Source organism: Schistocerca cancellata, chromosome 9 (genome assembly GCF_023864275.1).
Source record: "Schistocerca cancellata isolate TAMUIC-IGC-003103 chromosome 9, iqSchCanc2.1, whole genome shotgun sequence".
NCBI lineage: Eukaryota > Metazoa > Arthropoda > Insecta > Orthoptera > Acrididae > Schistocerca > Schistocerca cancellata.
In genome coordinates this window covers 314,086,916-314,188,393 of record NC_064634.1, presented here as the reverse complement: position 1 = coordinate 314,188,393, position 101,478 = coordinate 314,086,916, and the positions used below count along the sequence as shown (strand labels likewise).

Sequence of the window (101,478 nt, the reverse complement as noted above, 5' to 3'; positions counted from 1 at the left end):
TCTATCTTTCTATGTATTCGCAGCACATTACACTTGTCTACAGTGAGATTCAATTGCCATTCCCTGCACCATGCGTCAATTCGCTGCAGATCCTCCTGCATTTCAGTACAATTTTCCATTGCTACAACCTCTCGATACACCACAGCATCATCTGCAAAAAGCCTCAGTGAACTTTCGATGTCATCCGCAAGGTCATTTATGTATATTGTGAATAGCAACGGTCCTATGACACTCCCCTGCGGCACACCTGAAATCACTCTTACTTCGGAAGACTTCTCTCCATTGAGAATGACATGCTGCAATCTGTTATCTAGGAACTCTTCAATCCAATCACACAATTGGTCTGATAGTCCATATGCTCTTACTTTGTTCATTAAACGACTGTGGGGAACTGTATCGAACGCCTTGCGGAAGTCAAGAAACACAGCATCTACCTGTGAACCCATGTCTATGGCCCTCTGAGTCTCGTGGACGAATAGCGCGAGCTGGGTTTCACACGACCATCTTTTTCGAAACCCATGCTGATTCCTACAGAGTAGATTTCTAGTCTCCAGAAAAGTGGGATTACCAAAAGATACTCCAGTTGAGCAAATAAATTAGTACCAACAAATATCGTAACGTGCCACACACACACACACACACACACACACACAGCAAAAACTTCCAACAACACCATCCCACCTTAGAATGAAGTTCAGAAACTGCTGCTGGAGCTTCCAGCGGATAATCTGACAAGCCAACCGAGCCAACACCCTAAACTGGCAGACGACTCCAAAATTCAGCAACTAGTTGTCTCTGGGCCACAGTATCACAGGACCCCACCGGTCCTCCACATCAGACAGGCAGGCAGAACAAGTACGCTGACTCCAATTAATCACCACCGCATGGCCAGTACAGCAGCGAGTCGCCTCCGCCACAGCACTCTGCTCTTATTGCGAGGCACAACAACCTTAGCGCTAGTCACCAGCAGGCCAGGCAGAGCGAACTTCACAGTCTGTGCAATACCCGGAAAACGACTACCATCTCGCTTTCCGCAGGCCACTGCAAACACATGCCAGCGACATAATAGCAAATCACCACCAGAGCGCCACCCACACCAGAACAGCGAACTATAATCGATTATAGCGCACGCTCTAAACAAGACCACAGGATAACAGCTCGCGCCATATCACACACACGATACAAAGAATAGTAGCTCACACTCTGTCTATTGTCAGTTCTTTAAATCAGGCAGAAATAGAGTCCTACTCTGGAGCATTTTCAGACCTGTAGAAATATAAAGCCCTTTGAGAAATTAAAGTGTGGTAGCAGCCATTCACCACCCAGAATCTATCAGCCTGATGATTTGACGAAGCAGGTCTGCCTTCTTCAAGAACTCAACATAAAGTGTCTAGAATCGCTTGCTTGAGGTCTTCATTCAGAAAGTCAGAGTCTCCACTTGACTCCAGCAGTGTTCTACCTCTGTCCAACTCTCATAGGCTAATGGTCATCCCCACCATACATATGTTGTTCTCAAGCTCTACAGACATGATGTGACTCACTTGGCCGCTTTCCTGACCTAAACTAACATGTTATAACAATATTTTAATAAAAGAAATGTTATAAAAATTCGGTTACGTTCAGACCATTTACAATAAATATAAGTAACTGTTTTCTCACATATAAATAAGCCAACATTTTTTTGCAAATGCATCCATGTTGAATGACAACGAATTGTCTTTAAATATAATTTAGACAGTTTTTTAGGACTACTTGTCAGAAGTGTCTTTTGGCATTCTTTTACAAAGATGGTGTCTGATCACTTTTAAATGAGTACAGTTTTTTAATAGCATTTGCAAGCAACATTTAAATAAAGCTAATGGCAAAATATCAAACTACTCATTAAATAAAAACACAAGTATGACAAAATATGAGGTATTCATGCTGCATTCATTTGCTGTGTAAATGTGGAGAAAACGATGTTCTGACAAACATTTGCATAATGAAAAAGATTTATAAAACATTGTAAATCCATAAATAAAATAGATGCAGATTCATAGCTTCCAGGAATGATAAATATAGTACACTGCTACCACTTGAAATAACGTTCCTTGAAAACTACATGAGGCCAATAAAAGCTGTTAATTCAGAGGGTTATTTCGAAAATGTTTCTTCGCTGTGAGAACTAACTTCTGCAGCTCTAAAAATGTTGAAGTATTTTTGTGTCATTGGATGCATCTCATTTCCATGAAATCGCAAATGTATTCAGATTTCCATTAATATTTGATGTGAGTTATTTCGAATCTCAAAGAGCTGTAACTTAGCCATCTTTAAGAGTGTTTGAGACTCCACTATTTCCTCGAGCATTTTCTGTACAAAGGCAATACTAGCACCTGCTGTCGAAATTCCCAGTACTGGGATTTACCCATTTCTGCCAATGCACTCATTGTCTCTACACATCACTGGGCAGAAACTTTCAACTACCTGGGCTGGCCACAGCGCTCTCTAAGCCCTGGGCCCACTACCTTCAAATATACCTTACCTCATAGCAAATTTAGCCGACTGATTAGCTCAACTGGATATGTGTAAAGTTACAGATGTCAGATGCACTTCATCAGAAATAGAGAACCGAAAAATTCTGAAGGCGTCTACCCAAATAAGTTTTCAGAATTGGCATCATCCACTACTAAAAAGGTCAAAGGTCAAACAGCTGCTTTGTACACTACAGAATCTCAATATGGATATTCGTTGTTTGTCATAACTTATCAACCAACGAGATGCAGGGGAGAACGACAGTCATCCAAAATCCACATAGGTTTCAGAACTTAACAAAGTCACTGCTGCATCAGTGTCCATTTGCAGTTTTAACATCTGCTCCATCACATGTATTTCAGTGTAAAGTTTTTTTGTGGATACCATCACTTGCAAAGCACTGTTCACATACAAGTTCATGTTTTGTGCAGGAGATTGAGAGTTCCACAAAGAAGCAATACTTCCCTTTCTTTTATGATGGTTGAATGTTGCACAGTGCTTTGGACTTACAGCCTGCTCATGTTGAACAATAAGGGCATTATGGGAGAGGAGCATGTGACTGCTGTCGTGATGGCTAACGCTAGTAGTGAGGCAAAGAGAGAATCAGGCCAATTCGTTACTGCAGGTAGCCTACATTCAGGGGAAGTATACATTCATGGGCAAATCTGTTGTCCTCTTTTGACTGACAGGTGCTAAATCTACTGCTCTACTAAGAGGATTATGAACCCCTGGGGATAATCTATCCTTTTGATGGACAGGTCCTCAACCTATTGTTACTCCACCCATCCTCCTCCCCCTCCTCCTGAATCCCATCCTCCCCCTCCTCCTCCCCCTCCTTCACCCCTATTTTTCTGGGAACTAAATCGATCAATTAATTAAATCCCCCATCTGGGAAACCCACAGCCCTCATCCTTCCTTCCCCCACCCAAAAATTGGCGGAAAAGGACTAGACGATCGGCCATTTGGGAGGAAATCGAATGCCCTTAATGGAATAATGTTGAAACAATTTAAACAATGTGTGTAATATTGTTTATTTAAACAAGTTATGGGATATGAGGCCATATATGGAACATTATGTATTTAAAGAATTTGTCAGGACATCGGTTGCGGTGTGCGGGATATTTAAACAATTGCGGCGTTTTTTTCATTCCAATCCCGTAAGGAAACATATAATTACACTGTTGCAGATCGCTTGAATATACCTAAAAAACTTCTCGCATTACGCCGCTCATGCAGGCGCCTCGGCTGTGCACCCCAGGGCCCAAGTTGGCTGCCGGGCTGTGTCACAATGGCGAGAGCCTGAGAAAAAGCGGCGCGCAGAGGCTTATGCGCCGGAGCCTTGGAACCACCAGTGTCCATGCTGGCTGCTACAAGTAGCAGCAAGCTAAGCCCTCCACGAACAAAAACACACTTCCTGTCGGCGTCCACCGCCATCTCTAGTTTGTCTGTATGCATGAACATACCTGCCGAATACTGGCACATGTGAGAGAGACTTTCCTTCCAAAGCGATGCTTCACTGGGAATCAATTCAGAAATACTGCTGTAGTTAACAAACAATTAATTCTCAGTCACACAATTGTGATGTAGGTGATATAAGGCAGATGCAGTAGCTATTTCACACACACAAATCGACTATGTTAGAAAGCTGGTAGCAGGCTGACTCGAAATACAATTAAAAAAAAAAGATTATTGCATACAAAGAGAGAAAGAGATGTAGTTTGCTTTGCAGACGTCATAGGAACTAGCATGGAATGTTTCATTCCGCTATGAGCCCTAAGCTGACCCAGCCTACCTGGCGCACTTTTTTGTGCTGCATTTCACGAACTTATTCAGGAGTTATTAAATCTAGTGCAGAGTATCACATCTTAAAGATGTCAAAAATGTTGCTTCAGAAGACGTGCCGGAGGAAATACTAAATAAATCGTTAATACACCATTTAAACAATTTGCTACACATGGTTTAAAACTACTCGAAATAAAAAAGATCGATACTGCACAGTAGTTTGCGTGCATAAATAACAGTGTTATGTTTTTGACGAGAAACGTCATTAAATAATCCAAACCTACTATTATTGGACGACACAATTGGAAACGTTGATGTATGAAATGATAGTTGGAAATTAAAACTTCGACATGAATTTATACTGTCATGGTTATGAGTTCCCGACCACTACAGATCTGCTAAGGGTATTTTCTTTTATAAAGAGCTATAGAATTCCTAAGTTGACTTATTCTCACTGCTACACCAGGACAAAAAGGAGGGAGGCAAGGGTCTACCACGCGAGGGATAGTAGCAACAACAACAAATACCTATCCAAGACAAGTCCACTGTGATGTATTCAGAATCACTAAACACGATACACACTCAAACTGCAATCTAATCCGCAGTAATAAGCTGTTATGGCTAGATGTCAGAAACTGCTATCAGTCTTGAGTACGACGTCGTGAACAAGGTTTTAAAGCACTGTATAATTCCTAAATTGGTTCTCTCTGCTACATTCGGAAGAAGGAAAGCTCTTCTGTGTGATAGGATAGAGACAACAGCAAATACCATTGCAAGACAGAATCCACTGGATGTATTTAGAAGCACTAAACATGACAAACTTAAACCACAGCCCAGTTCGAAGCAGTAGTTGCCATGGATAGATGTCAGTGATCGCTGAAACACTCCCACATCCCGCGCACTCATCTACCAGACGTCCACAAACAGCGCGCACATCCCCTCGTCCACTGCGAGTGCCACCGTTCAAAGGTCGGTGAAAACTACCAACGTGGCTGCAGTCACAGTCATGGACATGTGTGTATGCCAGACTGCACCAGCCCTGACTGTGGAGAGCATCCAGGGATGATTGGAGTGATAGGAATTCGGATTTTATCAATACGTCCAGTGCAAACAGTCATCATTTTGTATCTTCTCTGACACAACACAAACACACACATCCACCTCTGTCAAGCTCACCCAGTACACTGGCAACTTTGGAAGCCCTCACTGCTGTGGACCAGATCAGGTAGGTCAGTGCATTTTTTGTAATCTGGAAGAGCTTTGCGGCAATGTGGAGAGTTTCCAAACAGCTGTGAGAAGGGGGTTGATGACCTTTACATTTAAACTCATCTTTCACAGAGACAGGGTAATAGATGGCTCAGTGTTCTGTTTCGTTGATTCCTCATATTGCAGTCATGTGCGCGATAACTGTTTTGGTGCTGGCCTTGCTCGGAAGGTGTTGTTTCCACTAAGACCCTCTCTCCATCTCAAACAAGTGACGTCAATCAGTCATTATGTGGTAATCAATAGCATGCCAGTCGATAGATGGGATGGCAAAGACACCGGCGTTGTGCTGTAATATAGACCACAGTTGAGAGTGCGATCAATTTCAGGGTTTTTTCCAGCCTTTCCTGTAATTTCATTGCCGACCAGTGACATGGCAACGTTCTTCCCACTTCCTGTATCATCGCTAAATCGCCCCTCCACTAATTTTCATGTACCAATGTGAATGCAGATAGATGACTGTGCAGTACGTCCATTCATTGTTAACTCTCGAACTTATACACCAAAGTATACCAGACAGCGATCTACATATTTCTAACAATTCGATCATAAGGCGTAATTTACAATTATGATTGCCCATTTTTCCCTACACGGATGGCAGTCACAGAGCATTCTCGCATTCGTAGAATAGAGTTAGAGATTGAAAGATCTGCTCGCATTGCATTTGGCCAACGCTTCCTGCAACACTGTCGCAGATTTAATTTGCAGTTGACCAGAAGTAGACTGCTATATTCCACATCTCGTGAAGGAACAGAGTGAGTCGAGTCCATAACTGCTGTTCAGCGAACAGTGTTCCACACCAATCTTACTCACAGCACCCATCCAGCTGCACAGGAACTTTTCAGATGCGCGCATGTCGAGGAGATTAACACCCCTTATCGGTGTATAGCAGATATGAGAGTGTTGTGGTGATATAACAGACGGTTATGAAGAAGAATCGTATGGTTTATTCAAAGTGGATCTCCAGACAGACGTACTTTCAAGCATCTTACGTAAATCAACCGTGCTATCAATTCAGAAGTATTGTTCCAGTCTCTGAAGTCAGTACCAAGAAGGCAATGGTAAGAGACAAATGATTGTAGAACATAAACACATGCATTTCTTAAGGCTACACGGTTCTGCACTTAAACAATATATAACACCAGAGCGATGTGGTATCCGACCTATTAGTCATTCAGAATGCAACGCTCTTAATATTCCAATGTAAGCAAACACATTCCCAGTGCATAGCATACATTCTCCATGCACGTTTCTCTACGGTAAACTATGGTGACAAACTGTAAAGTGATAAAACTACTATCTTGCACACCGAAGAAAACATTAATTTTTTTGTAACATAGACACTAATAGATTTCCAAAGGTGTATGACACCTTCTGTTTACGGTTCGGAAATTATGATATGTTCACAACAACCCTATAAAATGATCGTCGACAGCCGAAAATGCATACCAAGAAAAAAATGACATCTTACGAGGAAATAAACACTGCGATCAGCAGCCAGAGGAGATGTAACAGTCTTACAGCAGTTTACCACCACTCCTGATAACCTCCTTCTTGCACACGGAAGTCATGGTTTGATGTTAGAACGAAAAAAAAAATCGTTAGATGCATGATAAATGACCTGCAGCAACCTCTACCTCTCATCTGATCACTCCACTGACTTCCTATCCTCCTTTAATGCAGATGCCTGTGAACATAAAGGCAGATGGCTCTTTTTTCCAGGAAAGCATCGAAGACAGCAGTCATCATGTGTGAGCTGACATGACAAGATTGTGATTTTCAGAGACCACAGAGTAGACCTGAGTTAGTGTTTGAGTGTGGATCCGTCACATGTTATACCTGGAGCAATGTTGGGGTGGAGATCCAAAATATCCATTGTCCAGGATAGGATTTGAAGGTGGATTCCCCATGCATAATATCTGGAGCAGTGTTGAGATATACCACATTTGAGATAGGGTTTGAAGATAGATCTGCCGTGCTTTATATCTAAAGTAATGTTCAGAGACGAATTCACAACACATCACACCAGGGATAGGGCTCAAAGGTGGACCAACCACGCGTTACATCTGTGGTGTCACCGCCAGACACCACACTTGCTAGGTGGTAGCATTTAAATCGGCCGCGGTCCGTTAGTAGACGTGGGACCCGCGTGTCACCACTATCAGTGATTGCAGACCGAGCGCCGCCACACGGCAGGTCTAGGGAGTCTTCCTAGCACTCGCCCCAGTTGTACAGCCGACTTTGCTAGCGATGGTTCACTGACAAAATACGCTCTCATTTGCCGAGACGATAGTTAGCATAGCCTTCAGCTACGTCATTTGCTACGACCTAGCAAGGCGCCATTACCAGTTACTATTGATGCTGTAAAACATGTACCGTCAAGAGCGATGTTCACCAATTATGGATTAAAGTTAAGTATTCCAGCAGCTACGTACGTTTTTTGCTAGTATAAATTCCTTGTCCTGTTCCAGACCTCAGGCCAGCCTACGTGAGCTTAAACGCGTGCCTTTCGGCTTCCTCATAGTGGGTTGGCTGTCTTGCCAATCCACAACAACATCCGAAGATGTGTTCTATATTCGAAGTCAGATCCACCGGTGGGAAGACCAGGTCATGGGAGCCGTCCACGACACATGTACAGACACAGATATACAGAAAACAGAGCAAACGCACTGCAGCTGTATAATACGTGTTTGGAGGTGACTGGATGCATTCGAGTACAGCGTTCAGTCGGACCGGAAAAGTAGTGCATTTGCACAAGGTGTTGGCAACTATACTACAAAATGGTTCAAATGGCTCTGAGCACTATGGGACTTAACTTCTGAGGTCATCAGTCCCCTAGAACTTAGAACTACTTAAACCTAACTAACCTAAGGACATCACACACATCCATGCCTGAGGCAGGATTCGAACCTGCGACCGTAGCGCAACTATACTAGACTTACAAGAAATTTTAGAATACAGAACGAGAAATGATGTTATGGTCGCATAGCTAAAACTAACATAAAATCGATAAAATGACGAAACATGACGGAAAATACGTATAAATTGGTGGATAATATGTCGAAATGCGGGATATTGAGGGAGAACTTGAGTATTTTCTGATTGGTGCAGGAGCACTACTCTTGAATATGGGAACGAGTATGCAAAGGGAAGATGAATACGAGTAAACGTTGACATCGACACGCTGACAACCAGGGAAACAGTCATTTTTCGTCGACAACGATAAGGCGGTTGGAATAGAATGCTTAACGTGGATGACCATCAAATGTAGAGAAACAAATTTATACACTGAAGCACTAAAGGAACTGGTATAGGTATTCGTATTCAAATATAGAGATATGTAAATAGGCAGAATACGGCGCTGCATCGGCAACGCCTATATAAGACAACAAGTGTCTGCTACAGTTGTTAGATCGGTTATTGCTGCGACAATGACAGGTTATGAAGTTTTTTAAGTGAGTTCGAATGTGGTGTTATAGTCGGCGCAATAGCGATGGGACACAGGATCTCCGAGGTAGAAATAAAGTGGGGATTTTCCCATATGACCATTTCACTAGTGTACCGAGAATATCAGGAATCTGGTAAAACATCAAATCTCCGACATCGCTGCGGCCGGAAAAAGATCCTGCAAGAATGGGACCAACGACGACTGAAGAGAATCGTTCGACGTGACAGAAGTGCAACCCTCCTGCAAATTTCTGCAGATATCAATGTTGGGCCATCAGCAAGCGTCAGCGTGCAAACCATTCAACGAATCATCATCGATGTGGGCTTTCAGAGCCAAAGGCCCGCTCGTGTACCCTTGATGACTGCACGACACAAATCTTTACGCTTCGCCTGGGCCCATCAACACTGACATTGTACTGTTGATGACTGGAAACATATTGCCTTCTCAGACAAATCTCGCTCCAGAATCTATCGAATGGAGGAACGTGTACGGATAAGGAGACATCCTCACGAATCCATGGACCCTGCATGTAAGCAGGGGACTGTTCAAGATGGTGGAGGCTCTGTAATGGTGTGGGCCGTGTGTAGTTGGAGTGATATGGGAAACCTGATACAACTATATATGATTCTGACAGGTGACATATAGGTAAGCATCCTGTCTGATCACCTGCTTCCATTCATGTCCATTGTGCGTTCCGACGGACTTGGACAATTCCAGCAGGACAATGCGACATCTTACACGTCCAGAATAGCTACAGAGTTCCATCGGAACCACCTGATGATGGCGGAAAGGTTATTCGCCGAAATATCGCATCCGGCTGGACACCCAAGAGCGCTGGAAACAACACATACGCTGGGAAAGCCTCCGATCACACACGATTCTTTTTCATAACCGTCTGTTATATCACCACTGAACTCTCATAGCTACTACACACCGATAGGAGGTGCTAATCTCCTCGACATGCGCGCATCTGAAGAGCACTTGTGCAGTTGGATGGGTGTTGTGAGTATGATTAGTGTCGAACAGTGTTCACTGAACAGCAGTTATGTACTTGGTTCACTCTGTTCCTTCACAATATGGAGAATGTAGCTGTCTGCTTCTGGTCAGCTGCAAAGTAAATCGGCGACAGTGTTGCAGGGAGCGTTGGCTAAAGACAATGCAAGCAGATCTTTCAATCTCTAACTCTATTCTAAGAATGCGAGAATGCCCCGTGACTGCCATCCATGTAGGGAAAGATGGGCAATCGTAATTGTAAATTATGATTTAAGTACTGGAAATATGTTGGTCGCTGTCTGGTATATATTGGTGTATATGTTCGAGAATTAGCAATGAATGGACATAATGCACGGTCATCTATCTACATTAGCAGTGGTACTTGCAAAGTAGTGGAGGGGCAGTTTAGCGATGATACAGAAACGGGGCAGCATGTTGCTGTGTCACTGATCGGCGTTGAAATTATAGAAAAAAGTTGGTAAAACTCCTAAAATTGATCGCACTATCAATTGTGGTGCTTATTACAGTATATCGATGATGTCTTTTCCATCCCATCCGTCCACAGGTACACTGTTGGTTACCACATACTGACTGATTGACATCACTTTTTTGAGATGGAGAGAGAATCTTGGCGGTAACAACACCTTCCAGGGATGGCCAATACCAAAAAGTGATTGTGTACAAGACTGCAATATGAGGAATCAATTGAAATGGAACACCAAGCCATCTGCTCCCTCGTTTTGTGAAACATGAGTTTAAATGTAAAGGTCATCAGCAAATTCGAACACCTGTTTGGAAATGCTCCACAATGCCGCAAAACTCTTCCAGTTTCCTTATCTTGTGACTGTCTTTTATTTCAATCATCCAGTGTGGGTCTGTTGTGGGAGCAGCAGCAACACGATTTACACCGTGCGATGTCCAGTTTTCTGTGAGAGCCAATGGACTGAAACATGTTAATGTCAGTTTAGAATCTGACACAGTTCTCGAAGTCGTGGTGGAAAAAACAAAATGTATGGTAGTGTACAAAGCTGCAACATTACACTGCTGGGATGCATTACAACAGAAAACACAATTCATCAGACAACAAAATAGGGAGCTCCTCTTGCGACTGAGTCTATGGGATATGGCCCCCCTACAGTACAGATGACGAAACTTTACACTCGTCTGTGCAAGCAACTGCGATCAGTGGTCACCTGCTCCATTGGATCAATACCTGTGTACTTAATAGGATCGCCACATATGGTCGAGGCCAGCGCTCAGACGATATTTGTTTTCGATATATTGGAAGAGAGAGATGTGGTAAAATATTATCGAGTTCTCTGTTGGATGAACTTAGCTGAGCTTTTATAGTTTGTAGCTGTTTTCTGTTGGATGGTACAAAATAACGATAAGAGAGAGAATGTTTGGGTGACAGACGTGAATGCATCCTGAGGGAATTAGATCTCCTTCAGATTGTAGTACCCGTATATAGTTTGGAGATGCACAGCAATGCAGTTGAAATCCTCGTCCTTCTTTCAGTGCCTGTACTGTCTTTTATACTACCTTCTGTTGCAGGAGAAAGCTTCATTTTGGTGCTGGCCTTACACATTATACACCAATGGTGGAGCTATGACAAAATGTCCCTATTTCCATTGCATGTCCGAATAAGACGATCCTGACGCATTAACTCAGCTCAACCTGTTTCTCCATGGGGTGCAGAAAGTGGTAGATATAGCGCTCTCTGACTTCTGTTCAGTTACGACTTAAATTGGTATGATCACACGAACAAAGCTGCAGGGAGGCAGGGCAGAGACTGAGGAACAGTTATAAGATGCAGAGGGATTGTCTAAAGCCATGTTGGAGCTTTGCTATAGCAGATAGGTTCGAAAAGGGTGACTCTGTTCGAGATATGAGAGTGGCTTGAATATGATTCATCAGTGGCTGTAATCATTCAAATACGCCTCCATATGATCCAATGCAAGTGTGTGGTTGACTGGATAGGCTTGATTCCAAAACACAGACACCATTTCTACCAAAAAGCGTAACACTATCAGTGACTCTTGTGTGTGCCTGTAGAACCAAGACCCCTTTTTATGCAGGGTGATGGCAACAGAGTCATTATGATTGTGTTTAAATAGTGTGGTCCTTATGCAAATGTATGTTGCCAGTGGTTGAGTCCTTTTGTGGTCATCTCCAAATGTCGGTTCTCAATACTGTTCCTCGAAAAGAGCATCGTGTCCCCTCAAGGGATTCCCATTGGAACGATCTGGTAAGTGTAATCTAACTACTGAAAAAGGAAAATTAGTCGCCATGCAAAGTGACTCTCATCTTCAATTTAATTATTTAGCCTAACAATTTGATATCAGTAACAAGGGTGGAGGTGATGGCTAGGGCACCACGGATATATATATATATATATATATATATATATATATATATATATATATATATATATATATATATATATATATATATATATGTGTGTGTGTGTGTGACTTTGCGTTTTCTTCGTTGTGGCGATGTCTTTTAACGATATTAGCATCGTGATTCTTCAATTTCTCGAGGTGTATCTTATGATGAAATAAATCTCGTGTGAACAGCCTGGTATGGGCGTGCATAGACACAATATTTGGACCACGTTGCCATCAACAGGTGCACCTGATGATGCAGGGAGAGACGATCATCGTAATACAATCAGGTATATTACCGAATTTATAAAGCGATACATAGTATAAACCTTATATTTACAACTTCTCTTTGCTCTTACCTTAGGAGGGAGTCCAAAAGTGTGGAGGCATCCTGTGACAGTTGCAGGTCTTAGCACTCCACCATGAGCCAAAAATGATTTTAATATTCTAGTCCTGTGATGCAAGACCTGACACATCAGTAAAGAATTTTTCTACCTAATGAAAGAATACTCAGAGGGAATACAGCCTATGTCATAGTCCTATACAGGATTTTCACAACATGTAATGATACTTAAGCAATGTGAAAATGCGTGCACTGTCTGATTTCTTCTACCTTCGAAAATAACTCGTATAAACGAGAGGAATCTACATTTGGCATGAGAAATTCGAGGTGTATGGTCAACAAAATCACCACCTCAGATTTGGTAAACTGCTGGTTGTTTTGCAGTGCACCACGGTTGGCTGCAGCTGTGGTCACGAGGAGTCAGTAACTGGAAGTAGCAGATTAGCTCAGCATGGGCTGAGTACAAAGAATAAGCCGACCTGTCTAATCTTACCCATGACAGTTAGGGCTACGTCAGAGAAGATTCAAAATGATGGATGTTTGCACTGAGCAAGTTGATAACATCCGGACTCCTACCACTCCAATCATCCTCAGATGCCCTCCATGGCCGGGTGTGGTACACTCTGGCGTGTCCACAACTGCGGCTATGGCCATGGTGGTAGTTTTCACCGACCTCTGAACGTCAGGGCTGGCGATGTGTGAGGGTATGGGCATGCTGTTTTTGGACATCTTGTAGGTAAGTGCACGGGATGTGTGAGTGTTTCAGTGATCTCTGATGTATAATTGTGGCAAGTACCACTTCAGACTGGGTTGTGGTTTAAGTGTGTCTCATGTTTAGTGCTTCTGAATGTTTAGTGCTTAGGAATTCTATAGCTCTTTCAAAAAGAAAATACACTTAGTAGACCTGTAGTAGTCAGGAATCCTATAATCATGATGGTATAAATTCACATCGAAATTTGAAATTCCAACTATCATTTCATAGATCATCACTTCCAATTGTGATGTCCAATAAAACAGGTTTGGATTATTTAATGAAATTTCTCATCAAAAACATAACACTGTTGTTTATGCATGCAAAATATTCTGCAGTGTCGATCTATTATTATTTCAAGTAGTTTTAAACGTTGTGAAGCAAGTAGTTTTAATGCTACATTAACGATTTAATTAATATTTCTCGTGGCAAGTCTCCTGAGCAACATTTCTGACATCTTCAAGATTTGATACTCTGCACTAGATTTAATAACGCCTGAATTTCGTGAAATGCAGCACAAGAAAGTGCACTAGGTAGGCTGGGTCAGCTTAGGGCCTATAGCGGAATGAAACATACCATGCTAGTTCCTATGACATCTACAAAGCAAACTACATCTCTTTCTCTCTTTGTATGCAATAATATTTTTTTTAAAATTGTATTTCGAGTCAGCCTGCTACCAGCTTTCTAACATAGTCAATTTGTGTGTGTGAAATAGCTACTGCGTCTGCCTTATATCGCCTACATCGCAACGATGTGTCTGAGAATTAATTGTTTGTTAACTTCAGCACTATTTCTGAATTGATTCCTAGTCAGGCATTCGCTTTGGAAGGGAAGTGTCTCTCACATGTGCCAGTATTCAGCAGGTTGGTTCATGCATACAGACAAACTTGAAATGGCGGTGGACGCCGACAGGAAGTGTGTTTTTGTTCGTGGAGGGCTTAGCTCGCTGCTACTTGTAGCAGCCAGCATGGACACTGGTGGTTCCAAGGCTCTGGCGCATAAGCCTGAGCGTGCCGCTTTTTCTCAGGCTCTCGCCATTGTGACACAGCCCGGCAGCCAACTCGGGCCCTGGGGTGTGAGGCCGAGGCGCCTGCATGGGCAGCGTAATGCAAGAAGTTTTTTAGGTATGTTTAAGCAATCTGTAACAGTGTTATTGTAAGTTTCCTTACGGGATCGGGGTGAAAAAACGCCGCAATTGTTTAAATATTCCGCACACTGCAATCGATGTCTTGACAAATTCTTTAAATACACAATGTTCCATACATGGTCTCATATTCCATAAATTGTTTAAATAAACAATATTAGCGGCGTTGCCTAAATTGTTGAAACAATATTTCAAACACTGCAATCGACTTCCCACCAAATTCTTTAAATACATAAAAAACTAGATTGTCTGTTTAAACAATATTCCATGCACTCAATCGTTTTCTCTCCAAATAGCCGATGAACTGAGTCTCTTTCCTGCCACTTTTCGGGTGGGGAAGGCTGGGGGAGGGCTGGGGGTTTCCCAGAGGGGGATTTAATTGATTGCTCAATTTAATTAGCCAATTAAATTGACGTCAGAAGTATACTTCTTTCGATGAGTGGAGTTCCCAGAATGATGGGGGAGGAGGAGGTGGAGGAGGAGGGGGAAGGGGATGGGTGGGGAACAATAGGTTAACGACCCGGCAATCGAAAGGATGAATTATCCCCAGGGGTCATAATGCTCTTAGCATAACAATAGGCAAAAGACCTGTCAATCAAACGAGACCAATAGGTTTGCACCTGAATATATACTTGCTCTTGAATGTAGGCAACCTGCACTAACAAATTGTCGTGATTCTCTTTTTGCCCTGCGGATAATGTTGCTGCTACTTAGCACGGCACTGCCCCATGCAGTGTGGAGGCCACAGTTGCAAGGCTACGATGTCATTTCCTGCCCAAGAGCTAACTGATGGTGGCTGAGGAGAAGAGGAAGCAACAGCAGCTGCTTCACTCCATGCTTCTGATTTCCTGCTGCCCTAGATACTTCAAAAGTCTGAGCAATGTTCAGAACATCTGTGAGAGAGGGATTTTCACATTGTAAAGCACGTTCATGAACTTCTATTGTTGGGGCCAGGCACGTTATGAACCATCGAATTCTCATAATATGAGTCCTGATGGGACTCAGTAACAATCTGGCAATCAGAGCTAAGCCCCTGACGTTCCTCTGCCCAAGCTCTGTGCTACTCTGGTGGCCACTTTTGACAGTGGTAGAACTCAGCATGAGCAGTCATAACATGAGTATATTTGTGATGATATTTAGAGAGCACCTGACACATGTCATCAAAGGAAAGACTGGCTGGTTACTGAAGAGAAGCTAGCTGACACAAAAGTTGATAAACACGAGTAGAAATCTTTAACAAAAATGAACCATTTTAATGAAGTGTGGCCTATGACAACCTGAAACTCCCGCCTGTATAGATAGAAACGAAAGTACGCTGTACTGTATATCACTGCCAATAACTCCTTTTCTGTAGTGGAGTAGTTACACTCCACTTTGTTCAGTTGCATTGACACATATCTACTGGATGTTCCTAGTCATCGATTCTCTGGCTCAAGATACAACCAACTGCCCCATTCCTGGCATCACAGAAGAGGATAAATTCCTTCTCAAAATCGGGTTAGACTAATACTTGAGCAGACGCTAATGCTGCATTCAGTGCCTCAAACACTGCTTGACATTCTAATGGCCAGTGAAATTTAATGACCTCCCTCAACAATCGATGTACGCAAAATGCTTTACAAATTTGCAATAATAACTGCATAAACCCAGGAACGACTTTAGTTGTTTTGTTATTTGTGGCGCTGCAAAGTTCCAGATTGTCTCTGTTAAATGAGGATCTGTTTAAACACATTTCCCTCCAATCACAAGCCGAAGGTAATTTACCTGTGCTTGTGTAAAGTGGCACTTGCCTATGCTAAGCATCAGATGTGCAGATTGCAGCCTGCTAAATACGCCTTCGAAGCGTTTCGCAAGCTCTGGCGTATCCTTCAAAAGTTCAATGATATGGTCCAAATATACCAGTCAAGTTTTCGGCTTTAATCCACACAGAACTCCGTCCAGTAACATTTTGTACGTGGCTGGCGTGTTTTTCAGACGAAAAGGCATCCAATAATATGTGCCCCTGAGACCATGAAAGCGGTCTTTGGTTTATTCTCCAGGACAACCTCCAGCAGGTGGTACCAGCTTCTCAGATCCGTTGTTGTAAAATACTGGCACTGTCCTTAGTTGTCTAATGTTTCCATAATACTGGAGATCAGATATGTATCTATCATTGCCTTTACATTTAGGTAGTTCTAATCACAACTGGATCTGTGCCTCCTGGCACTATCTGTTGATGTTTTTGGCAAAATGACAAAATGTGTGCCACATGGGTTAGCAGTGTACCCTATAACACCTTCTGCTAAATGCTTATCAATGAATTCCTCCATTATATGTAGAAGACCCCTCATTAAGAAGCACGGCTTCCAACACCTATACGTATATGGTGCTAGGTAACTGATTTGCTGGTAAAGGAATCTTCATGTTAAATAAATCCACAAACTGTAGTAACAAAGCTTCCAGTGCTTACTGGTCACTGTCTTGGAAGTGATCTACCTTTCCTCGTAATGTTGCGGTATCGGTGGTTTTCTTGAGTGTTTGATGCCCTGGAGGAGCACTTTGGGAAGCGCATTCTGGCTCTGGGGTAACCAGAGGCCACCGGCATTTGCCTCGACTGGCCGCCAAATCCTCCGGATATGAATACATGCTGTTCCTTTTTGTTGGGCTACATTAAAGACAAGGTGTAGAGCAATAACCCCAAAATCACTTCTGATCTAAAAACAGCCACTTAGGTGGTCACCGACAGCATCAGTGTTCTGATACTTCAGCAGGTCGTGCAGAATTTGCTATTCGTCTGCACCACATCGTATCTGTAGTGACATGTACATGTTGAATAAAGTGTGCGAACACCATAGCTTGTAACTAATTTACGTTATTTTCATGTAGTTCAATAATCGTCACCTTGTGTCAGGATGGAATGCTTGATGATGCTATTATCCAGGATCTATCAGGTCAGAGACTGAGAGCGAAATTCTAAAGCATCGCAATCCTAGCCTCAACCAAGTGCTTAAACTAATCGGTGCATGCGAAGTTCTAGCCAGATTTCTGTCTACCAGTAATCGCTCCACTTGAGGCGAGCAACACGTGCCTCGACCACAGCCCTGGTTGTGGCACTCAGAAGTCAACACCATGTAAATAAGGCTGGACACACAGCGTTTGCCGCATCGTCTCAATGCTACAGCTCCGTGCAAAGCAAGGTCAAGTGTGATATGCTGTTACCCATTATCGGAAGAACTGCTTCATCAGACAAGCTGAATGTAACTTTTTGTCATCGCACTGGACATACAAAACAGTCTGCCTGCGGAAGACTAGGAAACCCTTCTCTGTTTCATGCGGAAATAATACAAAACAAGAACGAATTGAAATCAATGTGATTTCATGTTCAGATTCTTCGCCTCCTCCTGCTCAAAAGTCAGATAAATGAAGTGTTCCGGCGTAACGACAAGCGCCGGCATGATGATCAAGAACAGAAGAGCAGAGAAGGCTGTGAGAAGACGTCAGCCAATAGTATGCTGACAGATCATTCTCTAGGACGACACTAAGATGGTAGTGGAAGGCGAGCCGTCATAAAAACGCTATATCAGTGACTTGTGAACTGTATTGTTTTGCTTGCATTGAAATTGTATATACTGAAGGACATTCATTGATTACTTGCATGTCGCCATTTGCTTGTGACACATCTTTGTGAATACGCAACTTATTGTCAATTTAACTTACGCTAATAAACACTATTAATACGATTTGCTTGAATTCTGAGAAGACAGCTTCCTAGGCAACTTATATTAGACGAGTGGACAGGCAGACACAATATTGACTATGACAATTCAAAAAAAGAAACCCCACACTTCGCTGCCATGGAATTTTCTTTTGTGTTTTGCTGGCGCCTTAATTCTCTCTTCTCTTTTCTTTGCAGGGGCATTTACTTGCTTTAACAGTCTCTTATCATGTATTTGCTAATAAGTATTTTCAGATGGGTGTCCAGAAATTTTCTTTGCTTTTCTACTTATTTCTCTTGCTTGCCTCATCTGTTTCTTGTATTTTTCTCTTCCAACATGCCCACCCCACCCATCCTACACTCTACTCAGACGCCACAGCTGCCAGCGTTAGACGCAATGCAGCTAATGCAGATGTTTCAGTTTCAGCAAATATCCTCTCTGCTAAACATGGTACAGCAGTTCCTGTGAATCAAACTGCTAATGCAGTGCAAGCAACAACTACAGCAGCTCCAAGAGCTACACAGCATTTTTGCCAGTTTCATGAACAAAATGAGGAATGGCTCGAGTAGTTGCAACAGTTTGAAGCCCACGTAATTGCTCACAATGTAGGCTACCAGATACTGTGCAACTCCCCTCTTTATTGTTCACAGTAGGAAGTGCGGTGTTCAGACTCGCTCAGAAGTTATTTCCTAACGCAAATCTGAGTAAACTTTCCTATGACTAGTCAGTGGATTCGCTAACTAACTATTATGACCAACAAGTGAATGTAGTAGCTGCTAGGTATCAATTCTTTCACCATAAAAAACGGCCAGAACGAACTTATCGCGAGTGGGTAACAGATTTGCAAGGTATGACGAGGAAATGCAAATTCAAATGTGCTTTTGGTGCTTTATATTCAGATGTTATGTTGCATGATGCAATCCTATACAATGCCACAGATGTCGAACTCAGAAAACAGATTCTGAAACAGTCCAATCCATTATTTCAGCAAGTAGTGCAAATACTAGCTCAGTACAATTCAGGTGGCTAAAACAGATTCTGAAACAGTCCAATCCATTATTTCAGCAAGTAGTGCAAATACTAGCTCAGTACAATTCAGGTGGCTGTCGGCTGATAAATCTGAGCAGCCAGCAATTTGTTGGGTTGAGTCCCTTGTTTGCGACTGGGCAGCGGCAGCTCGCGTTCGCAACAGTGTATAAACAACTCTCCATGTCATGTAAGCAGCTCACTAAACAGGCGAACAGAATTAAGTCTTGCCCTCGGTGTTATTCACGGCACAAACACCAACACTGCCCCTCCCAACAAGCACAGTGTTAAGCTTGTGGCAAGGAAGCACATGTACAATCCGTATGTTTGCAACGGAACAAACATAGTAATTCGGCCCAGTCATAAACATCTAGTCGAAAGGCCCGTGTCATTCATGCTGTATATTCAAAATCTGCTACAGGCATTAGCAAAACTAGCAAGCAGGCAAGCAGTTTCTTCAGTGCTACGCCAGTCCAACAAAAATTTTTGTTCATTTGCCGTTTTGTGGGAACGTGTGAAATTTCAGTTGGACACGGGTGCCTCTGCTACATTGCTGAATCGTCACACATACAGTATAAAATGTTAGGCTCCCCGTGCCTGTCTAAAACTTGAACGCACCCGACGGGTTCTAATGGACAAGACATTCCCATTCTCGGAAAACGTACTTTGCCTGCCATGTATCGATTGCATACACAAACTGTCACTTTCACTGTGCTACAATCACGTGATTGTGAGAACGTATTTGACCTTGATTCGTTTGATCTGTTTGGCTTTCAAATTCAGGACAATGTGTTGTCAATGACTGCATTCAATGCCAACAACAGTGTAGCCAGCTCAGTTGCTGAAAGAATTCTGTGAACTCTTTTTTGAAGGTTTAGGCAAGGTTAACAATTTTGTTGCACATATTACTATGAAGACAATGCTCAGCCAAAATTTTGCCGGGCCAGAACTGTTCCCATTGCATTATGGGCAAAGTGGCTGCAAAAACCTAAAGAATTGAGAGATAGCGGAGCTATTACACCCATACAAGCTAGTCGATGGGCAAGTCCACTGGTTTTGCTCCCCAAATGTTCAGGCCGCTTCACCTCTGTGTTGACTTTAAGTCTACAGTCAACCCACATACTGTGATTGACACTGATCCATTGCCAGACCCAAAGGATCTCATGGACAGATTAGGCACTGGTTGCTACTTTCCAAAAATTGATTTGCGTGATGATTGTCTTCAGAAACCACTCAATGACACGACCTCAAACTGTGTGTGCTGTGAACACTCATTTGGGCTTATTCAAATATTTGCATCTGCCTTTTGGCAGTGCTTCCACACCCGCCATTTTCCAACGGTTTTTGGAACAGCTGACTGCTGAAGTACCAAACTGTCCAAACTATTTGTACGATATTGTCATAGCATGTTGTAGAGCTTTGCAAATTTGTGTGCTCTGTTTCGTGTGCTATCTGATGCAGGACTAAAGTGTACACTGGGCTAGTGCGATCTTTTTAAACCTGAGTGCAGTATCTTGGTCATGTCATAAACAGTCAAGGTGTACATCCTCTTCAGTAGCATTTGCTAGTCATACAAGACCTGCCAGTACCTCGCAATGTCACAGAATTGCAGTCCATCCTAGAGAAAATGAACTATTATATTCAGTTCATACCAAATGCTGCACAAATCGTAGTTCCATTGTATCGCATGCATTGCAAAAATGCCCCCTTTGCTTGGACAGATGAGTGCCAAGTAGCCTTTCAAAAACTTAAAGATGCATTGCTCAGTGATCGATGCTTAGTTCACTTTGATCCTGACAAACCAGTCGTATTGTAAGTTGACACTTCCTCTTACGGAATTGGTGCAGTGCTTTCGGCAGAATTGGTGATAAAGACAGGTCTAACGCTTTCGATCAAAAGTGTTATCCAAAGCCCAGTGTAACTATTCACAAATTGAGACAGACACTTTGGCTGTTGTGTATGGTGTCACCAAATTCCACCACTATCTGTATGGCAGAAAATTCTGCCTAGTAAAAGATCACAAGCCTTTGCAGTGTTTGTTTCATCTGATGAATCCGGTCCCTGTACGAAGTGCCTAAAAATTGCAAAGGTGGGATTTTTTATTGTTTCAATGCCAGTACGAGATTGTGTATCATCTGACAGCTCAACATGGTAATGCGGACACACTTAAACGTCTTTCTATTGGCGCTGATACAGACTTTGACACTTCTGTTGCATCTTGTTGTCACATCGATCCTCAGGCTTCAGAATTGCTTCAATCTTTTTCGCTGCACTATAGGAAATTGCACAGGCCACGGAAAATGATTCAGATGAACATTTTGCCAAAATACATTCGCACATCTTGCCTTGTTCGTCGATATTTTGCACATCGGCATAACTTCGCTATATGGAAAGGTGTGATTTTTGTTCAAAATAACAGTGGGCAGTCACGTGTGTTGGTTCTTAAAGCTTTGGAAAAAGAAGTGTTGCCGTTAATTCACCAAGGACACTGAGGGATCGTTCGCACGAAGCAGTTAGCGCTTCGACACTGTAATTGGCAGGGTATGGACACCCAAATAGAACAGATGAAGTGAAATCAATTCGCTCCGCCACAGAAATTCTCTGCGTGGCCTAAGTCGCAATCGCTACATCAATGTGTGCACGTAGACTTTGCAGGACCTTTTCGGAACACTCGTTGGTTGATTGTTGTTGACTCGTATAGCAAGTTTCCTTTTGCTGTGCCAATGAACTCGACAACGTCACGTAGCACAATTCAGGTGTTGTTCTTTATTTTTTACCTCGAAGATTTACCTGAAGTTATAGTGTTCACGTCAAATTAATTTGAAACATTCTGTGGATGGAATGGCATACAGCATCTAACTAGTGCGCCGTTCCACCCACAGTCAATCGGCGAAGAGGAACGTTTTGTCAGAACCTTCAAGCAGCAGATGGCTAAACTTCGCTCTGCACATGCCATGCATCAAGCATTGCAACTGCCTCCTATCGTTCACATCCACGAGATGGACCATCGCCGGCGGAAATGCTTCATGGCTGTAGTAACCACAACCAACAGCAGGAACGCCTTGGGCTGCGGATCGGAGCCGCCAGGCGGAGAATCCGCCGGTGGTGGTGGATCACGCACCACCGGGTAAACACAGGACGAGTCAGACGACAGACCAACGACAACTGACAACAACCGACCACGACCGACTATGAGCGACACAACAAGGAAGAGATAAACAACGGAGGCTTGTGGAAACCACAACACCAAACACCAAACGTAAATCCACTCGGAACCAGAGCCAGGCAAATGTCAACAACGAGCAACGACCAGAACGCGGTACCGCCGAGATAGAAACGAAATCCAGAGCGAGTACCAGACTGGCTGGACTAGGGTTTTTTTTCCTGTATTGGTTTTCAATTCCCCCTAAAGGGGGCGGGCTGTTGACTAGGTTTTTTTTTTCCTTTATTGTAATTTTCATCACCTGACACAGGCAGGCTGAAGCAGCATAGTACGCTGCTCTTCAGCCTTAAGTGGAACAATAATAAGACATATAGGTGATACAGACACTACAGTAAAAACGGCGGTCAAAGAAAGGAGATTTAAAAAACAATAAACATGAAGCCATTCACGCTGGACTAGAAAAAACAGGAAACACTTGGTGACACGGCGCACAGAACACGGATGACGGCGACGGCACACGTGAACAGTTGATGCGTGACGGTGGCAGAACACTAAACACAAATCGAGGCACACACACGACACACAGATGGCGATGATCTCCGGCGCGCGAAAGTCCACTGAGCGTGTACGAGTCCGGGGACCTGCCAAGAGAGGAGGAGGAGGAAGGGGAGTGGGAGAGCGAGAGGGGAGAGCAGAGATGCCATGGGCAGGGGAGATAGGGGGGAGGGAGGAAGGGGGAGGGGAAGCCTGGGGGTAGAGGGGTGGAGGGAGGGGACGGGGGAAAAGGAAAAAGAAGGGAAGAGAAGAGAAGGGAGGGAGGGTGCCGAAAGGAAAGGACACCGGAAGTAGGGGGTGGGGCAGGGTTAAAGTTGATAGGAGGGGTAGATGGAGGGGACGAGGACATCATCAGGGAGGGGGAGCTGGCGGAAGCCACCTTGGGAGAGGGTAAGGAGGGTGGAGAGATGGAGACCGGGTGGGACGTGGGAATACAGGCGCGGCAGCGGGCGGGGGTGGGAGAGGATCGGGGACAAGAGCGGGTGAGGAGGATCAAGTTTACGGGAGGTGTACAGGATCCATATCCTTTCAAGGAAAAGGAGGAGGTGGGGGAAGGGGATGAGATCATACAGGATCCGCGTGGGGGAGGGGAGACGGATGCGATAGGCAAGGCGGAGAGCATGACGTTCAAGGATTTGGAGGGATTTATAAAAGGTAGGGGGAGCGGAGATCCAGGCTGGATGGGCGTAACAAAGGATAGGGCGGATGAGGGATTTATAGGTGTGGAGGATGGTGGAGGGGTCCAGACCCCATGTACGGCCGGAAAGGAGCTTGAGGAGACAGAGGCGGGAATGTGCCTTGGCTTGGATTGTCCGGAGATGGGGAGTCCAGGAGAGGCGACGGTCGAGGGTGACGCCAAGGTACTTAAGGGTGGGAGTGAGGGCGATAGGACGGCCATAGACGGTGAGATAGAAATCAAGGAGGCGGAAGGAAGGGGTGGTTTTGCCTACAATGGTAGCATGGGTTTTGGAAGGATTGACCTTGAGCAACCACTGGTTGCACCAAGCAGTGAACCGGTCAAGATGGGATTGGAGAAGGTGTTGGGAGTGTTGCAGGGTGGGGGCAAGGGCGAGGAAGGCGGTGTCATCGGCAAACTGGAGAAGGTGGACGGGGGGTGACGGCGGCGGCATGTCCACCATGTACAAAAGGTACAGAAGGGGGGAGAGGATGGAGCCTTGGGGCACACCGGCGGAGGGGAAAAAGGTGTAGGAATCCGTGTTATGGATGGTGACATAGGAAGGACGGCGGGAGAGAAAGGAACCGATCAGAAGGACGTAGTTAGTGGGAAGGGCGAAGGTTTGGAGCTTGAAGAGGAGACCGGAATGCCATACGCGGTCATAAGCGCGTTCGAGGTCAAGGGAGAGGAAGATTGCGGAGCGACGGGAATTGAGCTGTTCGGAAAGGAGATGAGTGAGGTGAAGGAGAAGGTCGTCGGAAGAGAAGGACGGCCGAAAGCCACACTGGGTAACGGGAAGGAGGCGGTGCTGGCGGAGATGCTGGTGGATGCGTCGGGTGAGGATAGATTCCAGGACCTTGCTGAAGACAGAGGTAAGGCTGATGGGACGGTAGGAGGAGACGGCGGACGGCGGTTTGCCAGGTTTAAGGAACGTGGACTAGGGCAGAGCGGGTCCCTATATACCAAACCGGAGGGAGCGGCTATTGGCCACTGTCTGCACGTGGCTTAGCGGTGGCGCCCTCGCGGCGCGGAATAGCTGCCGCGGAGGCGGAGCCCTCTATGGGCTGACCACGTCCATTTGTTCTGCCGCGTGTTCGACTTCCACGGCGGAAGGTACTAGAATGGCCACCATCATCGGACACTACTCCACCTGCTCCATCCATCTCAGCATCCAGTGCCGAAGGAAGGCCACAAGTATCGCTTCGCGCTGCATGGTCTTGTGTTTTACAGGGTTTTTAGCAGCACAGGCGGTGGGCGTGATGAGAGGCCGTCCGTCGACTTGGCACTTGCATGTATCTAATTTGAGGTCCAGACGGAATGCAGCAGCGACATCACAATCAACTTCGCCACTGTGATGTGCACGGTGGTCCTTTTGTGTCTCTTCCCCCAGATTCACAGACCACAAGGAGAGCACAGCCACAGCAGCCGGTAGGAGGTGTCATCACGACACAGTGGAACGATCCCATGAAGACAGAGCCTTCACCTACTCCACTTCCTCAGCAGCCGACGCTTTCTACATCTGGTTATTGGTCTCAGTAGGTTGACACGTACCCTTCTGGTCATTTTCCGCCAGAGCGAAGGCCAGATGGCACATACGTCCAGAAGCTTGACTTCTCCTGAAGCCACAGTTTCCCGGTCCAGTGAAGCGTCCATAATCCTGCCTCCCCCGCCGTTGTCGCTCGCGCTTCCTACACGACGACGGTCCGTCGCTTTTGGGTGGGGGGGTGGGGGGGAGGGGGGACAGGAATGCTCCGGCGTAACGACAAGCGCCGGCACGACGATCAAGAACGGAAGAGCAGAGGGGGCTGTGAGGAGACGTCGGCCAATAGTATGCTGACGAACCCCTCTCTAGGACGACACCAAGACGGGAGTGGAAGACGAGCCGTCACACAAACGCTATATCAGTGACTTGTGAAGGTTTTGCTTGCATTGAAATTGTATATATGGAAGGACATTGGTTATTTGGGTGTTGCCATTTGCTTACGACACACGTTTGTGACTATACAAAGTTAAGTATTTCCGATTTAACTTACTGTAATAAACTCAATTAATACGATTTGCTTGAATTGTTGCCTAGCGATCCGAGAAGACAGCTTCCTAGGCACCCTATATTAGACGAGTGGGCAGACACAATACGAAGATACAGAAAACGCACACACACGCGTTTAATGCAGATATCACACACTTCAAAGAGGCTCTCCCAATCTCGAAAATTATAAAAGCGCCCTAGTGCGCAGGTGGAAACAGAACAGTTTTTTACAACATAGAATATACTATTGTATTCAGAGAACTCTGGATTACAGTGCAAATTTATAATCAGTCAGTGCCTTTGGAACAAGATAGCGGAGTTGCTGTCACGTTGCTCAACTAAGATACACATGAAAAATTGGCGAACCGCCTTTGCAAATACCAAGTCTGCAACTGCCTAAAGCAACGACAGCATTTCAGTGCTTGGAATGTGCCATTTAACTGCAAAATACAGAAACACAACTAAGGAAGTGACTTTCTCTGTAGTTCGCTCACGCAAGAGTCCAAATATCTTCGGCATGGATGTGTTTGATTCCTTCTGACTAGACATACAGGACGACGCTCATGTCATTGACGTAAAAGTTTCCCGTGCCGCAATTCGACAACTCTGTGACAAGTATCAACGTCTATTTGGTGGTACTCTAAGATGTGCAAAAGATTTTGACACTCTCTTATGCTGAAGCTAATGCGCAACCCAAATTTTGCCACGCGCACACTGTGGAGCGTGTATTACGTGACAATGTGCCTACAGAAATTCACAGACAGGAATCCACTGATGTCTTAAAAATTATTGCAGCAAGTCAATTGACATTATCAGTTACCATTAGACGCAGAGACAAAGAAAATATTGGTTATAAATATGCATGTCAGTTTGTTTGAATATCAACACTTACCTTTGAGAAATGCTTCTACACCTGTGTTGTTTCTAAAATTTTTTGAACAAGTAACATCAAGGTGACTACTTGTTTTAATTATCTTGATGACAAATTATCTCTGGACAAACACTGGCCCACCAACTTCAAAATGTGGACTCTTTTCAACTGAGACTTGCTTCAGGTGTAACGAGCAGAAATGTTCTTTTTTCAACACAACGTTTGAATTCATAGGGCATATCACTGATGTCAATGGTGCTCGTCTGTCAACAAAACATTCGCAAGCAAGCAATTTACGTGAACTGAAGGCTGTTCGTGGAAAATTGACTTACTACATAAAATTCATTTCTATTGGGACGCAAATTATCGTGCCTCTGAACCACCTCAGAGGTAAGAATGGTCCATTCCATTGGAAGAAAGACTGTGACCAAGCTATTCAAATGCTGAAAGATGCATTGCTTCGTTAACATTGCCTTATGTGCTCCACTCAAACAACTTATGCTTGCAGTCGGTACCTCACCACACAGCATCAGAGTGGTTTTATCGCACAAAATTCGCTAAACAGAACATCACATTCCATTTGCTTCCAAAATTTTGAACAGTGCTCAGATTAATTATAGTCAGCTGGAGAAGGAAGCCATGGTATAGCACATGGTGTCACCAAACTTCAATTTTACTTGTATGGTAGAAAATTTTTCTTGGTCACAAATCATAAGCCTTTGACTACACTGTTTCATACGTCGAAACAAGTTCCCAAACGCACGGCAGAAAAGCTTCAACTTGGTCGCTATTATTGTAAAATTAACAGTATGAAATTCTGCATCACCCAAGGGCGCAAGATACAAACGCCGAAACATTGTCTCGTCTACCTGTCGGCACAGACGCAGCATTTGACGCATCTAAAGCTTCTTCTTTACGTACTGATTCTTCAGATTCGCAAACACTGAATTCTTTTCATATTGATTCACAACGAATTGCACAAGCCATGGAGAATGACCCATCACTGCAATTGCTAAAAGGTTTCATTCACAGATGTTGGCCATGCTCTCATAAATGTATCCCCATCCCAAAATGTGAAAAAATGGTTCAAATGGCTCTGAGCACTATGGGACTTAACTTCTGAGGTCATCAGTCCCGTAGAGCTTAGAACTACTTAAACCTAACTAACCTAAGGACATCACACACATCCATGCCCGAGGCAGGATTCGAACCTGCGACCATAGCGGTCGCGCGGTTCCAGACTGTAGCGCCTAGAACCGCTGGCCACACCGGCCGGCCCATAATGTGAAGATAGTTTGTGCACTGCCCAGTTTATCTTTTCTGAATGACGTGATTCTGCTTAACACGCCCAACGAACAGACAAGATGTTAATCCCTGCCTCCCTTCAGTAGCTGGTGTTAAGTCTTCTACATAGATGTCATTGAGGAGCAGTTTGCACTAAGCAGTTGGCGCGATAACATTGTGCCTCACTTGGTTTATACAAGCAAATAGAATGTGTGATGGCGCAATGTCACGTGTAAGTGGACAATCAGTGCGTTCTGCGCCAGGTATTTTTCTACATTCTGATACTCCATGGCAACGCCTCAATATAGGTGTTGCTGGCCCCTTTTAAGCAAACAGGTTGATTGATTATTGTCGATGCCTACAGCAAATACCCTTTTGTTATTCAATTGCATTCGACCAAGGCCTCCAGCACTATCGGGGCGCTCGCTTCTGTATTTTCTCTCGAAGGCTTGCCACAACAATTGTTTCTGACAATGGACCTCCTTTTTCTTCCAAGGAATTTGCACAGTTTTGCAAACAGAATGGAATAGAGCCTGTCACGACAGCACATTCTCGCCACAGCGAGGCGGAACTTTCGTTAGAACTTTCAGGACACAATTGTAGATACTTCAAACATCAAATTCACGTGAAGTTGCATTACTGATGGTTCTGAGTTCATATCGTATGTTGCCTGCCTCTGCCATTTCACTGGCAGAACATTTGCGTGGGACCTTGCTGCATTTACTTCGTCCTCACTGCTCTGCTCCCTGCTCCAGCTTCAGACTTCACCATAAGGTTTGATCCGAAAGTCAGAGTTCAATATGAAGTGTACAAGAAGCCACATTTATGGGAATCCGGCGTTTGCTCTCAGAACAGCTGGCAGAGCGCAGTATACTGTCCACACCAGTGCAGGCACATGTCAGCGCCACCAAAATCAGGTATGGTTCTGTGAGTTCAGTGATCTTGCCATGGATCAAAACTGTTTCATATTTCTTCGCTGCACAACGTCCGGCTGCTATGATGCAGTCACATTCGTCCACTGCAATGCAGTCTCCTACACAGCTTACTGAGCGGCTGCCTCCACCTGCAGCTGCCTCACTGATGGAAGTCTCCGACTGCCAACCTGTGACATCATTGCCCTCAGTGCTGCAGATCGCCTCTCACATGGACGTCGACGCTACTGTCATCGGCTAGTCCCCAGCAAACTCTGCAGCACCCTCCATGCTTCTGCCTGTGACATTGAAAGCATCCTGTCCTTGGTTTTCAGGGGTAGGTTCCCTGGCGCTCCCAGGACGCAATATGGGGATGCATGTTGGTCTGCTCTGCCCCAGGCAAGCCATTCAGCCTGTCCCCGTACCTTCCAAGTTGGGCAGGAAGAGGTACGGGATCGGCTAGCATCCAATTGGCCACACTTTCAGAGACGCGTGCCACCAGTTACGCCACAGTGTTTCACCCAGGCGCAACTGAGGCGTGAGGGCACTACCACGGACGATTACGCTGCTGCTAATGAGATGTAAGATCTCCTCGCTGGTTCTCTAGCAGCCGGTGTGCTCAAGTTCGAACATTTATGCACTGATCCCTATTTTGTGTGTCTGCCAATTTAATAACATTTACAGACTTTCATTGTGGCCAAGGCTTGACATCTACTGAATAGACACAGTATTGAAGTATGACAGATTTATAAATCTTTTAAGTCTGTATAACTTTCTACATCAAATCTACTATTAGCAACTGATGCTTCATGTTCAGCAAAAAATGTTATTATTATATTCACTATTTGATCTTAGATATAGAATACATTCTTGCTTGCTGCATATTCGCTGTCATGCAGTAAAACTGCAGTATTAATTTATTACTTCCTTACTACTAATTGTATTCGCAGGATATTTTGCAGAGTGTCCAAATATAGCACATCAGTACCTGCAAAATTATATCATTGAATGACACTTTGTTTAGAAGATTTGGCATCAAAAACATTAAGATGCATGATGAATTAGCTTTTTCTTGAGACAGTGTGCAAATTACCCAGAATATACTCATCCAGTGTTTGATAATGACAGCACTTAACAGCTTTCACTAAACTGTAAATATAGTTTTTAAAACTTTTCTCATTTGTGTGCTTGACATGAAATATTTAACATATTAATTCATTTGTGAAGTAAGCAGTAATTTAAAGCTGTTTCACACATGGGAGCTCGATATTTAAAGACTCGTATTTTTACTGGTATATAACTATTACACAGAGCTGATGTCTAGTATAGAAGCCAACGCAAGTTCGTGTGAGTTCCTAATAAATAACAAGGAAAACTCAGTCCACCAGAGTTGATGATATGGTAGTAGACCGACTATGAAGAGTTAGTCGACACTATAGCCCTGGATGACATTCTGGTGAAATTTTAACAAATACATAGACAGAATATGAATATTAAACTAGAATGCATTTTCAGTGACATAATGGTTCTGAATATAGACATATCTAAAGAGTTCTTAGAAGGAATTGCGATTTTAACCCCCAAATGTGAAATCAGTAGAAAATCTAAAACCATTTGTGTTGCCCAGCATTGACACGTTTGCCAGCATCCAGGTTGGAAACAGTAATGATAATTGTAAGAGGGCGTCACCAAAGAAGCGTAGGCAAAGACTGGCCAATCTTCTAGACAGTGTGCAAGTATAGAGACATTATAGTAACAGCAAAAACATACAGAATAAAATGTGCAACAGCCCAGGTGGACTTGATAAAGACCTTTTGCAGAGTCAGTCATCAGTTGCTGTTATACAATATGCAACAAATGTATTTCTGACAATGGTTTATCAGCACTGTCAACAAAATATTAAAGAACAGCTTTTAATAAATGGATAAACAGGGAACGAAGTTAAGATAAATAGTTCCATGATGTGAGGCTCTGTATGACTATGGTACTTGCACCATAACCATTGAATCATCACTTGCCACCATGATGCAACAGCTACAAGTGTTAAACATATACACCAGAAATTAGCCTAAAACTCCAGTCTGCATACACATAGGTGCTAACAATAGATCTGGCGAATTACTTCTGAAGTTCTGAATCCAAGTATTTATTTTGTTTATGGATTTATTTATCATTTATCTTTAAGCATTTGAAGCAATTGATGTTGTCATGAGTAACGTAGAAGAGGTTTTATAAAGTATGATTAACGTTTTAAGAGGCATACTTACATACACTATGGTTCTACACATAATTAAAGTACACATAAAGAAAGGACACATACGGTAAAACAACATAGGTGCTACATAAAGATTTATCCACACAGATGATTGTGAAATATGGAACTAAATACTGATAATTTACTGAGTTTCACATAAAAAAGAGTAGAGGGCAGACACGAAAACTTCCCAATGTGGCTAATAGTAAAACATGAACTGAACATTATTTAGTTACTTGCATATTCATTGTATACATAAAACAAGATTCCAGAGGGAACAAAAAAACCTAGAAAGAAAATACAAAAGCTATATTGTGAGTTATTTAGCAAATCAGGTTTAGTTTAGAAGAATTTCCAAATTCTTTAAGAGTGTGAAAAGGTTTCTCTTTCAGCCATTTTTGAGAGTTTTTTTAAAGACATTAATAGATGCAAATTGTGCCTGCACAAGTAATGTGTTGAAAAGCTGTATTCCTATATATTCATAACTGCCTTTTTAAGGTTGTAATTGTTAAGGTTTTATTTTATGTACAAAAGATAACTGGCTATGAAAAGAAATGGAACTGTCATTATCTGTAATCATTTTGAATAAGGTCTACACGGTTTGTTAGTTCTGGTATTCCCAGAGATGCTCCTCATGGCTTTCTTCTATCAAATCAAAATATTCCTGGTCCTTGAAGAGTTATTCCATAGAAGAATGCCACAGCTTAGATGACAATGTAAGAACACATAACAAGAATTGATCAGTAGTGTCTTAGAAACAGATATTCATAATTTTTTCAGTAGACAGATAATTCATGAAAGCTTTCGAAATATATAGTGTATGTGACTCTTCCAACTTAATTTTGTACTTAGGAATATGCCAAAGTGTTCGGTAGAAGTGGACGCAGCACGAACAATGGATAAACTGAAAGAGATATTTATTGTCTTTTTGTAGTTAATGGCTCACTCATTGGCTTCAAACCACATATTGGATGATCCGAGGAAAACTTTACTTTGGTCCTTCAGTTTATTTATGTCCTTCCTAGAATTTATGAAAGCTTAATCATCCGAATAAACCACAGATATTCATGCCATATTTATTTATAAATATTATAAACGGTAATGGCCCACGCGCTGATCCTCGGGGAACACCTCTAGCAACCTTCAGTAACTATGGCCTTTGACCATTGTAGCTTAAAGTTTGTTTCCTGATGCTGAGATAAGATTTAATGAGGTAGAATTCCAGGTCTCTAATGCCGTGACATCACAGTTTCTCCAATAAAATTCTGTGGTTTACAGGAACAAAGGCCTTGCTCTACTCCATTAGTATGGCTTCAGCAATATAATGTGGATTCAGTAGAGAAACCAACAGATAGCTCTTTGTTTGTATCCCTTATTTTTACCTCCATGTTGAATCCAGCAGGGCGTGCGTATCATACTATGACAGCCAACAGGAACTATGTAAACAAAAATATACCTCTTTGTTCTACAATGATGTTAAGCGTTAACTCTGGCGACAACGATTGACGTACAAGCCGTGTTGTTGCTGTTTTGAGTGTAGGGTTGCACGCAAACCGGATCGTTACGTAAATAACACTAGAGAAAAGCCGTAATGTTGTTCTGTAGTATGACATGTTGCGAGAATACAATTTTCAGAAAAGTCGTGTCAGTTTTCGTGTATTTTTATGCGTCCGGAGATTGTTTCCTAGATTAAATTGCAACTCGCTCAAGTCATATGACCGCAGTTGAAAGATGACGGATATGGAAGCAGAGTCTACTCCTTTACTTTTTAGGCCGCAGCAGGGTGGACCTTTACCATGGGACCCTAGAAGAAGCCGAATTGCAGGCGTTGTCGTTTTGATAACTTTGACTCTCGAACGGCTGGCATTCTATGCGCTTGTAGCAAATTTATTTGTTTTCCTAAGTCTTGGCGGGTGGTCACCGCGTGCAGCGATGACAGCTGTGCTGATGCTTGTTGGTGTTGCGCATTTTTCAGCTGTTGGTGGCGGATGGTTGGCGGATGCTCTCATTGGGAGGTACTGGGCCTTAGTGACCGGGTTAGCGTTGTATACCTTAGGTTTTTGTTTGTTGGCAACCGCCGCAGCGGGTTTGCTGTGCGTTAGGGATCCAACTAAACCACACTGCCTGTACGAGATGTATGCAATATTAGTTGCAATAGGCATTGCAGCCGGGACAGTTCGAGCAAATTTTCCCTCCTTTGGAGCTGAGCAGGTAAGTGATAATCAGATGTTGTTTTGGAGAGGAACTACAGAAAGAACTATATTACAAACTACCCTTGGATGTGTCTTGAAGTTTCTTATTCACTGTAATTGTGTGTATTGTTGTAGGTCAAGTATGGGGGAACAGATTCTTTGAGGAAGTTCTTTAACTGGTATTACTGGTGTGTCAATATTGGTAGCCTTTTGGGAGTTGGTGCACTGTCTTATGTGGCACTAGATATGACCCATGGATTTCTTCGTGCCTTCATTGGCACATCTGCCTGTCTTGCTCTAGCATTGGTGCTCTTTGCTTGCGGTAGACCGTATTATTTAGTGCATCGTCCTGCTGGGTCAGTGCTCAAGAATATTCTCTGCATACTGCGTGAGGCAATTGTTGGACGTTGTCACTTACGCACTACAAGTATTCAAAGGTGAGCAACCATATGTCTGCAACCCTTATGTCTTATTACAGATTAATGTAGTGAATATGGTAAACTAAGTAGAGAAGTCTGAAATACGTAAAAGAATCGAGAGATTGTAGACAGTAGGCTCTTGCTGTTATGAATGATATTAAAGATACAGAGTGTGAATGTTTTTTTCCAAGATTCATGTTCCTGCAGTAGCCTTTCTGAACTGTTATTTGATGTGGTGGGCATATAGAGTCCCAATTATTTCCTTCATTAGACACTGGAGCTATTGTCCCCATTTGCAGTAATTTCATAGCACATCATTCATTATAATGTGCCAAGTAGGGTGAAGTGGGGTAAGTGTGACCATGTTTTGGCATAGTTCAACTTTGACACCAAATTGCCAACTTGTTATTGAAGATATGATTTTGAAATTTCTCATGCTTAGAGTTTGATTTACTGACTTTTAAACAGTATACATTTTGTTTTTGAAAAAAAAAAATATATATGGTCAAATAATTGTTTTCAAAATTTTGTGTTGTGAGGTTACACTTGCCCCATGGTTCGGGGCAAGTGTAACCCCGCATTGTTGTACCCATACAGAGAATTGTAAAAGAGACTTGGGGTAAGTGACCCAATTTTTACTGAATTTGAGGATTTTTAAATTATTAAAATATCTTAAATTTTACTCAAGATATGAACTTTTTTGCACATGCCTCTTTGTGTATTATGAAATACACAGAAAATGTTAGCTAAACTAAAAAATAAGTGTTAGCCTAAACCATAAAACACTGAAACAGACCGCATCATAGATGATTTATTTTTGTTTTACGCCAGTAATTTATTAGTTTAAATTATACAAAAGTAGTATTTTTTTCTTTAGTAGGCAATTTAACAAAAATAATAAAATATCTAGTCTCAAGAGAAAAGAAAAATTCACTTTATAAGTTCACTTTCTATTATTTTTCATGGTAATTGAACTAAAGTTGTTGGCAATTTGTGTTTAATGCTAAACTGCCCTAATTCAACTTATTATATTCACACTTAGGCCCTAACTATTATTTAGTCACTGAATGTTGTACGAATCAAATGTAACACCAAATGTCAGGTCTCCCTTGTGACCCAAAGTAGGCTCAGGCAGCACTGAAATGACATCAGAGGATGAAACTTCTGTCTCATCTCTTCTATCAGGCCAGTAGAATGTGGTGCCATGCTTTGTCTTATTTTTGCATCTGAGGAAAATTACTTCTGGATTTCTTAAATCACTCATTTTCGTAACTTGGCCAATAAAATGAACTTTCTTACATTTTGTTGCAAAAGCTACCAGAACATAGTTTCCAACTGTAATTTTATCTTTGGCTTCAAAAAAGTTTGCTGCCTCTTCTTCTTCTTCTTCTTCTTCTTCACAGTTTATCATTTCTTTCCTGAGATCGTCTAGTGTTATGGTCCCATTTTCTTCGTCACTACTTATTAGAGATAGGCCTCCTTCAGTTTCACTTTCTTCACTTGTTGATTCAACTTCCAGTCTTTTTTTCTTGTTACCCACATGAGCAAGCAGGGATTTTTTTCCACAACATTCTGAGATGCCATTTCGCATAAAGTAACAGCACTTTGTTTGGAAGATTTACTTTTCATTACCAAGCCCTTTTTTATGCCGACAATGCTATTTTGTTTTGATTTCTCCTTATTATTCTTGTTTCCTTTAAAATCTTTTTCTTTATAGATGGCATCTTGAAAAGTGATAACTTCAGCTCCTGATGCAATCCTTTTTTTCTTTGTTTTACCAGTGGGACTACACTGTCGGACTGTTTCCAATAATAAGTTCCAGAACATAATGAAACATTGGTTAGCTCGGGAATGGTTGAGAAAGAACTCTTGACACTGGGAGAACTGTAGGGCTCAGTAGACGTAGGCCTATAAAATTCTGGAGGTTGTTGAGCTGGAAGCTTCGCAAAAATCTGAGTATTTTCTGTTAAGAGATGTAGCTTCCACACAGTCTATGGCTGCATTATCGTGAGCTGGCAATGGATTTGTTTCTGCCAAAGATTTGGTATGAGCTACATATCTTTTATATGCCTCCGGATCATACTTAGTTTTATCAATTACTTCTCTACTGTAAGGGAATATTTCTGCTTTTTAAAAACCACTTTTCAGCAATTCAGGTGGTGTTTCATTCCACACAGCAGTGAGGAGATTGGAAAAGTCACGTTTGCTAATTTTTACCCCTTGATGATGTCTCTCGTGACAAGTTAACTTTTGGTCCCAAGTAGATTTCACACACTTAAACACTGCTACATCCTTCGGCTGCAGGATGAATTATCATGCTCAACATTGTCAGTCAAACAATGTTTCACATACTGTACTGTAATTGAAATGGTGGCATTCTTTACAGTTCTGTGTCATATTTTATAAAAGGAAACATGGTTTAAAAATATAATAGACTTAATTAAAAAATAAAATATATCTCACACAAACTCAGTAGACCTACAAATCCAGCACATCAGGTATTCTGGTATCCATATGTACAGGAAGGCCAGTTTAGTTGATCTAATGTGATGGCAAAAACAAGGTTACGGCTTAAATAAATAAATATGTTCTGGTAAGTTTGTTTGGGGCAAGTGTAACCCCCCCCCCCCCCCCCTGGTTACACTTGTCCCACATGGGAAAAAGTTGGGGTAAGTGTAACCATGCCTGGCATATCAAGAGCTTTATCAGTAGAGTAAAACGAAACTCATATTTGAAATTATCATGCAAAAGTTAGTTTGTAACCAAAAAATTGTGCAGTTATCTTTAAAACTGCAGAAATGACAGACCACCAAATTATGAGCATGTCACTCTCTTGCAGAGTGAAAATGTAGACGTCAATTCAAGTCCAAAAATTAATTACCAATTTATGCCAGATTTAACAACTTATGGTTAAATATAACAAAGAAAGGAGCAAATTAACATGTGTGATAGGTCAGAGATAAAAATACAGCTTCTTTAAGGCACCATAAGCCGTGGTTACACTAACCCCATGGTTACACTTACCCCACTTCACCCTAGTAGAATTTATGTACAATAGTACTAATCATTTGTGGAGGCTTAGTATTCAGCCATATATTTTATAGTAAAAATGTTATGACTGGCAATAAGTTACGACCTCAGGTAGGCTTTCTTGTAGTATCATTACCTTCTTTTGATTAAGCTGTTTCATTTTTATAGTTCTCCTGTTGTTGGGAGGCGATCACAGCGTAATCTTCCCTCACCTTCGTGGCTGGACTATGCCAAAATCCGATATGGTGGCACTCATCATGATTCTGCTGTAGAAGATGTCAAGAGACTAGGAGCTATCTTGTTACTTTTTGTTTGCCTTTCTCCATACTGGCTAGTATTTTTTCAGGTGAGCATTCGCTGTACTGTTTATTTCAGTTGTATGAGTAAGCAAATCCACTTATTCTTCATGTAGTCTGATAGTGCTTTTATACCTGGATCAGAATAACAAAATGACTGACAGCTAGTTTTTTTATGGGACAGCAACCATATCAACAGCCAATTGCATCATGAGTTTGGTCACACCTTCTGTCCTCTGCATGGTTATCATGTTGCTCTCCTCCCTCAGTTGCTGTTTAGCAGTCAGCTATGGATGACAGTCGTGGTCTGCAACATAATTATGATTTGTTACTGTTTTTCTGTCTGGTATGTTTCTTTAATAGAATGTGTAGAGCTAACTGGCAAATTGCTTTGCTGCACCTTAACATGTAACATATAAACACACTCAGTACGGAACTGCACAGCTGCCACTACTGGAACCACATTTTGCTACTGGATAACAGTAAACTGACAACATCCCTCCTTCCATGCTCAGCTGTCCATCATTCATTATTCTAATCCAGGTATAGTGGTAATCATTAAGGAACACACATGTAATTTATGTACAGTGATGTAAATAACAGAGCATTTCATTGATTTTGCCATAAGCTAAATAGCAGCCTGTTACATAATGTGGTTACAATGTGGTTCATACCCTGTGTATACCCCCTCCCCATTCTCCCCGCCCCTTCCCAGATATCCTTGTTTGTCTTCCCCCTTTTCTCCAACTGCCAATGCTGCAGTGTGATGGGGTGCACAGTTTTCATAGAGGGGAGGGGTAGCCCAGAAAACTCTCTCATAAGTTCATTTAATGTTAGGCTACCAGAATAAAATTAATGTGCGTGTTGCACACAAGAACACAAGATTTGGGAAGGGGAGGGGGGCTAAGGAAAGTGTATAGAAGTGTAGAAGGGGAATATATTGGAGTTCTATGAGCAATCAGTGACTTTTTGCCCTGATGTTAGTGATGCATTGTAGCATAAGCTTGAAACACAGCAAAACTGTTACTGCTCTACTGATGCTGACAAACCACAGAAATCATTCATAGAATGGACAAGGCACACAAACCTTGCTTGGTGATTTTCAAGACAACATGCAAACATGGTCTTTTGTTAGAGTGAAGTGTGGGATCTGGCCCCATAGGTGGTTGGATAGGGTATCGGCACGTTGTGCTGTTGGCTGATAGTGAATTGAACAACCGTAATTCAGTTCGGGTTTTTCAGCATATCTCTGCCTCACATGGGTCAAACAAACCATTGACCACTTCTGCCACCCTTCTTTGTATGTTTTCAATATCCCTGTTAGCCCTGTTTAGTTATATGTAAGCAGTTTCCTTTGTAGATTGACAGTGTTTCCCCAATATTGTGCCAATGAACCCAAGTATTACCACCTTCTTTACCTACAGCTAAGTCCATGTGATTGTTCAATTTAATATCCCTACAGACCGTTACACCCAGGTATTTCTAAAAGTTGACTGATTCCATTTGTAGCTCATTAATATTGTAGTCATAGGGTGCTACAATTTTTTTTGTTTTGTTTTGTTTTGTGAAGTATACACAATTTTACATACTGTACATTTAAGGCAGTCTTTGTACCACTTTGAAGTTTTATCAAGATCTGACTGAATATTTGTGCAGTTGTTTTCAGTCAGTAGTTCATTGTATAAGGGGCAATCAAAAGAAAATGAGGCAGATGACAAAAAAAGTAAGTAAACTGTTCATTATTTTGAAAGTGATCACCGTTGCTGTTAATACATTTAGTCTACTGACAGACAAGTTAGTCAGTGCTGTCATGGAAAAATGTTTGCTTGTTGCCTGGAGAGCCATAATTGCTCGCAGGTGTGCACCTCTCCGTCCAAAGTAAATCTACAAGAGGCAGATTGAAATTGTGTGGAGGTTGTGTAAGGGCTCCTCAGCAAAACTTGCGCAGCGTAGTCTAAACAACCTGCCAACAAAATTCCCACCCACACGCTGCCAAGATTGTTTAGGCTACTCTGCAGAAGTTTCACTGGGAAGTGCTTCCACATCCTTCATATAGTGCCAATCTCTCAATGTTCCAGCGTAAAGTCAAGTGCCAGCACACCGGTCGGGAACATTAGAGCAGAGAGGGCCACAAAAAAGATCCAGCCAATTGCATGCAGACTGAGCCCTCTCTAGGATGATAATATGATGCCAGCGCCCTCTGTGTGAAGAGAACCTAAACACTGCACTTGACTGGCTGTGGTCCAGTTCTACATCAGCAAATTCAAGAATAACATTGAGACTAGTCATTTCACTTCTACTATGTAGCATTGTCTATACTGAAGGGATTTCTTATTTTGTCCGTTGCCCTTCAATATGGACACATCTGTTTAACATAAAGTTAAGTGTTGTAATCATTTCCTTTTGTAATGAAACTCTTTAATATGATTTGCTTGAATTGTTGTATAGTGGTCCGAGAAGCAGGTTTCCTAGATAGGCTACCCCATCTTTGACAACTAGGTAGAATACAGCACTCCCCATGTGATTTCCATGTTTTTTGAGTCTTGAAGAAAGAAATTCGTGTCCGTCAATATACTTTGGTTGAAGGATACAAGCACAGTTCTACAAACATTTTTCCGTGAAGTTATTGACCATTTTATCCACTGTGGAATAAATGTATTAACAGCTATGACAATTACTCTTGAAGTAATATACAATTTACCTAACTTTTTTCCATCTGTCTCATTTTCATTTGCCTGCTCCTTGTAGATAACTTCACTATTTGAAAATAAAATATCTGAAGTTACTATTAATATCGTCGGCAAGATCATTAATGTATGACATGAACAACAAAGATCCCAACACATTTCCCTGGGGCACACCTGAAGTCAATTCCACATCTATTGATGACTCTCCATCCAAAATAACACATAGCTTGTCACTACCAATGAAACTTCAGTCTTGTCACAAATTTCATTTGATACTCTCAGACTTAAAGAAAAATATAATAATTCCAATCCCAAATAAAGCAGGTGTGAAAATTACCAAACTGTCAGTTTAATAGGTCACAGCTCCAAAATACTAACATTAATTCTTTACAGATGAATGGAAAAACTGGTAGAAGCCAACCTCGGGGAAGATCAGTTAGGATTTCGAAGAAATGTTGAAACACATGAGGCAATACTGACCATACGAATTATCTTAGAAGAAAGATGAAGGAAACAAACCTACATTTCTAGCATTTGTTGACTTGGAGAAAGCTTCTGACAATGTTGACTTGAATACTCTTTTTCAAATTCTGAAGGTGGCAGGGGTAAAATACGGGTAGCGAAAGGCTATTTACAATTTATACGGAAACCAGATGGCAGTTATGAGTCGAGGGGCATGAAAGTGAAGCAGTGGTTGAGGAGGGAGTGAGACAGGGTTGTAGCCTTTCCCCGATGTTATTCAATCTGTATATTAAGCAAGTGGTAAAGGAAACAAAAGAAAAATTTGGAGTAGGAATTAAAATCCATGGAGAAGAAATAAAAACATTTTGGTTTGCCAATGACATTTGGCCTTTACAAATGTCTGCTTGTGCCTATGTATGTGCGGATGGATATGTGTGTGTGTGTGCAAGTGTATACCTGTCCTTTTTTTCCCCTAAGGTAAGTCTTTCCGCTCCCGGGATTGGAATGACTTCTTACCCTCTCCCTTAAAACCCACATCCTTTCGTCTTTCCCTCTCCTTCCCTCTTTCCTGATGAGCAAACGTTGGTTGCGAAAGCTTGAATTTTGTGTGTGTGTTTGTGTTTATTTGTGTGTCTATCAGCCTGCCAGCACTTCCGTTTGGTAAGTCACATCATCTTTGTTTTTAGGTATATTTTTCCCACGTAGAATGTTTCCCTCTATTATATATATATCTCCAGCAATATTGTATTGAAAGAAACAAAACTGACCCATCTTGTGCAATGTTTTGCGCTCTCATAGGTGAAATAATAATAATAATTAAAAAAAAAACTCTGAGGAATTTCAGTGTGGATCATTTGAAACAAAATCAGTAGGGAAAAATAGATGTTAGAGAAAAATTTGAAGTTTAGCTTTCTATATATATTTGGAAGTAAATGCGGGAGAAACCTGATATTTTGCACATGTAAATTTACCACAAGGTCTTAGAATACAAAATTTCATTCTTCTACTGCTTTCCAGTAGTTTACAAATTGAGGGCAAAGAAAAGCATTTTTTGCTGGTTTTGGCCCACTTTTGCAAGAAAGTCTTCCGGAAGATCTTCTAAACCATTTTCATTAGCAAGACTATGTTCCAAACCACCTAAAGACTATATTTGGTTTTGCAATGTAAGCATATAACTCCCTAAAAAACAGTGACGAGGTGGACGTGCATGGAAAATGGGCCCATATTCTGCTGGCACTCATATTAAATTTGCCATTTTTAGTAAGTTCCACAATTTTTTATTACTTTATGGCGAAGGGAATATCAAATGCTTTGATGACTAGGAAGTGAGATAAAGTCCGAATAACTTGAAACTCTTTATAAAAGGCACGTCTTTTCCACAGTTTATCATAGCAAATTTCAGGATGTTTTTCTGCTATACCTACAGAACCAAACTAGTTACAAACATCACAGTTTAACTGTGAATTACCAACGTAATGGAGATCGTGGTAGTAAAACTGTTGCAGAACAGCTGCAATACATCATATAAATAGCCCTCAGGTTTTACACCATTGTCACATGGTGGAAATTTTGATGAATTTCATACCAGTCTTCATGACAGTTTTTGGAATGCTTTTGTGTTATAGAGAATTATCAGGACATATTTTCACTGTGTAATGCTATTGAGGTGCTGGTTAAATTGCTATTTTAAGGTCTGACGTGCTGTATGTTAGCATTGTTTGAGGTTGGTGTGCAATATTAGTGTACTGATGAAAAATTGTGTTAATGTGTTGCTATAGTCCTTGGTGGCTTAACTGCTGCTGGTTCATTTTAAAGTGAGAAAACTAGAATTCCCATCATGTTAGCAGCCACATTTGATAGCTGTGCAACAGCAGCTGTGGGTAGGTTTCTTTCCACACATTGCCAAGCCTGATAAGAGTTTCTTTACACAGGGTCTGTAAGTATCAGAGTCCAACGCTAGAAGAGGACTTTTTAAGGTTCCTAAGCTTATCTTTTATTTCAGTCCTCTTAATTTTTTTACGGGTTTCATTAATTTCCTGTAGAGTATCATGAGGAAAAATATATTGCTGCCAGATGATGTCACTGATGTGATTATTTGGAAATAAATTTTGAAATCAGAACTCAGAAAACTACACTGTTGAAATATGATTATTTCAGATTATTAGAGCCACAAAAGAAGAGAAAACTATTTTTTCTATTGGATTCCTTATTCCTTTTCATTTTCTATAAAAGGAATTTTGTACAGCAGAGTGGTGTAGAGATGTCTAAAAAACAAAATTGACTACTTATTTGCAGTTTTTCTGACTCAAGCTCATTTTCTAGTCATCAGGACTCTTGATACTATCTTCCACAAACAGTACTAAACAATTGTAGTACTTGTTAAAAGAGTCAGCGGAATATAGGCCCAGTTTCAATGCACCACCACCTATTTTATGATACACCTGCATTGCAAAACCAAATCCCGATTTTAGATACTTTAGAACATGGGCTTTCTAATGAAAATGTTTCAAAGAATTTGCAGAATACTTTTTTTTCGTAAAAGTGTGCATTTTTAGAAACTTCGTCAGGTTTGTCCTCAGTTTGCAACCACTGTAAAGCAATAAGGGAATGAAATTTTAAATTCTAAGATCTTGCATTAGTAAGCTGTTATGTGCAAAGTTTCAGGTTTATTCTACAATTACTTCTGGAGATACAGAAAGCTAAACTTCACATTTTTTCAAGTGCCTATTTTTTCTGTCAACTTTGCTTCAAATTATCAATATGAAAATTGTTCAGAAAATCTTTTTTTTTTAATGTTTTGCTCACGAGAGTGCAAAAAGCTGTGCAAGATGGCATTGTTTTGTTTCTTCCAAGAAAATGTTTCTGGAGATATTATGTCTCACAGTTACTGAAAAATTATGGCTGTACTGGTGGTAGCTGTACTATATGGCCAAACAAATGACTTATCTCCAGTAGTATTGAATTAGTGATTGTGAAAGTTTACTGATGTTTATTGCGAACATGTGTGGACGTTCACACAAAATTTCAGCAGAATTGGTGAAGGTCATGTGAGAACTTTTTCCAAAATCAGAAAATTTGACATGGAAAGCCCCTCTTCTGTTGTTTCATCTTTTCAGTTGATAGTTAGACAACCGTATTCAAGGTGAGTTGGTGACACAATTAAAATCACTTGACCCAAGACTATGGAGTAAAAAGACTGGAGGAAATGTATGTATGTTTGCTTCTCTTACATTTGCAGCAATGTTAGAATTAACCTCCTGCAATACTCCTGGATTTCCCTTTGTAAAGGGACATTTGAAAAGGGAGTTCAGCATTTGTCCTTTTGGTTTGTTACCCTCAATTTATGTCCTGGTGTCATTCATGTGTTTCTGGACATGGAACTTTGGTGCCACTACCAGCCTTTGGTATGACCAAAATTTTTTGTGTTTCTGTGAGAGATCTTTCTACGATATTCTGCCATTGGCATGTACCAACATGTCTTGCACCTCATGGGTACAGGCAACCTTTTCATTTTCTTATGGTGTCTTGTGGCAATTTTTCCATTCTTGTAGGAGAACTCTGTGCATTGTGACATTGTAAAGAGAGGTGCGTGCATGGAGCAGTGGCTTCTGTATCACAAAGTGCTGTGCTGGCAGAGGGGAGGGGGTGTCTGTATGGCATGCCTGCTCACTGATTGTTATTGGCCAGCATTGAAGTGGTGAGTGATTTACTGCACTTTGCCTGGTATATATGTTGTTGCGATCCACAATAGTTGACCACTGCCATTTACACAAGTTTTACCTGTGAGAGATTAGTCTGGTGGTGGTGATTCCCCCCGGTTACAGATACACCCTTGACATGGTGGCACATGAAAAGACCAGCACCTGGATGATTTTGGAAATGGAATGTTCCATGTGCTCGCACCTATAATGTAACCACATCCAAAAAGCACTGAATTGTCCGTTACAGGGTCTGGTGGTAACCCAGTCATGTGACAGGCCAAATTATTCCATTCTGTATGACAACATGAATACTGTTTCTCCAATATAATGGTGATCACTAATTCAGTTGCTCACAAGTGCACATGTAAGCAGTTTGAGGAACAGAGGAAAATATGGAGCTTGATGATGGCGATAGAGGGGGGGGGGGAAGGGAGCAAGAAATGGGACTGAAATTAGAGACATATAACTAGAAAGTGGACAGAGAGAAATTAAATACTGGGACTAGTAGGAATTGAAACTAGGATGGTGATGGAACTAAAATATATTTTTGGAGTGACAATGATCATTTGTAAAGGTCAGAGAAATGATGTTGGCCTGGGAGAAGGCATGCTCATCAAAATTTTATGTCCTACAGTGTAACTTCATCTATTATTACCCATGTTCAGATTTGAAGTAATCCTTCTTATCCCTCCCAAGAAGCAGTTCCATCTCCTTGTGAACCCATTTGAGTTTCGTGATTTAATTAAAGGTTGTTGAGTGAGACAGCAACCTGTCGGAAATACTTTTAAAAAGCTTTATTTCACTGTCATGGCCAGTCTGTTTCAACAGTTGCATATTCAATAACAAGTACAGAGTTAAACAATACCAGGGTGGAAAAAATAATCCTATTTTACCATTATGCCACTTATCTTCCCAACCATTGGGCACAAGACCTATTCCACACACATCGTCAACATAACCAATCCCACTGCTAGGAGTGGCACATTCTGTTGTCTGAAGGCGTGTCCACCTATGTCACTAGATATGTCATGTATATAAACTTTGCTTCAGCCACTGGAAAATGTTCCTTTCTGTACAAGATCACAAAACAACTGCCATTGCCAAACTTCTGCAAGGGGCAAAATCCTTGCTGCCCATTTAGACGTGTCACTCATCATAGTGTAGTGCATTTAGAGACTGTCTCACAAACCATGCTGTCTAGAGCCTTTGTCATCTTCTCCTTTACCTCTTCAAATCAGTTATGTTTATAATCCTTTGTGCTACGCCTCACTAACTTGATTTGATCTTCCACTATCACCTTCAGTTTCACGACCTTCGCATGGAACTTCACGATAGTTCCTTTGTGTACACTGATGGCTATCAGACTGACTGTGGTGTCGGGTGTAACTTCGTCATTGTCACTGACATTTTTTGGTATCAGCTTCCGGAACACTGCTCAGTATTTACAGCAGAGCACTTCGCCCTGTATCAGGACACGCGGTAAATCTGCCAATACAGGCTTTTTAATGGCATCATCTGCTCACTCTCTTAGTGCCCTTGAAAGCTTTTCTGTGTTGTACACTGTCCATCCCTTAGTGCAACAGGTCGAGAAAAGCTGTCACTTGCTCAATCTTGATGGAGCCTCTGTGGTGTTTGTGGGTTCCTGGTCACATTAGCCCGACAGGAAACAAGGTCGCTGATGCTGCTGCCAAGGCTGCAGACCTTGTACCTCAGTCCACTAGTTCTTATGTGCTCTCCAATGATCTCTGTGTTGCCGTCTGTCAGCAGGTGGTGTTACTTTAGCATCACCACTGGTTCTCCCTTCATGGTAACAACTGCTGGGTTATGAAGCGTCTTCCAGCGGCTTGGATGACTTCCTCTTGGCCCTCTTGCTGTGAGGAGATCATTTTAATTATGTTGCGTATTGGGTACTGTCTTTTTAGCCATCGCTATTTGTTAAGTGGTGCTCCCCCACCACTTTGTGCATATTGCACTCAACTTGCGATGGGCTGCCATTTCCTGATGGAACGCCCATTTTTTTTTTTTTTTTACTGCTTATGTTCTCATTTGTGTTTGCCATCTGAGTTATTGGCCGTTTTAGTGAACGGCATGCAGACTGTTGACTGTGTTTAACTTTTTATCCGTCGTAGCACTATGGTGAAGGACATTTAATTTTTATTTCTGGATCTCTGTTTCTCTATGACATATTTTATAGACTGTTCTCCCTGTCCCTATTTTTAGCTGTCTTCTCTTCCATCAATTGGGATTGATGTGTAGTCATGTTTAACTCCTCTCTTTGTCTTTGTGTTCCACAAACTTGGGTACCCCTCTACGCTGTTGCCAACCCTAAAAAAAAAGCACATTATGATCAAGTACACTTATTTGTTAAGCATGCCTCATAATATGGTATTGAAGGCATTGACAGACAAGGGTTTCATTATTGAGGCAATACTCAAAATGGAAATATGCTGTGCATGTGGTTAACCTGTAGTGAGACGTTTGCCATTGTGTGTGGATGGCAAATTTGTTATATGTAAAGTACACCAGTGGCAAGAAGCAATCAAAACCTTCACTGTGTGATAACAGTGGCAATGTTATTGATGGCAGCATCAGTAAAATTGAGTTACTAAATGTGTGGTTCTCTGAGATCCCTTCACAAAAGAAGACAAAGTAAATACTTCAGAATTTGAATCAAGAATAACTGCTAACATGAATAACTTAGAAGTAGATATTCTTGTTGTAGTACAGCAGCTTAAAACATATAAGGAAGATAAAGGCTTCTGGTCTAGATTGTATACCAGTCAAGTTCCTTTCAGGGTATGGTGATACACTAGCTCTGTACTTAGCAATTGTATACAATTGCCCGCTCATAGAAAGATCTGTAACCAAAGACTGGAAAGTTGCACAAGTCACACCAATACCCAAGAAAGGAAACAGCAGTAATCCATTGAATTACAGACACAAATCATTATCATCAATTTGCAGTAGTGTTTTGTAACTAATACTGTACTTGAATATTATTAATCACCTCGAAGAAAACAATTTATTGACAAATAGCCAATGCGGATTCAGAAAATTTCATTCTTGTAAAACAATTAACTCTTTATTCTCATGAAGTAACAAGTTCTATTGACAGTGGATGTCAAATTGATTCCATATTTTTAAATTTACAGGATGCTTTTGACACTGTTCCTCACAAGCGACATCTAAGTGGTAGAGCACTTGCCCGCGAAAGGCAAAGGTCCCGAGTTCGAGTCTCGGTCGGGCACACAGTTTTAATCTGCCAGGAAGTTTCATATCAGCGCACACTCCACTGCAGAGTGAAAATCTCATTCTGGAAACATCCCCCAGGCTGTGGCTAAGCCATGTCTCCGCAATATCCTTTCTTTCAGGAGTGCTAGTTCTGCAAGTTTCGCAGAAGAGCTTCTGTAAAGTTTGGAAGGTAGGAGACGAGGTACTGGCAGAAGTAAAGCTGTGAGTACCGGGCGTGAGTCGTGCTTCGGTAGCTCAGTTGGTAGAGCACTTGCCCGCGAAAGGCAAAGGTCCCGAGTTCGAGTCTCGGTCGGGCACACAGTTTTAATCTGCCAGGAAGTTTCATATCAGCGCACACTCCGCTGCAGAGTGAAAATCTCATTCTGGGACATCTAATTAAATTGCGTGCGTATGGAGTATCATCTCAGTTGTGTGACGGAAATCATCAGTTGAAACAGAAGTAATATCTGGCGTTCCCCAAGGAAATGTCACAGGCCCTCTGCTGTTCCTGATCTACATAAATGATTTAGGAGACATTCTGAGCAGTCTTCTTAGATTGTTTGCAGATGATGATATCATTTATCAACATGTAAAGTCATCAGATGACACAAACTAGTTCCAGAATTATTTAGACAAGTATGGTGCAAAAAATTACAACTGACTCTAAATCATGAAAAGTGTGAAATCGTCCACATCAACACTAGAAAGAATCCGCTAAATTTCAGTTACATGATAAATAACACAGATCTAAAGGCTGTTAAATCAACTGAATACTTAGGGATAACAATTACGAATAACTTCAATAGGAGCGATCACATAGATAATGTTGTGGGCAGAGCAAACTGAAGACTGTGATTTATTGGCAGAACACTTAGAAAATGTAACAGGTCTACAAAAGAACTGATTACACTATGCCTGTCCATCGTCTTCTGGAGTAATGCTGTGCCGTGTGGGATCCGCGTCAGATAGGATTGAGGGAGTACATCAAGAAAGTTCAAAGAAGGCATCTCATTTTGTATTATCACAAAGTAGTGGAGAAAGTACCATGGATATGAAAAACAAATTGGGGTGGCAGTCATTAAGACATAGGCATTTTTCACTTCATTAGCACCTGCTCATGAAACTTCAATCACCAATTGTTTCCTCAGAGTGTGAAAATATTTTGTCGGTGCCCATGTGTGTGGGAAGAAATTATCATCAAAATAAAATAAGAGAAATGAGAACTCACACGGAAAAATTTAAGAGTTCATTTTTCCTGTGTGCTGTTTGATAGTGGAACGGTAGAGAAGTAGCTTAAAGGTGGTGCCAGGCACTTAGTGGTGAATTGTAGAGTAATTATGTAAATGTAGATGTTCCATGCTCAACGTGTTTGATTCTGTGCGGGCCAATGTTCTATAAACTTTCTGCTGCAGTTGCATTACCCCGCATACTGGCTTCAATTTGATTTGATGGTATGATAAAGCACGTTTGTAACAATCTGTTCACTGATTCACTTTTTGATAGTAGTGAGGCCATCTTGTGTGATCTTGTACAGATAACATAATGCCCTGCCTGCTGGCTTGCAAGATAGAAGTCCAGATACTAATTGATCTGAGAACCGGAAGATAAAGTGGCCACCGAGTCTAATTTTTTGGGGAGCTATACTTACTTGTTTCTTGGTTTGTTACCTAGCTCTGCCTCGGAAAAACTATAGATAATTGCAGTACAAAAATGCTCACAACGCATAAAAATAAATAGTACACATGGTCACACTCTGAAAGCAACTGACTGTTGCAACAGTTTGGAGTGTATTGGCATAAAATAAAATAGACTGGTGAATAAAGTAATAGTGATTGTCATTATGGAATGTGCTGTGGTAGGACAAACACTACAGCAGAATGGTCTATAGCTACAGATTTACATTACATAATGACACTTTCAAGGGGCGTGCCTAATCGTGTACAAGTGCGGTCACTCTGAAATCGTAATAATTTATGTCTTGTATTCTATCACATGATTTTCACAACTTGTATCTATTCCTCCATGGGGTCGTAATTTGCAGAATAAGTGATGTATCGTCTTCTGTAGAAGTGATATATGAAGGGCTTATGCACTGAAAAATCTGCAGTTGAGATACCAGAAATATTTAAGCATATGGCTTCTTGCTAGAGATGAACCTTTCTTTCTGTTTGGATCATTAATTTCAGAAGCATTATAGGCAGAAAAGTGGAGGTAATGGACTTGTACCACTATTGAAATAAGCCCTTCATATGTTCTTCTCCATACTACAAAAAGTCTTTTTGATACATCAGGGATGCATTATTTACTCAAAAGGTTGCATTGTCTTGAGTGTAATCAATAAATTACTGTGGTCATTTGCTGTGATGCTATCAATACATTTGGTATTTTGTCAATTCTTTCACAGATTGAAACGGGCTTCCAGGAACAGGGGGTACACTTAAAGATTGGATTTGGTGAGAATTCACATGTTTTCAATGTAAGTATTTAGTTTATATTGCAAATTAAGTGAAAATGATAAGTATTATACCTGATAATGTGCAACAGACTCTTTTCTACAGAAAATATGGGTATGGTGTAATCTCTTGATAGTTTGCAATTCCAGACTGCCTTGGGTCATTGAAAAATGTGGAGTCATGACAGAGTAGTCCAGCATCAAGCAAAACAGTAATTCAAAATAGAGTCCAGTTGAAATCCAGTAAACAGCCAGCCTACTAAAGTGCACTGTAAGCGAGGTACAGACTTCAGCCCAGCAAGAGTCGAAGTGTCCTGCAGCTGCCTGGCAGCTATGATTTATCTCTGGCCCCTCATCAGTGTTAGGGCCCATGTGCCACACAGTTGACATGGAGTATTGATCTCACTGTCAGAGGACATGGGTATAGCATCCTTTCCCTCTTTAATCTGTGTGTGCAACCAGACGTGTCCCTTTCTGCTTGGTAGGGTGAAGGTTTGTGTGGCCAGTTAAGTGTTTGCTGTCCACTTCACTGTCTGGTGTTGCTCTGTCCACCACTTGCTATGGGGAAGGGGGCATACTGCTGCTGGAACCAGCTGAAGCCTGTTCTGGTCTCCAGATGTTCACTGGAAGCCAGTGGTGCTGGAGATGGAAGGGTTCTGTTTCATGGGGGGATCCCTCTGACTATGCTGAACCTGGGGATGTTGGTCTGCCAAGTTGTATTGAGTCAGCTCGGGGTATGGTGGTGGTTGTCTGGAGGTGGGAGGAGACCACAATTCAAAGTGTCTTGCAGCCACCTGGCAGCTGAGTGTTATGTCCAGCTCGATGTCTGCAGCCAGGCACATGTAACAGCCCCCTGGCACCTCTTAATGGCTGCCGGCAGTGTCGATACTGGACATTGCAGGGTACTGATCTCACTTTCAGATGACAGTGATACTGCAATAAACACAAAAGAACCTCTAATTAAACATAAATAATTAATTTTGTTGGTAGGGGTGCCAGACACTATATTCATTAATATTTGTTTTCTTGTGCAGTTGTCTGATTACTATTCATGTGGCTGGGACTCTAAAATGGTAGAAATATCAAATTATAATCATAGTGGGTAACAGTGTAGCTGGAGCAAACAAGACTCTCTTATCAGGATAACATCTCTAAATGTTGTGAGGAAAATATAATGTCTTTCTGGTTAGTGCTCTTATTAACTTTTGGTACCCTGCAGGACTAGCAAGAAGGAGAAATCCATAGTAGCATGTAATTTCAGGACTCTGTTGATGAGTTTAAAAATGTTTTATATTTAGTTTTGTGTTCATCAATACATAATGAGCCCAGTGACATTCACTTCTGGATAAAGGATTTTTTGTTCAGAATTTTCCACGCTTTATGGCTTTCAGCCATACACAACCCCTTGGTCCCTGCATGTTCTTTGATTTCATCTATCCACCATTAGTTCATCCCTTTCTTATATCTCAAAATCCAGCAAAGAACTTCCTTTGTCCATCATCAATCAGTTTCCCTTGCTACGTTTCCTGCCCATCTCAAATTTCTGTTCATTGCAGTTGTATTTACATCTTCCACTCTAGTTTCTTCCCTGTTTTATTTGTTTGTTTTCCTATCTTTACCAGTAATTCTCAATCTCTGATTGCTGTGAATTAGTTCCTTGATTGTTTGACAATTGTCATCTGTGGCTGATGTCGATGGCCTCCCTCCCTGTTCAGCATCTCCCACATCCATGTTGCTTTGGTCAAATTTCTGAACCCATTTCACTGTGGCAGGATGTGACATTGTGCATGGTCCACATATCACTAGAATTTCATGATGAATTTGTGTGTGGTTTATACATTTTTCCCACAAGGATGATAGTGTCCTGAATACTTCAACTTTGGAGATTTTTTTTCAGTCGCTGCACCATTTCATTTTCAAACTGTGATGCATGTGTTAACTGTAAAACAAGCAGAATTGGGTCTGCAGAGAACCCAGATGCTGAATACAGGCTATTATCTTTCTTCAGTGTCACATTCAAATTAAATGTTTCACAGTCTGCAGTTCTGTATTAGGAAATGTTATAATTGAGATAATGCATCAGATCCTGATTCAGTGCATTAAAAATTATTTCTAACTATTTGACTGAGCAAGGTGATACACTTTGCAGATGCAGGACTGATGTTATGAAAGGAGTAGGCCTTAGGAACTTTAGCAATCCTAATGTAAGTTTCCAGTGTTTTTTTTTCCGACTACTACTATAACTACTTCTTCTTCTTCTTCTATTTCTGCTTGCCCATGACTGACTTCATCCCCCGTCCATGTTGTATAAAGTTACTGTTCCATCTCTGATGACATAGATGTTGAGTGGACTTTAAATTTGACCCATATTATCCATGAGCTAGTGTAGAAGAACAGACCATAAAATCAAAACATGATATAGACCAGGTAACAGCTCTATATTATTTGTGCTTGTAAGTTTTGCACATATTGATGGTAGCAGAACTTATTAAATTACAGTCTGTTTTGATTTAAACTATTGTTTCTGGTTTCTTGACTGAAGCATTGTTAGTATGAGCCTCTGAGGCATTGTAGTGGGTGTGCTTCCAGGTGCAATAATGTATGTGGATTCAGTCACAGGAACCTTGGGAACTTTGCAGTTGTTGTCGATTTACAAGCTTTCAGATTTTATTTTTGCATGAATTATTTAATCTGACATCTGCTTGATGTTTATAAAGACTTTTTGCTGAAACATATTGTTTGATTAAAAGTAACTTACCTACTATTGTGTTGACATATTTTGTTACTAGATTTCAAAAATTAAGTTTTACTTGTAAGTAAATTTAAAAATTAATTATACTGTGTATTCTTGTGTAAATTTTGTTCACTGGTGTAATTTGATGTCTTCTCTATTTAGATGCCAACAGCGTGGTTGAGCCTCTTCGATCAGGTGTTCATCCTGGCTCTTATTCCAATGATGAATAGCGTCATATACCCTGCTTTAGATCGTATGGGCCTCAGAGTAACTCTTCTGAAGCGAATTGGTTAGTAGCATTAGTGCACTTTTTATTTTTGCAATTTCTTTGGATGGTTTAACAGTTCATATGTAGAACAGGTGCAATTCCGTAACTAAAGCATTTCACACAACAATGTTGGCTGTGCTTGCTGGAATGAGTGACGGGAAAGCAAGTAGGCTCATGAGTATTAGAGATCAGAAATAAGCCCCGTGCCCACTTTAAACTTGCCAGCAGGTGCAGTGATGTCATCTCTGAGCTTGCCATCTCGATTCCCGAGTCTCTGCCACTGCCCAGTTATACCCATAAACTAGCTGCTTCAGTTGTGTCAAGTAATGGTGAACTGTACTTACATGGAAAGGAGAACGATTATATGAGTTCGCAAGTAGAACAAAGGACTCACTGCCTTGTCTTTACATTACCAACTGTTGGTCATGACAATTATTATATACCAAGACAATGACTTGTTAACAGTGAATATTGTACACTGAAGAGCCAAAGAAACTGTCACACCTACCCAATATCGTGTAGGCCTCCTGAGAACATGCAGAACTACTGCAACACAACATGGCATGGACTCAACTAATGTCTGAAGTAGTCCTGGAGGGAACTAACACCATGAATTCTACAGGGCTGTCCATAAATCTGTAAGAGTATGAGGCGGTGAAGATCTCTTCTGAACAGCACGTTGCAAGGCATCACAGATATGCCCAATAATGTTCACGTCTGTGAAGTTTGGTGGCCAGCAGAAGTGTTTAGACTCAGAAGAGTGTTCCTGGAGCCACTCTGTAGCAATTCTGGATATGTGGGGTGTCGCTTTGTCCTGCTGGAATTGCCCAAGTCCATTGGAATGCATGATGGACATGAATGGATGCAGGTGATCAGACAGGATGCTTATGTACGTGTCACCTGTCAGAGTTGTATCTAGATGTATGAGGTGTTCCATATCACTTCAACTACGCACGCCCCACACCATTACAGAGCCTCCACCAGCTTGAACAGTCCCCTGCTGACATGCAGGGTCCACCCACTTGATACAATTTGAAATGAGACTTGTCTGACCAGGTATGTTTCCATTCATCAACAGTCCAGTGTCGGTGTTGACGGGCCCAGGTGAGGGGTAAAGCTTTTCCCACTAGGATGGTAGTGTCCTGAATACTTCAACAGTACAGTACAGTCATCAAAGGTACATGACTGGGCCTTTGGCTCTGAAAGCCCATATCAATGATGTTCCCTCTAATGGTTTGCATGCTGACACTTGTTAAGGGCCCAACATTGAAATCTGCAGCTATTTGCAGAAGGGCTGCACTTCTGTCATGTTGAACGATTCTGTTCAGTCATCATCGATCCCATTCTTATAGGATCTTTTTCCGGCCGCAGCAATGTCGGAGATTTGATGTTTTACTGGATTCCTTATATTCGTGATACACTTGTAAAATGGTCATATGGAAAAATACCCATTTCATTGCTACCTCAAAGATGCTGTGTCCCATCACTCATCCCATGTGTCTCAATGAGATCAGGGTAAAGGAAAAAGTGCCTTATCCTGTCGCTCACTAGTTGTTGGCTTGCCGGAAACCTGCATTTTACCATCTGGCAGTTACAGTACTGCTCTTTCTACATCTCTCTCCATGAAGGACATGGCCAAGGAGACGTGATCTCAAATTCAGCACTGCAGTTGTAAAATTGCCCAGTGTTATGGTAGCATCCCCGTCTCCTCCTCCCTCAGCTGTGCTACAGGCCACCAAATTTTCACATCACGTAACAAAATCACCTGCTACACAACTGGCAGGCTGGAAAGATCAGGAGGAGTACTCCTGCAAATCCTCCATCCCTCCAGCCACAACATGGTGATGTCACCTGCTACACAACTGACAGGCTAGAAAGGACAGGAGGAATAGTCCCGCAAAGACTTCCTATGTCCTTCCAGCCAACAAACATCTGAATTGTCATTAGCCAACTGAAAAGGCTCCAAGAAATAAAACAAGCTGATCTCCATGTCACTGATACGCTGCCAATGATTTTTCTGCCCTGCACTCTGCAAACTGACCAAGGGAGAATGCTGATGCCTCTGCAGATCTCATGGACCAGGATCCTCCAGCCTCTGTGCCCTATAGAAGAGTATCTTCAAAGGCTGGCACTTGGCAGCTGTTGAGGTGACACCTCATCATTTTTTCCCTCCTCCCCTTTCTTCATCATGACTCCCCTCCAATGAAACATTTGCACCCTTAGATCCAACAAGGAGGAATTATGGCTGCTCTTGGAATTACAGTGTCCGCTTGTTCTCTGCATCCAGAATACAAAATTGCGCCCTCATGACCACTTTGACTTCTCACATTTCTTTCTGGTACGCTTTGATCTTTGACTCCCCCCTCCTTTCGAAGGATGGCATTCCATCTCATGGTTTAGTCATGTTGCTCATCTAGGATGTGATTCACAGTCAGACCATCTCCCTGAGCACCCAGCTCCAAGCAGCTGCAATCTGCATTTTCCTTCCTCACTTCACCTTTTCCCTTTGTACTGTTTACACTCGTCTATCATTCAGTGTCTCCAGGACAGACTACTACTCCCCCTGCGGGTTCCAGTGTTAGAATAGGCCCGAAGTATTCCTGCCATTCGTAAGAGGTGACTGTTTAGTCACCTCTTACGAATGGCAGTCTCAAATGTTTTGGCCTTTCTGTAATGGTCTCCTATAGGATTTGACCTCAAAATTATTGTGAAGAGGAGGCCACCTTTATCATCGTGGATCTGCAATTCCACTCTTTCTCCAGCCATTGGGCAAGGACACCTTCCCAGTCGTGTTTCCTCCATCCACTGTGCGGTGTCTATTTCTGCACCGATGATGATAATGGACGTGTTTGCACCTGATATCCAGCATGGTGGCCAGTCTGTTGTGATGGGGTCACCATGTACCCTCTTGGTTGTAGCCTCCTGACTATACAGCAATTGTTCTGCGCCATTAACTCCCCACATATGCCAAGGAGTAGATAGATGCCCATCTACCTGAGGTATCAGGACCCGGCAATGGTCATCTTGCCAGGTGGCCTTTGCTGAGGCAGGGTGGCACCCTTGGGGAGGGTGTCTGGTTGGAGTGGATGGCATCAGGACAGATGACCCACCATGAAGCGACTGTGTCATCTCTTGCAGGTGGTCAAACACCAGCAGTTTCTAAGCTTTCAAGGTCTCAGTCCCATGCAAGGCAGTATGACCTCAAATCATTCCCCTCCCTGGCGACACCATGAGAGGAATGTCAGGCTAAAGATAGAAGAGAACCTTATTTTCCCAGTACCTAGAATGTACAAGAGCTGGTGGGGAATCTTTCCTGTCAATGAAGCCTCAGTTTTTTGTGGAGTATTTAGAGGACAAGTTTGGGGACTTGGAGGGATTGTCCAAAATGTGATCTGGGTCAGTCCTGATAAAAACAGAATCCTCTGCCTAGGCATGGGCATTAGTTGCCTATGACAAGCCAGGGGGGGTGGGGCTGTGTCTGTTTCCATCATACCCCATAAGAGCTTAAATATGGTCCAGGGTATTACATTCCGCAGGGACTTCCTTTTGCAGTCTGATGATGAGTTGTGTGTCTACTTAGAGCAATGAGGTTTCCATTTCGTCAAGCACTTCCATAGGGGTCCGAAGGATAATCAGGTTGCCACCAGTTCCTTAATCTAGGCCTGTGAGGGTGACACATTACGCCAGAAGGTAAACATGATGGTATACCACTGTGATCTAAAGCCATATATCCCTCACTCGGTGTGGTACTTTAAGTTCTGGAAGTTTGGGCATATGGCTTCTTGCTGTACTTCCAGCATCACATGTCGAGATTGTGGGTGTCCATCACATCCCAATACTCCGTGTGCCCCGCCTCACGTCTGTGTCAACTGCAGCGAGCACCATTCCCCTTGTTCGCTTGACTGCAGGATTCTCAGGAAAATCGTGGAATACGAGACCCTGGACCAACTGACCTACACAAGGGCTAAGAGGAAATTTGAAAGGCTAAACCCTGTGAGCATGACATAATCTTACACTGCAGCTACAACAACGGTTCCAGCCCCATCAGTTCCGCCATTTATAGTTGGTCCCCAGGGTCTCAAGACTACATCTGCCCCCTTGTCGGTGAGGGGGCACTCCTCTGCCTGTTGCTCCTGCAACACCTACTTCATGAGCAATGCCCTCCCCCACCCCCACCCCACAACCATCGGGGACATAAGTCCCCACTTCTTAGCTAGAGAAAGATCAGTCTTCTTCGGCTCTTCTCACTAGGAAGGGGTCTCTTGGATCACTCCCTTCCCAGGTTCCTACCAGTGGGAAAGAGGACACCAGCCAGTGGCTGAAGAATCCACAGGCAGCTGGTCGTAGTGCTTCAAGATCCTCCTCAGTAACTGAGACTGAATCAGTGAAGTCCTACCACCCAGTGAAGCCCCAGGAGCAGTGAGAGAAATAAAAAGGCCCCCAAGATATAAGAAATTGCAGTGGCCCCCACACCACTGTTACTGATAAGCTCTGCATCTGAGGACAAGATGGGATTCTTGTGTCTCCCGAGGACCAAGATCTCGCCAGACTCTCAGACCCTATGAATATCGCACATGTACTCAATCGATGGCAACAGGGGACTCTGAGGTGTAAACTGGCTCCTTGATCCCTCCATGCCTTTCCAGCCTCCAGCCAACGTCATCCTCCAGTGGATCTGCGACAGTTGTTTCCACCACCTGGCTGAACTATGACAACTGTTAAGCTTTACACTTGCTTTCTTCTTTGTGCTCCAGGGAACCTGGTTTGTGACGGTGCGGATCCCTGCCCTTTGCAGCTATAGGGGATATTACAAAAACTGTAGCAAATATAATAGTGTGTCAGGTGGAGTATGCTCCTATGTCCTGAATTCGGTGTGTAGCGAACCTGTGCTCCTTCAAACTCCTCTTCAAGCTGTGGCTGTCAGAATAAGGACAGTGCAGGAAATAACTGTCCGCAATGTATGTTTTCACTGGGTTGACCTGCAGACAGGATTGCTCTTATACTTTCCATATTCATTCAGTTCCATTCTATGGCACTATCTTCTGGGACATTGCAGCGTAGGTATTAAAAAAGTGTTCATTCTACAGAAATGTACATTAAGACTACTGTATAAAGTAGATAACCTAAGTGCCAGTACGAATACTCCATATCTCATTAGCCACTCCGTCTACAATTTATCAGAATTCTGCAGATGTCTAATACAGGAAATGGACAAAAATATGGAAACACCAAAAACACAACACATCATCATGCTTGATGGCATTTGTAACAGCTTCCACTCTCCTCATAATGGATAAATACAGGTCCTGTATGATTTTCAAAGGGATCTTATACCATTATTCCATCAAAAGTGGCAAGTTCAGGTAATGGTGATGGATAGCGATCATGCACCCTTCTCTCCAAACTAGACCACAGAGGGTAAAATGTATTGAGATATGGTGAATGTGGTGGCTAGGGGAAATGCGAAAATTCATCCTCATGCTCACGAAACCTTATCTTGGACAATGCTGACAGTGTGAACAGGAGTCTGTTGTCTTAGAACTTGATATCACCATTGGGGAACAAACATTGTAGCATGGAATGGACTTGATCAGCCAAAATGGTCGCAGAATCCTTGGCAGGAATACCACAGTATGGCTCCTCAAATCATCACCGAACCTGTTGCCGCCCCCCCCCCCCCCCTCTTCACCTCCCACACCCTGTATCCCCCCCTCCCCTCTGACTGTGATTCACTCTTGGGATGTAAACTTGGTCAGCAGTTGGAAACAGCATGCAACAAGACTTATCTTACAAAATGACTGCCTTTCCTTGTGCCATAGTTCAGGTTTTATGTCTTTTGCACCACCTATGACTGCTGCATTCAGTTCTGTAGTGACTTTTGAAGCTGTCATCCTTTTATTTTTCGTCACAATCCTCTTCAGCAACTGTCTGTCATGATCACTTAACACACACTTTCATCCAAGTTGTGACTGAGTGGATGTTGACTTTCCACTTTCCCTTTATGTTGTATAAATCTTCAATACAGTGTTTCGTGAAGCACCAAATACTTCAGCTACCTTGTTACAGAAGCACCCATCATACGAGCACCATCAATTTGCCTATGTTCGAATTCACTTAGCTCTGACATAATGCAGTCACAACTAGACAGGACACTGTTCTGACCATGACTGACATTTGCAACATACTGAGGATGTTGCTCAGGTGCCCATGGTCAAATACAGCAGCACAACTTTCAGGCTTGGCTGGCATCTGCATTTATGTTCAAGCATCCATTTCTGATGTTGTTTCATTATTTTTGTCCAACCCCTGTATTTCTATCAGATCGATCCTTATCTGGTCACTATATAGACAGCTGAGAGGGGTATGTGAAAAGTTACGTAAATGTTTTGTCTGAAGATTTGTATAATAGCAGCAGCTTAAGAATTTAGGCAGAGTTGGAGCCAATGGCTTTATTCAGAGTAGTTTTTTTTCCTAACATATTTAACCGAGCGAGGTGGTGCAGTGGTTAGCACACTGGACTCGCATTCGGGAGGACAACGGTTCAATCCCGTCTCCGGCCATCCTGATTTAGGTTTTCCGTGATTTCCCTAAATCGTTTCAGGCAAATGCCGGGATGGTTCCTTTGAAAGGGCACGGCCGATTTCCTTCCCTAACCCGAGCTTGCGCTCCGTCTCTAATGACCTCGTTGTTGACGGGACGTTAAACACCACTAACCTAACCTAACCTAACATATTTACGTGATTCCATTTAATGCTTGTATTGGGTACAACATTCACAGCAGACCACTCGGAGTTTTACTGATCACTCACTGCCTGTCAGAGAGTGCGTGATGTGGGTACACAGAACAAGCCTAAATTAGACCACCATCATTTGTCACTCCAACTATAGTGGGTCATATTTTGAGGTGCAAATCATTACAATGAATTGGAATATTTTAGTATTTTTAAATGTTTCAATATCAACTAATTGCAGTGTTATCAGCAGGTTGTTAATTATGTACCTGATGACAAACTTTAGAAAAATACAGCTGGAATAAGAAGTTTGATAATTTATATATGCATATGTGTATTATGCAAGTAACAGAGAATATAGTTCTTATGCAAGAAATGGTAGTATAGCATGTGGAGGTATTCCACCTTGCCTTAACTACATATTTAATTTTCAGGTTGGTAATGTCATGACAAACCTTCTCTAAGATTTACAAATCATTCTTGATGGGCACTACAGTCACCCAGTAAAAATACTTTTAATAATTACAAAACTCACTGCCTGCAAATATCTCACAAAAGACACAAATAAATCCTTGTTGAAGGCAAATAAATGTTTTGACCAGTTCACTAGATGTGAATATCACATTTTAATATAAACATGACTCGTGTAGATCACCCCACTGCAAATGTAACTGACGATGTCGTTTGGTTAACGTGGAGACACACAGGAATTGTCTGCTGCAGAGCTCCACATTCAACAGTGTGTGCTGAGCTATGTGCTCCAAAACACTTGTGCCTGCAGCATCATGGTACTCTTGGAAAACAAAAGCAAGAAACAAACCCCAGACACACAATATCTGGACATATTCCTCAGCCAATGAAACTGAAAGAAAGAAAGAGCTTCTTAAAATTGACCAAAGCAGTTTATCACCTAATAAACATTAAGTATAACTCTCACAGAACTTGTCCACAATAGGGCCATGGAACATCCTGAAGGAGGAATTTTCTGGGGGTTTTGAACTCCCTTGTATGACTGAAAGTCCTGAATCATCTAAGAACTGGCTCATTCCAGTGAAAAGAAAATTCTAAGAAATGGCACTACATAAGTACTGATGAAGCTGTGGACATGGTGAATTTCAGGATCCACTCCACTTGCTAATCTACATAAAGTTGGATGAACTGTGTACCTTAGACAATTTGCTTGCAGTAAATAACAAAGGTATTCAGGCTGCTATTTCCTGGACTTGTTTTGGAATTTGAACATATTAAACTCTTCATGTACGCCATTTTCATTACCACACAATATATTACAATATTATTCAATACGTTTTAATGTCTTGAATTAGTTTTGTTAACTAAGTTCGTTTTAGTACTGTAAATTATAAGTTTGCTTAATAATGTCATTGTTCCTATTGTATGATGTTTTGGACAAGTTATGAGATTGGGCTTTACAGAGGGGACAAGCCTTTGACCTACACAACCTGTGACGAGGTGTGGATAGCCAACACCTTGTCACCTACCCGCAGTTTCACTGTCCATCAGTAACTTTCCATGGATGCTCACGACAGTAGCATTCAGCCGGTAAGCTTCGCCCTTTCTGAGATGCTCAGTCCCTGTTGCCAGGTCATAACAGTCTTCCCTTTGTTGAAGACACTTGTCAGTGAGCTCCTCTGTTTTTGGCCTGTATTGTTGCTTGAATGATTCCCCATTTGTTGCTCCTCCACCTGCATGCCTTGCATACTGTGTCATGCCCATAGCGCCAACAGGTGGCACTCATCATAATGTTTAGGCCTAGGCTCATCGGTGTATATTATACTGTGCTGGCATGTAAACTAGAGTTCTAATTAATTTAAATGTTACAAAAGAGTGAGCCACTGCACAAGCCACCACACTGTGTTTAACTAGCTTCCTGTTGCGCTACTACTTAGGTACATCTGCCATCCAGCACACCAGAAATTTATACAGTGATTATAATAGGAGGTTTCATAAATTGCCATACCTGACTTTCCACATTAGATACCAGGATTGCTGAAAGTCCTCACAGTTTCTTAACGAAAGTTGAATACACAATCCTACTCTTTTAATGACTATATATATTGTTTCTTGTAAGGAAGGGAAACTAAGGCCCTCAAAAATAAATGTTGTTGTTGTGGTCTTCAGTCCTGAGACTGGTTTGATGCAGCTCTCCATGCTACTCTATCCTGTGCAAGCTTCTTCATCTCCCAGTACCTACTGCAGCCTACATCCTTCTGAATCTGCTTAGTGTATTCATTTCTTGGTCTCCCTCTACAATTTTTACCCTCCACGCTGCCCTCAAATACTAAATTGGTGATCCCTTGATGCCTCAGAATATGCCCTACCAACCGATCCCTTCTTCTAGTCAAGTTGTGCCACAAATTTCTCTTCTCCCCAATTCTGTTCAATACTTCCTCATTAGTTATGTGATCTACCCATCTAATCTTCAGCATTCTTCTGTAGCGGCACATTTCAGTAGCTTCTATTCTCTTCTTGTCCAAACTATTTATCGTCCATGTTTCACTTCCATACATGGCTACACTCCATACAAATACTTTCAGAAATAAATAAATAAATAAATAAAAAATAAGAAAGCATACTGTACTTTACAATATGCAATGCAGACTTAAGACTTATGTCAGAAACTTAGTTATCACATCTTACCCGAAACTAATGAGACTAATGAACAGTTAACAAATAGGCTCAACTCAGACTAATATTAAGAGACAACACCTTCATAGGCAAAAATTTGCTTCTGAGAAAAAACTTTGAAAAAACTCTTCCTAACAAAATACACTCCTGGAAATTGAAATAAGAACACCGTGAATTCATTGTCCCAGGAAGGGGAAACTTTATTGACACATTCCTGGGGTCAGATCATCACATGATCACACTGACAGAACCACAGGCACATAGACACAGGCAACAGAGCATGCACAATGTCGGCACTAGTACAGTGTATATCCACCTTTCGCAGCAATGCAGGCTGCTATTCTCCCATGGAGACGATCGTAGAGATGCTGGATGTAGTCCTGTGGAACGGCTTGCCATGCCATTTCCACCTGGCGCAACAGTTGAACCAGCGTTCGTGCTGGACGTGCAGACCGCGTTAGACGATGCTTCATCCAGTCCCAAACATGCTCAATGGGGGACAGATCTGGAGATCTTGCTGGCCAGGGTAGTTGACTTACACCTTCTAGAGCATGTAGGGTGGCACGGGATACATGCGGACGTGCATTGTCCTGTTGGAACAGCAAGTTCCCTTGCCGGTCTAGGAATGGTAGAACGATGGGTTCGATGACGGTTTGGATGTACCGTGCACTATTCAGTGTCCCCTCGACGATCACCAGTGGTGTACGGCCAGTGTAGGAGATCGCTCCCCACACCATGATGCCGGGTGTTGACCCTGTGTGCCTCGGTCGTATGCAGTCCTGATTGTGGCGCTCACCTGCACGGCACCAAACACGCATACGACCATCATTGGCACCAAGGCAGAAGCGACTCTCATCGCTGAAGACGACACGTCTCCATTCGTCCCTCCATTCACACCTGTCGCGACACCACTGGAGGCGGGCTGCACGATGTTGGGGCGTGAGCGGAAGACGGCCTAACGGTGTGCAGGACCGTAGCCCAGCTTCATGGAGACGGTTGCGAATGGTCCTCGCCGATACCCCAGGAGCAACAGTGTCCCTAATTTGCTGGGAAGTGGCGGTGCGGTCCCCTAGGGCACTGCGTAGGATCCTACGGTCTTCGCGTGCATCCGTGCGTCGCTGCAGTCCGGTCCCAGGTCGACGGGCACGTGCACCTTCCGCCGACCACTGGCGACAACATCGATGTACTGTGGAGACCTCACGCCCCACGTGTTGAGCAATTCGGCGGTACGTCCACCCGGCCTCCCGCATGCCCACTATACGCCCTCGCTCAAAGTCCGTCAACTGCACATACGGTTCACGTCCACGCTGTCGCGGCATGCTACCAGTGTTAAACACTGCGATGGAGCTCCGTATGCCACGGCAAACTGGCTGACACTGACGGCGGCGGTGCACAAATGCTGCGCAGCTAGCGCCATTCGACGGCCAACACCGCGGTTCCTGGTGTGTCCGCTGTGCCGTGCGTGTGATCATTGCTTGTACAGCCCTCTCGCAGTGTCCGGAGCAAGTATGGTGGGTCTGACACACCGGTGTCAATGTGTTCTTTTTTCCATTTCCAGGAGTGTATGTGAAAATTGCTTTTTGTCAGTGGCGATAAACTCAGTTGCGGCTCATAAATTATATCATCAAGCACTTATCTGAGGTAATCCTCATCTGCTACATAATATTGGTGATTTAATTTGATGTGGATCATTTTTCTCCTAACTATGGTATGAGAAAAATTAATTTATCTTTCTTTACAATATGATGTAATTAAAATTTATTTGTTTATTATGTAACTGTCTCTCCTTAATTCAAAATATCTGCGAATTTTTTAGCTGGTCGTAATGTAACCTCTGATTATCCGCGAATATACTGAGTAACTATGGAAAGGAATTGCATAAACAAAAGTTACCTTTCTATACTAAACTCAATTCCCAATTGAGGGTGATTTCAATTCCTTTCTGTTAACTAGTTTTTTTTTTTTTTTATTCAGTTAGTAATTGTGTAATTATCTTTTCTTCCTTGCTGTAACTATGTTGATAGCCAATTATATGACCACTGTACTTTTGATCAGCCTAACATACGAATATTCTTTACTTTTCATTATCTAATTCCAATTAGTTACTGTCCTTGTAGGTTTTCTCCACCTTTGGTCAAATTAACTCATCGATAATGGTGACTTTTGCTTTCCTAGGGAAAAGTGAAATTTGTAAGCATCTTTTTCTCTCAGTAGAATTACATTGCCTAGGATGTAATATCAAAATATTTTAGCCAGAGAAGTTGTTGTGACTCGCCGATCATTCAAAGTGCCGCCGCGCAATTACGCACGTCCTCTACGTGCAGCGCTGTCTGCCAGCCATGCAGCAGCTGCGCCACCTAAGCGGCCAGCCGAGCAGCGGCCGCTAGACTGAGACTCAGTGCTTATTCGAATGCTAACGTGTACACATGTCAACTTACTCTGTGACTTATATGTGTTGTTGTGTCGTTCCGAAATATATGTGTTAAACTTGAAGTTCTAACAATTGGCGACGAGGATGGGATTTTTCCTTTTCACCGTTGACTCACAGGGTTCCATGGCTACTGTCGAGCAACTCTTGCAAAATCTCCTTGAAAAGCAAACGCTTCTAACAGCGGCGATTCGCGATTTCGTCGTGGCGTCAAATGCGGGGCGTTTCTCGTCGTTGGCTATACCTCCTTTTCCTCATTACGACGAGACGGCGGAAGACTGGTCTGATTATGAAAAACGTCTTCGACAGCACTTCTTGGCATTTCATGTCACGGACGAACAACCATGTAAGTCTCTGTTCCTTTCCTGGATTTCACCTCAAATGTATCGGTTGTTGTCGCAATTGGCTCCTTTGAAGGATCTTGCGTCTTTGTCCTTTGCTGAAATGTGCTCACTTCTGTCTGTCTATTTTCAAAAGCAAACGCATGTGGTAGCCTCTCATGTTGCCTTTTATCGTTGTCAAAAACAACCAAATCAATCCTATCGCGCTTGGGCTGCTGAACTTCACGGCCTCAGTCGAAAGTGTCAATTTGTTACTGACGTTCACAAAGAATCCTATGCCGATTCCATGGTACGGGATGCTATTATCCGGTCGGCGCCCGACAAAGAAGTTCGGCAACGTGCCCTTCAGTTGGCGAATCCGACTCTAGATGAAGTTCTCTCCATTGTGCAGTCTTTTGAAATTTCTCGCGCCGCTGGGGTGCAAATAGAGGCGTGGGGTGATGTCGGGGAAATACAACCTCTGTGCGCTGTTGACGACGCGTGCGGCGCGTCCCCGCCGGCCGACGTGGCCGCAGTGCGCTCCCATGCGCAGCCTCGGCCTAGCCGTAAACAACCCGCTAAGAAACTGCAGCAAAATCCCTAGCAACTTCCTTCATGTCCGCGGTGTTTTACGAAACATTCACGCGAGGATTGTCCCCAACGTTGGGCTGTGTGTCACAATTGCAAAAAGAAAGGTCATGTGTCTTCCGTTTGTAAATCCGACCGCATACATGATGTTCATGAACATGACGCTGATTCTGATTCTGTGTTGTCTGTCAATTGCACTTCTTCCCTTTCAGGGAAGTTATTCCTCACTGTCCAAATCCTTGGTCGACATGTTCGCATGCAAGTGGATACCGGTTCTGCTGCCACTATAATTAATTCTCAGACGTATCTTCAGCTGTGTTCTCCACTCCTGTCCCCTGTCACTCGGCAATTACGGACGTACAATAAACAGAAGATTTCTCTCTTGGGACAGTTTAATGCTGAGGTATCTTACAAATCCATCGTTTGCACTGTTCCCATATTTGTGGTCGACCAGAGCAACGCAGAAAATCTTTTTGGTTTCGATGCCTTTCGCGTTTTTGGGTTCTCCATAGATGACTCTGTCAATATTGTCTCTGACGCTATTCCTTATGCTCAACTGGATTCCTTGTCGACGACATTTTCGTCCCTTTTTTCTCCTGGGTTAGGCCGTGCAACCGACTTTGAAGCTCATATCACGCTCAAACCCACTGCTCGGCCTAAGTTTTTTCGGGCTCGGTCCATTCCCGTGGCCCTTCGTGATCGGGTAAAACGGGAGTTGGATCGTCTCACTGCATCAGGGGTCTTGCTTCCTGTCACTTCCAGTGAGTGGTCCTCTCCTGTCGTCGTAGTTGCTAAGCCAAATGGTGATATTCATCTCTGTGGCGATTTCAAAGCCGCTGTAAATGCTCAATGCCTCATCGACACTTACCCTATGCCCCGTCCTGAAGAACTGTTCACTAAACTTGCTGGAGGCCAGTATTTTTCTAAAATTGACCTGTCAGAAGCTTATCAACAACTTCCTCTCGACGCTGCTTCCCGGCAGTTTCTGGTCCTTAACATGCCTTTCGGCCTCTATCAATACCAACGCTTGCCATTCGGGGTTGCTAGTGCCCCTGCTCTCTTTCAACGATTCTTGGAACAATTATTGCTCCCTGTCCCTGGGTGTATCAATTACATGGACGACATTGTTGTCACTGGCTCCACCACTGAAGAACATCTTCAAAATCTCTGCACACTTTTTCATGTCTTACAGACTGCCGGTCTTAAGTGTAATCTTCAGAAATCACAATTTTTTCAGGCCTCTATCACGTACTTGGGGTTTCAACTCTCTCAGGATGGTATTTGTCCGCTTCAACAAACTGTCGCTGCGATTGATGCCCTTCCTCACCCTACATGTGTTAAGGAACTGCAGGCCTTCTTGGGGAAAATAGCATGCTATCACAAGTTTTTACCGTCTGCGGCTTCGGTGGCTCAGCCGTTGCATCGCCTGTTGCATAAAAACGTGCCTTTTCACTGGTCCGCGTCATGTGACGCGGCTTTCCAGAAATTAAAGACTATGCTGAAACAGGCCCCGTGCCTGGCTACTTATCGACCTGGCCAACATCTTGTTCTTGCCACAGACGCCTCTCAATACGGGGTCGGTGCAGTCCTTACGCACCGTTTTTCTGATGGTTCAGAACAACCCATTGCTTATGCCTCCAAAACGCTCACGGATGCCCAACAAAAGTATTCTCAAATTGAGAAAGAAGCTTTGGCCATCATTTATGCTCTTCATAAGTTTGGTGTTTTTCTCTATGGCTCAAAATTTCATCTTGTTACGATCACAAACCACTTGTTTCCTTGTTTCATCCATCAACGTCACTTCCTGACAAGGCTGCACACCTCCTCCAGCGTTGGGCTCTTTACTTGTCCCGTTTCAATTATGAGATTCATTTCTGGCCAACGTTCAACATGCGAATGCTGATGCTCTGTCTCGCCTTCCCATGGGTCCTGATCAGGCATTCGATAGGGACGAACTTTTGTGTTTCCACCTGGATGTTGCCGAGCAGCGGGTTGTGGACGGGTTCCCCATCACTGGGGACAGGCTGGCGGCCTATACGGGTTCTGACCCTACCCTCTCCTGGGTTTTACGCTGTATTAAGAAGGGTTGGCCAGATCGCCCGTCCGCTAAGACTTCTGATCCGTTGCGGAACTACTACACTTTGCGCTACCGCCTCACAGCTAGGGATGGTGTTATCCTCCTCTCCACTGACAATGCTTCGCCGCGTGTTGTGGTACCTGCGTCTTTGCGTGCTTCGGTCTTGCGCCTCCTTCACCAGGGGCACTGGGGTGTGTCTCGCACAAAATCTCTGGCGCGCCGTCGTGTGTACTGGCCTAGCATCGACTCTGAAATAGCACACATGGTCGCTGCCTGCGGCCCTTGTGCATCACAGGCCGCTGCCCCGAAGTCGTCTTTGTCACCGTGGCCTTCGCCTGAGAAGCCCTGGGAGCGCATTCATGCTGACTTTGCGGGACCCTTTTTAGGTACTTATTGGCTCCTCGTAATTGACGCCTACTCTAACTTTCCTTTCATTGTCCGTTGCACGTCACCTACCACCGCGGCAACCACCAGTGCTCTCGCCCGCATTTTTTCTTTGGAAGGCCTCCCCTCTACTCTTGTTACTGATAATGGTCCGCAATTTGCCTCTTCCGACTTTGCGGATTTTTGTGCTCGTCACGGCGTTACGCATGTCATGGCCCCGCCGTTCCATCCACAATCCAACGGTGAGGCTGAACGACTGGTCCGCACATTTAAGGCTCAGATGCGGAAACTTCTGACTTCTTCTGCTGCTGATGATGCGCTTCTCCAGTTCCTGGCGTCTTACCGTTTCACCCCCATGGGCGATCACAGCCCGGTTGAGCTCTTACATGGCCGACAGCCCCGCACGCTACTTCATCTTCTGCGGCCTCCCACCTCACAGCCGCGGGTGCCTTCACTTGGCCGGTTCACCGCCGACGACCTCGTCTGGGTACGGGGATATGGCAGGCGGCCAAAATGGAGCCCGGGCCGCATCTTAAGACACCGTGGCAGACGTCTGTATGAAATCCAGATGGACACGGGTGTTGCAGTGCATCATTCGGACCAGCTTCGGCCTCGGGTGCCAGCAACGCCTGTTCCGAATGCCGCCACACCACCTTTGGCTCTACCTGATGCTCGGGATCTTGGCATCTCTCAATACTCACAATGCAGCCCTCTCACCGTCATCGCGATGCCAGCACCAGAAGGGACGCCACCAGGAGACTTGCCCATGCAGGAACCGGAGGACCATCCTCTGTCAGAGTACATCTACTCGCCTCCTCCTCCAACGGATGCCGACACATCGCCCATGTCTCCTGTCATATCAACTGGACTTGCCGCAACGGGCAGATTGGTGCGTGGGGCCCCAGCAGATTTGACCCCTACGTCTCCTGTCATCTCGACCCGTTATCATCGGGGACACTTCCGTCCGTACGGGAAGCCTCCTCCTCGAGACTTTACGGCGAGTCAAACAACGCCTATGGACGTTAGCCATCTCCAGGACGCCTCCATCAAGACCAGTGCAACAATTTCAAAGGGGGGAAAAGTGTTGTGACTCGCCGATCATTCAGAGTGCCGCCGCGCAATTACGCACGTCCTCTACGTGTGGCGCTGTCTGCCAGCCATGCAGCAGCTGCGCCACCTAAGCGGCCAGCCGAGCAGTGGCCGCTAGACTGAGAGTCAGTGCTTATTCGAATGCTAACGTGTACACATGTCAACTTACTCTGTGACTTATATGTGTTGTTGTGTCGTTCCGAAATATATGTGTTAAACTTGAAGTTCTAACAGAAGTATTACTTTCTACTGCAATGAACAGTTAACACAAGTTCTTTATTTTGGTGTACTCTTCAGCAATGCATTTAGCTTTCTTTGTTAAGAATTCTAGGTATTCCAGTACAGATGAACGTAGCTTGTGTGTGTGTGACAGCAACGAAATTATTAATTCCCCTCATGAATAGCAATGAAACACAAAAAACAAAGGAAAAAATCCTTCGTGCCACAGTCCCTTTAAGGGGATAATCAACTTATATGCTTGTGGACAAAGTTAATATGATGAGCCAAGTAATATTTTGAACAGAGCTGCACTGTAGCAATGGCTACAGAACAGTAGATGTACAGGACAGCCAACCAGTTGCAATAAATGGCAGTTTTCAATTAACCTTTATCATGGTTTCAACAGATTTAAACCCATCTTCCATATAAGAACAAGAAACCTGCATACAATGCTATAACATAACTTACAACCAAAACATCGTGGACCAGGGCATGGTAGATCTTCAGAAAGAAAACCTCAAGAATGTTCGATGTTGTGGAATGACCTTTCCTCCCACAGTAACAAATTTGTATGCAGTCCCATCTTGGGAAACATTTTGTATAGAATTAAATGTCTTCTAGTTATAAATATAATTGTAATGTCATTTTCTCTTCAGGCAATAGTTTGCAGAGAAAACTTTTGCATACAGTGGAAAATACTGGCGACTCATTTTCCATTTCAGGTGTCTATAAATTAATGTGCAACAATTGCCTATGCTATTACATTTGTCAGACAGGCAGAGCTGTGAGGACAAGATACAAAGAGCATCTGTTAGGAAAGAAAGGAGCTAACATGCACTCTGCAGAGTGAAAATCTCATTCTGGAAACATCCCCCAGGCTGTGGCTAAGCCGTGTCTCCGCAATATCCTTTCTTTCAGGAGTGCTAGTTCTCCAAGGTTCGCAGGAGAGCTTCTGTAAAGTTTGGAAGGTAGGAGACGAGATACTGGCAGAAGTAAAGCTGTGAGTACCGGGCGTGAGTCGTGCTTAGGTAGCTCAGTTGGTAGAGCACTTCCCCGCGAAAGGCAAAGGTCCAGAGTTCGAGTCTCGGTCGGGCACACAGTTTTAATCTGCCAGGAAGTTTCACTTTTGTTATGTTTATCAATATTCAGAGACTATGAATTTTTGCTCTTTACTGTCTTTAATTTTAATAGCGTGCTTATGCACTGGCACTATTACTTTTCATATGATGATATACTGGAATTTATATTTGTCTTTGCTGTCATTATGCTTGTAATGACGTACTTATGCACAGACATCACTATTTCTGTATGATAATTACAGATAGTCCGATAAGGGTCTTAACATATGCTAGTATATTTTATGTTTGTCTTTTTTAACATCTTATTCTATACTCATTGATTTGCATGATTTATTTCTGTTAGTAATTTCTATGTGCTTATGCTTATTGGTTGTTTATGCCACAAAGTATACATGTTTATCAGTGCATGCGCCACAAGATTTGTTTTCCTAGTGTCACTCTCCACTCTCCCTGAGTCAGCATGTAACTCTTAAAATGGTCTAGTATTTTATTGGGTTGGTTTTACTGATGTGACAAGGCTCTAGATTTTAGGGGCCTTAATTTTTACATATGGATGTACAGACCATTGCTGACACAATCCATGTTGAAATAACTTTACTGACTGATTCCTAATGTGAAGTTTATGAGTACTACTTGTCCTATGTTGGTATATATCATGTTGTTTGTGACATGCCTGCACTTGCTGTAGATAGTAGTTTCTGTTTTACACGTAATATTGGTCCATGGTGTTTTGATTGCAAGTTGTGTTATTGCACTGTATGCAGGTTTCTTGTCCTTCTGAGAAAGACAAATTTAAATCTGTTGAACCCGTGCTAAAGGTTAATTGAAAACCACCATTTATTGCAACTGGTTGGCTGTCTGTTACATATGCTAAGCCAAGTAATTCCAGTCATAATCTGCTAGTGCCCAGACATCCAATAATACGCACCTGAGTCAATTCCTCACTCAAGGCACCACAAAAGCACCCAATGCTCCACAAAATAAAAGCAACAATCTAATTACCTCTGTGAGTGCTTTCAGATAGCTATCAGAACAACTTGGATGAAATTGGATAATTTGTGGTACAATCAATTACATCAATGACTACCACAGAATGAAGACTTGGCTACTACAGTTCCTTCCAAGTAAACCATTTATTATTATTTCTGCACAGAAAATACTATTAATCAATAAAAATCTCACTTGGCAGAACTAAACAATTCGTAGGAGCAAACACTATCAGCTGAATCTACTCAAAGTTGGTCATATATCTGTCTTAGGAGAAAAAATCTTGCAGCCACACCAGTTCATGGTAGTCTTCAAAACATTATGCTTAACGAACCTGTAAGTATGCTTATCAGAAAGTCTGACCCCACCTTCCTCAACCAAGATGGGCTATGACCTGTTGTCTTTTGCCGAACTGACTCCTATGAAGCTCGTATGTGGACTGCTTATTCTTCTCAAGTAAAGGGCATTTGGAACCATCATTGTGAACAAACAAGTAATGCCACCTTGACTTTCGAGAAAGATTTCATTGTCATTCTCAGCCTTCGGGGAGCTTGAGTGGTAGCCAGCTACTCTGCAGTGTTGTTACATCTCTGCTTTCTGTGAAGACCAGAGGCTGCCTCACTGCTACTTCATGCATTAATCTCCTTTTGGGCTCCAACAAACCAAGTCTTTAAAATATTGTTACAACAAACATACAATATATATAATACACACATTTTTACATACACAAATCTTGTTGCCAGATCTGTATGAAATCGGATACTGAACAAGAGTAGAGGCAAACTTACACTGTGCCCATGACACAGCTCAGTATGCCCATGAAAGAAAAAAAATTCATCTTTCGTATAATCATAGTTCAAAAACTGTGGTCTATTTGTTCATGAGAGATTATTCACAACATAGTTTACTGGGTCTTGTACAAACAATTTTTACACACAATATGCTGTGGAGTATTGTGTTTTGATACACATTGGTATTCAAAGAGCAGCATCATGATTTGAACAGAGTCAAGGTGTTTCTTTTCAGCACAGAATTAAAATGAACTAAAAATGGTGAATGTCAGAAATGAATCATGATTAGGTTGGCTACAAGGAAGACACATCTCATTGTTGTTGAGGTGCACGTTCAGTGAAACTGCTTTGGACCTATCATGGCTTGCAGTGTTTACAGGAAAGGAATTAAGAAATATTGATTCATCTACATCTATACTCTGCAAGCCACTGTGAAATGCATGGCAATGGGTATGTCCCACTGTACCATTTATTAGGATTTCTTCCCGCCACATTCGTGGATGGATCGCTGGAAGAATGATTGTTCGATTGCCTATATGTGTGGTGTAATTATTGTAATGTTGTCCTCTTGATCCCTATGTGAGTGATATGTAGGGAGTTGTGGTATATTCCTAGAGTCATCATTCAAAGGTGGTTCTTGAAACTTCGTCAGCAAACTCTCTCAGGATAGTTTACATCTATCTTCAAGAGCCTCAGTTCAGTTTCTTCAGCATCTCTGTGGCACTCTGCCATGGGTCAAACAAACCTGTGGCCATTCGTGCTGCTCTTCTCTGTATATCTTCAATATTCTTTGTTAGTCCTATTTGGTATGGGTTCCCCACAGTTGAGCAGTGTTCGAGAATGGGTCACATGAGTTACTTGTAAGCAGTTTCCTAAACTGAAGTCTACCATCTGCTTTACCCACAGCAGAGTCTACATGATCACTCCATTTCATATCCCTACAGAGCCTTACACCCAGATATTTGTATGAGTTTGCTGATTCTGAATGTGACTCATTGGTACTATAGTCGTAGTTGACATCATTTTTCTTTTTGTGAAGTGCACAGTTGTACATTCCTGAACATTTAAAGCAAGTTACCAATCTTTGCACCCCTTTGAAACATTATCAAGATCTGACTGAATATTTATGCAACTTCTTTTGGCCAGTACTCACTGAATTTTGGTTTCCTTGCAAGGCCCATATTAATTATTACTACCAAAAAATGAGTAAATATCTTCAGTTTTTTTCCATAAGCCACTTCCTCCAATCACTGTGGGCTCTTAACGTATTTTGAGTCTTTTGTTTGATTATTAGTGATCCAGCATATCATTTATCTTGGTTAGTGTTGATCTTATTATGTACATTTGCGTAAACAGTAAGAGTCAGTTATTTTTATGGACTGTGAATCATAATAGTAACCCCGTGATATAAAAAAAGGTCACTTTTACAATTATAGTATATCTGTTCATGAGAAATATATCAGCATGCTGACCATTTACATAATTTCTTAATTTTTTGATGCATACAGTGTTCCATACATAACTCTGTTCAGTATATCCTTCTCCCTCTATCCCTGTACCACTCCCACTCCCTCTCCCACACCTCTTCCCCTGTCCTACTGCTCATCTGCATAAGATCTCCATCCTGCCATCTCCTGAATGTCTTCTGTGTCACAAGATTAGTTCGACATTGAACAAATAGCATTTAAAAGAGTGTACAAAATTAAATGCTTGTGATTTGGAATTAACAACACTGTGTAGGGAAGCAAGAAGGCAAATGACGATTATTGGCAGAACATTAAAATAACATTGAGAATAGCCTTGAATATAATACTTGCATCTTTACCAAAGATAACAATTTCTGCTTCTTTACATATATGATGATGATGATGATAGATCATTTATATATAACAAAAACAAGAGCAGACACAAAACCAATGCCTGTGGTATAGCTGTAGTGCAACCTTGTAGTGGTATAGAATAAAAACCATTTACCAGCACGACCTCTGGTGCCATAATATGTGAGCTTCTTTAGGAGAGTACTGTGAAGTGCACAATCTCATACTTTTGTCAAGTCACAGAAAATGCAAGCTGATGATATTTGTCATTTTCAGTTCACAAATCATATTATACAGAATTTAAAACAGCATATTCTGTGGATAAACAATTTTGAAATCGAAATTGGTATTGACTAAGTAGTTAATTTGTAAAAGGAAATATAATTCTTGCATACAGTATTATGAAAAGGAAAATTGCTACTCTCCATATAGCAGAGATACTGAGTCACAGATAGGCACAACAAAAAGACTCTCACAATTAAAGCTTTCGGACATTAAGGCCTTCATCAGTAATAGAAAACAGACACTCATTCACAACTCACACACACGACTGCAGTCCCAGGCAATTCAAACCACACTGCGAACAGCAGCACCGGTGCATGATGGGAGTGGCAACTGGGTGGGGGGTAAGGCTGGGGCAGGGTGGGGGAGGGATGGTATAGTGGGGGTAGTGTACAGTGAAGTTCTGTAGTTTAGATGTTGGTCAGGGAGAGGGGGGGAGGGGGAGTAGTGGAAATGGTGAGAAATAAAAAAACTGGATGAGATGGTGGAATGATGGCTGTGTAGTGCTGGAATGCGAACAGGTGAGGGGCTGGATGGGAGAGGACAGTGACTAATGGAGGTTGAGGCCAGGAAGGTAACGGGTATGTAGGATGTATTGCAGGGAAAGTTCCCACCTATGCAGTTCAGAAAATCTGGTGTTGATGGGAAGGAACCATATGGGACAGGCTGTGAAACAGTCATTGAAATGAAGGATATCATGTTTGGCAGCTTGTTCAGCATCCAGTTGGTCCACCTGTTTCTTGGCCACAGTTTGTCGGTGGCCATTCATGTAGACAAACAGCTTGTTGGTTGTCTTGCCTACATAGAATGCAGCACAGTGGTTGCAGCTTAGCTTGTAGATCACATGACTGGTTGCACAGATAGCCCTGCCTTTGAGGGGTTAGGTGATGTTAGTGACTGGACTGGAGTAGGTGGTGGTGGGAGGATGTATGGGACAGGTCTTGCATTTAGGTCTGTTGCAGGGGTATGAGACATGAGGTAAGGGATTGAGAGCAGGGGTTGTGTAAGGATGGACGAGTATATTTTGTGGGTTCACTGGATGGGGGAATACCACTGGGAGGGGTGGGAAGGGTAGTGGGCAAGACATTTCTCATTTCAGGACATGGCGAGAGGTAATTGAAATCCTGGCAGCAAATGTAATTCAGTTTCTCCAGTCCTGGGGGTACTGAGTTACAAGGGAATGCTCCTCTGTGGCTGGATGGTGGGACTTTGGGAGGTGGTGGGAGACTGGAAAGATAAGGCATTGGAGATTTGTTTTTGTACAAGGTTAGGAGGATAATTAAATAATTAGATATAATTATATGTTATTTTAATGTTCTGCCAATAATCGTCATTTGCCTTCTTGCTTCCCTACACAGTGTTGTTAAGTCCAAATCACAAGCATTTAATTTTGTACACTCTTTTAAATGCTATTTGTTCAATGTCGAACTAATCTTGTGACACAGAAGACATTCAGGAGATGGCAGGATGGAGATCTTATGCAGATGAGCAGTAGGACAGGGGAAGAGGTGTGGGAGAGAGAGTGGGAGATATAACGCCATCCACCAAACCTACACAATATACTCATACATCCTTACACAACGCCTGCTCCCAATCCCTTACCTCATGGCTCATACCCAGTAATAGACCTAAATGCAAGACCTGTCCCATAAATCCTCCCCACCACCACCACCACCACCTACTCCAAGTGCTCTACCAACTGAGCTACCCAAGCACGACTCACGCCCCGTCCTCACAGCTTTAATTCCGCCAGTACCTCGTCTCCTACCTTCCAAACTTTACAGAAGCTCTCCTGCGAACCTTGGAGAACTAGCACTCCTGAAAGAAAGGATGCTGCGGAGACATGGCTTAGCCACAGCCTGGGGGTTGTTTCTAGAAAGAAATTTTCACTCTAAAGCGGAGTGTGCGCTGATATGAAACTTCCTGGCAGATTAAAACTGTGTGCCGGACCGAGACTCGGAACTCTCGCAGGAGAGCTTCTGTAAAGTTTGGAAGGTAGGAGACGAGGTACTGGCGGAATTAAAGCTGTGAGGACGGGGCGTGAGTCGTGCTTGGGTAGCTCAGTCGGTAGAGCACTTGCCCGTGAAAGGCAAAGGTCCCGAGTTCGAGTCTCGGTTCGGCACACAGTTTTAATCTGCCAGGAAGTTTCATGATATCCTTCATTTCAATGACTATTTCACAGCCTGTCCTGTATGGATCCTTCCCACCAACACCAACTTTTCTGAATTGTGCAGGTGGGAACTTTCCCTGCAATACAACTTACGTTCCCATAACCCTCCTTTGCCACAAACTTCATTAATCACTGTCCTCACCCATCCATCCCATTCCCTGTTCCTATTCCAGCACTATAAAGCCATCATTCCACCATCACACGCAGTTTTTTTATTTCTCTCCTTTTCCACTATCCCCACCCCATCCCCCCCACCTCTCCGCTGCCCTCTGTCTAACCTGCAGCACTTCACTGTCTGCCACCCCCACCATACTATCCTTCCCTCTCCTCACCCCAGCCTCCTCCTTATCCCCACCCAGTCGCGACTCCCATCATGCGCTGGTGCTGTTGCTCGCAATGTGGTTTCAGTTGCCTGAGACTGCAGTCATGTGTCAGTTGTGTGTGTGTATGTGTGTCTGTCATCTGTTGTTGACAAAGACCTTAATGGCTTTAAGCTGTAATTGTGAGAGTATTTTTGTTGAGCCTATCTGTGGCTCAGCATCTCTGCTGTATGGAGAGTAGCAACTTTTCTTTTCATTATATTTTACATTCCATCCTAGATTTTCCATTGTTGAATTCTTGCATGCACAATCTTTTGCAGTTGGGAGTTGGATCATGTGGTGCTTTTATACTAGAAATTCTGTGGAATGGATGCTGGGGAGGAAAGTAATCAGCCACACATCCTCCAGATTTACATCTGTTGTCTTGGTGTCTTAGGCAGTCACTGCGACTCAAAAGACTGCACTGCATTATGACATGTTTCAGTACCCAAATAATTTTACAAATGTTCCTTCAGTTTATACTTTATTGCAAACATTTCACTACATTACTCCTTTTCTTTATCATTTATCAAAGCATTCAACTGTATGCAAATGAGGAAAACTGTCAGAATAGTCCATTTCTCCTTCTGAAGTAGAATCATTGATTACTTACTCCAGGATACTGTAAACATCGAATTTCATCATCTCAAAATTGTAGCAGCACATGAGCTGTGGACCAAAAGAACTAAGGTAGCCACTGAAAGTAACATGAGACTCAACAGAAGACAGCAGATTCAACATATGGTTGTGAACTAAAGATAGTACAGAATCCAGTAACAAGATGATAGCAAAATGTTGACGTCTTTCCTTCTTCAGTCTAGATATTTCTGGATAGAGCGCATTAAGAACAATGGCAGCTAAGAATTTTTATGCACAACACTAGCAAATTCAGGTATCACATACAGCCCTGTGTGCACTCTGGAGCAGGGAAAAAGAGATTATATGGCTCTTCATGTTTTCAGTGAAGAAATATATGTTTCCCTTGACCAGAGGTTTTAGGTAACTTTCTACTCAATCTCTCACTATTCTGGTTCTGTTGACATATTTCCCCCTTTTGCTGGATTCACAGAACTCCGTTTCTGAAGGCCACTGTATCTTTCTCATTTCGTTTACTTTTGATCCTATATGAAATTAGGAGTACATTCAGAAACTCACTGAGAGAGAATATTTTTGTGTGGCAATAAGAGCCTTCAGGGGTAAATTATGGATATTGTCTTTTAGACATATTGTGCCGAGCCGATGAGAGTTATGGTGGAAGTGATAAGAATACCATAGAAATTATAACTAACTTACCTGAAAGGTTAGTAATAAGAGGCTGAGGATTGGTTAGAAACTAATGGCTTTGTATTTCTCTTTTAATATAGGAAAAAAAGTACACAGAACAAAATTATGATCTTCAGACAGACTGTTCACCTTTCACTATAATCTCCACCCTTTTCATCTGTTTTTATCTTGCTTAAAAACAAGGTATTAATGCTGCACCATATATATGTGTGCCAGAATGAGTTTCTTTTAGTAGGCTAAACAGAAGAAGACTGAATGGATCATACTGTCCCAAAGTTGCATTACTTCAGCAGTGCTCTTATATTGCCATACAAAAGCATTGGAGTGTTTCATTACACACAGACATAAAGCTTACTCAGTTTATGTCTGGTGTTACAAAATATCAATGTCTTTATGTATCACACAGTTGACAATGGCATGTGATCGGGTGTTTGGTGCCCCATTGTATACTCAACTGTTGTTGGCTGTGACATTCATCCTGTATTTTCCATACAATGATAAACTCACCTTCATACTAAGCTGATACATCTTGTAGCATCCTATAAATCTCTTCAACCTTTTGTGAACAAGCATTGAGGTTTTACCTTCACCATTCAAACATTGTTACTGTCTGTTGTTTGGTATTCACGTCAATATAAGCCATTTTCACAAACATTACAGTGCTGCCAGCTGTTGATGGAATACATTCATCTTTCCAAGGAAAGTAGGTTATTTGCATGTTCCATGCAAATCTTGTATCTTCATCACTCATTTCTGTGCACAATAAAACTGAGTGCTGGACAGTGTAAGATATTTCTCCTTTTAGTATTGTATTCTTCAATGTTATTGTTGTTTTTGAACTGAGGTATACACAAAATTGCATAATTGGGTAAATGTACCTAACACAGTCGTGACATGTGCCCAACAGTTTAAAGAGCTGTATGCAAGAGGTTCTTGATTGGACACCACATATTGTTCTGATTACATACTTCTGTGTAATTAACATTTTCTTTGCCAATTAAGAGTAGCCCAAAACATGATGCCACAAGACATTAGTCCCTATACATGGAAAAAGTAAATCAGCTGCCTACTATTGTCCATAATGCAAAATAGCAGAACTTAGAATCATAAGATGATTGTAACACGTTTTCTGCTTTGGGGTCTTATCAACGCTCGAGAACTTGGAATTTCTGTTGGGTCTAATGACGCTTTCGCTCGTGAAGTATTTTTTGCAGTGTCGTCACATCCTTTGTTATAATCAATGGCACATATTGTGTTTTATTTACATTCAGTGATAGTTGATGACAACAACAATAGCTGCCCCAGTATAAATCCCTGCAGTACAACTTGTGATTATTCCCCACTTTAAAGATTCTTTTTTATTATTTATATTGTCTGATTTCTTAATGTGGCACTCTGTATCTTTTAGTTCAGCAGGATGAAAAACATTTACCAGCAAGAGCCTTGACATTGTAATATTAGCTTTTCTAGGAGAATACCATAAACTACACAGTCAAATGCTTTTGATGATGTTGGAATAGACACACGAAAGTAAAATTTGTTATATTACTACAATATTTTACTTCATGTGAAATAAGAGGCAGTACTTTCTGACTACCTCTCACAAATAGGTGTTTATATAATATCATATATTGTGTGACAAATAAGTGTTTTATCATTAAATAATTTAAAGAGTGAAGGCTTCCTGTCCCCTTCCCCCTCCTCCCCCCCTCCCTCCCTCCCTCCCACCCACCCACACACACACACACACACACACACACAACCTATATGTCATCATTCTTATGTGCCTTTCAATGACTCAGCACCTCAACTCTGGTCATTTGTTACCTTCATACCTTAAATTATTTACATTCCACCAGGTCTTTTCATTACCATCTTTTATTATTAAAAACAAGCTATTGTCCCTGGAAACCTGAAATACTTTATTTCTATATGATTTTTCTGTTGCTTGTATTACTGTGTTCTGTTTTAACAGTTAATGGGCTGTCATTGCTTAAAGAAATACTAATGTAATGTTCGTCTTTGAGATTGAATGACATTAAAATTTTTACATAGCATATAATTAAGAAATGAAATCTCTCTCTGTGTTATTTAACCAGGTCTAGGAATGGGGTTCAGTTTTTCTGCAGCCGTAGCAGCAGGTGTCCTGGAATATTTTTCACTAAAACGCTGGCAACAGGGGTAAATACATTCAAAAAATATGTCGCTATATTTGATATGTCATTCATGCAAAATGTCTGGAAAAAATACACAAATTTCCTTATTTGCAGGCATGCCATTCAACAAGTTATACACAACACTACGTACAACGCAAGTGACATATCTTTGTTGTGGCAGATCCCACAGTACTGCCTAGTTGGCAGTGCTGAAGTCTTTGCAGGTGTTGCAGGTATGAGTACCTTTCACTTACATATTTACATTTGCATTTTAGTATAAGAGGCATTTAGAAGACAGAAATACTGGTGTGGAGAAAATTGCAGTTAAAATACAGTTAGCAGATAAATTTTCGGGAATATTTAAAAACGTTTTGGGTCTGTGTTTGTATTTTTCATCATTAATCTTTAGATTGGTTTGCAGCTTTCCGTGTATGTTACAAATGAACTCTTTCATTTGAGTATACTTTTTACTCTCACATTATTTGTAACTAGTTTTAAAAATACTAATTGGGGTCTTCATGTTTTATTTTCTTATGTTGTTTCTTCTAAAATGTGCTTCTGTTTGTCTAATTAATGAGCAAGATGCACAGGGATAAGACATTGGACTCGTATATTCAAGATAACTGCTCAAATCTACATTCGGCCATGCTGATTTGGGTTTTCAAACAATGGAAAATCCAGGAAGGAATGTAACAATATTATGAATAGGAAAATTGCCACTGACCATATAATGGAGATGCTGAGTCACAGATAGACACAACAAAAGTGTCTCACAATTGTAGCTTTTGGCCGTTAGGCCTTTGTCAACAATAGACAATCTGTCTATTGTTGATGAAGGCCTAAAGCTATAACTTTGAGTCTCTTTATTGTGCCTATCTGTGACTCAGCATCTACACTATATGGTGAGTAGCAACTTTCCTTCTCATAATACTGATTTGGGTTTTCTGTGATTTATATAAATAATACAGGGAGAGTGCCGGGAATGCCAACTTCTTCATCTCAGAGTAACGCTTTCACCCTTCATCCTCAATTATTTGTTAGTTGTATTTCAATCTCTGTCTTCCCCTGCAGTTTTTACCCTCTGAAGCTCCTCTAGGTCCAGGGAAATTATTTCCTGATGTCTTTGTCCCTTATTCTTGTCAGTGTTTTCCGTTTTTCAGTTTCTTCTCCATATTCTACGCCTTCCTAATCTTATCAGTCCACCTAATATTCAACATCCTTCTATAGCACCATATCCCAAATGCTTCGATTCCCTTCTTTGCAAGTTTTTCCATAGCCTATGCTGCTCCACACATACATATTCAGAAATTTCTTCTTCAGATTAAGGCCAATATTTGATACTAGTAGACTTCTCTTTGCCAGTGTTAGTCTGCATTGTATGTCAACCTTGCTTGCTCCATCATGGGTTATTTTGCTTACACGACAGCAAAAGTCTTCACCTACTTCGTGATCACCAAGTCTGATGTTATGTTTCTCGGTATTGTCATTTCTTCTACTTCTCATTACTTTTGTCTTTTTCTGGTTTAGTCTCAATCCATATTCTTTACACATTAGACTGTTTATTCCATACAATGTGTCCTTTATTACTTCTTTGCATTCACTGACAATAGCAATGTCAGTGAATATTATTATCATTATATCCTTTCACCCCAAATTTTAATGCTAATCTCAAATCTTGCTTTTATTTCAGTCATTTCTTCTTTGATGTATAAATTGAACTATAGGGTTGAAAGACTTTTTATCTGTCATACACCCTTTTTAATCGGAGCCCTATTTTCTTGGTCTTGTATTCTTGTTGTTCTCTCTTAGTTCATATATATTATCCATCTTTCCTTCTAGCTTCCTCCAGTTTTTCTCAGAATTATATAGAAAATATGTACATATGAGACACAAACAGTATAAACTATGTCCTCCAAACGTTATTAGGATACTTCTGGTGAAAAATATGCATGCACAAGAGTTTTCATAATTATTCAAAATTATAACAAAAAACTTGTTATAACAAGAATAATAGGGATAAAAGTTCAAAACTACTATTTTCTTCAAGTAAAGGTTTGTCTGCAAAGTAATTTCACTAAGTCCATAAAAAGTAATTTACTGGTCAGAAGGATACAATGCATTAATAAATTTTTCCAGTGAGATTTCCAAGCATTATAGGCATCCTGGAAGGCTTGGGTTAAAATGGCATTTAGGACATGCATTACAGCAGCTTTTACATTGTCGATAGTCTCAAACTGACGTCCTGTCAAGGATGTTGCGATTTGAGGAAATGAAAGAAAAAAAGTCTGCCAGAGTAAGGTCAGCACTGTGGACAGTGGGGGGCAGCATTGCCATATAGTTTTTGCACCGATAATCCTGTATCTAGAAGGCTGTGTGGCTGGGTGTGTAAGCATTGATAGAGTTTCCAGGAACTGGCCCAGGGTGATCTGATGTGGACGTAAGACAGCATCGACAGTCTGTTAGGCAGGTATAAACTCGTGGTGAATGATATCATTACCATGAAAATATAGTGAGCATTGTCTTTAATGTGGATCTGCTCATGCATGCCACCTTTGGAAGTGAAGAGTGGGAGGTGTGCCACTCAGAGCTCTGTCTCTTCATCTCAATGTTACATTTGAAAACCCATGGCTTGTCTCCTGTTGCAACATTGTCCAAGAAAGTAACATAATTTCTACACAATTCCAGAAGTTCATCACAGACAAGCATTCGGTTGGACTTCCACTCGTCAATCAAAATTTGATTCTTCATCATTGTTCAGTTGAACAGTGCACCGCAGCTGGAACTAGACTATCAGAGGTTCATGTAGGGACATCTTAATATGGCATTGGCCCAGTAGTAGATATACTACCTCTGTGAAGGTTATTTGCAACAGTGGCTGAAACATGACAACACAGTCACATACCCTGAAAAGTTCTACTGAGGATGACAGTAGCCAAAAAAGTGTATGCTCACACTTGTATAGTCTGTTGTAATATTGTGGATGTTACAATCTGAGGACTCCAGGAGTCACAATAACCTTGTATTTTTAACTGATGTATTAAAAAATACAGTGGTTTTCAAAAATGGAATAACATCATCTGTTGACATAACAAATAGCTTGATCTGCACTAACAGCAGAAAGTTGATTAGAGGAAATCTGCAAGAAAAGACCATATTATTTAGTCAATTTACACATCTTGTAATACAGTAAAATCAATGTACAAGATGATAAATGCTTTGCTTTTTAAGTTTAAGGTAGTTGGTAATACTGAAAATAGTTAACTGGAATACCTTGAACAAGTAAAGTGGAAATCAACTGTCTGTGGTGTTATATTATTGAGGTTATAACTGATATAGTGCCGTATGAAAAAGTGTGTGTGTGTGTGTGTGTGTGTGTGTGTGTGTTGCGGGCGTGCCTCCACATTTGTGAAAGAATTCGAGCTTGAAAGCAGATTTACAGTCCTCAGTTCTTGTTTATGGGCTTATTGACTGACTAATGCCTCCATGAAACCCTGAATGTTCATCTTTGCTTAGTCCATTGCTTGAAATCAGAGATATCGGCAATTTGCTGTTTTTATGGTAATGAAGACAAATTATGACCAAATGTGAGCTATGTTTTTTCACAGATGAGACAAAGACATAAATCAGCAGTTAAGTTTTAGATAAATTTGTCTATGGTTCAGCCTAAGTGTGAGTTTAGTGTGTATGAAGTTTTGAAATATTACAGAGGCACATTCCTTTTTCCAGAAAAAGTGAGTTTTCCAGCAGTCTAGACATGTTGCTGGTCATTGTTTTTTCAATTAATTGAAGATGAACGTGTGCAGATTGTTCTCATGTGGGACAATTCATATTTCCATTTTAGCGTAGAAGTCCGATATGTCATTAGCATAGTGCCCCTACTTTATTGTGAAGGTTAAGCCATCCTCACACAGGATTTATGCTGTTTCAAGGTGCTAGCACAGACTGTCTATCAAAACTGTTCTGTTACTATGTGTAACTGTTGAGAGAGAGAGAGAGAGAGAGAGAGAGAGAGAGAGAGAAGGGCTGGGGGAGGAGGGGGGGGGGGGGTCTAAAGTGCAAGTTCATTAGAAATTATAAATGGATCAAGAGAAGATATTCTGAAATCCATTGTGCGTGAAGTTTGATGTGCTGGTGGTGGTCAGTGAACACTTTGATTAATTAAGGGTTGTAGAATGTCGGCCTTACATACCCTCTACCACACAAGATGTAAAATCCAGCTTCAAATGATGCTTATAATGAGAGTTAGAAACACGTAGGCTGCCATGAGAGTTACCCTGAAAGAGATCCCCATTCTCAACTTGCAGGTGAGTGCATGGTAGAACAAACACCACCATTAAACTGTGGGATTTTCAAGAATATTATGTTTATTTAAATACACCTTCAGTGAGACAAATGTTTTAGAACATGGACCTTTTGGAGAGTAGATGTCTCTGACAGTAGTAGTTGTCAATGGCAGACATTGGGATATATTGGATCTCTACAGTGGAATGGCATAATTTATGGACTTAGTGACCACATAGATATCAAGCTCTTGTTATTCTTTCTCCATTTCCTGTCTGAGGCAGCAAACACTAGCATAACTGTGTCAAATTGTTACAGAAGTATTACGTTCAGTTAGTTTCAGGATAGGTGCTGTAGATTATTCTCAGCAACTGAGTACTGAGAGCTCCATTGAAGCTACTCCTGCTGTAACCATTTATGCAGTGAGCCAGTTTAGTGGTGGTCATTCCTGTGTAGGTTGCTGTGCAATGAGGACATGTCAGCTGGTAAACAACATGCAGGATTTCGCAAGTTATTCTACCTTTGGTGCAATTACATTTATAGATAAAAGGTTGTCCACTTACATTCAAATAGTATATTGCATTGCAATGTATGGGGCAGTTCAAAATGAATATAGCCGTTACAAATGTATCAGTAAGAATTACCAGTAATGTAAAAGAAATATATAATTTTTATGTGCTTTATAGATATTTTATGAGACTCCTGTCAGTCATGGACTACTTCTAAGTGATAATCCATTTTAAACCATAGATTCTGAAGTGTATGTCAAGTTAGGAATGCAAGCGAATTACAGATGCGTTCTTCGAGTTCTAGAATTGTTTTTGGTAAAGGAAGCTCATACAAAGGTTCTTTAACACAACCCCATAAAAAGAAATCCATGGATGTCAGATCTGGAGATCTAGAGGACCAAAATCTGAACACAGCTTCACCATATCCAGTATGACTGACACAATGGTTGGGAAAATGTCAATTTAAAAAATTCCTTACCCAGTGTGGGCATATCACATTTTGTTGATTGATAGAGGTACTGCGTTCATGCAAAGGTTTCCCTTGACTGTGTCCAAACGAAAGGCAAATCCTTTCAATGTTGTATGGCAAGACACATTTGGGAATAATGTTGGCATTTGGAAGACAGTGACTGTATCACTGATGAAATCATCTTTGCTCTGTGATACAGAACAAAAGTTGTTAGATTTAAACAAGCAGTATGCATTGCATCCGTAGTCTAATGGTAACGTCTTGATTAATAATAAAAACGTTCTCAGTCACAGGTTTGAAACTCACCAACACTCAAATTTTGATTAATTATCAGCATTGGCAGCCGAAAACTTCTGGCATAAGAAGTCACCCTCATTTTGCCAACAGTGGAGGAGCAGACTGAGGTTCAGGGCACTGTCCTCTCTTGTTGAGGGGAGGGGGGTGGGGGGGGGGGGGGGAGGGAGGGAGAGAGAGCAGGCGGAACTGCCCTAAAGGCAGAAGAATCATTAATGGTCAATGGCATGTGGATGCAGAAGGCAATGGAAAACTCTGGATTAAAGACACATAATGTGTTGTGACAAAGCTAGCTGGGATATTTTTAGTCCCCCTTTTGTTTTGCCATCTGCTGCCTTATGATTCTTTTTTTCATGTGTGACTATAATCTGCATTTTCATAAAAGAGAAAGGGTGGCCCACATTTTTAAAGAATATACCACCAGATCTAATTTCGTGCTTAGTTTTATGTATGCAATTGATTTTCTAATTTATTTCGACTATTCCTAGTTAGTATCTTTTGTTATAGAGTGAAATAAGTAATTGTTTCATAACTTAAATTCTATTGTTGACAGATAGATATTCAGTGATCACAGGTTCTGCAGACCAGGTGCTGCTTCCACAAACTGCCTCCATTCCTTCCTGTTTTGGGCCATTTCCTCCAGGTGTCTTCAATTCCCAGGACTGCTAGGTCCTTCGCTATGTCGTCCATCCAGCACTGCCTTGGTCGTCCAGTGGGGCGTTTGGTGTTTGGTTTCCCCACTAGTGCCATCTTGGCCTGTCTTCCATCTGGCATACAGGCTACATGGCCCACCCATTGGATTCTTTCGCTCTTTATCTTCTGTAGGATAGTTGGTTGTTGCATCAGAAGGTAGATTTCCTCGTTCTTCGTCCTCCTCCATTCTCCGTTATCTGAAACTGGACCGCATATCTTCCTCATTACTCTTCTTTCAAATATTAATAGTTTTTCTCTTTCTCGCTTAGTCATGCTCCATATTTCTGAACCGTACATTGCTGCTCCCCCCCCCCCCCCCCGTCTCCCCCTCACCCCTCCCCCCCTCTGCCCATGAACTATGGACTTTACCATAGGTGGGGAGGCTTGCGTGCCTCAGCGATACAGATATCCGTACCGTAGATGCAACCACAACGGAGGGGTATCTGTTGAGAGGCCAGACAAATATGTGGTTCATGAAGAGGGGCAGAAGCCTTTTCAGTAGTTGCAGGGGCAACAGTCTGGATGATTGACTGATCTGACCTTGTAACACTAACCAAAAAAGCCTTGCTGTGCCGGTACTGCGAACGGCTGAAAGCAAGGGGGAAACTACAGCCGTAATTTTTCCCGAGGGCATGCAGCTTTACTGTATGGTTAAAAGATAATGGCGTCCTCTTGGGTAAAATATTCCGGAGGTAAAATAGTCCCCCATTCGGATCTCCGGGCGGGGACTACTCAGGAGGACTTTGTTATCAGGAGAAAGAAAACTGGCGTTCTACGGATCAGAGTATGGAATGTCAGATCCCTGAATCGGGGAGGTAGGTTAGAAAATTTAAAAAGGGAAATGGATAGGTTAAAGTTAGATATAGTGGGAATTAGTGAAGTTTGGTGGCAGGAGGAACACGACTCCTGGTCAGGTGAATACAGGGTTATAAATACAAAATCAAATAGGGGTAATGCGGGAGTATGTTAATAATGAATAGGAAAATAGGAATGCAGGTAAGCTACTACAAACAGCATAGTGAACGCGTTATTGTGGTCAAGATAGATACGAAGCCCATGCCTACCACAGTGGTACAAGTTTATGTGCCAACTAGCTACACAGATGATGAAGAGATTGATGAAATGTACGATGAGATAAAAGAAATTATTCAGATAGTGAAGGGAGACGAAAATTTAATAGTCATAGGTGACTGGAATTCAAGAGTAGGAAAAGGGAGAGAAGGAAATGTAGTAGGTGAATATGGATTGAGGGGAAGAAATGAAAGAGGAAGCCGCCTGGTAGAATTTTGCACATAGCATAACTTAATCATAGCTAACACTTGGTTCAAGAATCATAAAAGGAGGTTGTATACATGGAAGAAGCCTGGGATACTGGAAGGTGTCATATATATTATATACTGGTAAGATAGAGATTTAGGAATCAGGTTCTAAATTTTAAGACATTTCCAGGGGCAGATGTGGACTCTGGCCACAATCTATTGGTTATGAACTGTAGATTAAAACTGAAGAAATTGCAAAAAAGGGGGAAATTGAGGAGATGGGACCTGGATAAACTGAAAGAACCAGAGGTTGTAGAGAGCTTCAGGGAGAGCATTAGGGAGCAACTGAGAAGAATGGCGGAAAGAAATACAGTAGAAGAAGAGTGGGTAGCTTTGAGAGACGAAATAGTGAAGGTAGCAGAGGATCAAGTAGGTAAAAAGACGAGGGCTAATAGAAATCCTTGGGTAACAGAAGAGATATTGAATTTAATTGATAAAAGGAGAAAATATAAAACTGCAGAAAATGAAGCAGGCAAAAAGGAATACAAACGTCTCAAAAATGAGATCGAAAGGAAGTGCAAAATGGCGAATCATTAATGGCTACAGGACAGATGTAAGGATGTAGAGGCATATATCACTAGGGGTAAGATAGATACTGCCTACAGGAAAATTAAAGAGACGTTTAGAGAAAAGAGAACCACTTGCATGACTATCAAGAGCTCAGATGGAAACCCAATTCTAAGCAAAGAAGGGAAAACGGAAAGATGGAAGGGGTACATAGAGGGTCTATACAAGGGCGATGTTCTTGAGGACAGTATTATAGAAATGGAAGAGAATGTAGATGAAGATGATATAGGAGATATGATACTACGTGAAGAGCTTGACAGAGCACTGAAAACCTAAGTCGAAACAAGGCCCCGGGAGTAGACAACATTCCGTTAGAAGTACTGACAGCCTTTGGAGAGCCAGGCCTAACAAAACTCTACCATCTGGTGAGCAAGATGTATGAGACAGGCGAAATACCCTCAGACTTAAAGAAGAATATAATAATTCCAATCCCAAAGAAAGCAGGCATTGACAGATGTGAAAATTACCGAACTATCAGTTTAATAAGCCACTGCTGCAAAATACTAACATGAATTCTTTACATACGTTTGGAAAAACTGGTCAAAGCCGACCTCGGGGAAGATCAGTTTGGATTCTGTAAAAATGTTGGAACACGTGAGGCAATAGATTAAGGAAAGGCAAACCTATGTTTCTAGCATTTGTAGACTTAGAGAAAGCTTTTGACAATGTTGACTGGAATGCTCTCTTTCAAATTCTGAAGGTGGCAGGGGTAAAATACAGGGAGCAAAAGGCTATTTACAATTTGTACAGAAGCCAGAGGGCAGTTATAAGAGTTGAGGGGCATGAAAGGGAAGCAGTGGTTGGAAAGGGAGTGAGACAGGGTTGTAGCATCTCCCCGATGTTATTCAATCTTTATATTGAGCAAGCAGCAAAGGAAACAAAAGAAAAATTCGAAGTAGGTATTAAAATCCATGGAGAAGAAATAAAAACTTTGAGGTTCGCCGATGACATTGTAATTCTGTCAGAGACAGCAAAGGACTTGGAAGAGCAGCTAAACGGAATGGACAGGGTCTTGAAAGGAGGATATAAGATGAACATCAACAGAAGCAAAACGGGAATAATGGAATGTTGTTGAATTAAATTGGGTGATGCTGCAGGAATTAGGTTAGGGAATGAGACGCTTAAAGTAGTAAATGAGTTTTGCTATTTGGGGAGCAAAATAACTGATGATGGTCAAAGTAGAGAGAATATAAAATGTAGACTGGCAATGGCAAGGAAAGCGTTTCTGAAGAAGAAAAATTTGTTAACATTGAGTATAGATTTAAGTGTCAGGAAGTCGCTTCTGAAAGTATTTGTATGGAGTGTAGCCATGTATGGAAGTGAAACGTGGACCATAATTAGTTTAGACAAGAAGAGAATAGAAGCTTTCGAAATGTGGTGCTACAGAAGAATGCTGAAGATTAGATGGGTAGATCACATAACTAATGAGGAAGTATTGAACAGAATTGGGGAGAAGAGAAATTTGTGGCACAACTTGACTAGAAGACGGGATCGGTTGCTAGGGCATATTCTGAGGCATCAAGGGATCATCAATTTAGTATTGGAGGGCAGTGTGGAGGGTAAAAACCGTAGAGGGAGACCAAAAGATGAATATACTAAACAGATTCAGAAGGATGTAGGTTGCAGTAGGTACTGGGAGATTAAGAATCTTGTACAGGATAAAGTAGCATGGAGAGCTGCATCAAACCAGTCTCTGGACTGAAGACCACAACAACAACAACATCAACAACATTGCTGCTGGGCGTATCACTGTGTTGTAGATTTTCATCTTAGTGTTCACTGAGATCGGTTTAGAGCCGAGCATCTCTCTGAGGGAATGCATGCATTTCATTCCCACTGCTATTCTTTCCTTGATGTCCATTTTTATGTTTTTGTCCATGGTAAACCAAGATCCCAAGTATTTTAACTGTTGTACACCCTTGAACATCCTGCCATCTATCTCAAGAAATTCTTCCTGCTCTTGTCTTCTTCCTAATTGCATGAACTCTGTTTTGTCTCGATTCACTTTGAGCCCTACCTTCTGTGCACAATTGTCCATTGTTGACTTATAAACAAATATAAATTCTGTACTAATTATAAAATTTGCGGAAACACCTAATGGTAATTTTAAAGAATCTATTTGGCTCTGTTTGAAAACATATTAGCAAAGCCAGCCCTTAATTAATTCCAAAGTAATATTCAGTTTCATCAAAAATATTGTTCGCATAACTATATATATATATATATCTATCTAAAAAGAAAGATGATGAGACTTACCAAGCAAAAGTGCTGGCAGGTCGATAGACACACAAATAAACACAAACATACACACAAAATTCTAGGTTTCGCAACCAACGGTTGCCTCGTCAAGAAAGAGGGAAGGAGAGGGAAAGACAAAAGGATTTGGGTTTTAAGGGAGAGGGTAAGGAGTCATTCCAATCCCGGGAGCGGAAAGACTTACCTTAGTGAGGAAAAAAGGACAGGTATACACTCGCGCGCGCACACACACACATATCCATCCGCATATACACAGACCCAAGCAGACATTTGTAAAGGCAAAGAGTTTGGGCAGAGATGTCAGTCGGGGCGGAAGTACAGAGGCAAAGATGATGTTGAAAGACAGGTGAGGTGTGAGCGGCGGCAAATTGAAATTAGAAATTAGCGGAGGTTGAGGCCTGGCGGATAGCGAGAAGAGAGGATATGCTGAAGGACAAGTTCCCATCTCCGGAGTTCTGACTGGTTGGTGTTAGTGGGAAGTATCCAGATAACCCGGACGGTGTAACACTGTGCCAAGATGTGCAGGCCGTGCACCAAGGCATGATTAGCCACAGGGTAATCGTCATTACCAACAAACACTGTCTGCCTGTGTCCATTCATGCGAATGGACAGTTTGTTGCTGGTCATTCCCACATAGAACGCTTCACAGTGTAGGCAAGTCAGTTGGTAAATCACGTGGGTGCTTTCACACGTGGCTCTGCCTTTGATCGTGTACACCTTCCAGGTTACAGGACTGGAATAGGTGGTGGTGGGAGGGTGCATGGGACAGGTTTTACACTGGGGGCGGTTACAGGGGTAGGAGCCAGAGGGTAGGGAAGGTGGTTTGGGGATTTCATAGGGATGAACTAAGAGGTTACGAAGGTTAGGTGGACGGCGGAAAGACACTCTTGGTGGAGTGGAGAGGACTTCATGAAGGATGGATCTCATTTCAGGGCAGGATTTGAGGAAGTCGTATCCCTGCTGGAGAGCCACATTCAGAATCTGATCCAGTCCCGGAAAGTATCCTGTCACAAGTGGGGCACTTTTGGGGTTCTTCTGTGGAAGGTTCCGGGTTTGAGGAGATGAGGAAGTGGCTCTGGTTATTTGCTTCTGTACCAGGGTGGGAGGGTAGTTACGGGATGCAAAAGCTGTTTTCAGGTTGTTGGTGTAATGGTTCAAGGATTCCGGACTGGAGCAGATTCGTTTGCCACGAAGACCTAGGCTGTAGGGAAGGGACCGTTTGATGTGGAATGGATGGCAGCTGTCATAATGGAGGTACTGTTGCTTGTTGGTGGGTTTGATGTGGACGGACGTGTGAAGCTGGCCATTGGACAGGTGGAGGTCAACGTCAAGGAAAGTGGCATGGGATTTAGAGTAGGACCAGGTGAATCTGATGGAACCATAGGAGTTGAGGTTGGAGAGGAAATTCTGGAGTTCTTCTTCACTGTGAGTCCAGATCATGAAAATGTAATGGGTTGAAGGTGTTGATCTACGTAGGCAGAGATGCGTTCTTTGGGGGCTTCGTAACCAGCTACAATGGGATGGCCGGGATGATTGGGTTTGTGAATTTTGGGAAGAAGGTAGAAGGTAGGGGTGCGGGGTGTCGGTGGGGTCAGGAGGTTGATGGAGTCAGGTGAAAGGTTTTGTAGGGGGCCTAAGGTTCTGAGGATTCCTTGAAGCTCCGCCTGGACATCAGGAATGGGATTACCTTGGCAAACTTTGTAAGTAGTGTTGTCTGAAAGCTGACGCAGTCCCTCAGCCACATACTCCCGACGATCAAGTACCACAGTCGTGGAACCCTTGTCCGCCGGAAGAATGACAATGGATTGGTCAGCCTTAAGATCACGGATAGCCTGGGCTTCAGCAGTGGTGATGTTGGGAGTAGGATTAAGGTTTTTTAAAAAGGATTGAGAGGCAAGGCTGGAAGTCAGAAATTCCTGGAAGGTTAGGAGAGGGTGATTTTGAGGAAGAGGAGGTGGGTCCCGCTGTGACGGAGGACGGAACTGTTCCAGGCAGGGTTCAATTTGGATAGTGTCTTGGGGAGTTGGATCATTAGGAGTAGGATTAGGATCATTTTTCTTCGTGGCAAAGTGATATTTCCAGCAGAGAGTACGGGTGTAGGACAGTAAATCTTTGACGAGGGCTGTTTGGTTAAATCTGGGAGTGGGGCTGAAGGTGAGGCCTTTGGATAGGACAGAGGTTTCGGATTGGGAGAGAGGTTTGGAGGAAAGGTTAACTACTGAATTGGGGTGTTGTGGTTCCAGATTGTGTTGATTGGAATTTTGAGGTTTTGGAGGGAGTGGAGCTGGAAGTGGGAGATTGAGTAGATGGGAGAGACTGGGTTTGTGTGCAATGAGAGGAGGTTGAGGTTTGCTGGAAAGGTTGTGAAGGGTGAGTGAGTTGCCTTTTCGGAGGTGGGAAACCAGGAGATTGGATAGTTTTTTAAGGTGGAGGTTGGCATGCTGTTCTAATTTGCGGTTGGCCTGTAGGAGGATGCTCTGAACAGCCGGTGTTAATGTGGGAGAGGAAAGATTGAGGACTTTTATTAAGGATAGGAGTTGACAGGTGTGTTGATTAGCTGAGTGGATGTGTAGGTGAAGGATTAGGTGGGTGAGGGCAATGGATTGTTCAGTTTGGAACTGGTATAGGGACTGATGGAAAGAAGGGTTGCAGCCAGAGATGGGAACTTTTAAGTGTGAGGCCTTTGGGGGTGATGCCAAATGTCAGACAAGCCTGAGAAAATAAAATATGGGAGTGTAATCTGGCTAGGGCGAAGGCATGTTTGCGGAGGGAATGTAAATAAAACTTAATGGGGTCGTTGTGGAGGTGTTGTGTGGGTGACATGGTACTAGAAGGTGGAAAGTGTAACATGAGGCTGAAATGAAAATGAAAATAAATATAAAAATATATGGGGGGAGATAATGGTGAGCTAGAAAGCAAATGGAGATCTGGTGTGAAAAAAGGCGAAAATGTGTTGGTTAGAGCTGGGCTATGTTGATCCTGTGGTGAACTTGTGTAGGTAGATAACGATGTGCATAAAGGTTATGTGGTTGTGTTGCCGCCAAAACACGTTAAAGGGTGGAGAAATTCGGGAAAATTTCGAAAAAACTACATGAGGATGTATTAAAAGGAGTGGTTTGGTGGTGGCAGATTTGGAAATGAGGCTAACAATTGTCTGATGAAGAAATAATGATGTAAAAACCTGTGGGAAGCGGCTAAAAATGATTTTACAAATGTCTGCTTGTCTCTGTGTATATGCGGATGGATATGTGTGTGTGTGCGAGTGTATACCTGTCCTTTTTTCCCCATAAGGTAAGTCTTTCCGCTCCCGGTAGCAATAAACTGTTATCTGCAACATAGTCACATAAAGTCTAAAAACCATATTTTACAATACTTAAGCTACAAAAATAATAAAAAGCTTTTGTCTGGTCTCGGAATGCTCTCTCAATCTGACAGAGAATGACAAACTTTCCGTGAGAAGGGCTGTGCCATAAGTTTACCATAAACTTTCTTTTATTAATCAAAATTTCATGTTTTTTATGGGCTCTTTGATGGTTAATTTATTGCACGGTACATAAAAGGATATGAAATTCTAAGAGCCATTGGGAACTGGAATGCAGTTGTAGGAGGAGGAGGAGTGGAAGAAATGGTTACAGGAAAATATGGACTTGGGACAGAGAATGAGAGAGTTCTGTAATAAATTTCAGCTAGTAATAGCAAAGACTCTGTTCAAGAATCACAAGAGGAGGTGATACATGGGAAGATTTCAGTTAGATTGCATCAAGATCAGACAGATTTTGAAATCAAGTACTGGATTGTAAGGCATACCCAGAAGCAGATATTGGCACAGCTCACAATGTAGTAGTGATGAAGACAAGGCTGAAGTCAGGAAGAAGCAATATGCAAAGAAGTGGCATACAGAAGTACTAAGGAATGATGAGATACGCATGAAGTTTTCTCAGGCTATAGAAACAGCAATAAGGAATAGCTCAGTAGGCAGTACAGTTGAAGAGAAATGGACATCTCTAAAAAGGGCAATCACAGAAGTTGGAAAGAAAAACATAGGTACAAGAAAGGTAACAGAAGTAATACTTCAGTTGATAGATGAAGGGAGGAACTACAAAAATGTTCAGGGAAATTCATGAATACAGAAGTGCAACTTGCTAAGGAATGAAATAAATTGGAAGTGCAGGGACACCAAGACAAAATGGTTGTATGAAAAATGTGAAGAAATCGAAAAAGAAATAATTGTCAGAAGGACTGACTCAGCATATAGATAGGTCAAAACAACTTTTGGTGAAATTAAAAGCTAGGGTGCAATGGGAATTCCTCTATTAAATGCAGAGGAGAGAGTGGATAGGTGGAAAGAGTACATTGAAGGTCCCTATGAAGGGAAAATGTGTCTCCTGTGATAGAAGAAGAAACGGAAGTCAATTTAAAAGAGATAGGGGATCCAGTATTAGAATCAGAATTTAAGAGAGCTTTGGAGGACTTAAGATCAAATAAGGCAGAAGGGATAGACAACATTCCATTAGAATTTCTAATATCATTGAGGGAAGTGCCAACAAAATGACTATCCACATTGGTGAGTAGAGCATATGAGCCTGGCGGCATATCATCTGACTTTTGGAAAAATATCATCCACACAGTTCCGAAGACTGCAGGAGCTAAGTGTGATAATTATTGCACAATCAGCTTAACAGCTCGTGCATCAAAGTTGCTGACAAGAATAATATACAGTAGAATGGAAAACAAAATTGAGGATGTGTTAGATAACAATTATTTTGGGTTTAGGAAAGGTAAAGGCAACAGAGAAGCAATTCTGACATTGCAGTTGATAACGGAAGCAAGACTAAAGAAAACTCAAGACATGTTCGTAGGATTTGTTGACCTGAAAAAAGCGTTTGACAAGGTAAAATGGTGCAAGATGTTCGAAATACTGAGAAAAATAGGTCTTAAGCTACAGGGAGAGGCGGTTAATATACAATATCTACAAGAGCCAAGATGGATAATAAGAGTGGACGACAAGAACTAAGAGCCGAGATTGAAAAGGGTGTAAGACGGGAATGTAGTCTTTTGCCCCAACTGTTCAATACGAACATTGAATAAGCAGTGATGGAAATAAAATAAAGGTTAAGGAGTGGGATTAAAATTCAGGGTGAAAGGATATCAGTGATGTGATTTGCTGATGACATTTCTGATTTGCTGATGACATTTCTACCCCGAGAGAAAGTGAAGAAGTATTACATGATCTGCTGAATGGAATGAACAATCTAATGAGTACAGAATATGGACTGAGAGTAAATTGAAGAAAAATGAAAGTAATGAGAAGCAGCAGAAATGGTAACAGCAAGAACATCAGGATTGGTGGTTATGAAGTAGAGAAATTCTACTACCTAGGCAGCAAAATAACCAATGACGGGTGAAACAAGGTGGACATCAAAAGCAGACTAGCACAGGCAAAAAGGGCAAGAGGAGTCTTCTGGTATCAAACATAGGCCTTACTTTGCGGAATAAATATCTGAGAATATATGTTTGGAGCACAGCATTGTATGGTAGTGGACTGTAGGAAAACTGAAACAGAGGAGAATTAAAGCATTTGAGATATGGTGCTACAGATGAATTTTGAAAATTAGGTGGGCTGATCAGGTAAGGAATGAGGTGGTTCTGTGCAGAATCAGGGAGGAAAGGAGTATGTGGGAAACGGTGAAAAGGAGAAGGGACAGGATGATAGGACATCTGTTAAGGCATCATGGAATGACTTCCATGATACTAGAGGGAGCTGTGGAGAGCAGACACTATAGAGGATGACAGGGATTGGACTGCATCCAACAAATAATTGAGGATGTAGAATGAGATTTTCACTCTTCAGCAGAGTGTGCGCTAATATGAAACTTCTTGGCAGATTAAAACTGTGGACAGGACCGAGACTCGAACTCGGGACCTTTGTCTTACACAGGCAAGTGCTATACCATCTGAGCTACCCAACCATGACTCAGGACCTGTCATCACAGCTTCAGTTCTGCCTGTACCTCATCTATCTTTCAATTGAGGATGTAGGTTGCAAGTAGTACTCTGAGATGAAGAGGTTGGCACAGGAGAGGAATTCGGGGGCCGCATCAAACCAGTCAGAAGACTGATGACCCCCTCCTCTCCCCCCCCCCCCCCTTTTTCCAAAAAAAAAAAGCCTTAATATGAAGGAATTCACACTTTTTCACTTATGCTGTACATGCTTCAACTTAAGAATCACATCACTTGCACAGTGGTCAAAAGTGTGAATTTTCTATTACATTCTCTACAACTCGTTGATGTACCACTATGCATTAAATAGTTATAGCTCTTTGTAATCACTATACTCATTTTGAATTGCCCTTTGTTTCAAATAAAATATGTTCATTTCATCTGCCTCATAGCCCCATAATATGTAGTTAATGCTTTGCAAGTTTCTCTGTTTTATCATAAAATAAAAGTAACTGATATTATAATTATTCATTAGGTCTCGAGTTTGCCTATTCAGCAGCTCCACGGCCACTGCAAGGTGTTGCCATGGGCTTGTTCTCTGCAACGGAAGGAGTGAATTCTCTCCTGGGAACAGCTCTCATCTCAGCTCTCTCTCCAGTCTGGATCCGCCAGGATGCACAACATTTCCAAGGCCACCTCGATTATTACTTTTTCCTGTTGGCTGGTATCCAGGGTGTGGCATTAACTGCATATGTGGTGTGGCTTATAGTTAGGTCCAGACACAGTCCTGATTCTGCCAGCGGAAGCTCAATTTATAGTCCACCACCTTAAGTGTCGTGAACGGAAGACTTGTTCAGAGTATAGAGTACAGTACACTTGCTACATTTCTAATGTACTCCTATGGAGTAATAAAAAGTTGAACAATCCTGCTGTGGACCACATTCATGCCGCTTTGAAGCCATTCGTCAAAATATGAAGCTTTTATTGGAGCATTTAATTGCTAAAAAAATCAGATAATCTTGCACAAATCTCAAGGAATACATGGGCATAAAGACTGTTAATAGCAATAAACTGTTATCTGCAACATAGTCACATAAAGTCTAAAAACCATATTTTACAATACTTAAGCTACAAAAATAATAAAAAGCTTTTGTCTGGTCTCGGAATGATCTCTCAGTCTGACAGAGAATGACAAACATTCCTTGAGAAGGGCTGTGCCATAAGTTTACCATAAACTTTCTTTTATTAATCAAAATTTCATGTTTTTTATGGGCTCTTTGATGGTTAATTTATTGCAATGTATAAATAGTTAAAGATAAAAGGAAGTGTTTGTATTGAAATTTACCTAAGAAAATTATCCTTTATGCTGGCCAGTTTTATTTCACCAGTAATGAATGTTTTTTTGTAATGCACGTTCCTTGTCCCTTAATTATGTATGCTATCTCTCTTCGAAACTTGATCTTAAAAAGAATTTAGAAGCAAGATTTTGCTCCCCTTCTATGATGTAGGCTTCTGCTGCTGCTATAGAAATATCTTAACACATTTTCTGTAATAATTTGTTTAATTTTATAGACATTCTTGTATATTTGTGAATAATTAAGACTGATATATGTGTGTCAGTGTTTTAGGACCAATATTTTACTTTGACATACACCTGGTCTTATTTGGTGCTCATCAAAGATTTTTTTAATGCATTAGGAACAGTTTTGATTGTTGACATTCCAGTTGCTTGAGCCAACAGTAAATTTAAGTCTCGAAATTCCACACCACATTTTTTAATACATGCAGAAAAGTATGCACTAATGGGTAGACAGAATGTAATTCAAATGGTCAAACCATAAGTGACATTGTGTGTACTACATTCCTCTTCAAACATCAAACTCTCAAAAGTCAACATATATAAATTACAGATATATGCATGATAACATTTGAAAATTGAAATTAATCCAATTAACAGTGTGGAAAAGATTTGGGTGATTTTTGACTGAGTTGAAAGGTCAGTAAGTAAACCAGGTGCCATTTAAGATGTGAATCGTAGAGATTCTTAGAAAAGAGTAGGTAATGAGAAGGAATCATCACAAAGCAGTAGGTTGCTGTAAATTTAGAAGTTCAGAATGTGTTCTACAGATAGATAAGTCACGTAAAGCTGCTTAGTCTATTTTGTGAGTAGTAATTGTTCAGTATCCCGAGTGAAGTCTTGCAGATATAACAAGTATTTGATTGGTAATTTGATCTTATTGCAGAGTAATATTACTTTTAAATTTATTTGGCTGAATATGATGAAACACTGAAATTTAATTATGTAACTTGGTGCAAACAATAGGAGAGATAACAGCTTTCAGCAAATGAAGCACACTTATTTCTAGCATGTGTAGATTAAGTTCTGAGTCTTACTTAACAGCTCCTGGTTGTGCAATCCAAAACTAAGTTATTCTTATTAACTGATTTGCCCTAAAATCAAATAATTATATAATTTATCTTGGTGTATGTGGTGCACTGCTGTTGAATAAAGTTTAGGTTCTCACATTTTCATGAACTTTTGCTGTTGTAATAACTTGTGAAATGCATTATTCATAAGACTTTCTGCCTTCTAATGCTATCTCTTATATGTTGACTGCTCATTTCTTATATCCTGTGACTTTGGTTGTTTGCTATTCAGATGGGTGTATGGGGAAATAATATCCTGTTTTAGTGCATTTGGTTATTGCAAAAAAATAGTAGTGAAAGAAAATGAAGTGTTAACAAACCAGGGAAAGTCTATTTTTCCTATAAAAAGTGGTAGTTGAACATTTATTAGATAAAGAAAGAACAAATGCTGATGAATCCTTAATACTCAATCAATTACTCCTGTTGTGCAGTCAATCCTTGTTTATTACTGCATGTTGACCCTTGATCTGACTGAGCGGATATTATACATTGAGAGACTCATTTATCCCCTTTAAAGGGAGGAAAATGTTTCTCATGACTACTGTTACTTTTGCTGTGTGTTAAGCGACAAATCTTAGCCATTGTTATTTTGTTAAATATAATGCCTCATTTCACAGTTGGTATTGATATTTAAAGTATGTGTTTTTATAGGAATTACAAAATGTTTTCACAGGCTTTATTATTTCCTTTGAATCTTTCTTTTATTGTTGGTGATGTGGAATTTTAACCTGAGAGACCTAATTGTTAATCCATACATCAATTTATGCTTAAATTTTCTTGAAGGTTATGGACTGAACTTTTATGTAACTCATCTTGAGCTTCTGTTAAAATAGAGCTAGTGTAGAGTATCTCATGACTGTGATAAAACTAGTCGTTATTGTGCCATGATAAAATAAGGCTTCTATACTGTACAATGAAATGAGTTCTTTTTGTGATTGAACTTACTGAATATTGTATGTTTTATAATGAGAAACCTCCACTGTTCTGTATTGAAATGCACCTTTGTAACTTTTTTTTACTTCATTTTCATTATCATGTAAGTTACAAAAAACAGATATTGTTTTTCTGCCTGTATTGACAGTGGCATCAAATAAATTTTGAGAAAGCTCCTTGCTTGTTAAAATTTGTGTAATTTCATTGAATGTTATGCCTGTCTTTTTAACATTATGATCGAATATTTAAATAATGAGACACAAGTAATACCCAGTACTTAAATAATGGAAACTCCTGGTTGGAATGTCAACAATATAGGGAAGTATATAGATTATATCTAAAAACAAAGATGATGTGACTTACCAAAAGATTGTTTTTAGATATATTTTTCCCACATGGAATGTTTCCCTCTATTATATTCATATCATTAATTTGAAGTATATAGATTGATAGTCACCCTAAAGATGACAAATTCATTTGCAGAAACGCACAATGAAAAGATTGTTACATATTTAGCTTTTGGTCAACGCATTTTTCAGAAAAGGAAATTCTCTCTCTCTCTCTCTCTCTCTCTCTCTCTCTCACTCACTCACTCACTCTCATACAAGTAAGCCCACCTCATGCATACATGACCACCATCCCTGACAGCTTGGACTGGTATGTGTCACCTTTACAGTGAGTAGCAATCCATAATTTTCTTATATTGTTGACCAGTACTTAAATTTCAGGAGATGAAAGAGTAGTACTGCTAGAGACAAATAAAAGCTGAAGTTACACACACCTAGCTTTCAAAACTATAGTTTTGTGTCATTAATTGTATTTTTATGTGTATGTGTTGGCAGTGTGCAGTATCTTGTCACCTGAATATAAGTGATGGTCATATATTCTGCCTCATAATTTATGTGTACATATCACTACATACTATTTTGTCCCGTAGATAAGTGGTAGTCTGTGCTCATAGTTTTCCATTTATGGTGTCCCGTTAGTTAATTTTTAAGCTCCCTACCCAAATTATCGTGGACGATTCAGGTGTTAGGACCAGAGTATGACCAAAGGTATTTGTGTTCATATAAAGTAGTTTAGTCATTCTGAAATTAACACATATTTGTATATTCTTCAGAATTAAAAATGTTACTTACAAAATATTAAGCCAAGTAGTTTATAACATCATTGTAACAGTACGGCTTGCAGATACTGGCCAATATCTGTGACAATGTATATACAGGGTGTATGTTAAGTCCAGGAACACTTTCAATTATTTATTGCACAGAACTAAACATTGTACAGATGTCATACATATTGCATTTTGAAGAGAAACTCTGAAAGTTTTTTTTACAAATATTCGATATATGAACCATGAGTGACCCACCAGATGTCAATATGGTAACCGAATTCATGCCATACCCTTCCCAGCATAACATAATTGACTGTGGCAGTCGCTTCCTGTATTCTCTCCCGGAGCTCTGCTACATCACTTGGTAGAGGCGGTACATACACCAGATCTTTAATGTGTCCTCATAGAAAAAAGTCACACAGAGTGAGATCTGGTGATCGGGGAGGCCACGAATGTCTCTTGTACGTGCTCAACATTCACTTCATTCACACTGGGACATCTGCTTCTCTTTGCTGGACTCAAGCAACCCAGTCACACTGGGGCATCCGCTTCTCTTTGTTGGGCACAAGCAACCAGTCGTAACGAATTTGTTGTGTCAATGGTAAATGGCCTTTCTTGTCGGTGGCTTCATACCGTACTTGGTTCTAAACATCCATTGAAAAGCTGTAGCACACTTGTTTTTGTTGAACTCCAACACACAGAAAACTTGCT

At 41.8% G+C, this 101,478-nt stretch overlaps 1 protein-coding gene across 1 annotated transcript; it reads left to right on the top strand.

The window, feature by feature from the left end:
- Positions 1–32,545: 32,545 nt before the first annotated feature.
- LOC126100362 (solute carrier family 15 member 4-like) lies at positions 32,546–99,831 on the top strand. The gene is made up of 8 exons (XM_049910972.1): positions 32,546–33,297; positions 33,414–33,715; positions 36,896–37,073; positions 49,509–49,580; positions 52,453–52,579; positions 79,909–79,990; positions 80,080–80,198; positions 96,829–99,831. Exons 1-8 carry the CDS (start codon positions 32,818–32,820, stop codon positions 97,122–97,124), a joined length of 1,656 nt encoding a protein of 551 aa, XP_049766929.1. The 5' UTR covers positions 32,546–32,817; the 3' UTR covers positions 97,125–99,831.
- The last annotated feature ends 1,647 nt before the right edge of the window (positions 99,832–101,478 follow it).

Bases quoted from the DNA above. Each gene is read 5' to 3' on its own strand.
- LOC126100362 (XM_049910972.1), top strand. From the start codon at position 32,818: ATGACGGATATGGAAGCAGAGTCTACTCCTTTACTTTTTAGGCCGCAG. The intron at 33,298-33,413 runs GTAAGTGATAAT...GTATTGTTGTAG, and splicing joins CCTCCTTTGGAGCTGAGCAG to GTCAAGTATGGGGGAACAGA. The intron at 52,580-79,908 runs GTTAGTAGCATT...TTATTTAACCAG, and splicing joins AACTCTTCTGAAGCGAATTG to GTCTAGGAATGGGGTTCAGT.